At 44.2% G+C, this 144,179-nt stretch overlaps 5 protein-coding genes across 7 annotated transcripts in view; all 5 read right to left on the minus strand.

Annotated features, from left to right (window-relative positions):
• Positions 1–22,080: 22,080 nt before the first annotated feature.
• Positions 22,081–45,730, minus strand: LOC137562628 (uncharacterized). Its single transcript, XM_068274150.1, has 5 exons — positions 45,690–45,730; positions 41,184–41,264; positions 40,987–41,084; positions 39,628–40,873; positions 22,081–25,481 (listed from the first exon to the last, which is right to left on the minus strand). The coding sequence occupies exons 1-5, from the start codon at positions 45,709–45,711 to the stop codon at positions 23,752–23,754; spliced, it is 3,177 nt and encodes a 1,058-aa protein (XP_068130251.1). The 5' UTR covers positions 45,712–45,730; the 3' UTR covers positions 22,081–23,751.
• An 8,280-nt stretch (positions 45,731–54,010) lies between these two features.
• LOC137562630 (zinc finger protein 585A-like) lies at positions 54,011–97,509 on the minus strand. Of its 2 annotated transcripts, XM_068274153.1 has the most exons (7): positions 97,233–97,509; positions 96,647–96,757; positions 96,441–96,563; positions 94,731–94,828; positions 91,981–92,560; positions 81,342–82,685; positions 54,011–55,377 (listed from the first exon to the last, which is right to left on the minus strand). In XM_068274153.1, the coding sequence occupies exons 3-7, from the start codon at positions 96,523–96,525 to the stop codon at positions 54,089–54,091; spliced, it is 3,396 nt and encodes a 1,131-aa protein (XP_068130254.1). In that variant the 5' UTR covers positions 96,526–96,563; positions 96,647–96,757; positions 97,233–97,509; the 3' UTR covers positions 54,011–54,088. The 2 variants fall into 2 exon arrangements, with proteins under 2 accessions (XP_068130254.1, XP_068130253.1); XM_068274152.1 differs by lacking the exons at positions 81,342–82,685; positions 91,981–92,560; positions 94,731–94,828; ... (1 more) ...; positions 96,647–96,757; positions 97,233–97,509 and adding an exon at positions 62,671–62,849 and having other exon boundaries at positions 54,011–55,629.
• On the minus strand, positions 64,926–67,004 carry LOC137560736 (uncharacterized). The gene is made up of 2 exons (XM_068271887.1): positions 66,938–67,004; positions 64,926–65,407 (listed from the first exon to the last, which is right to left on the minus strand). The coding sequence occupies exons 1-2, from the start codon at positions 67,002–67,004 to the stop codon at positions 64,926–64,928; spliced, it is 549 nt and encodes a 182-aa protein (XP_068127988.1).
• A 9,481-nt stretch (positions 97,510–106,990) lies between the features above and the next one.
• On the minus strand, positions 106,991–127,681 carry LOC137562629 (zinc finger protein 84-like). The gene is made up of 5 exons (XM_068274151.1): positions 127,486–127,681; positions 123,124–123,202; positions 121,865–121,962; positions 119,102–119,309; positions 106,991–112,439 (listed from the first exon to the last, which is right to left on the minus strand). The coding sequence occupies exons 2-5, from the start codon at positions 123,155–123,157 to the stop codon at positions 110,824–110,826; spliced, it is 1,956 nt and encodes a 651-aa protein (XP_068130252.1). The 5' UTR covers positions 123,158–123,202; positions 127,486–127,681; the 3' UTR covers positions 106,991–110,823.
• A 15,393-nt stretch (positions 127,682–143,074) lies between these two features.
• LOC137562631 (uncharacterized) overlaps positions 143,075–144,179 on the minus strand; it is a 13,865-nt gene continuing 12,760 nt past the window's right edge. For both annotated transcript variants that reach the window (XM_068274155.1, XM_068274154.1), the window contains exon 8: positions 143,075–144,139. In XM_068274155.1, the coding sequence (XP_068130256.1) occupies positions 143,731–144,139 (409 nt within the window). In that variant the 3' untranslated portion in view covers positions 143,075–143,730. The remainder of the gene's footprint in view (positions 144,140–144,179) is intronic.

Here is a 144,179-nt window from a genome sequence, read left to right on the forward strand (position 1 = left end):
AGAGTCTCTGGAAGTGGGTGGTCCTCACAGGTGTGTATTTGCTGCAGTGTAGCAGGAAGTGGGCCTCATCCTCCAATCTTGTCTAATTTTTCTCTTGACAACTGTTGAACACAAAAGACAAGGCCATGTCTAGCTACATATCTGTATGCAGTGGCTGCATGGTGTAATGGTTAAGGGCTCTGCCTCTGACACAGGAGACCAGAGTTCAAATCTCAGCTCTGTCTGTTCAGTAAGCCAGCACCTATTCAGTAGGAGACCTTAGGCAAGTCTTCCTAACACTGCTACTGCCTATAGAGTGTGCCCTAGTGGCTGCAGCTCTGGTGCTTTGAGTCTGCCAGGAGAAAAGTGTGATATAAATGTTATTTGTCTTGTCTAATTTTTCTCTGGCATTGAGCATAAATGGTACATGCTAGGCTACTTTCAGCTACTTTCAGCTAGTAGTGTTGGTGGTATAATGGATATGTTAGTTACCTACCATACACTGAGACCTGGGTTCAAATTCTCGTCATGATATGTAAGCTGGTTTTTGAAATACTGGAATTCCCTGGCAGATGAGACCCTCCTCCCTCCGGTAGGAGGGAATAGGTAGAAGGATAGGTAGAATAGGTAAGGATTTGGGTGGAGGGACGCACAAGAGGCTAATTAAAATCTCTCTAGCAGAGTGTGTAGCAGCTGTCCCTTAACTAATTAGTGTAGGCAGACAAGTGAGTCAAATGGTATAAGGACCTTGCTTGGAGGAGGGAGGGGGGCGAACCTCCAGCATTGAGAGCAGTGTGTTTGGCAACAATGTGTCTGCTGACTGTGATGTAGAGGGTCAAAGTTTTGCTCAATAGAGCTTTATGGGGCGATTCGAGCTTCCAGGAAAGTTCGCCTTTGGTAGGCGAACGCGAACCACCGAAGTTCGCCTGGAACCGTTCGCCGGCGAACAGTTCGCGACATCTCTAGCTGTAATACTAACCTTTTTGGCAGCTCTTTTGGCGCTACAACCCAGTGTAGTTAACAATGAATCTCTGTCCAGTTCAGAGGAAATTGCAGAGTCTCTGTCTAGCTCAGTGCATACACTGGAAAATTTGTCTTGTCCTGGTAATACCCCTGAACATGACTCATCACTAGTCTTGGTTGAATCAGTAACTTCTAAGTCTAATTCTGCATTCTTTAGTGAGAGTCCAATAACTGTGATGTCTGATCATGATGGTTCTCTGCCCTGTTCTGGTTTTCGGTCCTGCCGTGACTGACTCTGAGGTCCGCAGTTCCTCGACAAGCCCAGAAGTTTCTCTTGTTCCAGTGTGTCCAGATGTGCTCAGTGTGTCAGTATGCCCAAGTGTGTCTTGTGTGTCAGTGTACTCAGATGCTTCCTTGGTGGTGACATGTCCTAATATTGCCAGTCTGTCTGCATGCCCAGATATGGGTCTGCTCCCTGAAAGCCCTGATCTCGATATTTTTCCTTGTAAGCCTGGCTTTGGAATTACCCTAAGTTCCATAGGGGTTCTTGATAGTTCTCCATGCGAGCTTAAAGGGCGTTCTAACCTCTTGGGATCACCATGGAGCTTTAAAGTATTCTGGGAGATCTCTGCGGAAACTTGCCCTGGTGCCTTGGACTGGTTCGACAGTGGGTACTGTGTTGGAAAGGACAGTTCCGGTGGGCATTGCTTTGAAGGGTTTGGCACTTTTGGACAGTACCTTGAAGGTGGTGGGTATTGCTCGGAGAGAGTTTCAGGGAGCATTACTCTGAAAATCACAGTTCTGATGGTGTAAGGCTTGGTGGTGTATTCTCCACAGTCAGCATGCAACGCATGAGCTGGCGTGGAGGAGGTACACACACTAGCACCAGGAAACAGGCTATCCCTAGTATAGTGGAGGGGAGGACTGACTCCAATAGGAGATTGTGGCGCACAGGGCCGGTGCAGATCTGACAGCCACAAACAATGCTTTCGTTATAACGTCTCAGCGCAAAGTAGCGCTGAGCGCACAAACCAGAACTGAGGAGATCAGGACAGGTAGACAGAATGAACGCTTGCTAGCTAGCGGCTACTTAGCGACAGCAAGCGTCCAAGACCAGACAGACTGGAATGAGGCAGCCAATGCGTTGCGGCGATGGCGTGCCTCACAAAGACAGGACAGGAGAGACAGGAATAGCAGGATCGAGATAGATGAACGCAACACAGATAAATATACAATAAGTATGCTTTCCTAGCGTATCACAATTACAGCTATCAATGAAACTATTTGTAACGTCTGACTAACATATGTATATATCGGCAATGAACCGATATATGACATAAGCAGGAACTCTGACTAAGACTGAAGTAATACAGGGAACAGGACTCAGAAGGATTCGCTATCTCTTCGCAGAGATGAACGCAATCCACAAACGGTAACGGAACAGGATTCAGAAGGATTCGTTATCTCTTCGCAGAGATGAACGCAATCCACAAACAGTAACAGAACAGGATTCAGAAGGATTCGTTATCTCTTCGCAGAGATGAACGCAATCCACAAACAGAACCAGGAGCAGGGTAACTACCTCAGCACGGGTGGTCACGGTACGCGCAACCTACCAAAACGTGCTGGAAAGCTGACTAACTGCACACAGGATATAAACAGTTCGTGTACGTATACATCAGCGACACTGATGTATCAACGTAACACAAATACAAGGAAAATAATAAACGTGCTGGTATGCATATATATTGGCAATGAACCAATATATGATGCAAAGACCAGCAAAGTATCTTTATAACCAGAAACACGATCGGGGGCTAAAGCGACAGCAAGACGGGCTTAAGCTGAAGCTATGAAAACCCAAGGAAACCCTGCAGGAAGCAGATCTTTATACTGAGGTCATCCAATGGGAGCAGACATGCAGATTCCCACACAGGTGAATGATAATCAGTCACAAGCTGACAGCAGGGAAAGACAGACAAAGCTATGCAGCTTGCATGGAAATAGATCAGAACTGCCTGAGCTGCAGCACTACTACTTCCAGCAATAGCTGCTGCAGCAGCGATCATTACAGTACCCCCGCCTTTAAAAGCGGATTCCAGACGCTTTTCAAAACTGAAATTTCCAACAAAACAGTCTGACTGATAATTCATGATGACCGGGACAGCCCGGCAAGACCGAATTCCAGAATCAGTCCCCACAAGACTGGACCCATCAGAACCAGAACCTACAGAACCATGCCCATCAGTACTACAAGCCCCAGTGTGACACCCATCAGAACCATGATTTCCAGAAGAAAGCCCTCCGAAACTCCCTGAGCGATACCCACCGCCTTCCAGGAACCGTTCAGAAACGCCAAAGCCTTTGCAATGCCCACCGGTACTGTCTTTACCAACACAAAACCCACTGTTGAACCAGTCCAAGGCACCAGGACAAGTTTTCTCAGAGACCTCCCAGAACACCTTGAAGCTCCAAAGAGATCCCCATAGGTCAGAATGCCCCTTAGGCTCACATGGAGAACTATCAAGAACCCCTATGGAACCTAGGGCTAATTCCCGAGTCAGGGCCACAAGGACAAACATCAATATCAGGGCTTTCAGGGACCAGAACCATCTCTGGGCATGCAGGCAGACTGGCAACATCAGAACATGTTCCCACTAAGGAAGCATCAGAGCACGCTAACACCTTAAACACACTTGGGCATTCTGGCACACAAAGAACATCTGGGCACACTGGCACAAGAGAAACCTCTGGGCATGTCAAGGAACTGTGAGCCTCAGGGTCAGCCAAGACAGGACCAAAACCAGGACTGGCCAAAAAAAATCATCATGACTAGACTTCGCAACTACTGGATTTTTACACGAGAATGCAGGATCAGACTTAGATGTCGCTGATTCCAGCAAAGTCAGTAACAAATCAGATTCAGGGGCACTAACAAGACAGGACAAATCTTCTGATGTATGCACTGAACCAGATAGGGACTCCACAACTACCTCTGGACTGGACAGAGACTCATCTAATACACTGGATTGGAGCTCATGAGGCGCTGCAGAACAAGTCAGTATTGCAGCAGCCCCCACTGGACTAGGCAAAACTGAGGAATTCCCTGGACAGGAAGGGGACTCTGGAACCTCTGCCACAGCGGCCAGAGAACCAGAATCTTTCAGGATACAGGGCTGGGTTTCAGGAACACTCATCAGACCGGACTGAAATTCTGAGATTTCTATTATTTTGACCAGAGAATCAGAATTATCCATGTTACAGGGCAAGACTTCTGAAACATTCAGAGGACAGGGCTGGAGTTCCTCGGCTGTTACAACACTGGAGAGAGACTCAACATTGGTTAAATCAGACTGTGTACAGGGCAAGGTATCTAACACAATTGCTGACGAGGACAATATTTCAATGGCTTCTGCTTTGCTGGGCAGAAATTCACAAACATTTTTTAGAGCAGACTGTAATTCCAAAACAGCTGCTAGACAAGTGAATATTACTGCAACACCAACTGAGGTAAGCAGTGCCTCAGACCCTTCTGCTAGAGGGTTTGAAATATCCAAAGTACTGGGTGAAGCATAAGACTCTGCGACCACAGCTTCACTGGACAGGATCACTGAACAGTCCATATTGCAGGGCAAAACCATGGAAGCACCTGCTGGACAGCATAATGATTCTGTGACCTGAGTTTCATTTGAGAGATCTACTGCACAATTCATGGTACAGGGCAAATTTACTGGAAGATTTTCTGAACAAGGTAATAATTCTGCGATTTCAGGTTCACATAGCAGATGCTCTGAGCTATTCATGAAACTAGAGCGAGGTGTAGAAACAGGAAGATCAAGACACAATGTTTGCGCATCTGAATCACCGTTCATTTGTAAAATTGGAAAATTCAGATGCTGGGGTTCTGATGTTTCTAGACAGGATTGCTGGGACTCGGAAACTGATGTAGTGCATCTATTGGCATCTGCTGGATCAGACAGGAGTTGAACTTTATTAACACGGGTAATTTCTGCAGAAGTGTTTGCAGAGACAGGCAAGATTTTTCTGGTGTCTGTTTCACTGAACAAAGACTCATGAGTACTGGCTAAGCTGGACTCAGAAGTCAGCAGGACCTCTGGATTCTCTGCTGAGAAATTTGTGCAGGGCAAAGTTAAGAAAGTATCAGTGGCTTCTGTTTTACTGGGAAGTAACACTGAGTTATCCATGGTACAGGGTGGAGTTACAGGAACATTCACAAGACATGGCAGGGACTCAGTAACTGGAGAAGTGGGACAGTCTCCAATTGACAGTGTGTCTTCCCTGGTATCAACTGATTGAATCGCATAAAAATCATCCAAAATCATTTTCCACACATCGATCAATGGAGCCACAAAGTCATACCCACACACACCAGTTTTTATTAGGTTATAGGCAGACTTAATGCATGCATTCAATACTAATTCACTTTTTGCACTGTAAAATTGACAAAATGAACTTGAATCATTCTTCCATTCATTGACCAGAGCTTCCATCTCTCCTTTCTCAAATGGAGGATTCCAAGCATACTTAACAGGCAGATCACAGTTTGCAGATATGATTGTGGCAGGGACATATATTGGGTTAATTAGCAGGTGATTGGCAGATTCCTTATTCTTAAGAATCTCTAATACCTGTAGCAAGTGTTGAACTGTAGTGTATGCAAACTTTCCTTGCTTCACAAATAAGTTGATTTGTTCAATACTCTGTAATATCTCCTCATAATCATACTCAGATAATTCTTTTAAACAAAAATCTTTATTTTCCCTAGCCAGTGATGAAAGTTCATTAATAGTTTCATAAGTCCATTTAACTCCCCTGAAAGACAATTGCATTTCATTATCTGTTAATGGCAGAATCTCATTATAGGTCTCAGTCGCTAAGGATAACGACTCTGCAGATCGGACACGTTTCTTAGAACGTTTGCGTTTTGCCTTAGACCCTGCTATTTTCCCTGCTGTTTTTGGTGATTTATTCAAGGCTGCAGGAAAATTATCAGGAACACTCTCTGCTTGCTGATCATTTTTGCAAACAATTGAAGGAGCAGCTGATTGGCCTGCTGCCAGGAGTTCATTTAGAGGAAAAGGCAATGGATCTATGCGCAACCAGTTATGGATCACAAACGCTAGAAATTCCAGCGGTCTCTCATTCAAATCGGAATGATTGAGAACATCACATGCCCACTGAAGCAATTGCCCTTTAAACAAAATATAAACTAGCTGGAGTGCCCAGGTTGAAACAGGAGTCGCTTGGAGATCAGGATTGGCCAGGAACCTGGCACATTGAGAGAAAAACTCATTTTCTGTTTCAGAGCTAAGTTCTTCAAATTTCTTAAAGGAACAGGAACCATAATTAACAGTGTCATACTTTCTGGGAATCCCCCCCACAATGGGGATTGGTAATGGGGTTTTCATAATGTAAGGCTTGGTGGTGTATTCTCCACAGTCAGCATGCAACGCATGAGCTGGCGTGGAGGAGGTACACACACTAGCACCAGGAAACAGGCTATCCCTAGTATAGTGGAGGGGAGGACTGACTCCAATAGGAGATTGTGGCGCACAGGGCCGGTGCAGATCTGACAGCCACAAACAATGCTTTCGTTATAACGTCTCAGCGCAAAGTAGCGCTGAGCGCACAAACCAGAACTGAGGAGATCAGGACAGGTAGACAGAATGAACGCTTGCTAGCTAGCGGCTACTTAGCGACAGCAAGCGTCCAAAACCAGACAGACTGGAATGAGGCAGCCAATGCGCTGCGGCGATGGCGTGCCTCACAAAGACAGGACAGGATAGTCAGAAAATAGCAGGATTAAGATAGATGAACGTTACACAGATAAATATACAATAAGTATGTTTTCCTAGCGTATTACAATTACAGCTATCAATGAAACTATTTGTAACGTCTGACTAACATATGTATATATCGGCAATGAACCGATACATGACATAAGCAGGAACGCTGACCAGGAATGGAGCAACACAGGGAACAGGACTCAGAAGGATTCGCTATCTCTTCGCAGAGATGAACGCAATCCACAAACGGTAACGGAACAGGATTCAGAAGGATTCGTTATCTCTTCGCAGAGATGAACGCAATCCACAAACGGTAACAGGACAGGATTCAGAAGGATTCGTTATCTCTTCGCAGAGATGAACGCAATCCACAAACAGAACCAGGAGCAGGGTAACTACCTCAGCACGGGTGGTCACGGTACGCGCAACCTACCAAAACGTGCTGGAAAGCTGACTAACTGCACACAGGATATAAACAGTTCGTGTACGTATACATCAGCGACACTGATGTATCAACGTAACACAAATACAAGGAAAATAATAAACGTGCTGGTATGCATATATATTGGCAATGAACCAATATATGATGCAAAGACCAGCAAAGTATCTTTATAACCAGAAACACGATCGGGGGCTAAAGCGACAGCAAGACGGGCTTAAGCTGAAGCTATGAAAACCCAAGGAAACCCTGCAGGAAGCAGATCTTTATACTGAGGTCATCCAATGGGAGCAGACATGCAGATTCCCACACAGGTGAATGATAATCAGTCACAAGCTGACAGCAGGGAAAGACAGACAAAGCTATGCAGCTTGCATGGAAATAGATCAGAACTGCCTGAGCTGCAGCACTACTACTTCCAGCAATAGCTGCTGCAGCAGCGATCATTACAGATGGGTTTCACTCTGGGGTTTGCAGTACTGATGGGCATGGTTCTGGAGTTTTCTGGGTCTGATTGGTCTGGTCTTGGTGTGAATGATTCTGGAATTTGGTCTTGTCGGGCTGACCCGACCTTCATGAATTATCAGTCGGGTCAGTTTGATGGATTTTCTGCATCTGATTTTCTGGTTTGGGCGGTCCAAGTGAATTATGCCACCCGAGCAGTTTTGATATTTTTGCCTGCATTTGGTTGCTTGGTTTGGTTTGCCATGAGAGTATTTGGTATTTGCAATCACATTGCAGTTCAGAGTAGCCCAGGATGTTGCCATGAATCCACCTATGGCTTACTGCAGTTGAACTGCAGTCAGACAGCTGCAGATTTCTTGCATGCATGTGGTTGCATAATCTGGCATGCATTTGTAATGAGAATCTCTTCCATTCACACACAGCTTACAGCCTTCAATCAGTATAGCACAGGATTGCATGATTACCATTCAGCTGTGTGGGAATTTGCATGTCAGTTTCCATTGGCTTATGTCCACATAAAAGCCGGTCTCTCATTACAGACCTGGCCCAACATAGCGTTCAGCTTACCTGAGATGTCGCTGCGTCCATGCTGTTTAAGTTATTTTGTATTGCTTTGCCTTGCATTTCTTGCCTGCTGGATGTTCACTGCACCCGCTGGGGTCAGTGAAATCCTTCCGATCCTGACAGCTTGGATATTGCCATCACCACATTGGTGACTGGTAGTATTCCTGTTGGTTCTGTTCCTGTGGACATAACTACAGGGAGAGCAGAATTATTAGGCAAATGAGTATTTTGACCACATCATCCTCTTTATGCATGTTGTCTTACTCCAAGCTGTATAGGCTCGAAAGCCTACTACCAATTAAGCATATTAGGTGATATGCATCTCTGTAATGAGAAGGGGTGTGGTCTAATGACATCAACACCCTATATCAGGTGTGCATAATTATTAGGCAACTTCCTTTCCTTTGGCAAAATGGGTCAAAAGAAGGACTTGACAGGCTCAGAAAAGTCAAAAATAGTGAGATATCTTGCAAAGGGATGCAGCACTCTTAAAATTGCAAAGCTTCTGAAGCGTGATCATCGAACAATCAAGCGTTTCATTCAAAATAGTCAACAGGAAGCGTGTGGAAAAACCAAGGCGCAAAATAACTGCCCATGAACTGAGAAAAGTCAAGCGTGCAGCTGCCAAGATGCCACTTGCCACCAGTTTGGCCATATTTCAGAGCTGCAACATCGCTGGAGTGTCCAAAAGCACAAGGTGTGCAATACTCAGAGACATGGCCAAGGTAAGAAAGGCTGAAAGACGACCACCACTGAACAAGACACACAAGCTGAAACGTCAAGACTGGGACAAGAAATATCTCAAGACTGTTTTTTCTAAGGTTTTATGGACTGATGAAATGAGAGTGAGTCTTGATGGGCCAGATGGATGGGCCGTGGCTGGATTGGTAAAGGGCAGAGAGCTCCAGTCTGACTCAGACGCCAGCAAGGTGGAGGTGGAGTACTGGTTTAGGCTGGCATCATCAAAGATGAGCTTGTGGGGCCTTTTCGGGTTGAGGATGGAGTCAAGCTCAACTCCCAGTCCTACTGCCAGTTTCTGGGAGACACCTTCTTCAAGCAGTGGTACAGGAAGAAGTCTGCATCCTTCAAGAAAAACATGATTTTCATGCAGGACAATGCTCCATCACACGCATCCAAGTATTCCACAGCGTGGCTGGCAAGAAAGGGTATAAAAGAAGAAAAACTAATGACATGGCCTCCTTGTTCACCTGATCTGAACCCCATTGAGAACCTGTGGTCCATCATAAAACGCGAGATTTACAAGGAAAGAAAACAGTACACCTCTCTGAACAGTGTCTGGGAGGCTGTGGTTGCTGCTGCACGCAATGTTGATGGTGGACAGATCAAAACACTGACAGAATCCATGGATGGCAGGCCTTTGAGTGTCCTTGCAAAGAAAGGTGGCTATATTGGTCACTGATTTGTTTTTGTTTTATTTTTGAATGTCAGAAATGTATATATGTGAATGTTGAGATGTTATATTTGTTTCACTGGTAAAAAGAAATAATTGAAATGGGTATATATTTGTTTTTTGTTAAGTTGCCTAATAATTATGCACAGTAATAGTCACCTGCACACACAGATATCCCACTAAAATAGCTAAAACTAAAAACAAACTAAAAACTACTTTCAAAAATATTCAGCTTTGATATTAATGAGTTTTTTGGGTTCATTGAGAACATGGTTGTTGTTCAATAATAAAATTATTCCTCAAAAATACCACTTGCCTAATAATTCTGCACTCCCTGTATAGCTGCGGTTGCTATTAGTTACACTCCTTGCTGTTTGTCTTGTCTGAACCTGTGTGGATGTTTGTTACTGCTAGGCAAACAATCCTTCTGTCTGTTCCTTGCTCAGTCAGAAGTTCAGGACTGTGGTCGTCCTGAGCAACCAGTGTACATTATATACAAAAGTGTCCATCTAGGCACTTAATGGTATAAATCAAAATCGCCACACCATAATACAATGAAAATCAGTATCAAAGTTTATTTAGGACATATCCCTTTAAAAACTAAAATCAATTAAAACAACATAGTACACAGGCTGACAAGTAGAAACCACAAATGAACGACAAATAAACGCTAATACAGGTTACACTGTCTGTGTGGGTATGAGACCATAACATGTCACAAAAGTCATGCAGTACACCTTCCATAATAACATCAATCTGCCACACATATAAATGGTAAATGAATCTCACCCAGACCTGCAAGCCGGTGGGCAAGTCTGGGTGAGATTCATTTACCATTTATATGTGCGGCAGATTGATGTTATTATGGAAGGTGTACTGCATGACTTTTATGACATGTTATGGTCTCATACCCACACAGACAGTGTAACCTGTATTAGCGTTTATTTGTCGTTCATTTGTGGTTTCTACTTGTCAGCCTGTGTACTATGTTGTTTTAATTGATTTTAGTTTTTAAAGGGATATGTCCTAAATAAACTTTGATACTGATTTTCATTGTATTATGGTGTGGCGATTTTGATTTATACTATTAAGTGCCTAGATGGACACTTTTGTATATAATGTGGTTTGCTACAGGTCCATGGCTTTAGCCCTAATTATTTTGGGCAGTGTTGTCTCTATTTTTTGTGCTCTGAGCAACCAGTGTGTCTTGTTCGCTAACAACCTTCTGTCTTTCTGTCCCTTGCTCAGCCAGAAGCTCAGGACTGCGTCGTCCTGAGCAATCAGTGTGTCTTGTTTGCTAAACAACCACTCTGTCTATTGTCTGTCTTGTTACTCAGCCAGAGGCTCAGGACGGCGCCCATCCTGAGCAACCATTGTGTCTTGTTAGTTGTGGCGGTTATCAGAAGCCCAGGGTTGCGGTTGCTCTGGGCAATCTTGCTCCCTTGTCCATAACTCTTGTGGTGATCTGTGTAGCCTTTTCCATCACCCAGCTACATAGTCTTGTTTGTTCTGGTGGTACTCTTGCTTTCTCTGCCTCAGCTGCTATACCTTGCACCTCCAAGGCCTGGGTGTAACCAAAGTCAGGAAGGTGTTATTTCCTCACCTCCCGTTCAAGTGGGGACGCACCACATATGGTAAAGAAGGTGGTGGTAGATTGGAGCATAGCAGCTGAAAGAAAGCAGGAGATCTGCCAGGTATTACAGGCTGCAGGCTGAATGTGGCTCCCCCATACGATTTTATGTGACCCTCAAGAGCTTCACATCTTTATGATTGTAAGCAGTAAAAGAAAAAAAAGAGTAAATATTAATCCAGACTGTATACTTGTGTTTGTACTGGTGGGCCCCACCCACTGGCCTGGGTATTCCACAATACACATGCAACATGCAGTCTTCTGTGAGCAGATTAGTGGAATACACCCCTCCACTCCAACCCCACCCACTGGCCTGGGTATCCCACAATACACATGCAACCTCCAGTCACTTGTGAGCAGATTTCTGTAATACAGTATACAGCATAGGTTACTGCTCTCCACCCCCCCTCTTCTTTTAATGCAGAAGACAGCACACTGTCTTCCCATTCAGAGAAGCACACTAGTGCAGGGGCCACATTAAAGTATTACACCTGATGTTTTAAGGGTGCCCACAGGAGACTCCGAAAACCCCCTCCCTTCTCTGTTAAAGATTAATAAACAATGTGGCCCAAGACCATGTTTCATATTCCATTAAATTCCAAGGCACTGTACAAAGTAAGAAACAAACATGGGGTACACAATAATATAAACACCGGTGTACACCAATATGCAATACAGAATTGATACAAAATAAAGAATTGGTAATGACAGTGACAAAAGTAATATGATGAATAAAATAAATAATAAATTCCAAGACACAATGCTACACGGAAGGATCTGGCAGTTTTGATCATGCGCCTACCCTGATATATAGACACTTAAGGTGGCCATACATCAGGCGACTTGGCGGCCTATTGTCCATTCAATTTGATTATTATAATAGAATTGGATGAAAATCGGTGCCGCCAAGTGCATGCCCGACTGACAGAGCAACTCATTTCCATCCCGAAATTGGTTGCTTTGTCGATAGCGCATGCTGCAAGATGTCAAGCCAAAGTTCGTTGGTCGGGTGCGCGGCGGGAACAGAGGGCAATTTCCCAATGATCGACGCAACCATCCGCCTCACTGCTGTGTCCCGCCGTGTCAAAGTGTACACATTACCTGTCCGTGGCCTCGGCCGCTTCGGGCGCATTCTCTTCTGCATACACGCATGCCCCACCTGGTTTCGTGGTAAGGGCGCACGTGTGACGTCACACATGCGCGCCCTTACAAGCAGAGGCCGTGGACAGGTAATGTATCACTTTGGCATGGCGGGCATTAGGGGGGCACAGCGGCGAGGCAGAGCACAGGGCCGATTCTGGATCGATTTCAGCATGAAATTGATCAGGAATCGGCCTGTGGTGTATGGACAGCTGACAGATCCCTCTCCTATCAGATTCAATAAGAGAGATTTGTCCCTTGGTTGAATCTGCCCATACATCGCTAGATGTATATGTATGGCTACCTTTACTTCTCCAGGAGATCCATTTATATACTTGCTTTTGGTATATGGCTTGGCCATGGGGCTCAGACATGACATTTGTTGCTGTAAATAAGATTAGTTAAGGCATATTTTCCCTTCCTTTGTTTGCCCTCCTTAGTAAGTGGTTAAGTGGAAGCCTCCCCGACTAATCACTCAAATCTAGTTTTATATCCCCACATTTAATGCTCTTCTTTGTTGGTTTCCCATTCCAGCACCTTATATTGTTTATATTATTTTTTTTTTTTTTTTTTGTGTTTATCCATCTGACAACATTATCTGTTGGAGTTAGGAGAGCTCGATTGTTTGTTCTGTTTTGTCTTTGTGTGTTCTTTTTGTGTTTACGTAAAGTTTGACGAAGACATGGTTACTGCTTCTCCTAGACTTTAACCTAACATACCCTTATACTTGGATTATGCTTATATTAGGTGTATCCCACTCAATTGCCCTCGTCATATTAGGTCCTTTATTTTTGCTGTTTTCTGTGTTACGTATCTTTATTGGCCCCCAAAATTTGTCTGTGAAGGAGGTTAAAGTTGTATTTTACTGGTATTACTGTAATTATACGCATTTGAGGCCGCAATGCTTGTCACTGAATAAACGACCTGTTGCATTTGTTCAGTTTATACCTTTGTAAATTGCATCGAAAAATGTTCCATGTGCTTTTCTGTGGTTGAATTCATGCATTTCTGTAAAATTGCTAATAAAAGAAATTGAACAAGAATTCCAAGACACAAAACGGAGAGATAATCCTGCCCTTGTAATCCTGTGCTTGCAAAATTACAATCTAAAAGATTGGGGGGGAACAAGGGGTAGGGTCGTATACAATAGATGAAATTTAACGTTGAAAAATGTAAAGTCATGCACCTTGGATGTACCAATGGTATAGCACAATCTATATGTATGTTACGGCCAGAACCCGAAGTCTGGCCACTTCGGGTTCTGGCCGGTCAGAATGCGAAATGGTCGCCTGATGCAGCCAATGTGCAAAACAATCCTTAATTGCAGACTTTGGCCAGCCAGAACGCGTTGTGACTAAATGTGGCCGGCCAAGTCCCGAAACTCACCTCTCTGCAAGTCCCCGAGGAGTTCTGTTGTCCCGCTCAGTTCTCCCCACGATGTCCCCGCTCAGTTGTGTCCATGCTGTCAGTGTCTGCATGCAAGTACCCTGGGCTGCCTAAATGCTCCTGGCTGCTTTCTCCTTAAACGGTGTCCCCGCTCAGCCCAGGGTCGCTGCTCATTTCTTCGTGCGCTGTCAGTTTCCGCGCTGTCTGCATGCAAGGACCCTGGGCTGCCTGATCATTGTCCTCCAGCCTTCATTTCCTGCCTGGAATAATTGGAGCAGCGCATGGACATAAGGGAAGCTTTATCCATTTGTGTGAATGCAAAGATGTTTATTTTGATGATTGCTTGGAATCGTTGCTGGCTTTTGGGGTGTAATTATATTTAAATCTCCCATTGTAGTTTTGTCATATAAATCCCCCTGTGGTCATGGCAATCCGTATATAAGGTCTTGCACTCTTATTATATTAATGAGTCTATGTTCAGCCCTTTCTTATTTTCATTTTCACCTCTCTGCAGCTGACATCATTGGTGCCGGTAAACCAACGTGGCAGCTGTATGCACAGGTTACACAGGGACTCTGCCTTGTACCATCTAGGTGTCACATATGTGCGTCTCATCATTGTCCTCCAGCCTTCATTTCCTGCCTGGGATCATTGGAGCAGTGCATGGAGATAAGGGAATGTTTACCCCATCCAAACTCATTGCAAAAGTCATAAAACGTTTTCATGACAATCGTCTGGTTAATTTGGAAAAATTCTAAATCTCAGATGTTATTAATGTTCTGAGATTTGTGCATTTTGGACTTTGGCCGACTGACTTTGGCCATTTTACAAACTTAAAAACAATTAAAACTGTGGGTGGCAATGGTGGACTTGCCCACCCTACAGGTAACAAAAGACCACTTTGTATGGTAAGATAAATTTAATCAATTTAGTACTCCAAATAAAAAACACAGTTTGCAACGCATTTCACAGAGGTGTCACGCCAGTACAGATCACTGCTTGGTTGCTCCTGCTTGTAAATGTTTTTGCCTGAGGAAGCGGGCTTGTGTCCCGTGAAACACGTTGCAAACTGTGTTTTTTATTTGGAGTACTAAATTGATTAAATTTATCTTACCATACAAAGTGGTCATTTGTTACCTGTAGGGTGGGCAAGTCCACCATTGCCACCCACAGTTTTAATTGTTTTTAAATTGGCATCATTTTTCTATTGGCGCCTCTGTTTTTTTCATTTACGCTATTATCCACCTGGTGGATGGGTGTGGACACCCTTTCTTCTTCACAGAGAGCGACTTCTTAACCTGAGCGGGGACAGGTCTAATCTCCCCATCTGTGATACAAGTGGTTGCCTAATCTCGGCAACCCACACTTGTGAGTATAATTTACTATTACTTATTCATTTATACCAACCGATCTACAATAATACACTATTGGGGGCTCTCGATTGTTCTTTTTTCTCTCATTTTACAAACTGGCTGGCCAATGTCAGAAATTTCCAGCATTTTGGACTTTGGCGACGTCAAATCCGCCAGTTCTAGTAATGGCCGGCCACTTCCTACTTTGGCCGATTTCTAGTTTTGGCCATAACACACACACACATATATATATATATATATATATATATATATATATATATATATATATTTTTACACATAACACATATATATATATATATAATTACACTACACTACACTACATAATATAGACATATGGCAATGGTAGGGATTAGATTGTGAGCTCCTTTGAGGGACAGTTAGTGACAAGATATATATATATATATATATATATATATATATACACTGTACAGCGCTGCGTAATATGTCGGCGCTATATAAATACTAAATAATAATAAATAATAATAATTGGATGTATGTGTGTATGTACGTATGTATGTATGCATGTGTGTATGTGCCATGATCACGCGAAAACGCCTTGACCAATTTGAAGGAAACTTGGTATACAGATCCCTTACTCCCTGGGATGATATGTTCTGGGGGTCTCGCGTCCCCCCTGCACACCTGGGCGAAGATACAAACAGCCAATCAGATTTCACCGATTCATGTCAATAGGAAAAATGTAAAAGGCTGCAATTATCACAGTAATCAAGCCCGAGTCCCCACACCTGACACAGTTGGTCACTTGGTGACCAAAATTACAAATCCAGGTAAAGTGGGCGGAGCATAAAACAGCCAATCCAATTTCAGCCATTCATTTTAAATGGGAAAATGTAAACTGCAGCCATTCTTACACTGTTAATTGCAGGGTTTTCAAACTTGGCACAGTTGGTCACTGGGTGAATGGGATTAACATTCAGGAAAGTGGGTGGAGCCTACAACAGCCAATAAAAATTCACCTATAAAATTTCAAGAGAAATATTTAAATTGCTGCCATTCTTACACTGTTAATAGCAGAGGCTTCAAACTTGCTACAGTCGGCCATTGGGTGACTGGGATTCAAATTCACTAAAGGGAGCGGAGCTGCAAACAGCCAATAAGATTTCTTTGGTGGAAAAACTGCTTCCATTCACACATTTTTTTATGCCAGCAACCCAAAAGCTCACAAACTTGGTAATTGAGTGACTATGTGTCAAAGCTGCAAAGAGTGGACAGAGTCAAAAACAAATTTAACTTGGAAAATATAAACTGAAGCAAATCTCACACTGTTAGGCTAGGGCCACACTAGCTCCGGGTGCGGGACGCATCCGCGGTCCGGGCTCCGATTTTCAAAACCCGGAACGCAAACGGATCCGTGCTGCCTTTTTTGCAGCACACGTTTTGGATCCGCTTGCGTGTTTTTTGTTTTTTTTTGCTGGAGGGGGTAGCAGCCAGGACGGGGGGCTGCGGGCAAAGCGGCGGCCAGGGGGGTCACATCCCCCCCCCCTTGCTCACCTTGGTGCACCCCGTCCCCGCTCCCCCTCCAGCTCGCATATAATGTAATAATTTGTACCTAATGAAGTTCGGCGAGCCGGGCACTTCCGCCCACACCGCTCGCCGTCACTTCCTGCAATGTCGCCCTCTGTATTTCAGTGGGCGGCATCGCAGGAAGTGACGGTGAGCGGTGTGGGCGGAAGTGCCCGGCTCGCCGAACTTCCTTAGGTACAAATTATTACATTATATGCGAGCTGGAGGGGGAGCGGGGACGGGGGGCACCCAGGTGAGCAAGGGGGGGGATGTGACCCCCCCTGGCCGCCGCTTTGCCCGCAGCCCCCTGTCCTGGCTGCTACCCCCTCCAGCATGGCGGCCCCCTCCTTCACCATGGGACACTGGAAACTGATCCGTTTCCAGTGTCCCAAAATGTCAGTGAAGAGGGAGGCCCGTTTCCCCATTGATTTTCACTACCCGTACGTGTATACGGGTCCGTGAAAAATGCTGCAAGTCCGGACTCAGCGTTCCGGGTTTAAAAACGTATTCCGCGGATCGCACGCGGATACGTTTTTAACTTGAGTGTGTACTGTTCCTATTTTTAACATTGGTATCCGTGGCTACGTTTTTCGTCCGGGACAAAAAACGTAGCTACGGATACGTTTTTAAATCAAGTGTGAACTAGCCCTTAATGGCAGGGTTCTCAAACTTTGCCCAGTTAGTCACTGGGTGACTGAGATTAATATTCAGGGAAGTGGGTGGAGCCTTCAACAGCCAATCAAAATTCACCTATTGATTTTCAAGGGGAATATTCAATTTGCTGCCATTTTTACATGGTTAATAGTAGATGCCTCAAACCTAATACAGTCGATCACTGGGTGGCTGGGGTTCAAATTCTGGAAAAGGGGTGGAGCCACAAACAGCCAATTAAATTTGTTTTATTTCTATGGGAATATACAAATGATTGATACCAAGGACCCCAGAGCTCATAAACTTGTTCATTGAGTGACTTTATGTTAAGGATAGAAAAAGTGGGTGGAGCCAAAAACTATAATTTTTTTTTTTACATGGAAAAACAGAATTCAAATTCTGAAATGGGGCGGGGCCACAAACAGCCAGATTTTTTTTTCAGTAGTAAAATGCAAATTATTGATGCCAAGGACTCCAAGGCTCATAAACTTGGTCATTGAGTAACTGTATATTAAGATTAGAAACAGTGGGCGGAGCCAAAAACCTAACTTTTTACATGAGAAAATATAAACTGCAGGCACTGTTACACTGTTAATGGCAGGGTTTTTAAACTTGACACAGTTGGCCACTGACTGACTGGTATTAATATTTAGAAAAGTGAGGGAGCCTACAACAGCCAATAAAAATGTGCCTATTAATTTTCAAGGGGAATATTTAAACTGCTTACACTGTTAATGGCAGAGGCCTCAAACCTGCTACAGTCGGTCATTAAGTGACTGGGGTTTAAATTCACTAAAGGCTGAGCCACAAACAGCCAATTGGATTTCTTTGTTTGATGAATTGCTTCCATTTACACAATTTTGATGCTAGGAACCTGAAAGTTTATAAACTTGGCCATTGAGTGACTGTATGTCAAGGTTACAAAAAGTGAGCGTAGACAAATGTAAACTGCAGCCATTCTTGCACTGTTAATGGCAAGGTTTTCAAACTTTGCACAGTTAGTCACTGGGTGAATAGGATTAATAATCAGAAACGAGGGTGGAGCCCGCAACAGCCAATCAAATGAACCTATTCATTTTCAAGGGAAATATTTAAACTGCTGCCATTCTTACACAGTTAATGGCAAAGGCTTCAAACTTGCTACAGTTGGTCATTGGGTGACTGGGGTTCAAATTCATAAAAGGGAGTGGAGCTCCAAACAGCCAATCACATTTGTTTCATTTCAATGGGAAAATACAAGTTATTGATGCCAAAGACCCAATAGCTAAAAAACTTAACTTAAGTAATTGTATACAATGCCAAGCAGCAGTAGCTAAAGCAAATAAAATTCATAAAAAAGGGAAAAATATTTTTTTCCATAATACAATTTTATTTTGAAAATAAAGTACAACAGAAGGTAATGTAGCGACACAACATAACATACTTGTACAGAGATATTTATGACATCATATAACAAGAAAAAAAAAAAAGTTCACATAAATCTAGGACTATGAAGGTAGATCCTGTGTTTTGGATCTGCATATTAGAAACATAAGTAAAGTAGGTTGTTATATTGGCCATGAGTAAGGGAAACAAATATCTAGAGATTCTAGTATACTACTCCCTCTGTATAAATCACTTGTGAGGCCACATCTGGAGTATGGGATAAAATTTTGGGCCCACCACACTATAGAAAGGATATTCATCTTCTAGAACGGGTACAAAGATGGGCAACTAAATTAAAGGGAACCTAAACTGAGAGGGATATGTATGTTTCCTTTTAAACAATACCAGTTGCATGGCAGTCCTACTGGTCTCTAGCTGCAGTAGTCAATGAATCACAGACCTGAAAAAAGCATGCAGCTAATCCAGCCTGACTTCAGCTCACTTACCAAGAAAAGTTGGACAAACTGGGCTTATTAAGCTTGGAAAAAAAGATAACTTAGCAGTGACCCGATTAACACGTATAAATACACCAGAGGGCAATATAAAAGCTTGGCAGAGAAGCTTTTTGTTCCTAGGGTTGTACAATGGACAAGTGAACATGATATGCATATGGAGGAAAACCGTTTGTGCCATCTATTTAGAAAAGGGTCCTCCACAGTGAGTGTGGTTAAAATCTGGAATATCTTATCTCACACTCGGGCCCACGTGTACGCCAGCAACCTTGTAGGGCCTGTGTATGTGGATGGAGCACAGAGCCTGCGGTGGACACCAACAGGTAAAGTATGCACGCTTCTGTGTGCCAGTTATAGGCCTATCTCATTGCCAAACAATGACATGGAGGGTTTTACCAAGATTCTGGCATCTCATTTGATGCCTGTACTGGAATCCCGCATATCTCCTAGTTAGGTAGGTGTCCTTCTGGGCCGGGATGGCACCATGAGAGTTAACGGAGTACAGCCTGGCTTTCACAGCATTTGGTTGAGGGCTTTTTTCCCTCTCTATTAATGCCAAGAAGGCCTTTGATAGGACAGCCTGGGACTTTTTGAAACACACACTTCAGGCCATGGGACTTGGTGACCAGATTTTAGACTGGTTCTTTTTCTCCTGTATACAAACCCCTTAGTTAGGGTTAATGGCTTTTAAACAGGAACATTTGATCTGGCTAACCGGACCCAGTATGGGTGACCCCTCTCTCTGTTTATGTAAATAACTATCCTGGAACCTTCTTTACATATGATAAAAAAAATAGACAACCGCTCAACTAAGGGTGTTTTGATGAACAGTTTGGAAGCAAAGTTTTGGCTTATGCCAAAGATCTTTTTATTCCTAAGCTCCCCCCGCACAACCCTGCCCAGTCTCATTGCTGAGATGGTTTGGCTTCCTGTCCAAATAAACTTCAATAAATTGCAAACTTGCAATGTTTCTCTCAAGACTGAGGTGGTATCCAAGCTCCAAGCCTTTCCCATTCCAATGAGCTCCTGTGCACATCAAGTACCTTGGCATATGCCTGCCTGCCAACCTGACACAAATTTTTGATCTAAATATACCCCCTCTTATTGTTAGATTAAAGACGGGGCATGAAGCTCTATCTATCCTGGTTTGGTCGTTTAGCATCCATTAAGATAAACATTCTCCTGAGATTTCTGTACACCAATGAGGCAATACCTCTGTTTATCCCTAAAAAGCTTTTCCAGGAACTTCAGACAGATAAAATTGCAATAATTTGGGGCCCAAACAGGCTAGGATAAGACGTTCTATTTTTGCCCTGCCTGAACCAGTGGGAGGTATGGGGTTCCCCTCTTCCATATATACCATCAAGCTTCTATTTTGAATAGGGTATTTGAATGGTGCTCACCTTCGTCCACTAAGAGATGGGTTGCAACTAAGTGGGCTTTTTCTCCCATAGAGCTGAGATTACTCCCTCAGATTGGAGTGAAGACACCATATACATCCACCATGGGTCATCCCCTTACTACGGACATTCCAGTCATTAGCTAGAGACCCACACTGCCATGATTCCTGGTCTCTTGATCCCAAACCTCCAAATATGGCGGCAACCACGTGGGGCAAGTGTGCATAAATGGAGGACGGAGCTGTCGGCAGACACTGACAGGGTAAAGTATGAATGCATGAGGCACATTTTACACTGGGGGACAGCACCAGAGGCAGCGAGGTGACGTCACCAGGCAGATTCCTGAAATATTTTATGCTGTTTGGAAATCGGCCTGTGGTTTATGGTGCCAAATAGATCTCTCTCCAATCAAATTCAGAGATCAATCCCTTGGTCGATCTGCCCATACATCGTCTGATGTATGTTGATTAAGTGGCCTCTAATAAAAGGCTTATGAGCCTTCCCGAGTTATGTCAGAGTCTGAGGGACCAGAATGGAGTGCAACATAAATTAGACAATTCATGTTGGATTAGCCTAGAATTGCATTTTTTCAGCCAGTAGAAATGGATTTCGCCTTCAGCAAAAAGATTTGGGGACATATTCTGTGGCTTTAATTGTAAAAGAAATTGGGGCATGATCTGCCTATACTCTGACACTTATCTCCACCCGTTTCAACAATTCAATATCTCTCTGTTGTATCAAGAAATAATCTATATGAAATTCCTTCCCACGGGATGTAGCAATCACCACAATCAAGGGAAATTTATCCAAGGACTGTCTCATTTGCATCAAAGCTCAAAAAGTAATGGATAAAGCTCCTGTGGAGGAATCTATAAGCATGTTTAATTGGACATTGAAGTATATTCTTATTTTCACTTTAAGGGAATTGAGTCCTGACTCTGAATCTTACAAAGCAGCCATGTCAGTGTACAACAAATCTTGTTCATTCAGCTCCCAAGAGAAATGAAGCAGGAACTTTTTAGCACACTCTTCTCATTAAGATAGATAAGTGTTTGGGCTTCTATTTACTCTTCAGGAAAGCCGTGGTTGCATGCAACTGCAGAACCGGTCTCATTTAAAGATAAAACACCTTGTTTATTAACTTTTGCAATGGGAAATAAGAAGTGAACACAGGCAAATGCTAACTTAGGCTTAGTACTATATATACCCATGTTTATCGCATCGTGTCACTTCAGTTCAGGGACTTAAATGCTTTACAAGCCAATGCACTGATTACCATGAAAGAGGGATTCTGTGTAAATGTGATTCCTTGTGAAAAAAATAAAATAAAATGGACAAAGTATATCAGAAAACTTACAGTGGGATGCAAAGGTTTGGGCAACCATGTTCATTTTCATGATTTTCCTGTATAAGTCGTTGGTTGTTGCGATAAAAAATGTCAGTTAAATATATCATATACGAGACACACACAGTGATATTTGAGAAGTGAAATGAAGTTTATTGGATTTACAGAAAGTGTGCAATAATTGTTTAAACAAAAGTAGGCAGGGGCATGTGCATAAATTTGGGCACCACAAAAAGAAATGAAATCAATATTTAGTAGAGCCTCCTTTTGCAGAAATTACAGCCTCTAAACGCTTCCTGTAAGTTCCAATGAGAGTCTGGATTCTAGTTGAAGGTATTTTGGACCATTCCTCTTTACAAAACATCTCTAGTTCATTCAGGTTTGATGGCTTCCGAGCATGGACTGCTGTCTTTAACTCACCCCACAGATTTTCAATTATATTCAGGTCTGGGGACTGAGATGGCCAATCCAGAATGTTGTACTTGTTCCACTGCATGAATGCCTTAGTGGATTTTAAGCAGTGTTTAGGGTCGTTGTCTTGTTGAAAGATCCAGCCCCGGCGCAGCTTCAGCTTTGTCACTGATTCCTGGACATTGGTCTCCAGAATCTGCTGATACTGAGTGGAATCCATGTGTCCCTCAACTTTTAAAAGATTGCCAGTCCCTGCACTGGCCACACAGCCCCACAGCATGATGGAACCACCACCATATTTTACTGTAGGTAGCTAGTGTTTTTCTGGGAATGCTGTGTTCTTTTTCCGAGATGCATAACATCCCTTGTTAAAGGTTTTGGAATCAAAAAATTACAACACTGCCAAAATGTATCAATTATTTATTAATTCATTTCACTTCTCAAATATCACTGTGTGTGTCTCCAATATGATGTATTTAACTGACATTTTTTTATCGTAACAACCAACAATTTATACAAAAAAATCATGAAAATTAACAAGGTTGCCCAAACTTTCGCATCCCACTGTGTAACCAAAACATTTCCCACGCAACACAAGTGTCTGATAAGCAGTGACTTACACCAAAAACATTTCTCTCACTCGGCACATGAATAGGCTTCTCTCCGGCGTACGATCTCTCATGACTGACAAGGTCTATTTTATTCCAATAACTTTTCCCACACTGATCCCATGAATAGGGCTTCTCACCCGTGTGAGATCTCTTATGAGTGGCATGGTGTGATCTCTGTACAAAACATTTCCCACACTCAGCACATGAATAGAGCTTCTCAGCCGTGTGATATCTCTCATGTGCGGCAAGGCTTGATTTCTGTGTAAAACATCTTCCACACTGGACACACGAATATGGCTTCTTGCCAGCGTGAGATCTCTCGTGTGAGATAAGGCTTAATTTCTAAACACAACATTTTCCACACTTAGCACACGAATATGGCTTCTCACTGCGGTAAGAACTCTGATGTTTGACAAGGCTTGGTTTACTCCCCCCAAAATTCTCACACTCAACACATGAATATAGCTTCTCCCCAGTGTGAGGTCTTTCATGACTGACAAGGGCCCACATGCAATTCACTTTTTCACCTGAGTTTTTTCCTTGCTGATATTTTTAAACTCGTCAGTAAAATGCCTTTTAAGCCCTCAGAAGGCAAGAAAATGCTCAAAATAATTTTGATGGTACTTTTTCTGCAACTTTTTGGTACTTTTTTAGTTTAAAAGTACTGCAAAGTTATTTGAAGTCAAAGCTGAAAAATTATCTCCTAGGAGTAAACTCAGGTGAAATAGAGAATTGCATATGGCCCAAGGTCTCTTCTCTTCCAATAATTTTTGCCTCATTGAACACATGAATAGGACTTTTCACCAGTGTGTGATTTCCCATGTGTGTGTAGGCTTGATTTCTGTGCAAAACATTTTCCACACTCAGCACATGAAAACAGCTTCTCACCAGTGTGAGTTCTCTCATGATCGATAAGATTTGATTTACACCCAAAGCATTTCCCACACTCAGCACATGAATAAGGCTTCTCACCAGTGTACAATTTCTCATGATTAATGAGATGTGATTTATGTGTAAAACATTTCCCACACTCAGCACATGAATAGAGCTTTTCACCAGCGTGAGATCTCTCATGAATGACAAGCTTTGATCTCTGCCGAAAACATTTCCCACACTCAGCACATGAATAGGGCTTCTCACCAGTGTGAGTTCTCTCATGAATGATATGCGCTGCTCTCTGCCGAAAACATTTCCCACACTCAGCACATGAATAGGGCTTCTCACCAGTGTGAGTTCTCTCATGAATGACAAGCGTCGTTCTCTGCCGAAAACATTTCCCACACTCAGCACATGAATAGGGCTTCTCACTACTGTGAAATAACTTATGAGAGGCAAGGCCTGCTCTATGTTTAAAACATTTCCCACAATCAGCACATGAATAGGGCATCTCACCAGTGTGAACTCTTTTATGCACAATAAGCTCTGTGTTCCGTATAAAACATTTCCCACACTCAGCACATGAATATGGTTTTACACCAGTGTGAAATCTCTCATGAGTGATAAGATTTGATTTACGCCCAAACCATTTCCCACACTCAGCACATGAATAGAGCTTCTCACCAGTGTGAACTCTTTTATGCACAATAAGCTCTGTGTTCCGTATAAACCATTTCCCACACTCAGCACATGAATATGGTTTTACACCAGAGTGAAATCTCTCATGAGTGATAAGATTTGATTTACGCCCAAACCATTTCCCACACTCAGCACATGAATAGAGCTTCTCACCAGTGTGAGATCTCTCATGACTGGCAAGGTGTGATTTACTCCCAAAACATTTTCCACACTCAGCACATGAATATGGCTTCTCACCAGTGTGAGTTCTCTCATGAATGACAAGCTGTGATTTAAACTCAAAACATTTCCCACATTCAGCACATGCATTGGACTTCTCACCAGTGTGAAATCTCTCATGACTGGCAAGGTTTGATTTTATCCCAAAACATTTTCCACACTCAGCACACGAATAGGGCTTCTTACCAGTGTGAGATCTCTCATGAGTGACAAGATTTGATTTACGCACAAAAACTTTACCACACTCAGCACAACAATGTGGTTTTTCACCAGTGTGCGATCTCTCATGAGTGACAAGAGTTGATTTACGCCCAAAACATTTCCCACACTCAGCACATGAATATGGCTTCTCACCACTGTGAGATCTCTCATGACTGGCAAGGTGTGATTTACACCGAAAACATTTCCCACACTCAGCACATGAATACGGCTTCTCACCACTGTGAGATCTCTCATGTATGACAAGCTTTAATTCCTGAGTAAAATATTTCCCACACATGGAACAAGAATAAGATCCTCCAGCATTGGGAGAGCTGTACTGGGTATGAGGCCCCTCGAGGTTAGACAGGTGAGGAGAGTCTGGGGGAATATTTGGGGTAACCAGGATATCTGCAGGAGACTCTTGTCCAATGTCATCATCATCCATTGTACAGTCTGTGGTGGATACAGGGAGATGAGTTTCTGAGAGGTTCCTGGTGCTGGGACTCCGTGCTGCAAATAGAGAAACATCATCACTTCACGTTACAGAATTCTGAGGGGAGAAACAATGATCATTAGAGATGAAAGGAAAGAGGATAGTTGGCACTGCTGTACAACTACCTTTATTTGGCAATGTGCAGACAAGCAGGTTGTGTGTTACATCATCACTTCACAGGCCATAGGGAGAGACTAAACAAGTACCGGTGTGGGGGTGGATAATGGTGGGTGCTGGGAGCTTAACAGCAGTTTAACATCCTGCAATCCAAGATTACAGTGTAGGGAGGTCAGGGAGAGTGAGGCCAAACAACATGGCCACTATTCCAAAAGGAATTACAAGTCCTGCTGCAAAAGCTAATTATACAAGTGACAGAATATTCCTTGATGAATATAGGTCAGACAATGTAGAGGAGAAAAGCTGGCTGAAATAGCTGACATATGTAATAATATATATTGCCTAATTAGGGAAAGCTTACAAAGGTATAAGATTTATTTAAAATGTAACCTTTGTTATTTTAATTCAAATGAAACAGAAAGATTGGCTATTAGAGGATTGTTAACGGCTACTTTTAAGGAGAACTGGGGAGGAGATTGTCTCAAAAATATAAAGCAGGATAGGTGCCGTATTTATTTACTTACGTTTATTTAAATAGCTACTATTGACATATTATAAAACACAAGGTTCCCTTCATGTTTTGCTTCCTGCAGAGGCTTCATTGGGGTGAAAGTATCTAGTGCTCCATACAAAGTGCTGGTGCCCTCAAGGTGCATTTACAGAAAAAAAATACTATTAATTCATTGTAGCAGCATGAAGGCTCCTTATTTTAACCCCAGAGGGGATTCTTCCCGCATTTGTTCTATGACATCTTGCGGAACCTCATAAATTAAGCTTTGTTGGAGTTTTAAATGTCAGTCCCCTCTAGGGGTGGTAATAGGGAGCAAAAACTCCTAAGAGAAATAGCAGTACTGATTTTTTTGTAATGACGGCATGTGGACACAAGGCCATAAAGGATACTTGAGGTGATCTGAATAATACAAAAGTTTCACTCACCTGGGGCTTCTTCCAGCCTCCAGAAGTCTGTTAGGTTCCAAGGCGCAGTACCACTCTGCACCAGACCTATGCTCTTCCCTCCATAAGATTGCGACCTGTGGCTGGGTCAGGATCTTCTGCGCATGTGTGCCGCACGCCTCCTGGGACTGCGCTCCTGTTGGCGGGAGGGCCATGTGTTTGTGTGATTTAACTCCCTCTGAACTGTGAAAGTGCAGATTGCACCCGGCGATGGGAGCACGAGAATGAGTGGCGTACTCATACATGTGCAGGAGATCACAGCCACAGGTCGCAATCTAATGGAGGGGAGACCAGAGGTATGGTGCAGAGCGGATGTGTGCCCTGGGACCTAACAGACTTCTAGGGGCAGGAAGAAGTGCCAGGTGAGAGAAACATATCTCACATCACCTCCTGTATACTTGACTACAAAGATTTTTTTTTGTCTTTTCTACATCCTTAACCTCCTTGGCCTTATGATTATTTCCAGATTCAGGGTCTAAAAGTCATGCAATTATTTCACAAGCTTTTAGCCCCTAAAAACAAGAAAAACAAGCCAAAAAAATAAATAAAACATACCACAGAGAGATCTGCAGCAGCTCCTGAATATAACTCACTCTGTCTTGGGATTACCACTCTGAGCTGTGCATTTCTGTCCCGAGCCTGACTCCTGGTTTACCGCTTAGGAGGTCCACATAAAACGTACTGTTGACTGTAACGATTTGTGTCAGCAAGAAATAGAATTCCGATTATTAGGTGATCTGCAGTATCACCTATAATGCAGATATTTACCTGATTATATGGTGATCTGCAGAATCACCTATAATGCAGGTATATCAGACAGCTGATGTGACAGCAATAGCAAGTATAGTGATTGGTGCAACAGTAGTACTGAGAGGTTTAGCTATACCTCACCAGAGGAGCTAACAGTACAGCGCCCCTCACCAGAGTCAAGGGCCCTCTGGTGAGAGTAGAGTGGTCAGACTAATCGGGTTGGCAACAGACAGACAGATGCAGTACAAAATCGGAAGGCAGAGACAAGAAGGTTTAAACAGGCAAAGTCGGCAGCAAGATCAGATGGGCAGAGGTACAGAATCACTGAGCAGAAGAGTAGTCAGAACGAGCCAGAGTCATGCACAGATAATAACACAGTAATGAATAATCTTTATAGCTATCAAACAATTCCTATCTTATGTGAAATCCCCGGTTTCCTCCCGGATCAAAGCACACCGAAACTATGTAAGGTCTGAGTGCTAACACCAAGTATTCGCAACAGCAGACAAGTTGCGAGTGATTCAGCTTGGCTTATGAAGCAGAGGAGACCCCTCCGTCACGCTTACTCCTCTCAGCCAATGAGGAGCGGCGAGTGTCTCCTCTGACGTCAGCCGACCGGCCGGTCAGCTGACGTGCCTCCTCCCCGCATAAAGGTTCTGTCTGTGCGTGGGCGCACGCGATAAGGCGACCTTATGTGCAACTGACAAACCCGTCCTCGGCGTGCTAGACGCCCGAGGCACGGATAGATTGCTAGGCAGAGAGCTGGAGGCAGCTGCGGTGGTAGCGCTGTTCACCGCAACTGCTTCTCCAACGTTTGTTACATTGACTAGTTAAGTCAACTAACTTGCCTAGTTAACTTGAACCAACTTGGCAACAGCTGGTAGCCTAGCAACCTAAGTGAAAAGTAATAGCAATAACCACTGTAGGAGGTGCCCATAAATTGTACTCATATATCAGACATATATGTTTTATAAGGTAAGAAATATCGGTCTTACCTTATATGAAGACTCGTAGACAGAATATAAAATGTAACAATTTACTTTGCACTTGGACAACGCGTTTCGCGTCACAACAGTCGCTTCTTCAGGTCAAATATTGTGCTTAAAAAGAGAAAAAAAAAAAACTTTGTATAGGGATGGCTCCCAGGCTCAGAATATCTTTTTTTCATAAAACTAGAAAGCACTGGAACTAAAAATAACATCACAAAAGAAGAAGTGGCAATAAAAAAAACCTCAAAGATAATCCAATATTGGTGATAAGGTGTGTATATGCCAATGTAAGGATGTGAGTATGCCGATGAAACAAAAAATCTTTCTCCTGAAATCTACACAGTTTTCTCTAACACACAACTTTTTCAAGTTTTTGGATACTATCCATCAACAAACAAGAGGCACGGCAATGGGAGCAAGCTTTGCTCCTAATTACGCCAATCTAACCATGGGTTTGCTGGAAAGTATTCTATTGGGTCCTAACAACCCCTTCTCTCATAATATCATATATTATCGCCGATATATAGACAATCTAATCTTGATTTGGGAAGGCGGTCACGGATCAACTGACAACTTTGTGCAATATATGTACAACAATAGCTGGGGTATTTCGTTCACATCAAATACCAGCGAGAACGAAGTAGAACATTTTGACGTAGTCCTCTATATAGAGGAGGGCGAAATAAAGATATGTAATCATTTCAAAACAGTAGATGCCAATGCATATATCGGTTACAGAAGTAGCCACTATTAGCCATGGAGAAACAACATACCTTATGGACAATTTTTACAGATAAGAAAAAACTGCACAGAACTACAAACCTTTGACAATCAAGCTGGAATACTAACCCACAAGTTTAGACAAAAACACTTCCCAGAAACACTAATAAAAGAGGCAAGACTCAAGAACGGATAGGCTAACCCTACTCAAAAAGAACAAAGTATCATCTGGATCTAAAGATTCACCTCCGGAAACCTCATTCATTACCAGGTTCTCGATGCAGGGATCAAGAAAATCCTAGAAAAACATTGGCCCCTACTCCTTAATGATCCATACCTCAAAAATGATCTTGGTAAGAAACCTAGATGTGTCTTTAGAAGGGCAAAGACATTAAAGAACCACCTAGCCCCAAACAAAATACAAATCTCCAAAGTACCCAAATCAACAAGAGTATCTGAAACAGACAGAGTAGTAAGATGATGCAAGTGAAAAAGATGCCTCTGCTGTTCTAGAATCGAAAATGGCCAGAAGGAATTTGCCTCAACAGTAACAGGGGAAACTTTCCTGATTAAAGAAAATATAAACTGTACCTCCAAATTCTTAATATATTTAATTACATGTCCATGAAATTTGCAGTATGTAGGCAGGAGCACCTGTCCCCTGGAGACAGATGGGGGCAGCATAGGCGCAATATCCTTAAAGGCTTTACAAAACATGGTCTCTCTAGGCACTGTAGGAAAGATAACAACCTGGATCAAACAACACTAAAAATCTGCCCCATAGAACTGATATCTGAGGAAGCAACTGAACGCTTTGTGACACTGAGAACTAGGGAGATGTTCTGGGTTTTCAAGCTAAGGACATTACAACCTGACTGACTAAATATTTGTCTAGAACATAATTTTTGAAAGAGATGTGCAGTTAACAATCGATAGTCCTTACAAAATTAGTTGAAAATGAACATCAAAAAATTGTGACTTTCTGATATACGATACAGACCAGCATATCACATCAGAAGTATCACAATAATATTGTAGAGTTAGGCTTATCCATGTTCATAGACCTACATATGTATGTGTGTGTGTGTATATATATATATATCCATGTTCATAGACCTACATATGTATGTGTGTGTGTGTGTATATATATATATATATATATATATATATATATATATATATATATATATATATATATATATATATCAGCATTGTTAGGACCCTAAACACCCACATCACCACACCCCTTTCTACATCTAGCAATTACCATTGAAGCCCCACCCATTCTCTGTTGCCCCCCCCCCCCCCCTCCATGTGGATCTAATCGGATACACTACTTGTCCTCACTTGACGTGGTCCTCCCATCCTAATACACCCTCTAGAGGGAATAATCCTCCTGTCTGTCCGTTCCCCTTCCCTCCCCCCCCCCCCACACACACTCGCTTACATCCCTTACACATATTGACACATCCCTTCCCTCCTTGGGACTCCCGCCTGTGCACTCACGTTCGTCCCGTGCGTGTGCGTATATTATATAACATATACATTACCTTCCTTGTGGGTTGCATGTGCCCTCTAAGCTCATTTTTAGAGGGGATGCACACCGCATACATACACCCCCTCTCTCTTCGATCTTACATAAATTAATTTTCATTCACTATATATCTACCTTACTCCATCTAGGATCTTGTTCTCCCCATCATTTATCAAAATTCCCATATTACCTATATTCTCCTTTATATATTCCCTCCAGTCTCTCCCTGCTGCTCTGAGGCAATTTTAATTCATTAAGTATCTTTTTCCAACGCCAAAGGGCTATTAATTATAATTTTCAAACTTGTTTATTCTCTGCCACACCTAATATGGTCGCCGCATACCTTATACCTATTCTACAGCCACAAGTAATATGGCCGTCGGACGCTACTTCTATTTGCCTCAATCTATATGGCCATCTCTTCCATGCCAAGTCCGTGATCTACTTGACCACACACAAAATGGCCACCACCGCCCTTCCGCCGGACATTACATTTCCCCGTTTGGCTTCCACACCTCATACGGCCACACATAATATGGCCGCTGCCCCGATTCTGCCGGATATGACGTATGAACAACTTACGTCATGAGGAAACCCTCCCGCTTTCATCCCCGCACTTCCTGATTTAAACTCACGTGCGGCGTCCTGCGCATATGGCGCCCACACTCTGTTCCTCCACTGTAGAGGTAAGCTACCCTAAATTAATCTATGTCCTTGCAATCCTGTGCACCCGCACAAATAGATAGGGCATCTGTCCCTTAGATATATATATATATATATATATATATATATATATATATATATAAATATATATATATATAAAAAATTAATTACATTAATTGCCGCATACTGTGTTTTTTACACATTTATTAGTCCCCTACCAGATTGTACAATATAAATGTTTGTTTTTAATGAGGTTAGTATTGTATGTAGAATATAATAGATGTACCGGTAATAGCTCTCTATGAAAAACTTTTTTTAAATGATAATGTAAATCAATGTATTTTTTTTAATGAAAAAAAAGATATTCTAAGTCTGGGTGCAATCCCTATACAAAGTTTTTTTCCCTCTCTTTTTAAGCACAAAATTTGACCTGAAGAAGCGACTGTTGTGTCGCGGAACGTGTTGTCCAAGTGCAAAGTAAATCCATTTTTTATATTCTGTCTACGAGTCTTCATATAAGGTAGGACCAATATTTATTACCTTATAAAACATCTATGTCTGATATATGAGTACAATTTATGGGCGCCTCCTACAGTGGTTATTGCAAGAATTTTGTCCACCCCGCTTGGTGGGATCTTCCCTACTATAGTCAAATAGGGCATTTTTTTCCCCTGGAGCAGCGACCAACAAGGCTGAGTGGAGATGGTACTTTTACACATGCGTTGAATAGTGGTTGCCCTTAAAAGCAACCCACACTTGTGAGTATATCTCTATCTAAACTAGACCAGCTATTGTTTTGTTAATACACGATATAGGGCTCCCGGAGTCCCTGTGTTTTTTTGTGTTTCTACTAGCTCGATCTAAGTGAAAAGTAAGGTGGTGCCGTTCCTACCCAATTCAACCACAAATAATGCTGGAAAAGGATCTCTTCCACAACAACACATCGATGGCTCCAATAAACCTACTCTCTTTATTAAATGGTCAAATCAGGACAGACAGAAATAGCTGCCGTGCTTCACACAGCAATGAGTATTTAGTCATAGCCTGACACTGACATGTACAGTCACCACATAAAGTACAGGTTACAAAGCCAGTTGCTGGTCAGTTTGTGAAACGGCACTTCCTGAACCATAAGCTGTGGCTGCCATACAGCTTCTTTTCAATGCTGCTGGAGGACCCTATAGGTGTGGGGGCCCTACATGCTGCTACTGTGCTGTACGTGATGTTGGCAGATCGGTTTTGCTTATAGTTATAATAGGACATCTTTGATTCACCAGCACGTTAATTGCACCTCTCATCATGTGGTTTATGTTGTCGCTAATTACTATTCCCCCTCTAGGTCCATGTGGATAGTGGGGAATGATGTAATTTGGCTTCCAGCTATTTCTCGAAGGCGAATTAGTGTTTTAAAAGTAATTTCAACTCTGACGGCGCTGAAGTTACTGACTGTGCGCTGCTATAGCCATAATACCTTTTAGGGTCTATGGTGGCGCCAGCTGCACATAAATCTCCTGGGCTGTTATTACAGCACTCGGGCATGACTAGGCCTCTCAGGATAAGGATTGCTGAACATTTCAGGGGAGCTTTTAAGACTTCTGGGAATATAATGTATGTAAATACATTGCTGAAGTCCATAAAGCTGACTTCAGGTCCCAGCAAATGCATCTGTATAATATACAATATACTTTTCCTGCTCCCTTGGAGTTTACTATACAGGGGTTCCACCGTATAATATATTGCCCAGCTTAGCACCTTCTCTCCATTACCCCAGAGCATGCCGCCATGGTGAAACCTAGGTCGGGTAGGAGAGAGGGCAGAAGTAATACAGCCAGTGGTACACACGTGTGAAGTGTTATTTAATGTGACTTGATGTTTTGGGGTCCTGGTTACAGAGGACCACAATGTAAGGGCTTATACCAGAATTATTGAAGCCATCAATATGTTGTGGATGTGATTCTACAACATAAGTGTAGTGTGAAGGGGCGGAGACAAGCAAAGCCACAAGACATAAGTATGCCCCTAGAGTGCTTGTAGTCATAAGCACCAGCCCCACCCCCTTGTTATAGCCTCCGAAGAAGCACTTGTGCATGAAACTGCCGTCAGGCTCTCAGCAACCAGCACTCACCATTATCCACCCCTGCACCGTTACGTGTTTAGTCTCTTCTTATGGACTGTGATGAGATAATGTAACACACAGCCTACTTGTCTGCACATTGCCAAATAAAGGAAGTTGTACAGCAGTGCTGACCACCCTCTTTCCTTTCTGAATAATATATTGCTGAAACTCCAGCCAGAGCACACCATCTCTCTGCAAAAGCGGGGGTGATCCAGATATTGTCCCTCCTCCCTCTAGAAACGTAGTCTCAACGGCATCCTGAATCTAGACACATATATATCATTAGGGAGGGTTAGTGAGCTGCTGATAATTCCAACTTGATGGAAAGTTTATGCAGTTTGGAAATGGACCAGATGCAGCAGCTGCACAACTTTGCATATACTTAGCATACAATTTTCCCCATCTCAGAGATATCACCACCTATGTGTCCCCCTTCATTTCTTCATCTGCTCCTCCTGTGTGCCCCCTTCATTTCTTCCTCTCTTCCTCGTGTGTGCCCCCCTTCATTTCTTCCTCTGCCTCTCCTGTGTGCCTCTTAATTTCTTCCTCTGCCTCACCTGTGTGCCCCCTTCATTTCTTCTTCTGCCCCTCCTGTGTGCCCCCTTCATTTCTTCCTCTGCCCCTCCTGTGTGCCCCCTTCATTTCTTCCTCTGCTCCTCCTGTGTGCCCATTCATTTCTTCCTCTGCACCTCCTGCCCCCCCGCCCTTCATTTCTTCCTCCTGTGTGCCCCTATTCATTTCTTCCTCTGCACTTCCTGTGTCCCCCCTTCATTTCTTCCTCTCTTCCTCCTGTGTGCCCCCCTTCATCTTTTTCTCTGAACCTCCTGTCCCCCCCTTCATTTCTTCCTCTCTTCCTCCTGTGTGCCCCCTTCATTTCTTCCTCTCTTCCTCCTGTGTGCCCCCCTTCATTTCTTTCTCTGAACCTCCTGTCCCCCCCTTCATTTCTTCCTCTCTTCCTCCTGTGTGCCCCCTTCATTTCTTCCTCTCTTCCTCCTGTGTGCCCCCCTTCATATCTTCCTCTCTTTCTCCTGTGTGTTCCCCTTCATTTCTTCCTCCTGTGTGCCCCCCTTCATTTCTTTCTCTGCACCTCCTGTGTAACCCCCCCCCCCCCCTCATTTATTCCTCTGCACCTCCCTTCATTTCTTCCTCCCTTCTTCCTGTGTGCCCTCCTTCATTTCTTCCTCTGCCCCTCCTGTGTGCCCCCTTCATTTCTTCCTCCCCTCCTCCTGTGTGCCCCCCTTCATTTCTTCCTCTGCACCTCCTGTGTGCCCCCTTCATATCTTCCTCTGCCCCTCCTGTGTGCCCCGTTCATTTCTTCCTCTGCCCCTCCTGTGTGCCCCCTTCACTTCTTCCTCTGGTGTGCCACCCTTCATAACTTCCTCTGCTCCTCCTGTGTGTCCCCTTCATTACTTTCTGTGCTCCTCCTGTGTGCCTACTTCATTCTTTCCTTTGCGTCTCCTGTGTACCCCCTTCAGTGCATCCTCTGCTCCTCTTGTGTGCTGCCTTCAGTGCTGCTTCCCCTGCTCCTGTTTGCCCCCTTCAGTGCCTCTTCTACACCTCCTGTATGCCTCCTTCAGTGCGTGCAGAGTATGTATTGCAGCAGCAATGGCTTCATTTGGGCACCAGGTGGTGCTGCTACTAGTAAAATATTGGTAATTCGGTTTACTGATATTTTACTATGCACTACCAGCCACCCATTCTCACTGGGACCCTTCTTTCCAAATGCATAAACTGAACTATTCTACCTATTATCTTTTTTTAACCAAGTAAAAGTTTATATTAGAAAAGCATAACATTTAGTACAGGTACATAGGAAGCATAACCACACATAGATATACAATCAGCAGTGAATTGCAGGTTTACATATGAATATAACAAACCACTTCTTACCATGCAGATAATTCAGACAAACAGGCTTACCAAAATGGAAGAGGAAGATATGTAACAACTTGGACAATACAGTATGATAAGTCAGAGCTCAGGGGCAAAATACATAACCGACCAGTGTGTGCCAGTATACTTGTCAAGGAACGGTACATCCACAATTAAGGACAAAAATAGTGCACACACTTGGCGGCTCAAAACGAATTGCTTTGTTTACATAAAAATTTAAGAGAGTCATTTCCTATCCTTCCAGCTATCCCATACTAAATTAAATAGTTGAACATGGCCTCTGTAGGAATAAACTAGCTTTTTAAAGAGGCATCGTCACCATACAATTCAAATTTCAACAGCACTGGTCTGATTGTATTATGTGATATAGATGCTAATCCTCCATTCAAAACTTTCACAACTTTTTCTGCTGTTATAATTTGAAGCTATCACATACTTAAGGAGCACTGGCCCTTTAGTAGTCAGTGCCAAACAGTTGCATGTTGGGGGTTCTTTTTATCTATAATATATTCCTCCTCTTCCATTTATTTCCATGCCTAGCTGCTTATCTGAAACACGATCCCCTGCGATGGGAGGAGAAAAGAAAAAAAAACACGATCCCCAGCGATGGGAGGAGAAAAGAAAAAAAAGTAAAGGGCAGAAATTACATCAGGATTTAACCTAAACTGTGGGCAAAATACATGGTTCCCTCCAGGAACAGAATTCTCTTCATTTACTATAGAACATTCACTGAAATCAAAATGTGGACAGTACAATACATGTGTTATGTAAGTAGATCAAGTATTTATTTACTTATATATATGTTCTTCCCCTGGCATAGTATGGCTAATCCTACTGCCTTAAGTGCAAGACCACAAGTGGGGGAGGGGGGGGGGGGCATGAGGGGAGGGGGGAAGGGCTTTGGTTCGAGGAATGGGATCAGTAGAAAGCCACTTCAAGGCAATTTCTTGTCTGGCTGCAAATAAATTCTCTCTGACTAGCGTCTTAGCACAGGCCTGAAGACATTCATCTTGTATTTAACCCAGTATGCATAACGCGGGGTCCATTGTAACTGGGCAAACCATTTTATCATGTACGAAGGCCACTACCTGCCGCCAAAAGACTGCAAGTTGGGGACATTCCCATATTAGATGGAAGAATGTGGGGGAACCCACACCGCATTTGCTGCAGACATCACTAGACCCTGGCTTGTATTTGACTATTTGTCTTGGGTTGAAGTATGCCTGATGGAGAATATAGCATTGCGTAGCCCAATCCTTTACACATAGTGACACTCTCTTAACAGCCTCCAGGGCATCATCCCAATCATCATCATCTAGGTTAAGTCCAGCAGCTATCCTTTTATTCTTAGAGCACTGGGTGCGTTCATACGCTTTACTACCAACCAATACCCCGCACAGTTCTCCTATGCGGTGCTTCATGGGGCCCAACTCCAGCCGTGATAATGCTTGGTGCTGTCCCTTTAAAGAGACACTGAAGAAAAAAAAAAGTGATGATATAATGAATTGGTTGTGTAGTACGGAAAATTACTAGAATATTAGAAGCAAAGAAAATATTCTCATATTTTTATTTTCAGTTACATAGTTTGTTTTTATAATATTGCATAATTTTCTAATATTTGCAGTTTACACACTATCAGCATTCTAAATGATTTTAAAGAGCAGGCCAGTGAACTATTGACCTGTCCTCTGCAGAATAATGACTGACAGTTGCGATAACAAGCTTCAGAAGAGGAGCTCTCTACGACTTTGAAAGTAGTGGAGCTCAATGGCTCTTTTGCATAGATAACAACTGGAGTCTCTTAACTCTTCCTGTACTGGAAACAATATTAGACTTCTGTCTCTGCTCCTAATGTTTTATTTCTTATATATACTACACATACAAATCATTATATCATAATTTTTTTCACTTCAGTGCCTCTTTAACACCACTTGCCGACCAGTGGATTTCTGAATGATCTGTGCTGCGTAGGCTCTACAGCCTGCAGCACAGATCAGGTTTTAGCCAGGGCGATCAGATTTACCCCCTTTTTTCCCCACTAGGGGGATGTCCTGCTGGGGGGGTCTGATCGCCGCCGGCTCTCTGCGCTTTGCGGGGGGGCTCTTCAAAGCCCCCCTCCGCAGCGGTTTCGGCGCTCCGTCCCCCTCCCTCCCTCTCTGAGCTGCGCAGGACGCATTGTAGGATAGGCTTCAGCCTATCAAATGACGGCGATCCCCGGCCAATCAGAGGCCGGGGATCGCCGATCTGCCTCACGGCGCTGCTGCGCAGCAGCGCCGTATGATGTAAACAGCGGGGATTTCTTCCCCGCGTGTTTACATTTCGCCGGCGAGCCGCGATCGGCGGCTCTCCGGCTGTTCACGGAGACGGCCTCCGTGAACGGACATGGAAACCCGCAGACGACCAGTTTACGCCAATCGGCGTTAGCTGGTCGTCAAGAGGTTAAACTGAGCATGGAAGGCATGGGCTAACTGTATAAAGTGGAAATAATGTGGAGATAATGCAGAGTATTGACCAGTAACAACGGCAAAAGAAATCAGCTTGTGTTGTTCAATAATCTGACCAAGGAAAATAATACGGCTGTGCTGCCAGAAGCTAAGGAAAATAATACGGCTGTGCTGCCAGAAACTAAGGAAAATAATACGGCTGTGCTGCTAGAAGCTAAGGAAAATAATACGGCTGTGCTGCCAGAAGCTAAGGAAAATAATACGGCTGTGCTGCCAGAAGCTAACATCTGGGATTGTGGCCAGTTCCAGGAGATGAGGGTTTATTAGAGAGGTGTATGGAAGTCGAAGCTATCTGAGGAGTATAAACCACCAACACGCTTCCAGATCATTAGTACCTGAGTGAGAATGGTATTAGACTGCTTGTGGGTAGGGAAGTTTTCCCTGAGAAGATCAAGGACAACACTATCTTTGGCTGGGTCCGGGTCATATCCCAGGGCTTCTGGATTATATCAATTAGCAGTGGTAAACCAATATGTTGCAATTGGGAGGCGAAATAATAATGCTGCACAGATGGCAATGCAAGCCCTCCGACTCCACTAGGGTTAATCAGTAACGTGCGTCTTACCTTAGGCCTCTTATGATAAAGCGATAATTTACATATTCAGTAGCGGTGCATTATGGGTAACCACAAATGTTCACTTAAAGCTGAATTATTGCAAACGTCCTTCTTTTTTAAGAAGGCAAATCACACCAAGCATATGAAGGAGAGAATCACAGTCCTAATTCGCTTGAAGAAGGAGAGAGAGCCATAAAGAGGGGAGTGACGTAGGACAGAGTAATTTAGGGAGCAGAATCATCTTAAACAGATTAATCCTACCCACCACCGTTATCATTTGGACCATACCCTGCAATTCTCATGAACATGGGCGATAAGCGGAAGTACCTCTACCTGAAGAAAGACTTCGGTGTTGGGTTGTATTTGGGCTCCAAGATACTTAAACGACTGAACAATTTTGAGGGGAGTATCTAACGGAGGTATCTGTTGCGAAGGGGGATCATTAAGCATTAGGACAGATAAAGACTTATTTAGGCGAAGGCCCGAGTAATAACCAGATTCTTCTATAGTATCAACAATGACAAGTGATAAACCTGGATCAGCCACCTATTATCTAACCCTAACTCCCCTGCAAATGCCTAAACAGAACCTCTACACCTAATGCCTAACCTCCCCCTTCACTATATTTGCTTAAGCTGAAACCCCCCACCCAATGCCTAAACTGAAACCTCCCCACCCAATGCCTAAACTGAAACCTCCCACCTAATGCCCAACCCTAATCCACCCTCTAAGTGCCAAAACCACACCTCATAACCCGGCACCCAAATGACGGCCAGCTGATCGTCTACAATGACTAATTCCTATGTGGTAGCCAATTGGCTCCTACCTGCATCAGGTGGTCTGTCTTTGTGTCCCTTTTTGCTAACTTCAAAAATTGGGCGGTCTGCACTGGCTGATGGGCAGCGACAAGTAGTGGGTTTACCAGCAGATGGAGGGTGATGCTGGCTGGAGACAGTAAGTAGTAAGTTTGTATTTTTAAAGTTTACATTTCCCAGGTGGTAGTGGGTGGAATTATAGGCAAAACTTCCTCATCCTCTCCCGAAGTCAGGCTGAAAGCTGCCTGCAAGGGGCGTGTTACTCTCTCCATTCCCTCACTCGCAGCCTATGAGCTCTACTCCGGCTACATGTGTAAGAGGGTGGGACCTTTTCCAAGTGCAGAATTATCATTAACTCCCCTCTAAATAGCCGGTCGAGTTTACCAATTACGTGGCGGGAGGGGAGGAGTAAGCAGCCAGCAAGTGACTGAACAGAGCTTCCATAGCTTAAAGGCTCCACCTCATGGCAGCATGAAAGGGCAAAGAGTGGAACTTGGTGGTGCTCCAGGTGCAAGCCTGAAATGGCTGTGCCTAGAAACAGCATGGACTCACCTGTTCTCATATAAGTCTCTTCTTCTTCCTCTTTAATTTTCCTCATCATGTCACCCTCCTCCATTGACTGCTTATCATTCCTCACATAAGTTTCTTCTTCTTCCTCTTTAATTTTCCTCATCATGTCACCCTCCTCCATTGACTGCTGATCATTCCTCATATAAGTCTCTTCTTCTTCCGCTTTAATTTTTCTCATCGTGCCTCCCTCCTCCAATGACTGTTGATCATTCCTCATATAAGTCTCCTCTTCTTCCTCTTTAATTTTCCTCATCATGCCTCCCTCCTCCAATGACTGCTGATCATTCCTCATATAAGTCTCTTCTTCTTCCTCTTTAATTTTCCTCATCATGCCTCCCTCCTCCAATGACTGCTGATCATTCCTCATATAAGTCTCCTCTTCTTCCTCTTTAATTTTCCTCATCATGCCTCCCTCCTCCAATGACTGCTGATCATTCCTCATATAAGTCTCTTCTTCATCTTTTATTTTCCTCATCATGTCACCCTCCTCCATTGACTGCTGATCATTCCTCATATAAGTCTCTTCTTCTTCCTCTTTAATTTTCCTCATCATGTCACCCTCCTCCAATGACTGCTGATCATTCCTCATATAAGTCTCTTCTTCTTCCTCTTTAATTTTCCTCATCATGCCTCCCTCCTCCAATGACTGCTGATCATTCCTCATATAAGTCTCCTCTTCTTCCTCTTTAATTTTCCTCATCATGCCTCCCTCCTCCAATGACTGCTGATCATTCCTCATATAAGTCTCTTCTTCATCTTTTATTTTCCTCATCATGTCACCCTCCTCCATTGACTGCTGATCATTCCTCATATAAGTCTCTTCTTCTTCCTCTTTAATTTTCCTCATCATGTCACCCTCCTCCAATGACTGCTGATCATTCCTCATATAAGTCTCTTCTTCTTCCTCTTTCATTTTCCTCATCATGTCACCCTCCTCCATTGACTGCTGATCACGTCTCACATAAGTCTCTTTTTCTTCCTCTTTCTTTCCCATGATGACACCCTCCTCCATATGCAGGTCACTCATCACATATGTCTCTTCTTCTTCCACTTTGATTTTCCTCATCATGTTACCCTCCTCCATTGACAGCTGATCACTCCTCACATAAGTCTCTTCTTTAATTGTCCCCTCCATGTCACCCTCCTCCATAGACAGCTGATTACTCCTCAAATATGTCTCTTGTTCTTCCTCCTTCACCCCAGCACTTAGAGGTATCAGATTTCCACCCTGAGTGCAAGAAAACGAGAGATAATTTTAAATGTGAACACAGACAACAGCATATGCAAAAATAAACATTGTCACACAGTTTGGGGTCTCTGGGGACTTTTAGCCTCATCTACCTGATAATGGTGGGGGACGGTGCTGTCTTCTTTTGAACTATCCTGGGAATAAAGAGGACCTGTACATCTCTCTGGTGGGTTTCTGTTACTGGAAACATCTATAGGAAGCACACATAGTGACTGAATACATTGTCTCCATGTGATTATCAGATAATGGGGGATCTAGGTGACCCAGTGAAATGAAAGTCTCCTTTTACCTAGTGATGTGAGGGGCGGCTGATTCTCCATCATGGAGTCCTTGCCGAGGTTCTTGTATTCTTCTAAATGCTGCCCCTCATCTGCTGAGAAAAAAATGGTGACATCCTGACACCTTACAGGAACCCGACACACACAATGATACAGTCACCACACAGATGCACCCCTTGCTGTTACTGGATAATGTCCCATAATTCCCAGCACATCTCCTGTCAGCAGCTCGCTAGGCAGGTGCATACCAACAGCCGGGCTGGGTTTCAAAACACCCGGGCGGCCCGCCCATCTAATTAAGCCTGGGGAGAACACTGTATACCTATACTGAGGGCAACTATACTGGCTACCTATACTGGAGGCAACTATATTAGCTACCTATACTGAAGGCACCTAGCCTATACTGGGGGTAATTGTACTGGCTACCTATACTGGAGGCACCTATACTAGCTACCTATACTGGAGACACCTTCCTGGCTAACCTATTATTATTTAGTATTTATATAGCGTTCATCTTCTACATTGCTGTATAGAGTATATTGTCTTGTCACTTAACTGTCCCTCAGAGAGGCTCACAATCACAATAGAGGTAGCCATTTGTCTCCTCCCCCAGTATAGGTAGCCATTTGTCCCCTCCCTCATTAAAGGTAGCCTTTTGTCCCCTACCCAGTATAGGTAGCCTTTTGTCCCCTCCCCAGTATAGGTAGCCTTTTGTCCCCTCCCCAAGTATAGCTGGCCATTTGTCCCCACCCCCAGTATAGGTAACCATTTGTCCCCTCCCCCAGTATAGATAGCCCTTTGTCCCCTTCCCAATAGAGGTAGCCATTTCTCTCCTCCCCCAGTATAGGTAGACATTTGTCCCCTCCCTCATTATAGGTAGCCTATCGTCCCCTCCCCAAGTATAGCTGGCCATTTGTCCAGTCCCCCAGTATAGGTAACCATTTGTTCCCTCCCCCAGTATAGGTAACCATTTGTTCCCTCCCCCAGTATAGATAGCCATTTGTCCCCTCCCCCAGTATAAGTAGTCAGTGGGAGTGGAGCGGGCAGCGTCTGACGTCACAGGAAGTAGGACTCAAATCGCTCGTAGGAAGCCTGAAACTGATGCACCAGTGCGGGGAGCGGGACGCCGTGACCGTAGGAGGAGGCACATCACAGGGCCAAGAGCCCGATATGCGGAGACTCATCTGTGGATAACGTGAGTGCGCATGAGCGCAGGGAAACAGTTACTTATTTTAAAAGATTTTATGCTATGTTTGTTATGTTTTATTGAAGAATCCGGATTAAACGTTTTGATACATGAGAGCAGCAGATCGTTGTGGATTGATTTGTGCGATAGACCCACCTGGTGTATGAGGTGGCCTGCATCTGGTGAGCCTGGAATCATCCTAAAGTTGGTGATAAGTTTGCACTAGAAGTGGAGCACTAAAGAGCACATGGTTTATCACTGGCATGGTGTACTAAGAGATTATGCAAATTTAGCAGTAATGCACTATGTGGAGCTGTGTTCTATCTTTTTTAGGTGTTGAGGATAATAAGAGGAGCGCTGTCATACTGACTTTTATACATTTGTGACTGTGGACAATTTTTGATAGCGAAAACTCTGGTTGCATGATAGATTGCTATATTATAGACGGTGGGCGCAGTTTGCATAAAATACATAGTCATTTGACTTGCTGAAGTTGAGGGTCTGATGAATTCAACCCAATACAGTGTTCTCCCCAGGCTCTTTTACCTGGTGCTCAACTCGGCTAGTTTTGGTGAGCACCCGGCTGTCAATGGCTCACCTCCTCCTCTGCTGTAAGCAGACTTGTGCAGAGAAGCGTCGGCCCTGCATTCTCTCGTCTCACCCCACCCGGCTACATTTTCATGCCACCCGGCTAAAAAAAATAACTAACAGTGCCAATATCAGCACATTCTGCAGGATAATGTTCAAGCATCAGTCACAAAGCTAAAGTTACACAGGGGTGGATATTCCAGCAAGGCAAAGAGCAAAAACACAGGTGAGAATCTACATAGCATTCATGAAGAGGGAGAAGTACAAAATTCTGGAATGGGCGTCAGTGTCTCCTGATGTCATGGAAAATCTATGGGATGATATGAAGCAAGCTGTCCATGTTCGGAAGCCATCAAATGTTACTGAACTGGAGAGATTTTGTATTGTATGCCCATACCCAAGTCTGTACTAATCCCCCCACTGCACACCCATATCCATGTCCGTACTAATCCCCCCACAACACACCCATATCTATGTCTGTACTAATCCCCCCACAACACACCCATACCCAAGTCTGTACTAATCCCCCCACCGCTCGCCAATACCCAAGTCTGTACTAATCCCCCAAGTGCACACCCATACCCATGTCTGTACTTATCCCCCCAATACTCACCCATACCCATGTCTGTACTAATTCCCCCACTGCTCGTACATACCCATGTATGTACTAATCTCCCCAATGCACACCCATACCCATGTCTGTAGTAAACCCCCCTCTGCTAGCCCATAGCCTTGTATGTACTAATCTCTCCACTACTCCCCATACCCATATCTGTACTAATCCCCCCACTACACACCCATACCCAAGTCTGTACTAATCCCCCCACCGCTCGCCAATACCCAAGTCTGTACTAATCCCCCCACTGCACACCCATACCCATGTCTGTACTTTTCCCCCCAATACTCACCCATACCCATGTCTGTACTCATTCCCCCACTGCTCGTACATACCCATGTATGTACTAATCTCCCCAATGCACACCCATACCCATGTCTGTAGTAAACCCCCCTCTGCTAGCCCATAGCCTTGTATGTACTAATCTCTCCACTACTCCCCATACCCATATCTGTACTAATCCCCCCACTGCTCGCCCATACACGTTTGTAGTAATACCCCCCACTACTCACCCATACCCATATCTGTACTAATCTCCCTACTACTCCCCATACTCATGTCTGAACTATTCCCCCCACTGCTCACCAATACCTATGTCTGCTCATTCACACCCATGTCTGTACTAATTTCCCCACAACTCGCCTATACCAATGTCTGTACTAATCCCCCACTGCTCCCCCATACCCATGTCTGTACTAATCACCCCACTGCTCACCTATACCCATGTCTGTACTAATCCCCCACTGCTCACCCATACCCGTGTCTGTACTAATCACCCCACTGCTCACCTATACCCATGTCTGTACTAATCTCCCCATTGCACGCCCATAGCCGTGTCTGTACTCAGGGCTGTGGAGTCGGTACAAAAATCTTCCGACTCCTCAGTTTCTGAAACCACTACTCCGACTCCAACTCCGATTCCGGGTGCCCAAAATTGCTCAGACTTCCGACTCCTCGACTCCTTAGTCTAATACTTATCAGGGCTGTGGATTTTGTACAAAAATCATGCGACTTCGACTCCCGACTCCTCAGTTTCTGAAACCACGACTCCGTGTGCCCAAAATTGCCCAGACTCCGACTCCACAGCCCTGTCTGTACTAATCCCCCCCCTACTCACCCATACCCATGTCTGTACTAATCCCCCCACTGGTCGATCATACCCATGTCTATACTAATCCCCCCACTGCTTGCCCATACTCATGTCTGTACTAATCCCACACAGCTTGCCCATACCTGTGTCTGTACTAATCTCCCCATTGCACGCCAATACTTGTGTCTGTACTAATCCTCCCCCAACTCACCCATACCCATGTCTGTACTAATCCCCCCACTACTCACCCATACCCATGTCTGTACTAATCCCCCCACTACTCACCCATATCCATGTCTGTACTAATCCCCCCACTGCTCGCCCATACCCATGTCTATACTAATCTCCCCACAGCTTGTCCATACCCATGTCTGTACTAATCTCCCCAATGCTTGCCCATACCTATGTGTATACTAATCCCCCCACTGCTCACCCATACCCATGTCTGTACTAATCCCCCCACTGCTCACCCATACCCATGTCTGTACTAATCCCTCCACTGCTCCCCCATATGCATGTCTGTACTAATCTCTCCACTGCTCGCCCATACCCATGTCTGTACTAATCCCCCCACTGCTTGACTATACCCATGTCTGTACTAATCCCCCCACTGCTCACCCATACCCATGTCTGTACTAATCCCCCCACTGCTCCCCCATACCCATGTCTGTACTAATCCCTCCACTGCTCCCCCATATGCATGTCTGTACTAATCTCCCCAATGCTTGCCCATACCCATGTCTGTACTAATCCCCCCACTGCTCACCCATACCCATGTCTGTACTAATCCCCCCACTGCTCACCCATACCCATGTCTGTACTAATCCCTCCACTGCTCCCCCATATGCATGTCTGTACTAATCTCTCCACTGCTCGCCCATACCCATGTCTGTACTAATCCCCCCACTGCTTGATTATACCCATGTCTGTATTAATCCCCCCACTGCCTGCCCATATTAACCTGTGCAACGCCCAACCGACATACATTTGGTAGTATTTAACAAGATAACTACTTCTTCCAAGTTTCACATAACTACCTCTTCCAACAACGTCCCCCATTCACTTCCTGCAACCGTCCTGCTGTGGTACATCACTTCCTTTCTTTAGCATATTTACTTCCTGTTTGTGTTCTCGCCATCTTGTGGCGAATGTGCTAACTGCAGCCTCTGTACACAATATAGAAAAGAAGCAGGCACTGTGTATCTTGTTATATTGCTGAACCAGTGCAGAGAGGATAAATATTCGGGGAAGGGAAGGACTTCTTATGTTTAGCGTGCTCTGGGTTTAGCAGAATCAAACATCACGTCTACAGTCCAAAATAGATGAACATCCGCCACTGCTGTACCAGAGATGAAGTACAATGTAGTGGGGCCCTAGGCAAGGTAGCAGATTTGGGGCCCCCTTGTGGTCCTTTTGGTAAGATGAAGTGGAAAGAGGTCAGAGAAGGCGGCAGGTGGGCCCCTTGACAACCACTAGGCCCCAAGCACCTGCCTATGTTGCCTGGTGGATGATCCTGCTCTGTGCTGTACCAATTCAAATAGGGCCATCATCCATATGAAGCGTACTAAAAAGGGGTACATACCCTTCCCTATGGTGAGGCTGGAGGGGAGGGGGGGGGGAAGCGACTGCCTAACGTCCATTTCGCCTACTCGGCATCCTCAGAGGCTATGCGGCTGGAAAAGGTGGTCAAATTGGCAATTCAATTAATGTGGGGAACAGGACCGGATTTGTACTTTTTACTGCCCAAGGACCACTATCACCAGCTGCCCTGGACCACCAGCATCCTATCCCCCCCCCCCCCCCCCTTAACATGGCAGGAGCATTTGCGCATTGCAGGCTCCTCTGAGAACAGTTGGTGAAGTGATAGCAGGGATAAGCTCCTCTGAGGACAGTTAGGGTTGTTCACATTGTGAGTGTTTTTGATCATTTTTAAGCGCTGGCAATTTTAAAAATCACTTTAAAAGCGTTTCTGCAATACTGCTCTATGTGAGTGTTCTCACATGAGCGATGAGCTTTCTTTCCAATAGTAAATGCGGCTCCTGCACCATTTCCTGAATGTTTGTGCTTTAATGCAAAGTATAGGGAAAGCGCAAAGTGTGAGTTCACTTCCTGAGTATCATCAGGAAGAAAAAGTAAATTGCCGGACAAAAGCTCTTTGAAAAGTGCTTAACAAAGCACAAATCGCTCTAACAGCGCAGGGAAAAATGCTTTAAAAAGTGTTCAGTGCTTGCAATTGCGCTGGCGATTAATAATGCAAACAAGGCCTTAATGACATGATAGGATCAAATTCTAAGATCCTTGGTGAGCGGCACATTCGTTGAGAGACAGGCAGCTCAGAGATCACTGTGTCTGTTCGCTGCCCTTTCATTCCCGCCGAGTGCCAGATCCGGCTGTTGGTAGCCACTCACCGCTATGTGCATACTCTGTGAAGCAGGATTAATGTTTGGTAGAATAACTGCTACTGCCACTCTGCTGCCCACAGCCCGCCCCTTGCTTTCCTGGTGCCCTAGGCCATGGCCTTTGTGGCTTTGTCTGAAATCCGGCCATGGTGGGGAACTCCCTCTGATCCAGCATCACATTTTATTATTCTTCATATGGATGATGAACCAATTTGAATAAAGCTACTTTTAATGGTACAGCAGTGTCGGGTGTTCATTTTGGACTGTAACTGCAGCCTCTGTTTGTGAAATCAACTGCATTAGGCCATCTAATATAATTATTATTGTTACTATTATTTTCTGTTGCTGCAAAACAGCCTCATCTGCAGACACATCATATATATTAATAATCATATTAATTATTATCACTATTAGTTCCCAGACTTGAGATGTAGAGCTGCTATACAGTGGTGCTCATCACACCTTCTCAATGACAAATGGCCATTTTTTTTTACCGAAAAATGTATTTTCGAGGTCCAAATCGTCATCAGTTGCAATGATGAATGATGAATGGCGATTTCGAATACTCGAAAGAACTCATGAACTCATGATTTAGAAATCACGAGTCGTCATTTCAGGTCCAGCTAGTAACTAAGGAAATTACATTTTGGACCAATCACAGAGCCCCGAGGAGAGGCCCTCGCAACCAATCAGAAGAGGGGAGCTTGTGCCCACCCCTTCCATATATAAGGGGGTGGTCATGTTTTGTCCTTGCTGAGTGACTCTAGTACTGAGAGGCAGCTCCAGTGCTGAGCTGTTATTTGCTAGTGCCTTCTTATGTGAAATTGAGCCTTTCTACTTTGATAGTCATATATATTGATTGTTTATCAGACAGCTATCTTGAATTTTAGACAGATTAGATTAGCTTTGTGATTGATTTACAGTTAGCGCAGACAAAGTCAGGTCTTGTTTTAGCGTTGGCAATTTTGCAAATCGCTCTAAAAGCACTTGTGTAATGATTTCCTATGACAGTGTTCACATTTGAGCATTGCAATTTTTTTAAAATCGCAAAAACGCGCTACCTGTACCATTTTCTGAGTGTTTTGGCTCAATGGCAGGTATAGGGAAATCGCAAAGTACTTGAAAAAGTGCTTTGCATTTCAATTTCCCGAGCGCTTTGATGAATAAATACATTGTATTTATTCATTTCTGGTTTAAAGAGTTCACTTCCTGACCGACATAAGGAAGTGAAAAATCATCCTCTCCTCAAAATTGCTTATAAAAGCACTTTTCTAAGCCTAAATTGCTCTGAAAACGCTTGTAAAAGCGCTTTCAAAATCACCCCATAAATCGGCAAGGCTTGCGATATCGCTGGCGATTTATAATGTGAACAATGCCTCAATGTTAGACTAGACAGTGTGCATAGGAGTGCAGTTAGGTTAGAAGTAGTGCTAGCTAGGCCTGAAGTAGGTAAGGATTAGTTAGGTGAGCTTAATACAGCTTAATAGATTCAGTGTATTAGAATTAGTGTGTCACAGTCAGTGTCATTTTGTGCTGCCTGCAGCTTAGTGAAGTCAAGTGACAGTCTATATATTATTATTAGCAAAGAGTTATTGTAGTGTTCTGTTCACTGTGTCGATTAGTAAAGTGAAGTGAACTAAGTATATTTTCATTTGGTGAATTTTTAGTAGTATTAGTGTCACTGTCACATACATTCATAGAGTCAGGCAGTGCTGTCTGTGCATTTCATCCTGAGCGACAGTGTCATTGTGTCCAGCCAGCCAGCGTAAGAAAGTGACGTTTCACACATCCAGTGTCAGCGTGTAAGTCACTGTATTCCGACAGGTAGTTTACTTTTAACTAGATTATTCATGATTTTTTTTAAGGTAAATTTAATAAAAAAAAAAAAACCTGCACTTCTTTCTATATCTATATTGTATACATAGATATCTATATTTTTTTTCTGTGTAAGTGAGCTAGCTTATACAGAGAAGAGCATGTTTAGTAGTGTTAATCCTTACTGTCCATCAGAGACTAAGTGTAGTCCATTTCCAGCAGCTTCTGTGTGCTTCTACCGTAAAAAACACCACACAAATACACAGTTAAAAAAACACTGCACATTTTACAATTATTTTTTTTTACGGATTACTGTTAATAAAGTTTATATTTTACTTTGTACAATGTCTGCCAGGGAAGAGGCAGGAGGGGCAGTGCTATCACCACCACCGGCTCTCTGGCATGACCGCTGCCAGCCAGTGGGTGCTCAGCTGTGGTAGAGGGAGCTGAGAGCCAAGGTGCAGAGGTGCAAGGCACTGTGTCATTTTTTGCACCCCCCAGGGTCGTTGTGACAGAAGAGCCAGTTGGAGGTAGTTTTGGAGCTGATGTCACAGCAGCCGGGCAGCTGTTTCACATAGACCTCTGCTATGACTACTCCTCCTAGTAGCAGATGACCCCAGCTAGTCACATCTACCCCAGAAGCTCAGCCCTCCCGGGATAAAAGCCCGCTGCCGTTCAGCCCAGCGTCTGGGAGCCTGTTGCGGGCCGCTACGGATAAGGTGGATGTGATCCTGGGGCCTGGTGTCCAGGATGTGCAGGGTGGGGAAGTGGAAAAGGAGGATGCTGCGCTTGTCCAAGCACAATCAGATTTTGAGGCTGAGGCGGGGCCTGTGGCAGGAGATGTTGGGGAGGAAGAAGTGGTGGTGGGGTCAGAGGAGGAGTTGTTTGGGGAAGACGAGTGGCAGGACCCTGCTTTTGTGCCAGATGTCTCCAAAGAGAGCTCAGAGGAGGAGACAGAGGAGCAAAGGTGTGAGAGGGTGGGGCAGCACAGCATGGAGGCCAGGGGCAACAGTGGGTGTGGAAGCCAGCAGGCACAGTCCGCTGCTTCAGCCACCACCACCCAACCCCCAACCAGATGGAGACCACTCAGACCAGCACCCCCTTCAAGCCATAAATGTGTGTTTACTTTACCCATCTGGAAATTTTTCCACCTGTCCACCCTTGATGAGTGTTTTGCAGTTTGCGACTCATGCACAGCCCCCATCCGTAGAGGTCTAAATCCTGCCAAGTTGGGAACTGGAGGCCTCCAGTCCCACTTGCAGAACCACCACTTGCAGGAGTACAATGAATTCAAGAGGCTGCAGCAGGTTGGTAAAAGCAGCAGCAGCAGCACCACTCTGCGGCCTTCTGAATAAGTATCCTGTCCTCCTGCTCGCCCAGCAGCAGCACGGAAACGCAGACCCTGCTCAGCAACACTTTTCCTGGTGCGACCATAGCTCTGCCTCCCACCAATAGGCGCATCCAGAAGCTGAACGGGATGCTTGCACGGGCCATGTGCTCTGAGCTCCTGCCATACTTTCCTGTGCAGGAGGGGAGTGACATGTGTGCACTACTGCAGTATGGGATCCCAGAATGGTGTACTCTCAGTCACCACTATCTATCCAGGACAGTGATCTCTGCTGGGAGTGGGCGACCATCTGCGAGTGAGTACCAATGGTTTGCCTGCTGGAAAGGGCATTGTTTGCTCTGCTGGATCAGGGAGTGGCAGCCATGGGACAGCAGAATCAGCAGGCAGCTGCACAGGCCACCTCTAAGGAGGAGGACTTGCAGGTGGTGGAGGGGTGGTGGAAGGTCCCTGATCTTGCTGCAGAGGGGAAACAACTGAGTGCAGCTGCAGTAGTGCGTGGTTGGAGAGCAGACCATACACAGCAGACAGAAGAGGACAGGTTATCGCAGAAATGGCTGCTGTGGTGCTGTGGGAACAATTAGGGATGATCAATGAGATGCAAATTGTACCAAAATTATGCTAATTTTATGCAAATGTATGCAGTTTGAAAATGGACCAATCGATTTAAACCCAGGTTTAAATTGATTGGTCCATTTTCAAGAGGCATAAATTTGCATAAAAATGTGCATACATTTCAATCAACTCAAATCAACAATTTGCATATCTGTGATCATCCCTAGGAACAATATACCACTGATATTCAGCATATTATCCAGAGGAATAACTTTATTAGCAGCTTTAAAGGACACATGAAAATAAACTAATGAAACAAAATTGTATCCATCTTCCTTCTCTTAAAAAACGTCTTTTTAAGATATTCTAGTTTTATTTTATAATGAAATCTACTTTTTAAGTTGTTACTGTTTTTCGCAATGACACATTCATTGGAGTATGCCAGAGCTAAAATCTATGAACCATTGACCCTGTTAATCTCTTTCCTGCTCTCAGAAGCCATGTTCTTCTAGGAAAGTGTTTTATAGTTGTAATTTCTTATCAGTGAGGGTCACACTGTAGTCCAAATCAATCCTAACCCTGACAAGAACTGCCACTTATATACTTGATGTTTAACTCTTTCAGGCAGAGAAAGAAAAAAAAGGAACACAGCATAGTTATTTGTGTGCTTTACACTGTACATACCCATGTCTATCTCATCATGTCGCATGTCACTTCGGGTAGCCTTTAATCACAAAAGAGACACTTGGAGATGCATCAGATTTCCATTCTAATAGGATTTATTTTGTTACATAATGCAGAATCGTTTCCAGCAACAGCTTTTGTCTACAGCATGTGACTATAACACATATAACAATAACCTGTACACCTCACCACCCCAGAATTCCTGGATCTCACCTCAAGCCCAAAACACCTGTATCCAATCATCTGCTTCTAATTTACATTTGTGTGCAGCACTGAGGCATCGGGGTATATCTGCACTATTTGTGCTGGAGTGTAATATGACCTGGGAATGCATCTGACTTCTAATACCTTATCTTTTGCTGCTATCATATTTATAGTGTTATCATGTAAGATAATTGCCATTCTTCCTCTGTGTGGACTTAACAAAATAGATGTATAATGCTCCCCCCTTAAAATTATGTAGATAAATTAGGAGATCCCTGAAAAATCCCGTCACAGTGATCCAACCTCTCTGAATATCAGTACTGTGTATAATGAATAGTATGTGTAGTAATAATGTTAAACAGAACTTTCCTGGAGTCTCACATTCTCATTTTCACTTCATGGGGTTAAGTTATGACTGTGAATTGTGCAAAGCAGCCATATCAGTGTGATGTAAATTCTAAGTCATTCAGCTCCCAGAAAATAATTGTCTTTTCAGCACTCACTCTCTTTATATCAGGAGTGTTTGTTCAGCCAGATAAAAGTGTTTTGGCTTTCATTTACTCTTCAGGGGAGCCGTGACTGCGGACTCTGCCTCATTTGCATAAAGCTTCTGTTTTATTAACCCTTTCAATGAAAAATATAAAAAATGAACACAGACAAGTTCTAACTAAGCTTAGTACTAGATGTACCCATGCTTATCTCATCAGGTCACCTCAGATCAAGGACTTTAACGCTTTACAAACCAATGCACTGAGTAGCATGAAAGAGTCCTATGGATTGTGTGTAAATATGCTGCCATGTGCATCTAGCAAGAAAAAAAAAAAAAAAAAAAAGGAAAATAACACTTTTGGCCAAAACATTTCCCACACTCAGTGCGGTACTAGAGCTTCTCACCAGTGATGAGAGAGGGATAAGCAGAACTGAACAAGCCTGTTATTGGCAGCTGTACTCCACACTTCATCCTCCCTACTTCTGGCTATGTTGGTGAGATGGAGAGCAGTATGCAGTGTTCATATGTATTGGGAGATCAACAAACCCTCAATGGTATGCCACGTCACCAACTAAACTCATGCATGAATACAAGGATATATATGGACCAAGCAAATCATTGGAGAAAGCCAACAAGTTTTTTGAAGAGGAGCATAATATTTTACTGTATCAAAAGTATAAACGAGATTCACAATTCTTAAAAATAAAAAAAAGTTTAATCCTTGTAAAGTGTAGATTTCAATCCAGCACAGTTCTTTTACTGCAAATCGTCTTTATTGTATAAAAAGCAGATACAAGGTTGCATTAAAAATGCTGTTTAAGTGGCCACTTGAACAGCATTTTACACGCAACCTTTTATCAGCTTTTTATACAATAAAGAAGATTGTCAGTAAAAGAGCTGTGCTGGATTGAAATCTAAACTTTATAAGTCCCGTCAATACACGGGTGAACCTTTGCACGCTCGACACCTCGGTCATTTGTGTGCAGCCCTTTTTCTCTTTGGGACTGTTGCATCCTTGAAAAAACATCCCATAACGTGCAGAAAACACACAAAATTGATAGTTTGTTTTAAAGCGACAACTTCGTCTTGTTTCGGGAAGACCCTTCCTCAGGACTTCACAAACAGTAATGTATATCTGCACTGCATTAAACATTACCTCAATTATAAATCACAGTTTGCTTTAAACCTAATAAGTTGCCAAGATATATAAACTCACACATGACAAAGTGTGATTTTCTCACCCCCAGGGTCCGTATTCCATATAAGGTCTTGAAATCCCCGCCCCCAGTGTGAATTTTGACCCTGAGCCTTTTTTTTCTTTCCGGATGCTGGGGGATTGATGTCATAACTCCACCCCTCAAGTCTATGTGAGTAATCTAGGCAGACAGAAGACATCTGAAATTATAGCAGACAGACATGAAAAGACGTCTGCAGCAGTTTTCCTGTGTCTTCTCTGTACTACACACTGTGAAAAAATAAGTAATTTCATCCAGGAAGACAGACAGCAGGGGAGGGAGGGGCAGGGGAGTTAACCAGACTGAAGTCTCTTTGATATGTGGTGGAGTCATGCTCCCTGGCTTTATTGTTGACTAGAGCCTGATACATCATCTTTGTCTGTATTAATGCAATGCAGATGTACATTACTGTTTGTGAAGGCCTGAAGAAGGGTCTCCCCGAAACAACTCAACATTGTCACCTTAAAACAAACTACTGACCAATTTTGTGTTTTCTGCTGGGATGCTTTTTCAAAGGATGAAACTTTTTTTTTAAGAACTGTGAATCTCATTTATACTTTTGATACATTAAAATATTATGCTCATCTTCAAAAAAACTTGTTGGCTTCCTCCAATGATTTGCTTGGTCCACATATATCCTTGTATTCATGCATGAGCAGTATGCTGTGGCCAGTTCAAGTTCACTGAAGAAGCTATTTTTCACGGACCCTTACTGATCACCACTGTGAGATCTCTCATGACGGATAAGCTGTATTTTCTGTGTAAAACATTTCCCACACTCAGCACATGAATATGGCTTCTCGCCCGTGTGACATCTCTCATGTGTGACAAGGTTTGATTTACTCCCAAAACATTTCCCACACTCAGAACATGAATAGGGCTTCTCACCAATGTGCGATCTTTCATGTGTGACAAGATCCGATTTCTGTATAAAACATTTCCCACAGCGAGTACATAAATAGGGCTTTTTGCCAGTGTGAGATCTCTCATGACTGACAAGATAGGATTTCTGTGCAAAACATTTCCCACACTCAGCACACGAATAGTTCTTCTCACCAGTGTGTAATCTCTTATGTTTAAGAAGATTTGCTTTATGTCCAAAACATTTCCCACACTCGGCACATGAATAGGGCTTCTCACCAGTATGGGATCTATCATGTCTGAGAAGGCTTGATATACACCCAAACCACTTCCCACACTCAGCACATGAATAGGGCTTCTTGCCAGTGTGAGTTTTCTCATGTGTGACAAGCTGTGATTTATGCCCAAACCATTTCCCACACTCAGCACAGGAATAGTTCTTCTCACCAGTGTGTAATCTCTCATGTTTGACAAGATTTCCTCTATGTCCAAAACATTTCCCACACACAGCACATGAATAAGGCTTCTCACCAGTATGGGATCTCTGATGTACGTTAAGGCTTGATTTCTGTCCAAAACATTTCCCACACTCACCACATGAATATGGCTTCTTGCCAGTGTGAGTTCTCTCATGTATAACAAGGTCTGATTTAGTCCCAAAACATTTTCCACACTCGGCACAGGAATATGGCTTTTCACCAGTGTGTGTTCTCTCATGTGTGGCAAATTCTGATTTAGTCCCAAAAGATTTTCCACACTCTGTACACGAATAAGGCTTCTCACCAGTGTGAGATCTCTCATGGGTGACAAGACTTGATTTCTGTCTAAAACATTTTCCACACTCAGCACATGTATAAGGATTCTCACCAGTGTGAGATCTCTCATGTGTGATAAGACTTGATTTCTGTCTAAAACATTTTCCACACTCAGCACATGTATAAGGATTCTCACCAGTGTGAGATCTCTCATGTGTGATAAGACTTGATTTCTGTCCAAAACATTTCCCACACTCAGCACACGAATAGAGCTTCTCACCAGTGTGAGATCTCTTATGTCTGACAAGGTTTCCTTTTTGTCCAAAACATTTCCCACACTCAGCACATGAATAAGGCTTCTCACCAGTGTGTAATCTCTCATGTTTGACAAGATTTGATTTCCAGTCAAAACATTTCCCACATGTGGAACAGGAATGAGACCCTCCAGCAGGGGAAGAGCTGTGCTGGTTATGATGTCCCTCTGGGTTAGACAGGCGAGGAGAGTGTGGAGGTATATTTGGGGTAACCAGGATATCTGCAGGAGACTCTTGTCCAATGACATCATCATCCGTTGTACAGTCTGTGGATACAGAGAGACAAGTCTCTGAGATGTTCCTGATGCCGGGACTCCATGCTGCAAATAAAGAAACATCATCACTCCCTGTTAGAGAATTCTGAGGGAAAGAACAATTATCATTAGAGATAGTCAATGAGCTGTTGATAATTCCAAGGTGTTGCAAAGATTATGCAGATTGGAAATGGACCAAATGCAGCAGCTGCATAATTTTGCAAATAATTAGCATACTATTTGCACATATCAGAATTATTTGCAATGGAAGCAGATGGAGGCAGAACAAGGATGTCTTCAAGCTTTAAAGTGTAGCAGAGATGACATGCGACATGATGAAATAGACAAGTGTATATACAGTGGCAAGCATACAGACACTTATGCTGGGCTCCTTTTATTGTCTCCCTGCCTGAAAAAGTTTATAATTAGCTATGGAACTGACAGTTTTTCTCCAGTCAGGACCCAGTTGGCTCACGGATAATAAATTACAGCTATAAAACCCTTTCCTAAGCAGATACCTGGGCTTTTTACTGTGAGAGGAAAAGATAAAAAGGTCAGTAGTTCATGTATTTTCACTCTGGGACTCTTGAGACACTGCAATTGAGCAGAGACTATGAGGGCCCGTTTCCACTATAGCAGATTCGCCTAACCAATACAAGTGGATGGGCCTGTTTCCACTTGTCAGGAAATCTGTGCTGTTTGCTGTGCAGGGAAAATATGCACAGCAGAGCCAATAGAATTTGCACCCCGCAAGGCGGTGTGGGATCCGCATGCAATGTAATTAATAGGAAATTTGCATGCATTTTCGCTATGCAAATTTTCAATGTGAATTTGTGTATGTTTTTGCCTAAAAGCAATGTAAAAGCACACAGGCACTGACGTGGTTAAATTCGCATCCTTACAAAAATAAGCGAATTTGCGTTAAAATTCGCATACAAATGCGTACGAATCCGCATCTGCAAGCAAATTCGTTTTTGCGCTTTCCGCAACGAATTCACACTGCACAAGTGAAAATGGGCCCTGGAAGATTAAATCTGCTTTGTAAATGTTTATAGATAAAATAAAGCCTTGAAATATCTAAAAAAATTCATTTTTAGGAGTAGAAAGACAGATCCAATTGTTTATCTCATTTGTTTATTTTCATCTCTGGTTCACTTTAAAAAATGTATTTGGCGATACAGATATACAGCAGAAATGCAGTCATACACCTTTAAGGGTGCCTCAGCAAAGGGAGAATCTGGAGTTCATCTTGCATTTCATAGCCACTTAAAAAAGTCTAGTACCTGCTTTAGGTTCATCTTTATGTTACCTCACCATAAGATCAATGCAGTCTATGTACAAGTGTAGTAAAGCTAAGATGTAGTGAAAGGTAGAGAGAAAAGTAAAGAAGTAGTTACAAGTGGCTAGTAGTGAACTCTGGAGCCCCCGGGTGTTTTGTTGTGTACCAGAGTTCATTTTGACATCACCCAGTCATACATCACATCATAACCTAAATTGGCTGATAAGAGCATGTGATGTGTGACGTACAGATAGCTGTTCGCACACGTGCAAATGGCCAGAGCCAAATATGGCTCTTCCTTCCTAATACAGGGAAAGGAATTGTTTTCTGTCCTGACTGCAATTGTTTTCTCGTTCTGCTAGGAATGTTTATACCTCCACTGACTGGCTGTCTGGGTCCAGGGCTGATAAACTGTTCTAAGGTCTTTGTGAAATAGGAGATTTGTGTATTAGAGATACATTGTGCTCTTTATCGAAGCTGCCCATATATTTCAGGCCTATTCCCGTCCAATTTCTACATGAAAACTTCAGGGAACTGGCTAAGCCCGCCGCGTCCGCCCAGTAGTCGCTGCCCCCAATGTATAAATGTAACCCCCACCCGTGTGTGCATTTATACATTACCTGTCCTGTGTCAGCCTCCATGCGGTATCCGTAACCTCTGGGCGGCTCTCCGTACACACCACTGGCACATAGGGTCTGACGTCAGGACGCTACGCATCCACTGCAGGATAGTATTGTGAAGAAAGATACGCATGGCATGGGACGCGCAGTTGCCATCGACCTACAAGTTGACGGTAATGAAACTAACCGGCGGAGGGAGAACGGAGGATCGTGCAGGACCGGCACGGGACAGGACGGCTGCTGGGGACTTGGAAAAGCCCCAGGTAAGTGAAACTGTGCGTTGTATTGTAATGTTTAGATCCACTTTAAGAAATATGGATGCTCCACTAGAGGTTGGACGGTCTGTGAAGTGAAACATGTATTTTTATCCCGGGGGGGGGGGGGGGGGGATTGGGTATCGGTGATATAACACAGTAACTACTAAGACATGAGACTTGCTGAATTTACAATCTCGATACACATTTTCAGGAAGGCCTTAAGGAAGATTTTTCTTTTGTGGGATTTTTGCACTGAACTTTCATATTTGGTAGGATGTGTGGGTCCCGCGGCGAGTGGGATCAACACACCCTTTTGTTGCTGTGTCAGTGTTCCCCCCAGAAATTGTTTCCAGCCGGGTGGTATGAAAAAGTAGCCGGGTGGCATGAAAAAATAGCTGGGTGGGGCGAGATGAGAATGCAGGTCCAGTGCTTCTGTACGCAACTCTTCTTACAGCATAGGAGGAGGGGAGGTGATGACAGCCGGGTGCTCACCAAAACTAGCCGGGTGGAGCACCCAGCTAAAAGAGCCTGGGGAGAACACTGTGTGTGCTCATTTGCAGTGTAATCACTTTTCTCTTGGCTATTTTTGCTTCATCAAAAAAAAATATATATATATATTATTCCTCATTTTCCTCTCTTCTATACCCATTTATATTTACTGATTGGGCTTGATTCACTAAACCGTGATAACATGAATTTTCACACGAAAACGCGGTCTATTTTGCATCAAAATGCATGATTGCGGCTGCTAATTCAGGATCGTGCGCAAATGTAAAAATGCGCATGAAAATGTCTGTGACATGAATTATCACGGTTTAGTGAATCAAGCCCATTATGTGATGCATGTTTTGTATGTTGGGTCTGGTGAGTAGACCCTGGCATACACACACTCTATCTATCTATCTATCTATCTATCTATCTATCTATCTATCTATCTATCTATCTATCTATTTTCCAGGGCTGTGAAGTTGGTACAAAAATCATCTGACTCCAATCCGACTCCTTCGTTTATGAAACCAGAGACTCCTTGTCTGATATTTACCAGGGTTGTGGATTTGGTACAAAGCCACCGACTAACTCCAGGTACCCAAAATAGCTCCAACTCCTCGACTCCTCAACTCCAACTCCACAGCCTTGTATTTTTCGATTTTTTTCTTGTCTATCCTTGTTACATGGGGGAGCTCTTGTGAGTGGGTTATCCCCTCGTTTTCTTTCGTCTGTGTTTTGCTCACTGTATATTCTATTGTACTCAAACTTGTTTGGCTGCTTTGTTTGCAGTGTTCTTCGAATACACTTTTTCTGTTTATTTATTACATGTTGTCAATGTATATATAATATACAAAAATAATAGTTTTTTTTATACTTTTCAACTTTATTTGTTAAATATATTAATCATATTGATTTAGTGCTCATACTTTCATTCATTGCTACTTATGTACTCATATTTGTTTGTGTTCATTTTTCAGTTTCAGTTATTACTTATCTTGGAATTTGCTTGGTGGCCTCTTCTTGAAATGTAGTCCCTTAGGCCCTATTTACACTTCAAAGCGCAAAACGCCAGCGCAAAGTGCAAAAATACATTGTATTTATTCATTTCCAGATACAAGAGTTCACTTCCTGATGTCAAATCCCTCTGCGAAAGCACTTAAAGAGAACCTGAGGTAGGATTTAATTATGTTACTGGGGCACAGAGGCTGGTTGTGCACACTAAGACCAGCCTCCGTTGCCCCATGGTGTGCCTCCATGTCCCCCCTGTGCGCCGCTATACCCCCGCAGTGCTGGCGACATGCAGCGTGTCGCCAGCATAATGTTTACCTAAGCGCTGTCTGTCAGCGCCGCTCCCCCGCCTCCTCCGCATCGGCACTACCCGCCCGTGTCCCCTCCCTCCCGCTGATAGGAGGGAAGTGACGCGGGCGGGTTGCGCCGATGCGGAGGAGGCGGGGGAGCGGCGCTGACTGACAGCGCTTAGGTAAACATTGTGCTGGCGACACGCTGCCGCCAGCACTGCTGGGGTATAGCGGCGCACAGGGGGGACATGGAGGCACACCATGGGGCAACGGAGGCTGGTCTTAGTGTCCACAACCAGCCTCTGTGCCCCAGTAACATAATTAAATCCCACCTCGGGTTCTCTTTAAAAAAGTGCTTTATACAGCGCAGGGAAAGGAGTTACATAATCTTTTCTGACAAAAATCTGAGTGTCAAACACTGCACAATTGACTGCAACACTAAAATTATTGACACGCTAATACACTCACTTTCAGCTCAAATGTTTCAGGTGAAACTGTGTAGAATGCTAAAAGCCATTACTTTGTCACGCTGAGTGAAAATGTCACAATGGGAATTTTTTTTATTGTGGTGGTCAATGGCAAAACACTATAATTAACCTCTTCATCCTCATCCAGGGTCGCTCAAGTCAAACTGGGTGGCGGTTGTTTAAGTGGCAGTTATGCACGCATGCGCGTGCATCTGCTGCTCAGCAAAATTTCCGTATTGGCGATTAGAGAAGGGAGGCAAGGCTTCCCCAAACCAATTGCAGCGCCTGTAATGAGTGGACATGACCCCAGGGAGTGTTTCTATCACTATGTAGTGGCAAAAAGTTAAAAACACAACACACGTTTTTAATTTAAAAAATAATATAATCAATCCCTTCCAAAGTCCATTGCCACTCCCGCCACCCCGGTTACCAAGCAAACAGATGATAAAAAAAGTTTTAAAAAATCCATAAATAGTTGCCTTAGGGACTTTTCTTTTTTTGTATGTCATGGGGTATATTACTGGTTTTTAGTACATAAGGGCTTACAATTGATGGGACACAACAGAAAAAATACAACCCTTATTTCCAAATAATATTGGCGCCAAACATTGTACTAGGAACATAATTTAAATGTTGTGACAGTCAGGACTGATGGACAAATAAAATGGGTGGGTTTTATTTATGGTAGAATTGCTTATTTTACAACTATAGGGGAAGGAATTGGAGAAATAGTGCATTTTATCTCTTTTTTTTGTGTACTTGTCTATAAAAAGCATAGAAAACTATTACCGAAAACAAGTATCGCCCACTAAAAGCTTAATTTGGGGTGAAAACAAACAATATACAGATCATTTTATGTGTGATAAGTGGTGATAAAGTTATTGGCGAACGAATGGGGGGAGTGCTGACAGGGAAAAATTGCTTCCATCCTTGAGGTGAAAACACCTTGTCAGCTCAGCTCAGGTAGTGAAATTTACTACCTGAGCTGAGCTGACAAGACTGGCTTCCCTCTATCGCAGTATGATGTCTGTCCACCTTACTCACACTACCCAAATTCCTTTAGCAATCAGTTCTACACACACTCTATGCCCTATAACCTCCATAGCAGTAGCCAGGCAGTCCCCTCCCACCCAGTTTAAGTGATTAAAAAGTGCTCCCTCTATTATAAATACCCAGAGATCCTCCCATAGTGCAGGTAGTCAAACAGTGCTTCCCCCCGTACGGGTAGTTAGGGTATTCCCATTCAGTAAAGTATGCCAGAAGCCCCCTGTCCCCTATGTAGAGTGTGCAGGGAGCCCCTCAGATCCCTCACCTTCCAGGATCCAGCCCCATCCTTTATGTCTTCCTCCTGTCCAGTAGTGGCGTCGCATCTGTATGCTGAGATCGCCTTCTTGTCATGTGACAGACGGTGATCTCAGCATAGTGATACAGCCCCAGAAGGACAGGAGATGATGAACTGCTGGATCCCGGGGGAGGTGAGTGACACTACACCTCCACTGCAATCCCTGCCCTCCTAGCGGTATCCAGGACTGAAGATCTGGGTTACCACTTATAGCTGTAAAAAGTAACCCTGAGCTGCACTCAGGAATACTGTCAAGGAGGATAAAACACAGTAAGCTGCTTAACATGCCCTAACTACACCCCCAATCTCTCCCTGTCACAGCACAATGCTCTCCCCTGGGTTATGTCCCTACCTCCTTCACACAGACCCTAACATGGAGTAACTAACCCCTTCCTCCACCCCTGCATATATCTGCCTGTGATTGGCACCTGGGCCTTGCAGCGCATCTTGGAAGCAAATGATTCACTCCGCCCAATGCCCATTCTGCACTTCCCGATGAAATTTGGCACCATTACCACCCTCCCACTTCCCTGAACTTGTACAGCTAGAATATGGACACATGGTGAATCATCAGGCCTTTCTCATGAAAATGCATAGTAAGTGAGAAATGCTTATTATGCATCAACATCAAACTTAAGATTCTAACTCATTCACCCCTGCACACTGTGTACACAGGGAAGTAATAGGGGGGTGATGTGTGTAATGTGACTGCACAGTGTGCCTGCAATGAGGTATAAACACACTATGTACACAGGGAATGTGAGAAGTAATAGGGGTGTGATGTGTGTAATGTGACTGCACAGTGTGCCTGTAATGAGGTATAAACACACCATGTACATAGGGAATGTGAGAAGTAATAGGGGTGTGATGTGTGTAATGTGACTGCACAGTGTGCCTGTAATGAGGTATAAACACACTATGTACACAGGAAATGTGAGAAGTAATAGGGGTGTGATGTGTGTAATGTGACTGCACAGTGTGCCTGTAATGAGGTATAAACACACTATGTACACAGGAAATGTGCGAAGTAATAGGGGTGTGATTAGTGTAATGTGACTGCACAGTGTGCCTGTATTGAGGTATAAACACACTATGTACACACGAAATGTGAGTAGCTCTATGTGTTGGAAAGTTCTCACCTGATCAGCATTGTATTTCTACAGCAATACTGACGCTTCCAAGTCATCTATCACCTCCCCCTCTCCACAGAACAGAACATACTCCAAAGCAATCAAGGTGTCTGTACTATAATTGTTAGTAAGCTGTCCCCAAATACAATTAAGGGAGATGGTTTTAGATGAAAAAACACAGTCATAATAACTAAAGGTATTCAATATTTAAAGTTGATTACTCACCTGTTCTGCTCTCTTTAAGAGGGTCATCTAAAGCTGTCCTCATTATGTCATCCTCCTCCATAGACTGCTGATCACTCCTCACATATCTCTCTTCTTCTTCTTCCTCTTTAATCACTCTTATTATTAAACCCTCCATAGACTGCTGATCACTCCTCACATACGTCTCTTCCTCCTCTTTAATTGTCCTTATCACATCCCCCTCCTCCATAGACTGCTGATCACTCCTCACATGCTCTTCCCTGGGTTATGTCCCTACCTCCTTCACACAGACCCTAACATGGAGTAACTAACTCCTCCCTCCACCCCTGCATATATCTGCCTGTGATTGGCACCTGGGCCTTGCAGCGCATCTTGGAAGCAAATGATTCACTCCACCCAATGCCCATTCTGCACTTCCCGATGAAATTTGGCACTATTACAACCCTCCCACTTCCCTGAACTTGTACAGCTAGAATATGGACACATGGTGAATCATCAGGCCTTTCTCATGAAAATGCATAGTAAGTGAGAAATGCTTATTATGCATCAACATCAAACTTAAGATTCTAACTCATTCACCCCTGCACACTGTGTACACAGGGAAGTAATAGGGGTATGATGTGTAATGTGACTGCACAGTGTGCCTGTAATGAGGTATAAACACACTATGTACACAGGGAATGTGAGAAGTAATAGGGGTGTGATGTGTGTAATGTGACTGCACAATGTGTCTGTAAGGAGGTATAAACACATTATGTACACAGGGAATGTGAGAAGTAATAGGGGTGTGATGTGTAATGTGACTGCACAATGTGTCTGTAATGAGGTATAAACACATTATGTACACAGGAAATGTGAGAAGTAATAGGGGTATAATGTGTAATGTGACTGCACAGTGTGCCTGTAATGAGGTATAAACACACTATGTACATAGGAAATGTGAGAAGTAATAGGGGTGTGATGTGTGTAATGTGACTGCACAGTGTTCCTGTAATGAGGTATAAACACACCATGTACATAGGGAATGTGAGAAGTAATAGGGGTGTGATGTGTGTAACGTGACTGCCACAGTGTGCCTGTAATGAGGTATAAACACATTATGTTCACAGATTCTAACTCATTCACCCCTGCACACTGTGTACACAGGGAAGTAATAGGGGTATGATGTGTAATGTGACTGCACAGTGTGCCTGTAATGAGGTATAAACACATTATGTACACAGGGAATGTGAGAAGTAATAGGGGTGTGATGTGTAATGTGACTGCACAATGTGTCTGTAATGAGGTATAAACACATTATGTACACAGGAAATGTGAGAAGTAATAGGGGTATAATGTGTAATGTGACTGCACAGTATGCCTGTAATGAGGTATAAACACACTATGTACATAGGAAATGTGAGAAGTAATAGGGGTGTGATGTGTGTAATGTGACTGCACAGTGTTCCTGTAATGAGGTATAAACACACCATGTACATAGGGAATGTGAGAAGTAATAGGGGTGTGATGTGTGTAACGTGACTGCCACAGTGTGCCTGTAATGAGGTATAAACACATTATGTTCACAGATTCTAACTCATTCACCCCTGCACACTGTGTACACAGGGAAGTAATAGGGGTATGATGTGTAATGTGACTGCACAGTGTGCCTGTAATGAGGTATAAACACACCTTGTACATAGGGAATGTGAGAAGTAATAGGGGTGTGATGTGTGTAATGTGACTGCACAGTGTGCCTGTAATGAGGTATAAACACATTATGTACATAGGGAATTCCGAGAAGTAATAGGGGTGTGATGTGTGTAATGTGACTGCACAGTGTGCCTGTAATGCGGTATAAACACATTATGTACATAGGGAATGTGAGAAGTAATAGGGGTGTGATGTGTGTAATGTGACTGCACTGTGTGCCTGTAATGAGGTATAAACACACTATGTACATAGGGAATGTGAGAAGTAATAGGGGTGTGATGTGTGTAATGTGACTGCACAGTGTGCCTGTAATGAGATATAAACACACTATGTACACATGAAATGTGAGTGGCTCTATGTGTTGGAAAGTTCTCACCTGATCAGCATTGTATTTCTACAGCAATACTGACTCTTCCAAGTCATCTATCACCTCCCCCTCTCCACAGAACAGAACATACTCCAAAGCAATCAAGGTGTCTGTACTATAATTGTTAGTAAGCTGTCCCCAAATACAATTAAGGGAGATGGTTTTAGATGAAAAAACACAGTCATAATAACTAAAGGTATTTCATATTTAAAGTTGATTACTCACCTGTTCTGCTCTCTTTAAGAGGGTCATCTAAAGCTGTCCTCATTATGTCATCCTCCTCCATAGACTGCTGATCACTCCTCACATATCTCTCTTCTTCTTCCTCTTTAATCACTCTTATTATTAAACCCTCCATAGACTGCCGATCACTCCTCACATACGTCTCTTCCTCCTCTTTAATTGTCCTCATCACGTCCCCCTCCTCCATAGACTGCTGATCACTCCTCACATGTGTCTCTTCCTCCTCTTTAATCGTCCTCATCATGTCACCCTCCTCCATAGACTGCTGATCACCCCTCACATACGTCTCTTCTATTTCCTCTTTAATTGTTCTCATCATGTCACCCTCCTCCATAGACTGCTGGTCACTCCTCACATATGTCTCTTCTACTTCCTCTTTAACTGTCCCCATGATGTCACTCTTCTCCATAGACTGTTGATCACTTCTCTCTTGCTTTTTGAGCTCAGGTCTCAGTTCTGAAAAGGATAACAAATTATAGCTGTGAGATATTATCAGTAATAAACAGAGCACAGAAAAACATGATTTTCTAGGGGTTGATAATATCCCATAACATGTGATAATCTTTACATTCAGTAACACAGTCCTCTCTCCCAGTGTGCCTTGCTCATCATCTGGTGTCTGTACTAATCTCCACACTGCTCGCCCATACCCATGTCTGTACTAATCTCCCCACTGCTCGCCCATACCCATGTCTGTACTAATCTCCCCCACTGCTCGCCCATACCCATGTCTGTACTAATCTCCCCACATCTCGCCCATACCCATGTCTGTACTAATCTCCACACTGCTCGCCCATACCCATGTCTGTACTAATCCCCCCACTGCTCCCCATACCCATGTCTGTACTAATCCCCCCACTGCTCCCCATACCCATGTCTGTACTAATCTCCCCACTGCTCGCCCATACCCATGTCTGTACTAATCCCCCCACTGCTCCCCATACCCATGCCTGTACTAATCTCCCTACTGCTCCCCCATACTCATGTCTGTACTAATCTCCCCACTGCTCGCCCATACCCATGTCTGTATTAATCCCCCCACTGCTCCCCATACCCATGTCTGTACTAATCTCCCCACTGCTCACCGTACCCATGTCTGTACTAATCCCCCCACTGCTCCCCATACCCATGCCTGTACTAATCTCCCTACTGCTCCCCCATTCCCATGTCTGAACTAATCTCCCCACTGCTCCCCCATTCCCATGCCTGTACTAATCCCCTCACTACTCCCCATACCCATGTCTGTACTAATCCCCCCACTGCTCCCCCATACCCATGTCTGTACTAATCTCCCCACTGCTCCCCCATACCCATGTCTGTACTAATCCCCTCACTACTCCCCATACCCATGCCTGTACTAATTTCCCCACTGCTCACCCATACCTGTGTCTGTACTAATCCCCCCACTGCTCTCCCATACCAATGTCTGACCTAATCTCCCCACTGCTCCCCCATTCCCATGTCTGAACTAATCTCCCCACTGCTCCCCCATTCCCATGCCTGTACTAATCCCCTCACTACTCCCCATACACATGTCTGTACTAATCCCCCCACTGCTCTCCCATACCAATGTCTGAACTAATCTCCCCACTGCTCCCCCATTCCCATGTCTGAACTAATCTCCCCACTGCTCCCCCATTCCCATGCCTGTACTAATCCCCTCACTGCTCCCCATACCCATACTAATCCCTCCACTGTTTGCCCATACCCATGTCTGTAGTAATACCCCCGTCTGTACTGATCTCCCCACTGCTCACCCATACCCATGTCTATACTAACCCTCCCACTGCTCGCCCATACCAATGTATGTACCAATTTCCCCCACCCCACTGCAGAAAAGTGGCAAACAAGTCACAGCAGTTATATAAGTCTCCTGTATGGTAATTACATCAAGAGGATTATCAGCATAGTGTCAGGTGTACTGTGGCCTCCTCTGTATCAAAGTATGTCCACCCTGACCTCTGCTCAATATATAACAACAATTACCTCTTCCAGCCGTGTGTTCTCGCCACTTCCTTCCTGTAACTACTCTTCTCTTCTTGCTGTGTTGCATCACTTCCTGTCTGTGTGATCGCCATCTTGTGGTGAATAGACTAACTGCAGCCTCTGTTTGTGGCATCACCTGCACTTAATCTATTATTATAATTATTATTATTATTATTATTATTATTAACAATACTAATAAAATAATAGTAGTAGTAATAATATTAGTAATTATTATTTAGCCCCCAGACAGTTGTTGGAGATTTAGAGCTGCCATACGGATGTGGCTCCATAGCTTCAGGAAGTGTCAGCTTTTTGCACAAGACTAACTAAGAGGCAGAATTACTGGAGAAATTGTCTGGACTGGAATATCAATGTATTTTCTGATTAGTCTTTGTAGCCCTTCTTTTAGGGCTACAAGCTCATGGTGAACCAGAACTCATTTAGAAATGGTTAAATAGCCATCCAATTTTTCAATACTGTGAATATCGGGATCACTGCGTGAGCCTATAGCAGGCCCCTAAGGCTCATCCTCCTCACTACTCCTGAAAAAAAAACAATCATCCACATCCTCCTACTATTCCTCTAATGACAAATACTCTGCTTCTTCCCTTGCCCATACAATGCCTGGGGTGCTACAGCAGAGACCAGAGAGTGACACTTTCTCTCAGAGTACATTTGAAATCGGCGCCGGTAGACTTGGGCGCAGGATTCAGCGGTATATGGCTGAACCTGCTTCTGCACAAGTCCGGGCCGATTTAATTACTATTCCCCCTCCAGGCCGCCATGGATAGTGGGGGAATGAAATAATTCGGCTTCCAGCGATTGCTAGAGGCCGAATTATTGTGTTTTTAAGCAACTTCGGCTCCGTCGTCTGACGGCTCCAACGTTACTCACTGAGCGCCGCTATAGACTGATTCCCATTACAGTCTTTGCGCCCAAATATAGCAGCGCTGAAAAGCACTGCCCCATTCTCTCACCCTAGCTAATAAATTCCCAACAAAAAACCCTGCTGTAAGCTGATAAATGCCTATACCACAAGCTCTGCACTCACTATAGCTGATAAACTCCCACACCACAAGCCCTGAACTCCCTTATAGCTTATAAACTGCTATACCACAAGCCCTGCACGCACTATAGCTGATAAATTCCCATACCACAAGCCCTGCACTCCCTATAGCTGAGAAACTCCCACACCACAAGCCCTGCACTCACTATAGCTGATAAACTCCCATACCACAAGCCCTGCACTCACTATAGCTGATAAACTCCCATACCACAAGTCCTGCACTCACTATAGCTGATAACCTGCCATACCACAAGCCCTGCACTCACTATAGCTGAGTAACTCCCATACCACAAGCCCTGCACTCACTATAGCTGAGTAACTCCCATACCACAAGCCCTACACTCATTATAGCTGATAACCACCCATACCACAAGCCCTGCACTCACCATAGCTGAGTAACTCCCATACCACAAGCCCTGCACTCACTATAGCTGATAAACTCCCATACCACAAGTCCTGCACTCACTATAGCTGATAACCTGCCACACCACAAGCCCTACACTCACTATAGCTGATAACCTGCCATACCACAAGCCCTGCACTCACTATAGCTTATACACACTCATACCTAAAGCCCTGTACTCACCATAGCTGATACACACTCATGCCTCAAGCCATGCATTTGCCATAGCTGATACACCCTCATGCCTCAAGCTCTGCACTCACCATAGCGGAAAAGCTCACATACCAAAAGACCTGCATTCACTACGCAGTAGCTGAAGCTGATGTGGAGGTTTATCAGTTTTCAGTAGGTATAAGGTAGAGGAGGGTTGAATCCACAATTTCTTTGAATCTGAATCTAAAAAGGTTCTCAAATATCTCAAACCTTTAAAATCTCATGAATCCTGTACAAAAGAATTTGTTTTGTTCGTCGTATAGTTGCCCCCAGTACAGGTAGCCAGGCATAGGTGCCGCCAGTATAGACAGTCAGGTATAGTTGCCCCAGTATTAATAGCCAGGCATAGGTAGCCAGACATCATTGCCCCCCCCCCCCCCATATAGATAGCTAGGTAAAGGTGCCCCCAGTATAGGTAGCTAGGTAAAGATGCGCCCAGTATAGCTAGCCAAGTATAGTTGTCCCCCTTATAGATAGCTAAGTAAAGGTACGCCCAGTATAGATAGCTAAGTAAAGGTGCCCACAGTATAGGTAGATAGGTACAGGTTCCTCTAGTATAGGTAGACCCTTGTCCCCCCCCCCCCCCCCCGCATGCTCTGCTCCCCCTGCATACAAGCAGCGTATCACCTGATCAATGGATTCCAACGTGGAGCGCAGACCTCTCTCTTCTTCCTCTTCACTGTTGCCCTAGTGGTTGGCTTCTTTTGATGAAATAATCAGTGTCATCAGCAGAAGCCGGTCATTAGGGGAACAGTGAGGAAGGACAGAGGTCTGCGCTCCATCCTGGAATCCATTGATCAGTTGAGCCACTGCTTGTATCTATGCAGGGGGGTAAGTGGAAGAGGACGGGGGAGCGGGGGATGCAGCATTGGCATTCATCAGATTTGAATCGTGGTAAATGCTGTCGGGATTTGAATCCACTAATCTCATTTACATAGATTTGAGGGATTTGTGGATTCGTCATTCCACACCTAATAAAAATGTAGTGAAAATCCTGTTAATAAGGTTGGAAAATTGAAATCATTCAAATAGGGAGCAGAATTTATCTGTAAATAAAGGAGGAAGCAAAAATCATCTGATAAAGCAGTGGCATTGGCCTAGGTATCACTAATGCAGCCACAGCGGTTGCTATGAAGCCCGTGGTCAATGGGGGCCAGGTTTCAGTGACTGCCGATCAGGGAGTCCACAGCGGGATTCATGGAGACCTGCAGTAGGCCCCCCGAGGTGCAGTGTAGCGAGTGCAGTGGAGGCTCCAATTACGATCCACCTTTTCCTCTATATCTCCCTGACTCAAGCGCCAGCTCTTGTCATGTGACCCGCTACACATTTCATTGGGTTACATGAAAAGAGATGGCACTGGAGCCCTACAGACGGTGACTGCAGAGGAAGGTAATCATCAGTTGAGCCAGGAGATATAAATTTCCTACAGACGGTGACTGCAGAGGAAGGTAATCATCAGTTGAGCCAGGAGATATAAATTTCTTCAATCCTCTGCTCTCAATCCCTCTGCACGTGGGGGTCACATCAGGCTGCCTATACTTGGCAATGCTACCTAATACTGAGAGGCTACCTATACTGGGCTTCTACTTATTACCTATTTTAAGGACTATCTAATACTGAGGGGGGCTCTGGCTATCGGCTAATGGGGCACCTTATATTGGGGTACCTCTGTCTACCTATGCTGGGGCTCCTTTCTGGTAAGTGGGAAATTCTGCCTAATAGCCCAGGTAGCCAGATTAGCCCCCAGTAAAAGGTAGTTCCCCAGTATAAGTAGCCATTTTAGCCACCCAGTATAGTCAGCTAGATTAGCCCCCCAAGTACAGGTTGCCAAAATAGACTCCAAGTACAGGTAGCCCCTCCATGTTTGGACTCGGACTGGTTGGACTCGATGGACGGATGTCTTTTTTTCAACCTAACTATGTACCTACTTAGGCAGTCCCCCAAGTATAGGTAGCCTGATTAGCTCTCTAGAGTATAGGTAATCAGATTAGCCCCATCCCCAAAGTATACATAGCCAGATTAGTCTCCCCATACCGTAAGCAGAGTAAAGGCTCATACACACGTCAGATTTTTCCAAACGTCCGGTCATTTGGACGTCAAATCGGACGTGTGTACAGTCGGTCATTCAGCTGATAACGCTAGTTTTGACTGATCCGCCAAGCGGATCCATCAAAGCCAGCGATATCAGCTGAACAACCGACTGTACACAAGCCCGATTTGATGTCCAAACGACCGGTCGTTTGGAAAAATCCGACGTGTGTGTATAAGCCTTAAGTGAGCAGAGCACTGGAGGAAAATGACATACCGCCTGGGCTCTGCAATTCAAGGGGCCCACCACAGGTCTCTATAAGGCTCACAGCAGAATTTCTTATCGCAGTCCGAGACCACCATGCCACCCTTGGCTGTGGGATCCATAGAAGCCACTTTGGTTGCTATGGTGATTCCTATGCCACTGCTGTAATATGTTTTTAATAGATAGACATATATATATATATACACACATACATACACACACACACACACTGCACTCCCTATAGCTGATAAACTGCCATACCACAAACCCTGCACTCACTATATATATATATATATATATATATATATATATATATATATATATATATATATATATATACCACAAGCCCTGCACACACACACACACGCACACACACACTCTATGTATATACATACACACACACACACACACACACACACACACACACACACACACACACACACACACACACACACACACACACACACACACACACACACCACAAGCCCTGCACTCACTATAGCTGATAACCTGCCATACCACAAGCCATGCACTCACTATAGCTGATAACCTGCCATACCACAAGCCATGCACTCACTATATCTGATAACCTTCCATACCACAAGCCCTGCACTCACTATAGCTGATAAACTGCCATACCACAAGCCCTACACTCACTATAGCTGATAACCTGCCATACCACAAGCCCGGCACTTACTATAGCTGATAACCTGCCATACCACAAGCCCTGCACTCACTATAGCTGATAAACTCCCATACCACAAGCCCTGCACTCACTATAGCTGATAACCTGCCATACCACAAGCCCTACACTCACTATAGCTGATAACCTGCCATACCACAAGCCCTACACTCACTATAGCTGATAACCTGCCATACTACAAGCCCTGCACTCACTATAGCTGATAACCTGCCATACCACTAGCCCTGCACTCACTATAGCTGATAAACTGCCATACCACAAGCCCTGCACTCACTATAGCTGATAAACTAATATACCACAAGCCCTGCACTCACTATAGCTGATAAACTAATATACCACAAGCCCTGCACTCACTATAGCTGATAACCTGCCATACCACAAGCCCCGCACTCACTATAGCTGATAAACTAATATACCGCAAGCCCTGCACTCACTATAGCTGATAACCTTCCATACCACAAGCCCTGCACTCACTATAGCTGATAACCTTACATACCACAAGCCCTGCACTCACTATAGCTGAGTAACTCCCATACCACAAGCCCTGCACTCACTATAGCTGATAAACTAATATACCACAAGCCCTGCACTCACTATAGCTGATAAACTAATATACCACAAGCCCTGCACTCACTATAGCTGATACACTAATATACCACAAGCCCTGCACTCACTATAGCTGATAACCTGCCATACCACAAGCCCTACACTCACTATAGCTGATAACCTGCCATACCACAAGCCCTACACTCACTATAGCTGATAACCTGCCATACTACAAGCCCTGCACTCACTATAGCTGATAACCTGCCATACCACAAGCCCTGCACTCACTATAGCTGATAAACTGCCATACCACAAGCCCTGCACTCACTATAGCTGATAAACTAATATACCACAAGCCCTGCACTCACTATAGCTGATAAACTAATATACCACAAGCCCTGCACTCACTATAGCTGATAACCTGCCATACCACAAGCCCCGCACTCACTATAGCTGATAAACTAATATACCGCAAGCCCTGCACTCACTATAGCTGATAACCTTCCATACCACAAGCCCTGCACTCACTATAGCTGATAACCTTACATACCACAAGCCCTGCACTCACTATAGCTGAGTAACTCCCATACCACAAGCCCTGCACTCACTATAGCTGATAAACTAATATACCACAAGCCCTGCACTCACTATAGCTGATAAACTAATATACCACAAGCCCTGCACTCACTATAGCTGATAAACTAATATACCACAAGCCCTGCACTCACTATAGCTGATAAACTAATATACCACAAGCCCTGCACTCACTATAGCTGATAAACTAATATACCACAAGCCCTGCACTCACTATAGCTTATAACCTTCCATACCACAAGCCCTGCACTCACTATAGCTGATAAACTACTATACCACAAGCCCCGCACTCACTATAGCTGATAAACTAATATACCGCAAGCCCTGCACTCACTATAGCTGATAACCTTCCATACCACAAGCCCTGCACTCACTATAGCTGATAAACTGCCATACCACAAGCCCTGCACTCACTATAGCTGATAAACTGCTATACCACAAGCCCTGCACTCACTATAGCTGATAAACTGCCATACCACAAGCCCTGCACTCACTATAGCTGATAAACTGCTATACCACAAACCCGCACTCACTATAGCTGATAAACTAATATACCACAAGCCCTGCACTCACTATAGCTGATAAACTGCTATACCACAAGCCCTGCACTCACTATAGCTGATAAACTGCCATACCACAAGCCCTGCACTCACTATGGCTGATAAACTGCTATACCACAAACCCGCACTCACTATAGCTGATAAACTAATATACCGCAAGCCCTGCACTCACTATAGCTGATAAACTGCTATACCACAAGCCTGCACTCACTATAGCTGATAAACTGCTATACCACAAGCCCGCACTCACTATAGCTGATACACTCCCATACCACAAGCCCTGCACTCACTATAGCTGATAAACTAATATACCACAAGCCCTGCACTCACTATAGCTGATACACCCCACACCACAAGCCCTGCACTCACTATAGCTGATACACTCCCATACCACAAGCCCGCACTCACTATAGCTGATAAACTAATATACCGCAAGCCCTGCACTCACTATAGCTGATAAACTGCCATACCACAAGCCCTGCACTCACTATGGCTGATAAACTGCTATACCACAAGCCCTGCACTCACTATAGCTGATAAACTAATATACCGCAAGCCCTGCACTCACTATAGCTGATACACCCCATACCACAAGCCCTGCACTCACTATAGCTGAGTAACTCCCATACCGCAAGCCCTGCACTCCCTATAGCTGATAAACTGCTATACCACAAGCCCTGCACGCACTATAGCTGATAAACTGCTATACCACAATCCCTGCACTCACTATAGCTGATAAACTGCTATACCACAATCCCTGCACTCACTATAGCTGATAAACTGCCATACCACAATCCCTGCACTCACTATAGCTGATAAACTGCTATACCACAATCCCTGCACTCACTATAGCTGATAAACTGCTATACCAAAATCCCTGCACTCCCTATAGCTGATAAACTGCCATACCACAGGCCCTGCGCTCCCTCTAACTGAGTAATCCCCATACCACAGGCCCTGCACTCCCTATAGCTGATAAACTGCCATACCACAGGTCCTGCGCTCCCTCTAACTGAGTAATTCCCATACCACAGGCCCTGCACTCCCTATAACTGAGTAACTTTCATACCACAGGCCCTGCACTCACTATAGCTGATAAACTCCATACCACAAGCCCTGCACTCACTATAGCTGGTGTGAAGGTTTATCAGTTTGCAGTAGGTATAAGGTATAGGTGTGTACACGTGAATGAAGATTTTTGCCTGCAAAGACCAGCACTCAATCTCTGATGTGACAGGCCAAGGCTGAATGCTATATACACACATTGCAATGAGGAAAGAGAGTGGCTCACAGCCAGGTAGAGGTGGAGTTGTGGTGGGGTTGGTAAGGAAGAAGCACTGGGCTCGGGTGTCAGTCAGGTGGTATCTGTATGCGGTGTCAGGACACCTGGTCACACACTACATTCTTGGCTGAGATGGTCCTGAATGGCCTCCTCGGCTGAGTGTCATCTAACACGTGTACCTACCAGAAGCTGCTGCTAATCCTGATAAACTCTCTGCCATTGGAGATGGTCAGCATAGTGTGGTGGGTAAGCAGCGTGCGGACGTGTATTGAGGGCTCTTCAGTTGGGATTAACAGGATATTGACATAAGGTCATTCATTACATGGAAGTATGAGTTATTAACAATAATAAAACAAACATAAAACCGGTGTCTGATTTTTCTTTTTACTGGTAACCCTTTGTGAGATGGGTAAGGGATACATTACCTACGCCGATTTCACCTGCTGGGGAAGGGGGTAGGGGACATCTTGTTGCCCCTTTATGCTACAAAGGGGTTCCAGATTCCACCGTGTGTTACTCCACTGGGGTCGGTTGTAGTTACCACCTCCTCCTAGGCACTGGGGGTGGGGGATCTTCAGTCTGAGGGCAGCCAGGGAACAGTCAGTCAGATGATGGGGAAGGCTGCTAAAATTAGTGTGAATGAGTGGCTGTGTGACTGAGCTGGAGGGCATCCTGGGTCATATCAGATTATACAGAGGATGTTGAGCAGTGTGTGTGTGCTGTATACCTACACAAGGACAGCACCCCACCCCCCTGCGGTGTTGCCCATCACAGAGAGGCCATACTGAAGGGTATCCCTGCTCCCCCTGCTGCTTCCCCCTTCCGTGATTCAGGTTTGCGGTGTGGTGTGAAGGTCAGCATGGCATCTGGTATTTTGTGGCAATCTTGTGGAGCGGATGGAGGTGAAGGAAATCACCCTGTTGGGATGAGGAACAAGCCTGTGTCTGTCCAAATGTCAAATCATCACAGAAAGAAGAAAAATATGAATCCGGCACTGCAGTGCAATTGTGTATTTTTTAAATACGTGAATCGCTTATCAGGATTCCAAACTTCAATAACTTCAGCTGCATAATCACACATTAAATGCAGGACACAGTGACACCGAATTTAGCTTGCATAGCAAGGCTGTAAACAGCAAATACAAGTCCAAGTGAGGTGGATGGCAGTGGGTGCAAACGGGCAGCCTACTGTCTGTTTTGCACAGCGGTGCCTCTTCCGAGGCTAATCACCCAGTGGTTGCAGGCTGCCCATTTTTTCCTGTGATGATTTGACACTTAGTTAGATACCCTGAGCATGTAGAGCCTAAATTGTGAGATGTATTCCCCAAATGTAAGCGGTTTACCAATTAGCATCGTATTGCCGGCCACTTTATCTGATTGTATCTGTCCAAGTTGCTGCAGGACTATGCAAATGTATGCAGTTTGAAAATGGACCAATGGTATCCCACCACAGCTTCATTCGATTGGTCCACTTTCAAGTCAAGCTGCATACATTTACATACAATTTACTGTATTTTACATAAACTCAGAATTAATTGCATATCATTGACCCTCATCATAGTACAGACTTGCAATGTTACAGAGTGCTCTGGCTACAAATACTGAGCTTAGAATGGCCTCATTAATAATAAGAATGCAATTACAGTAAATCTGATTGATGCAGCTAATAGTACAGCTTATATTACATGCAGAAGAACATTACACTTCACACTATGGGAACAGTATATAGCTGATATTCAGCACATTATTATTATATTAGTATTTTTATTTATAGAGCATCAGCATATTCCGTAGTGCTGTACAACATGCAAACATGTAATAATGGGGAGCATAGATACATGAGCAGCTCAACATACTGTACAATCAGGACAACCAGTGACACAAGGAAAGACACATACAACTGTTTGAATGACATCACCAATACTGACAGAGGTTTATTTGATTAATTGCACAGAAACAAGAAACAAAGGGGGAGGTCCCTGCCCTTGCAGGCTTACAATCTAGAGCAGCAACTCTCCACATTATTACCCTGGAGGAACCCTGTAAATTCTTTTTGGATCTCAAGGAACCCCTAAATTTATTTTGCAGGAGGCATGGTCTTTAAACTTTGGCGTGGCTGTTTATGTCACTACCTCCTATTACAGTGCCCTTCATTATAATGTCTCCTTATTCTAGTGCATTTTATTAATGTGCCCATTATTATCCTGGATGCAATGCTTCTTTTTACAGTACCCCCTATTATAGTGTGCTCTCCACAATGCCAAGGAAGCCCCGCAGAGAACTCAAGGAACCCTGGTTGAGAAAGCCTGATCTAGAGGGTAGTGGGGTGGAGATACTGGCGGAGTAGACAAAGGGGTTAGCAAATGAGGCAGTGAGCTTTAAATTCTAGCTATAGCAAATGATAAGCTTGTCTGAAAAGGTGTGTCTTGGGGGTATGTATGAAAATTATCAGGCTTGGAGCATGAGGGATAGGATGTGGTAGAGAGTTCCAAAAGAAAGGTGACACTCACGAGAACCACTGCAGATGCATGAATTGGTGAGAGGAGGTGACTAAGCTGGAGAACAAGAGTCTCCAGGGAGGAGGCAAGGTTCCCGGGATGGATGATATCTGGAGACTGATGAGGAAGTGTATGGAGGGCATAGTTCAGGTAGAGCTTTGTATGATAGTGTTAAGAGTTTGAACTGGATCCTTTGGGTGATTGGCAGCCAATGGAAGGATTAGCAGAGAGGGGGCAGCATCAGAGGAGCAGAAGGAGAGGTGGATGAGAGGAGCATCAGAGTTCAGCAGGGACTGGAGAGCTGCCAGTCTGATTTTTGGTAGGTCACAGAGTAGGTTATTACAGTAATCATGATAAAACATGATTAGACCATATACAAGCATTTTAGTAGCCTCTTGTGTAAGGAAGGGACAAATTCTAGGGATATATTTGAGATGGAAGTAGCAGGAGTTTTTTTAACGTGTTAATATTTGTTTGAAATGAGAGCTCAGAGTCCAGAGTTACCCCCAGACAGCAAGCTTTAGGAGTTGAGATTAATGGGGTATTTTCTACATTACAAATTGTAACTATAGGTGGGGGAGCACAGAGAGTTGGAGGGAATAATTAAAGTAATGTTAAGTTTGAGTAAACGGGATGACATGAATGCACAAACAGCAGACAAACAGTCAGGGACTTAAAATAATAGTGCAGAGAGGTCAAGAGCTGAAAGATATATTTTAGTGTCATCAGCACAGAGGAGAAACCAAGAGCATATTAATTGTCCCAGGCCATGAGTATAGATGGAGAAGAGAAATCCCAGTCTGAGAGGTTCTAGAACACAGCCTTGTGGTACACCAACAGAAACAGGATGTGGAGATGAGATAGTGTTGTGATAGGAAACAATGAAAGAGCATCCTGACAGGTAGGAGATAATCCAAGAATGTGCTAGGCCCTTAAAACCCAGAGAAGAGAGTGTCTGGAGAAGCAGAGAACTGCTATAGAATTGGTAGGGACTACTATCGCCAGATCATGGGCATCTTGATTGGAGCGGGCATATGCCTTAGCATATGCATGCCTTTACCTAGGTTATTAGGAGAGGTGTATGAGCATGCTGGGTTTGGGGCACATGCTGCCCTATGACTTACTACTTTTACATTAATGATATGCTCCTGGTCTGGCGAGTTACGGCAAGGGACAAATTAATGGACGATATCAATAGAAATGACAGACATATGAGAGTGAGGTTTGTAGTTGACAGTAATACTAGCACCTTTTTAGATCTAGAGATTGAAAAGGTTGATGGCAGACTAAATACAAAAACATAAAGAAAACCCACGGCCGGGAACACACCTCTCTGCATGCGAGTAGCTATCACCCGCAATCCTTGATCAAAGGAATACCAGTGGATCAAATGCTGTGGGCAAGGCTGAACTGAATGTGGTAGAGAGGAGGGCCAGTTAGTTGAACTAGATGAAATGGAAAAAAGATTTGTACAAAAGGTGAACTTAAAGAGGAACTTCAGCCTAAACAAACATACTGTCATTAAGTTACATTAGTTATGCTAATTAAAATACATAGGTAATATAATCTCTTACCCACCCTGTTTAAAAAGAACAGGCAAATGTTTGATTTCATGATGGCAGCCATATTTTTGGTTGAAAGGAGGTGACAGGGAGCATGATACACAGTTCCAACTGTCCTGTGTCCTGAGCACCTCTCCCAGTTGCTAGGCAACATGAATAACAACATAGGAAATCCCATCATGCTCTGCACAGCATCAGGGAAAAAAAGCCCAGGCTTTTTTTCTTTGATGGGTGGAGCTTAGCTAAAAATGCAGCTAAAAATGATGCTTTGGTAAGAAAAACAAAGTTCTGATGCTGTGAAACTGTTAAAGAAACACCAAGCCTTTTCAGTTCTGCTGAGTAGATTTAGTCCAGAGGTTCACTTTAAAGGACAACTGAAGTGAGAGGTATATGTAGGCTGCCATATTTGTTTTCCTTATAAGCAATACGAGTTGCCTGGCTGTCCTGCTGATCCTCTGCCTCTAATACATTTGGCCATAAACCCTGAACAAGCGTGCAAAATAAATCAGATGTTTGACTTTTTTTTTGACAAATCTGACAAGATTAGCTGCATGCTTGTTTCAGGTGTGTGATCCAGATACTACTGCAGTCAAATAGATCAGAAGGGCTGCCAGGCAACTGGTATTGCTTAAAAGGAAAGGAATACGGCAGCCTCCATATACCTCTCACTTCAGTTGTCCTATAATTCACTACTGGGAGGCGGAAAAAAGGTAAAGGCCACAAAAAGGAACCAGTGATGTGATAACTCGTTTTGGCTCCCACTGGTCCCAATTAAGACGGGTATTCGCAAAAAATCTGTTACAGCTGGATTCTAAATTGAGTGATAAAGTAGGCGACTATCCAAGACTCACAGGGAGAAAAGCACCTAATTTAAAAGATACTTTAGTGCATTCCAAATACAAGCCAACAAAAGTGGCAAGCAAACAAATGTGGCTTGGCAAACAGGTAACACCAAATGGAATGTTTACCTGTGGGAGCTGCAGTGTATGCCACATAGTGGAAAAAAGCTAAAACATTTAGAGACTCAAGGGGGTCAATTCATAAAGCATTCCCACATGCAGTAATGCTCAAAACAGCTGACTTTACCAAGCACTTAGCAAAATGTCAATTTATAAAAGCTGTTACCGCATGAAAAGCTACAATTCCTGAGCAGTGCGGGAAATTACCGCCTTATGCGGTGAATACCTCAACGCGTCAGTAAATGTCAATTTATAAAGATTAGAGCAGGCGGTATTCTCCGTGCCATTACCCTTTTGAAAGGGTGATAAGAGAGGGATAACAGCAAAGTTAATGGGGACAGATCTTCCAGGCAGCAGCAGTGAAAACAGAACAAACAAGGCTTCCCAGAATACCCCAAGCTGTGTTTTTTAACCTCTTGGATACCTGTTTTCAGATATATTTCACATCAGAAAACCTGCATGTGTAATATTTCTTGATATTTCTACACTGTGGCAATTAAATAGATTGTTTAGAAAGACTAATAGACAGATTCAACGCAGATTCAGGGCAAATAGAGACAGTATATAAAAAAAAAATGCACATCTAAAGGGAAGTTGGGGATGCCTCTTTTATTGTAATGCTGTCTCTGCACAGAGAAAATTTAACTATTTGGGCAGCTTGTCGTGTTACCGCCAGCTTAGTTCGGGAAAATACCGCATTTCTATTGCAACTGTAAACATTTTTATGAATGAGCAAACAAAAAGTCTAAAATACCGAATGCGGTATTTTCCCAACAAGATTTTTAGGGAAATTAGGGACTTTATAAATTGCAAATACTACTTTAGTAATCTATATGCCATGTCCCTGTAATTTACTATATAAGAAAAACAACAACTCCTCTTAAAAAAAAATGTATCAAACACGATACAAGTGTGATGAACAGTAAAGGGGCCCATACACTGGTCAATTTCAGCCATCAATTGACGGCTGATTTGACCGCTCTGATCGAATCAGCTAGAAATCGATGCAACAGGAAGCATGGTCTGTTGCCGATTGGATCAATTTCGATCGATTTGCTTGATCGGCCCAGACAGAAAATCTAGGTCGATCGGCTGCTGCAGCAGCTCAATGACCTATAGGGTTGCATTGGATCGAATAGTGCAACATTGCATTTCGATTAATTTTGGAAATCTGTTCCTTGTGTGTGGCACACATCAGATAGATTCCTGTCAGATTCAACCTGACAGGAATCTGATGGGCGAAACTGCTGCTAATCTATAAGTCTATGGGACTACATTTCCACCTTTATCACCTGGCAAACCCAGAACTATTGAGTTTCAAGGGGATTATTAAGATGAAACTACCAGATATGGGAGAAGATCAGGATAAAATATTAAAACAAACTGAAATAAGATGGATATTTCAATTGAGAACAATGTCAACTGCGGGTTTAAATAGTTAAAGTTTTGCCCAATTGCTATGATAGCTCTATATATAATTTCAGATGCCCCGTAGTGGGGGAGAGGGAGAGCAGTATGCTGTGGCCAGTTCAAGTTCGCTGTGGGCTCTTTTCCACAGGAGGCTGAACTGCACGCTCAGTGAACAGTTACCAAGCAGCCACGAGCAATCCGATGTGAGAGTTTGAGAGGCTTTTCATCACTGCCTATCAACTGCTCATGGAAAAGAGCCCTAAAGCGGAGCTACGTTTCACTAACCCTTACTTATCACCAGTGTGAGATCTCTCATGAGTGACAAGCCGAGCTTTATATGGAAAACATTTCCCACACTCAGCACATGAATATGACTTCTCTCCAGTGTGAGATCTCTCATGAGTGACAAGCCGAGCTTTATATGGAAAACATTTCCCACAGTCAGCACATGAATATGACTTCTCTCCAGTGTGAGATCTCTCATGACTGACAAGCTGATATTTTTGTGCAAAACATTTCGCACACTCGGCACAAAAATATGGCTTCTCACCAGTGTGAGATCTCTCATGATTGACAAGCTGAAATTTCTGTGCAAAACATTTCCCACACTCAGCACATGAATATGGCTTTTTACCAGTGTGAGATCTCTCATGATTGACAAGATGAGATTTCTGTACAAAACCTTTCCCACACTCAGCACATGAATATGGCTTCTCTCCAGTGTGAGATCTCTCATGATTGAGAAGATGAGATTTCTGTACAAAACCTTTCCCACACTCAGCACATGAATATGGCTTCTCTCCAGTATGAGATCTCTCATGTCTGACAAGCTGAGATTTACGTGCAAAACATTTCCCACACTCAGTACATGAATATGGCTTCTCTCCAGTGTGAGCTCTCTCATGATTGACAAGCTGAGATTTATGGGCAAAAAAAATCCCACACTCAGTACAGGAATATGGCTTTTCACCAGTGTGAGATCTCTCATGATTGACTAGGTGATGTTTTTGTGCAAAAAATTTCCCACACTCAGTACAGGAATATGGCTTCTCTCCAGTGTGAGCTCTCGCATGAATGACAAGGCGATATTTCTGTGCAAAACATTTCCCACACTCGGCACATGCATATGGTTTCTCAACACTATGACATCTCTCATGACTGACAAGCTGAGATTTCCGTGCAAAAATTTTTCCACACTCAGCACATGAATATGCCTTCTCTCCAGTGTGGGATCTCTTATGATTTACAAGGTGAGATTTCTCTGCAAAACATTTCCCACACTCAGCACATGAAAATGGTTTTTCACCAGTATGAGATCTCTCATGACTGACAAGCTGATATTTACATTCAAAACATTTCCCACACTCAGTACATGAATATGGTTTCTTACCAGCATGAGATCTCTCATGATTGACAAGCTGAGATTTCCATGCAAAACATTTCCCACACAATGAACAAGAATAAGATCCTACATCAGTGGGAGAGCTGTGCTGGGTATGAGGCCCCTCAGGGTTTGACAGGTTATGGGGGTCTAGACGAATATTTGGGGTAACCAGGATATTTGCAGGAGACTCTTGTCCAATGTCATCATCATCCATTATACAGTCTGTGGATACAGAAAGTCGAGTCTCCGAGAGGCTCCTGATACCAGGATTCAGTGCTGCAAATAGAGAAACAGCACTGATTAACACCACTTCCTGTTATAGAAATCTGAGGGGAGCAACAATTATTATTAGGGATGGTCAGTGAGCTGCTGATAATTCCAAGTTGATGCCAAATTTATGCAGATAGGAAATGGGCCAGATGCAGCAGCTGCGTGACTATGCCTATAAATAACATGCAATTTGCAACATCTTAGATTTATTAGCATGTCACTGACCATCACTAGTTATAAGCCTGACAGAGAACTGTGCTCATTACAGGCGGCCAATCACATGACAATAACTTTGCCTTGCGTTCAAATTTTATCAGCTAAGAATTCCACTAAATTCATTTCCTGACAAACCTGATTATCTACAAACAATTTGCATTACATTTGCATACAAGTAGGTTATTTGAATCTCATTGACCCTCCCTGCAGGTAAGTTATAAACGTGAATATAGGCGCAACCACACAGGGCTCAAGGTTAAAGTGTGTGCCCAGATCCTCACCCCTGTACCAAGGGGTCACAATCCCCAAATCCCACGAAGGATCAGCACCACACAAGTAAGTATTATAAGCTCTTATACTTTATTGAATCATAAAAATGATAGGCAACGACAGCCCGCTGTTTTGGCCTATATGGCCTCTCTCAAGTTGCCAAAAAGTAAAATGCATTGCACATTAAACACAATCCCCTTTAAATACCCATAACTCCACCCCTCAGGGTGAATAGCCAACAGGTATGCACCTACGAGAGTAGAGAAGCCGAACCAGATGGGAAACTTTAAAGAGATACTGAAGCAAACAAAATTTGCTATTTTTACCTCATAGTTCGTTTCAGGAGTCTGAGTAGAGGTAAACCGCCGCTTCCCCGGGGCAAAACGAGGGCTTTGGACCCCCCAAATACCCGGGGAAAAAATCTGAGCAGCGCTTCCTGAAAGAGGCAGAGCTTTCTGCTGTAGCTCTGCCGAAGTCAATCGTCGCGGATCTCCGCCTCTCCTGGCCCCTCTCCGTCTTCCTTCACAAAGAGGAGCGGGGAGAGGCGGATATCCGCACAGAGATTGACGTCAATAAAGGCAGAGCTACAGCTCAAAGCTCTGCCTCCCCGGGCAGCAAAATCCTTGACTAAGAAAGTCGTGGATGTTTCCCCCGGGATTTGGGGGGTATAAACACCTCGTTTTGCCGTGGGGATGCGGCGGTTTACCTCTACTGAGACTCCTGAAACGAACTACGAGGTAAAAATAGCAATTTTTGTCTCTTTAAAACAAAACCCACACCAATGTGTGCTCACTAATTCAAAAATAAACTTACAATCAGGTCCTTGATGCAGCACGGAAACTGCCAGCTAATCAGCCCCATTGCGGCAGGTGTATGGCCGCATCACGCTCACCCACACTCCAGTACACTCAGTAGTGGCAAAAAACAGTACCGGTCACATGACAAAAGCCACATGACCAGCCCGCAAAGCCAATCATCTGCATCCTCTTGCCAACAAATGAGAAGCAGCCAGCCTCGGTTCATAGAGGAAGAAGGCGTGCACCTCAATACAATACAGGCACAGGGGACAGCGGTTTAACAGCACACTGCCCCCGCACCCTGAAAAACATAAACAAAGCACGTACTGTATACTCACGTCTCCACCGAGTTAAAGGTTACCCGCACACCATGCAGGAACCGGCTTCAGGCTCCCTCCCTACAGCTAAGCCATTGGCCACATATGGAAAAGCAGTGCATAGAAGCAATGTTTTACTCTTGTGACAGTAGACCTATATGTACTTATAGCAAGAAATCTGTGTTATGTTTGTAGAGCAATGGGCTTTCACTTACACATTCTTATTACCATTGTATTCCTCTGTCACTCATATGCACCTTGTAATGTACCTTTTTCTTTCTCTTGTTCCTAATTGTACAAATAAAGATACTGTGACGTTACATAACACTAAATTATAGGAGCTGTGAGGTAGAGGAATTATCCATTTGTGTCATGGAGATCCAAAGCAACTAGTACTTCTGTAGCTGGATATAAATACTTACATATATACTCCTATACATAAGTCACCGCTATATGTGTACAGTAATGTGCAGTGACCATTTTTAGCTTGTTAGAGACTGATAACACTAAGCCAGATGTCATGAGAGAACTGTGAAAATCATGATCACAGTCGTTTTTGTACAACAATTGTAGATTACGAGATTCCATTGTGTAGGGACAGGACACTTGAGGGCTTTTCTCCAGGCCAGAGACAAAAACCTTGTTTATAAAAATTACAGTGTGTTCCTATTGCCTAGAAGAAAACATCCCTCATTAGATTTATAGAAAGGACCATAATATAGAAAATGTACAAATCTTGCAAGGTCTTATGGTACAAAAATATCAAAAACTTTATTGGCATAGATGCAAAAAATATTCATTAAAACAGTCTCTTTCGGAAGCTCCTTATTTATATGAACAATCATCCAAGACAGAGATATCAAAATTGGTAGTAGAGTAGGCTTAATATATTAGCAAAAAGCATTAGGCAACAACACGCTCGTTTCGGGCGCATAAAGCCCTTCTTCAAGCCACTGTATAAAGCACTTTCTCCAAGCACTTTTGGCAATACATGGCAGGAGCAATGGGAAAAGAGAGAAACATCTGACCAACCAGACGTCTTCGCACAATCCTGATGGTGGGCAAAAACAAAGGCCAGGCGGCTAAAACAGGAGCGCTCCGGTTTTAGCCGCCTGGCTTTTGTGCCTGGAGAAAGTGCTTTATACAGTGGCCTGAAGATGGGCTTTATGAGCCCAAAATGAGCGTGTAGTTGCCTAATGTTTTTTGCAAATATATTAAGCCTACTCTACCACCATTTTTGATATCCCGGTCTTGGATGATTGTTCATATAAATAAGGAGCTTCCTACAGAGACTGTTTTAATGAATATTTTTTGCATCTATGCCAATGAAGTTTTTGATATTTTTGTACCATAAGACCTTGCAAGATTTTTTACTTTTCTATATTATGGTCTTTTCTATAAATATAAAGAGTTTGTTGAGGTGAAGTGGATCACATCAAAAAGGACTAAGGTTTTTTGTCTTTCCCCTTGTAAAAAAAACAAGTCTACTCCCAATTACATTATTTCAGAAAGCATCCCCCAATCAGGGAGCTGACAACTAGGTAAAAACAAGCCATTTGGTGTAGATACATGGCAGAGCAGCCCTGAAACTCAGCAGGAGGGCAGCAGAGCGGTGAAACAAACCACCCTATGAAAAATAACTGTACTTTCTTATTTCTCTTTTCTAAGAGATAGTGTACTTTTGATCTGTATGATAAAAATGTATCTGATCTGCTAGTGTCCTGCTGAATATTGACAAATCTCTTTTATTGGGCTGACAAAAGCAGCAACCCAGTTATTAAACTTCTCTGTAATGGAATGACCTACAATATCCATGCTTAGTACCAAAAATGCTTCAAATTTGTCATGGATCATGAATATGCCATTATTGTATGCCGGCGATGAGTAATGCCTGGAATATGGACGGTCGTACATTTTAAAAGCATTTTTTCCCTCAAAAAAAAAGTCAGGTGTCTCCTACCCTCCAATACGGGGGCAGGCTCTGAGTACCACCCTCAAAGCAGTGTTGTATAAATTCAGTCACAGTTCTCCATTTTGTAGCATCATTGAAGGATCCTGGAGGCAGCCAGAGAACTCCCGAGGCCGGCTTCCATTTTAAATGCACTTTTCAAAACAAGGAACTTTCCACATGGACTTCGTCAAAACAAGGGACTCAGACACCTCCAACCTATTAAGTGTTAGTTTCTTCATTCTCTCCTTTTTAGTTTCATACTGTTTGCTACCGTTTTTATAATTATTATTCATAATATTTATTTTAATAGAATGGCAAAAAGCAGGGTTGTGGAGTTGGTACAAAAATTCACTGACTCCGACTTCTCTAATTTGCATATTACAATATTGTTGTAATATGTATGTAACATGAAATGCATCTCTTAACTGCCAACGCTTAGGAATTTTAAAATATAACTGAAGTGAGAGGGATATGGAGGCTGCCATATTTATTCCCTTTTAAACAATACCAGTTACCTGGCTATCCAGCTGAGCTTCTGCCTCTAATACTTTTAGTCATAGACTAAAACTAGTCCTTGGTAAGAATACTTGTAGAAGACAGGAACAAAGAACATCCATCAGGCCCTAGGCGATGTAACTGTGGGTACATTAGAGTGATGGGTACATTAGAGTGATGTGCAGGTACTCTGCAGGAGAATGAGGTGATTCTTCCTCTATTACACATTCTTCATGCACAATCTGAACCAGGTTTATGGGTGATAGACAACACCTCTATGTTCAATGTGCACAACATTCTCAGTGGATTCCCTGCAGCTCTGTGGAGAGTGCATATGTAGAGTATAGTACTACTGTGTAACAAAGTAAACCTGAGACAGATGAAATTAAAGTTTTATACATACATGGGGCTTCCTCCAGCCCCCTTCAGGCTAATCAGTCCCTCGCTGTCCTCCTCAGCCACCTGGATCTTCTGCTATGGGTCCAGGCACTTGAGCCAGTCAGGCGTAGTGCGCATGCCACACTCCGCCGCCGGGAGCGTACTACACCTGCGCATCACTATTGCGCAGATGGAGAACGCTCCTGGCTGTGGGAGCGGCACGCGGCCGGACTGTGCTGACTGGCTAAATTACCGGGAATTCGCAGAAGATCCAGGTGGCGGAGGAGGACAGCGAGGGACTGATTAGCTTGAAGGGGGCTGGAGGAAGCCCCAAGTATGTATAAAACTTTTCTTTTCATCCGTCTCAGGTACCCTTTAGTTTGTAGTCACCGAACCAAATTTTAATATATCAAATTATTTGATTTCATGAGCAAAGGGAGTACATACATCTGCATTAACCAGCATCAATGTAGAATTATTTCCATCTCATTGACCATCTCTATTAGTGACACAGCTACACATCAGGCTTTAGTCTTACAGCATAGATGTTATTTAGTAAATATAAGAGATTCCTGTGTACACATCATATATACTGTACAGTCACAATCAGATATGTATATCTGACTTCAAAAATACAGGGACTGCTTTATTGAAGCAGCACAAGTAACTATTTTTGATTGGTTTATATCATTTTTGAGGACTAAGCAAGCTCTGCTGTATATATAAATTATTTATGATGACTTATCTGAGAAATAGAACATTTTATCATATTTTCTATTTTATTTACAGTTTAAATTCATTAGGAGTCGGTGCACTCCTAACTCCACAGCCCTGTGTTATTTTTACAGCTATTTACCGAATTTGAGTTCCGCAGAATGAACCTTGCTTTTCTGAAGAGAAGTTACCCAGAGTGTTGTATTGTTTCAGTTAGAATAGATTGTGTTAACCCTTTCTTCTTAGCTCAGATTAGACAGCGGGCTCCTCTTTTCCCAAATAAAAGAGGTGGTGGCAAGCTTTTTACCGTAAAACTGTATTCAGTAGATTGTTGGGTTTATAATGTGCTTCCGCCTGACCTGTCTGCCCAACGCCATGTTGCTCCCACACATTGATTGCGGTCTGTGAACTAAAGCAGATTGGGAGGCCCTACACAGTCTGGCCAGTAGGGGACATGTGACATCACTGCCTATTGTAACCAATGTACAGTAATGTACAATAACCATTATCAGCTTATTAACGGCCAGAAACACTAAGTCACTTCTTATACTGTGACCAATCTATGTACAGTACTGTACATTATAAGCTTATTACAGGCCAGTAACACTAAGTTACCTCCTACTGTGACCAATCGGTGTACAGTAATGTGCAGTGGCTATTATCAGCTTATTACAGGCCAGTCCCAAACATGTCACCCTCCTCCATAGACTGCTGATCCCAGCTCACATATGCCTCTTTTTTCTGTTTATTTGTCCACATCACTGTATCTATACTGTGACCAATCTATGTACAGTAACCAATATCAGCTTATTAAGTTACCCCCTACTAAGACCAATCAATGTACAGTAATGCACAGTAACTATTATCAGCTTATTACAGTCTGGTAACACTAAGTCACCCCCTACTAAGACCAAACTGTGTAAAGAAATGTATATTGACCATTATCAGATTATCACAGGCCGGTAACTGTAAGTTACCCCTAGTGTTACTATTTTGTGTACAGTAATATGCAATAACATTTATCAGCTTATTACAGGCTGGTAGACCTAATTAAACCCCACACAGTAGATTTCTATCACTTGAAATGATCTGTGATTATAGCTACATGTCTATTTTAGCACAGAGCAGAAGAAGTTTGATAATAGGGCCTCACAAGATTCCAAAAATACAAAAATTCTTTATTATGGATCTATTCACAGTATTCAACAAACAATTTTAAAATCACTTAAAATTGAGGATCCCAGGGTGCCTCAGTCCCCCCTCCACACATACATCCGCATGCCACACTCAGACCACACTTATTATACTAATTGGATGCTGCAGCAGATCTAGAGATGGGAGTATTGCAACCAATAATTATAGATATCCTTTAGATCACAGCTAATAGCTTGAACGTGGGTTTTAACCTCATAGAAGAGGTAGGGGAATGTACATGAACCCGCAAGGTTACTGGATAGTTCAACCCTTGAGTGCACTCAAATTTATATTGTATGGCCAATGCAGGAGGAAAAAACAAAAAGGTTCCTCATAAGAAAAAACATAGGTTGAGACCTCTTCCAGTCCTTAATCATAACATTCTCCTCCACACGAAGGAATATCTTGAGGTATCTTTTTATGTTGGAAGCAAGACTTAAATCACGGCTTACTTGTATTTCAGGTGGATCAGAGTGATGAATGTCACTACACCTTCGGATATCCGCAGGTCCCCGACACTCTGCGGTCCATGGTGGCTAGACGCTGATTCCCCCGGTTTGCCGTTCCCATAAATCCCGCTGTTACACCTCCTAAGACTGGCGTGGTCTAATCTGGCGGCGGCGGTGAGCGCGATCTACCCGCTTCCTGCTTAAAGTTGTGGCGTCACAGCGGGGATCGAGCGCTCCTGTGTTCCTGGTGGTGAACGAGGTCGACCTCCTGGGACTCCTCCCACTTACATGTTTCACCAATCAACTTGGCTTCCTCAGAGTGATGTCAGGGGGAGTGGTTAGACATCCAGATGGCTTTTTTATATTTTCCAGCTTCATCACATGACGATCCCACAGCGGCCATCTTTGTTTATGGAATCCTTTCCCACACCAGCGTTCATTCATATAATTGTCCCCTCCAGCTCAGAGATTCCCTAGATACATGATTTTCAAGGGGCTACTTAGACACATTGCTCAGATTTTCTAGAAGAGTAATTCTTAGTCTCCATTTTTTCAACGTCTTACTTTCTGGAATCATAGTGGTAATAACCTTATTATTTCATCTCTTTCGTTTTTCAAACAGTCATGCCAGTCAGTTTTAGAGTTCAAGTGGGGCATAGAGCATATATAACTGACCCTACTTATAATCGTGGTCGTGGTTTCAGACATACGAACATACAGATAATTTTCTCCAGTAGGTATCATGCTCATATATCATGCATTACCCGTCAGTCATACTTGTATATGCACTCCTCCCAATTTTTTCCTCTTTAAAGGAGAACTCCACTATCACTAATTAGCTAATTAGTTCAAAAATACGGAGAAATCCATCTCAGAATTTAGACCTAGCGGGGACAGAGTTCCCAGCTTATATATCCACATTGTCTCTATACGGCACAGTTCTTTTTCTAAATTGGTCTTTCTTGCCCCTTTCTTTTTAGAAACCAGAACCTTTACAAGACTTCCCCTAAAGGAGCCTCCATGAAATTGCTGGTAATGATCTCTCAGTGGACCTTTGCAGTTTTCATTTTTATTCCCAACATTGGAGATATGCTCCAAGATCCGAGCCTTAAAGGCTCGCGTGGTCATTCCGATATATTGCAGACCACAGGGGCAGGTAACCATGTACACTACCCCTGTGGTCTCACAATTCATGAATGCATTAATATTATATTCCTTTTCATGCTTAGAGTCCCAAAATGTCCCGGTTTTGTGTACAAAGGGGCAGACCTTGCATCTCCCACAGCGATGCATACCTTTTGGAGGGGGAGTGGCAGAAAGCCAGTTCTTCCTTTCTTCCTCTGCTCGTTTACTGCAAAATTCAGAACTCACCAAATGGTCTTTCAAATTACGTGCCCGTTTGGCTGTCATCGTGGGATACGGTCCCACAATTTCTGCTATATCGGGTGACGCCAATAAAATTGGCCATAATTTAGTCAAGCAGTCCCTCAAAGAGCTCCAGTGGGAGCCATATTGGGTCACTATTCCCACCTTTCTCTCAGTGCTCGATCCATCCCTTTCACTATCTGCAAGGAGAGATTCACGGTCCCGTTTTCTTGCTCTTTGAAGACATCTCCTCAGGGTTCTATGGGAATACCCCCGTTCCCTGAGGCGTCCATATAATTCACGGGCTTCAGAATTAAAATCCTCCTCAGTGGTACAGTTCCTCCTTAAACGGAGAAACTGACCATAAGGGATGTTTTTCACCAGGTGGCCGGGATGATGGCTGGCGGCGTGGAGGATGGTGTTACCGGCTGTTGGCTTTCTATACGTGGTACTTACTAAGCGTCCCTCCCTGACCGCAATTCTTAGGTCCAGAAAGGGTAGCTCTCCAGCATCACACGTATAGGTGAGTTTTATATTCTTGTCATTGGCATTTAAATTATCAATAAAGACCTCCAGCTCGGCTCTTCCACCCCTCCACACCACCAGCACATCGTCAATAAATCTTATCCAGAGGGCAACGTGGCGCCGGAACTGCTCCATAGTATAAACATCCCTCCTCTCCCAATACCCGAGATGGAGGCATGCATAGGCCGGCGCACACGCCGCCCCCATTGACGTCCCGGCCACCTGGTGATACGGCCTACCTTCAAAAAGAAAAAAGTTCTCAGTGAGTACCAGCTCTAACATATCAATCAAAAATTGGTTATGTTCAGGTATAGCTACATGTGACAGTTTAGTGACTCTAACAGTTGGAAAGTCCTCGCCTGATCAGAATTGTATTGATGCTGCGAGATGTAGCGGATGCTTCTCACTCCTTCACCACCTCCCCTCTCCACAGAACAGAACAGGGAACTCCAAAGCCATCAGGATGTTTGTACTGTTATTGCTAGTGAGCTGTCACCAAACGCAATCAAGAATGATGGCTTAAGATAACAAAAATCTAACGAGTACATAACCCTGAATCAGGCCAGTCTGTGAGCAGCGACACAGCAATAAAGATACACATTTATTCTATATTTACTGCTGATTACTCACCTGTTCTGCCCTCTGTAACATTGTCTTCCTCTTTACTTGTTCTCATCATGTCACCCTCCTCCGCAGACTGCTGGTCACTCCTCACATATGTGTCTTCCGCTTTAATTGTCCTCATCATGTCACCCCCCTCCATAGACTGCTGGTCACTCCTCACACAGGTCTCCTCTTCTTCCTCTTTAATTGTCCTCATCATGTCACCCCCCTCCATAGACTGTTGATCACTCCTCACATACGTTTCTTCTTCCTCTTTAATTGTCCTCATCATGTCACCCCCCTCCATAGACTGTTGATCACTCCTCACACAGGTCTCCTCTTCTTCCTCTTTAATTGTCCTCATCATGTCACCCCCCTCCATAGACTGTTGATCACTCCTCACACAGGTCTCCTCTTCTTCCTCTTTAATTGTCCTCATCATGTCACCCCCCTCCATAGACTGTTGATCACTCCTCACATAAGTTTCTTCTTCCTCTTTAATTGTCCTCATCATGCCACCCTCCTCCACAGACTGCTGGTCACTCCTCACATAGGTCTGTTCTTCTTCCGCTTTGACCACAACACTTACATGTTTCCCCTTTTCACCCTAAGTTCACAAAATGAGAGCCAATTTAAATTGTGAACACAGATAACAGCACATGCAGAAGGATAATGTACCATATTTTATTTGGACTGTAAAATGCTTCTAGCTTTAGAGGACAAAAACAAGGGGAAAATAAATACTAAATCTGGTATATCTATAGTGCAGGGTCATCTTATAGACCTTTTCCTCCCCCAATTATAACCCTGTGTCCTCTGTTCTATTTTGTCCCATGCACTCAGTCCCCCTGTATACACACACATGCACTCTGATTAACAGGAAGTTGTGGAATGTAACAAACAAACCAAAGCTACTACCAGTATATGCTGTTCAACCACCTGGTGTTTATTACAAATTGTTAATCGGTTCACATGGATAAATCACAGTGAGACCTATTCAAGCTTATACATATTGCACATGCTTATATTACATAATAATCATTATCCGGGGACTCCCCCCAAAATGTCTCCTCAGGAGGTCCCAGACGACTGAACCCCGAACAGAGCACCAAAGTGACAAACTTAACCATGTCAAATCTACACAAGGGACGTGATGACACAAGCTTAAGGCCCTGAGTTGAATACTCCCGCAGACATACATCACGGACGCTACGGTTAGCTGGGCCGGCCTAGCAGTCTACGCGGACATTGCATCTCGTATGAAGACAGGAGGTGGTAACTATGAGAAAAAGTTTATATGACACTATATCCACAGAGCTCCATGGTGGAACATTGTACGCATTGACACCTGGATGGTGAGATGCACGGCTTTGCTGAAGTAAACGATCTCTCTCAGCAACACAGGCCTATAATCTACATGTAGTAACCTGGCTAGGTGCACCAGCCTTTTTTGTGTTGAAAAGACTCTTGAAAAAAGCCAGTGATCTTTCTTGTCCTGCTATAATGATGATATTGATGCTGAACTTTGCTCTACACAATTGAAGTCCGAATTGGGAACTCCTGTGGAATATCTTTTTATACATGCCATCAATAACTTTTGTCTCAATACTGTTTTTTCATTTTTGTTGTTTAGGGGTGACGACCCCTCATGACAGAATCCTTGGGTTATCGCTTGTGTTTGGGGGCATGGTGTTGTGATTTGCGGTGGGGCATAGGGGGGCATGGGGTGGTGCATTCATATTGCTGTTGACCACCATTATTGTCGGCACATGGGATGACGCAGACAATTGGATAAGCAATTGGCATATTAGATGCTCAATCTCTTGGCATAGTAAGTGTCCGTGTCTGCCTCTTCCCTTGTGTAGATTTGACATGGTTAAGTTTGTCACTTTGGTGCTCTGTTCGGGGTTCAGTCGTCTGGGACCTCCTGAGGAGACATTTTGGGGGGAGTCCCCGGATAATGATTATTATGTAATATAAGCATGTGCAATATGTATAAGCTTGAATAGGTCTCACTGTGATTTATCCATGTGAACCTATTAACAATTTGTAATAAACACCAGGTGGTTGAACAGCATATACTGGTAGTAGCTTTGGTTTGTTTGTTATGTTCATTTGAACAGTGCGTGTACCCACCTGTATTGCACATTGATTATGTACACTTATGTGTAGTTGGTTTTTTTAGTTGTGGAATGTAGCCTTCAACAGGCTTTGGGAACCCATCTACTAATCGGGCTGGGGGGGTTCTGTCCCAGACCCGCCAATCACGGGTGCCCAATGCTCCCATTCTTTATTTGAGCTGATTGTCTACAAGGTGAGACCGCAGCTCCGTCATTGAGGCCAATCACTGCATTCCCTCAGCAGCAGTGACATGTGAAAGGACAGTGCTACTGATAGAGTGCAGTGATTAGCCACAATGATGAAGCTGTGGTCCCGCCCACAAGACCATTGGCTCCAATTAAGAAGGGAAGCAATTGGCTACTATGATTGGCAAATCTGGGGCAGTGCCCCCTGTCTGATTGGTAAATGGGCTCCCGAAGCCCGCTGAAGGCAACTTTTCCTGTTAATCAGAGTGGACATTTTTACACAGGGGGAAAGCTGACACAGGTTAGGAAGACACAGGGAAACAGCAGGCCCACTATTATGTATTATTGGGACTATAAGATGCACTGACTCCTGCCCCCCTTCAAAGCTTTGGGGGAGAAAAAGTGTGTCTCATAGGCCAAAAAATATGGTAATACAGTATGGAGTCTTTGGGGATACTCAGTACCACCTACCTGATAATGGTGGTGGGTGGTGTGACCTTCCTGTGGACAATTCCAAGAATAAAGAGGACCTGTACATCTCTCTGGTGGGTCACTGCTACTTGATCCATCTGTAGGAAAAATGCACCGACTGAATACATTATCTCTATGTGTTTATCAGATGAAACACACACACACACACACACACACACACACACACACACACACACACACACACACACACACACACACACACACACACACACACACACACTGAATACCTTGACTCCCTGTGTTTATCAGATTATGAGGATATAGGTGGATAATCCTGGAAATGAAGACGACCTGTACACCTCTCTAGTGGCTTTCAGTTACTGGATATCTTTAGGCAACACACATTGACTGACAATGTAAATCTGCTATACCATCAAAAGAACTCTATTTTAGCAACTTCATACAATACTCTATCATGCAAGATAGCTTCTATATTCTAGTTAGCTTCCTCATCACTGTGGTTAAACGGTTGCAGTATGGGCAAGCGTGCACTGAAAGAGCCCAAAGGAGGACATAAAGCAACTAGGTAAGGGGGGTAAGTTATTCTTAAAGAGGCAGTATGCTCTAGTGGGAGCATTAGTTACATTTATACCTTTTTCTTTTCTCGCATCAGTGCCAGAAAGGCTGTGGAGATTGGAAAAGTGGGGCAGAGAAGAAAGCATCACTCACTCGAGGCAAGATGCACCTTCATACAATACTCTATCACCCAGGATAGCTTCTTTATTCTAACAAACTCAACACACAGCCATTAATGTCTAAACTGCTGGAAACAAAAGTGAGTACACCTCTAAGTAAAGAAAGCCAATGTCCAAGGTGTCAATATTTTACATGCCCACTAATATTTTCAAGCACTGCCTTAACTCTGTTGGACATGGATTAAGTTATTTTGAGGAGACAGCAAATCACACTATTATACAAGCTGTACCCTGAATACTGAGTACATTTCAAATCGGCGCTGGTAGACTTGGGCGCAGGATACAGCCGGTATAAGGCTGATCCTGCTTTTGCACAAGACCGGGCTGTGTTAATTACTATTCCCCCTCCAGGCCGCCATGGATGGTAGGGAATGAAATAATTTGGCTTCCAGCTATTGCTGGAGGCCGAATTATTGTGATTTTTAACAGGGCTGTGGAGTCGGTACAAAAATCTTCAGACTTCAACTCCGACTCCTCAGTTTATGAAACCAAGACTCCGAGTAACCAAAATGGCCCCGACTCCTCGACTCCAACTCCTTAGTCTAATTTTTAACAGGGCTGTGGATTTTGTACAAAAATCACCCGACTCCTCAGTTTATGAAACCACGACTCCAACTCCGAGTGCCCAAAATTGCCCCGACTCCTCGACTCCGACGCCCTGATTTTTAAGCAACCTCGGCTCCGTCTTCTGACGGCGTCGACGTTACTCACTGAGCGCTGCTATAGACTGATTCCTATTATAGTCTATGGCGCCGCCGGCTGTGCCCAAATCTAGTGCCGAAAAGCACTGCTCCGCTGAATACTTTACATTATATCAAACTGTCATATCTTCAGTATTGCCCCATGAAAAGATATAATAAAATATTTAGAAAAGTGGGAGAGATCCGTTTTGTGAGATACTGTATGTGTTTACCAGATGATGGATATAAGGGAGGCTCTCATTAAACCCCAAATATTGCTCACTTATTTACAGGAAATGAAAGTCTCCTCTTACCTGGTGATGTGAGAGATGGCTGATTCTCCATCATGGTGCCCTTGTAGAGGTCCTGGTGTCCTTCTATATACTGCCCCTCCTCCATACAGAAATAGATTAGACAATGTGCTTCCTTATAGGAACCTGACACATAGAATGATACAGTCACCACCCATAGAAATCGCTAGCTGTCACCGAATACTGTCCCAAGTAATTTTTCAACTCACCCGACAGCAGATCAATGAATATGTTGTGGGCTTCTGTTTCTTATGTCTCTCAGATATCAGGGGTGAGGTGGGAGCACCATGATGGTCACCAGACTTCACAGAAGGGAAACTCTGTATGGGAAGATTAAAACTAAGATCATGTGACACTCCAAGAGCCCTCCTCATCTCTCCAATCACGTCTAAGTCTACACTAAGAAGGGAGTGTCTATCCACTTGGTATGACATACATGAAGTGCACACAATCTCCTCTATGCTATACACTTCCCTACCCCAATACTTGTCCTTCCTTCCCCCACCCCTCATGTGCTCCTCCCCAATATGCGCTCCTGGTCCACCCCAATACCTGCCCCCCATTTGCTCCTCCCCCACCCCAACATCTGGCCTCCCCTCTCTCCCACTATGTGTTCCTCTCTCACCTCATTACCTGTCCTCCCTTCCCTCACACCAATACCTATCTTTCCCTTCCCCACTATGCGCTCATCCCCCACCCCTAAACCTTTCCTCCCCTGCCCCACTTTGTCCTCCCCAACTATGTGAAAATGTGCTATAGGTTGTGTTTTAGTGCTTTATGTGGTGTGTTACTTACATTAGTTTCAGATGGCAAAAATGGAAAAAAAAATAGACTTTCACCTCCTTCTCTTCTGCCAGCACGCGCTCTGGTCTCAGTACTTCCGCTTTATAACCACTTCCGGTTTCTATGTGCCTAGACGAGTTCGGACCGGAGTGAAAATGGATTACAGGAAAAGCAGATGGAATTGGGCTGGCATTCCACATTACATCACCTGCCCACGTGACCTCCCGTTTCATTGTAGCGCTCCCAGAGGCTGCTGGGGCTGGACTACAGGACGATATGCCCCTACCAACTTCCGGGCTCCACCATCACTTCCTCTCTGTGGCTCTGAAATTCCGGTTTATGCGTTCAAGCTGGTGGTGATTGTCCATGCGCCATCTTGTGGTCAGTCAGCTAACTGCAGACTCTATTATCAATACTGTAATAGGAAGAAAGAGCAGCCTAGTAGTATCTGGGAGACGGGCAAGCTATAAGTCCGGGGACAATATAATCTGGGCGGGGCCAGGATCATGGAGGCTTTCCCAAACTTATTTATGTTAAATTCTCCCAACTTCTGTGGTGCTGTACAATGTCAGGCAGGGGCGTTGCTAGTCCCAAAGATCAGTGGCACGTGCCCCAGATCTATTCTGGGGTGCCCCGGATGTCCCCCAGGCAGAGTCAGTTATGGTGCCTCAATGGCAGGCATGCTGGGAGCTGTGGTGCATCAATCGGGAGTATGGTGGATGCTGTGGTGCCTCTCTGTAGGCATGCTGGATGCTGTGGTGCCATGCTGGGTGCTGTGATGCCTTTATGGGGGCAAGCAGGAAACTAGTATGTAAAGTTGGCTCCACCGATGACCACACCCACATTCTGGTGCATGGCCACACCCATTTTCTGTCTGGAGTGCCCGAAAGTGCCCCGGATCTCTTAGGATCCTAGCAACTCCCCTGATGTCAAGGATTGTTTAGTGAGCTCCTCTGAGGCCAGTCAGTGATTAGAGGTGTAGCGAACGGTTCGCCGGCGAACGGTTCCAGGCGAACATTGGTGGTTCGCGTTCACCTGCGCCAGGCGAACTTTTCCGGAAGTTTGATTCGCCCCATAATGCACTATGAGGGTCAACTTTGACCCTCTGCATCACCGTCAGCAGGCACATTGTAGCCATTCAGGCTACAGTAAACCCTGGAGTCCCACCCCCCATTATATAAGGCAGGCTCCGGCGGCCATGACACTCACTCGTGTGCCTGCTAGTGAGAGGAAAGGGACAGCTGCTGCAGACTTGTTCTTCTAGGGACAGATTAGTTAGGTTCTTGGCTGCTTAGTTTGCTCCTGGCTGATTGTTATTGCTTTTATAGCACCCTAGCTCTTGTCAGAGCTTATCCTGTACTTTTTTTTTTTTACTGTGTGTGTCAAACTGACACTTTTGTTGCATGCACAGCCTTGCTAATTGATAGGGTGTGTGTGCCACTGCCAGCAGCCCAGCACATTCAGTGACTGACTGCCTGTGTGTGTGACAGGGAGCTGCACATTGTACTACCCAGTACTGCATATACCCCCAGTACCTGTTGTGTTTACTTAACCCATCTCATCACTGCATATACCTAGCTTTGTGTTGAGTGAACCCAGCTCACTGCATACACCTACTACCTGTTGTGTTTACTTAACCCACCTCATCACTGCACACAACTACCTGTAGTGTTGAGTGAACCCAGCTCACTGCATATACCTACTACCTGTTGTGTTGAGTGAACCCAGCTCACTGCATACACCTACTACCTGTTGTGTTTACTTAACCCACCTCATCACTGCACATAACTACCTGTAGTGTTGAGTAAACCAAGCTCACTGCATATACCTACTACCTGTTGTGTTGAGTGAACCCAGCTCACTGCATACACCTACTACCTGTTGTGTTTACTTAACCCACCTCATCACTGCACACAACTACCTGTAGTGTTGAGTGAACCCAGCTCACTGCATATACCTACTACCTGTTGTGTTGAGTGAACCCAGCTCACTGCATACACCTACTACCTGTTGTGTTTACTTAAACCACCTCATCACTGCACATAACTACCTGTAGTGTTGAGTGAACCCAGCTCACTGCATATACCTACTACCTGTTGTGTTGAGTGAACCCAGCTCACTGCATATACCTACTACCTGTTGTGTTGAGTGAACCCAGCTCACTGCATACACCTACTACCTGTTGTGTTTACTTAACCCACCTCATCACTGCACATAACTACCTGTTGTGTTGAGTGAACCCAGCTCACTGCATATACCTACTACCTGTTGTGTTGAGTGAACCCACCTCATTGCATCCTAGTACCTTTACTGTTCAGTGAACCCAGATCACTGCATATACCTAGCATCCCCCCGAGATGGACAAAATGGACAAACCAGGTAGAAGGAGAGGTAGAGGCAGACCCAGAGGAAGGCCACCAGGCACCGGCAGGTCTGTGCGAGGTGGTGTTGCTGTGATTTCATGCGGACCTGGCCCAAAATACAGTGCTCAGAAGAAGGCACGTGCCATCACTTCCCAAAATCGTGAGGAGGTGTCTGAGGAAAGTGCAGCTGGCCAGGAGGATTATGATGACGATTATACGGATACCACATATGTTCCCGGTAGAGGAGATGACCAGGGGGACAGTTCAGAGGAGGAGTCAGAGAGGACTAGGAGGAGACGACTCCATGATAGAAGCAGAGGGAGCTCGTCCTCAGAAACAGCTGGGGGCAGTGTCCGGCGCCATGTATCGCCAGCTACGACCAGACAGCCAACATGCCCTTTAACGTCAGCTGCTGATGCCACGGTAACGCCATCACTTCAGGGGGGCTCTGCGGTTTGGAAATTTTTTAACGTGTGTGTCTCAGATCGGAGCAAAGCCATCTGCTGTCTCTGCCAGCAAAAATTGAGCCGTGGAAAGGCCAACTGTCACGTAGGGACAAGTGCCTTACGAAGGCACCTGGAGAGAAGGCACAAACAGCTCTGGCAAGAACACCTGAGGAAAAGCATCACCCCTCAAAAGACAAGCCACCCTCCTTCTCCTCTTCCTCCTTCAGGTGCATCGTCTTCATCCACTTTCTCCCTTGCACCTTCACAGCCACCCTCCTCCACACCGCCTCTGCCCTTGAGCGGTTCCTTCTCCTCTGCCCACAGCAGTACCCAGCTGTCCGTGAAGGAAGTATTTGAGCGGAAGAAGCAACTGTCTGCCAGTCACCCTCTTGCCCGGCGTCTGACAGCTGGCGTGGCGGAACTATTAGCTCGCCAGCTATTACCACGTCACAACAGTGTTCAGTACCTGACCTTTATCAAAATGAATGAGGAATGGATCACGGAGGGCTACTGCACGACCGAAGACTAAGTCAGTCCCCACACACAGCATCTCCGCCTTCAGGCCGCTTGACTGCCTTCGCCGCTACCACCAACAGGGTCCAGGACTCTAGGCGGATTCCTGAATCTTTAAGGCCGCTGCTAGCAGCGGCCGCTATACTAATTTTTCTGGTGCGTGTACATGTGCCCATCCCCCTTCGTGATCATTACCTTGCCGCGGTGAAGGGGCTTGCGCTTCACAATGAAGCAATGACCGCCGGTTATTTGAGTGTCTCGGGTGGGGGTGGCACACAAAAGATAATAAGGTCGTTGCTTCATTGTGGTCAGACCAAATTTGATCAGCTGGACAGTCACTGTTCTGTCATTCAGCTACATCAGCCAGGCGAGCATATGGGCTGAAAAGCCACCATCACCTGCACTCTCGTCATGGTGCGCACCAGTCCAGCACGGCCGTCACTACACAAACGGCTGTTTGCAGTCACTGCATACCTTTCACTGCATCTGTGACTGCACATTATACCTGGCAGTCACTGCATAACTTGCACTCGAATGGATACACTTTTAAACAATTTAAAAATACAACCATCTAAACTTTCAAACAATTTAAAAATACAACCATCTAAACTTTCAAACAATTTAAAAATACAACCATCTATCATTTTCAAAAAATTTAAAAAAAAGGGCAAAAAAACTTGCCCTCCGTAAAACATTCTTGGCAAATGCTTTCGACTTGGTTTGTCTTCCACTGGCTCATGGGTCCATCTGACCACAGATGCCTGGTCTGCAAAGCACGGTCAGGGCAGCTACAGCATGGGTCTCAGCAGGCTCCCACTTCGGGCCGTAATCCAACCTTCATTCCCCGCGGTGACAATGGCAGACTTGCCCTCCATAACGGATTCCCGTTAAAGAGAGTCTGAAGCGAGAATAGATCTCGCTTCAGACCTCATATATAGCAGGGGCACGTGTGCCCCTGCTAAAACGCCGCTATCCCGCGGCTTAACGGGGGTCCCTGTCCCCCCAAATCCCCTCCGTAATGCGGGGGAGCGCTTCCGCATTGGGGCAGGGCTAACCGCCGCAGCCCTGCCCCACGCGCGTCTGTCAACGCGTATCTCCGCCTCTCCCCCGCCCCTCTCAGTCTTCCTTCACTGAGAGGGGCGGGGGAGAGGCGGCGACGCGCGTCTGATAGACGCGCTGGGAGGCAGGGCTGCAGCCGTTAGCCCTTGCCTCCAGGAAGGGAAATCAGCGACCAAGTCTGCGACCAAGGTTTGCGGGGGGTGGGTTGGGGGGTCAGGGACCCTCGTTCAGCCGCGGGATAGCGGCGTTTTAGCAGGGGCACACATGCCCCTGCTATATATGAGAGCTGAAGCGACATTTAGTCTCGCTTCAGTGTCTCTTTAAAGGATTTAAAGTTAATTCATTTCAATTAGGGCCGCAAAAGGTCCTCCTGAGTCCTGTATTGTTATTTTTGGTCACTACCTCGGGGCGGGCGTGCATGCCTCCCTGCCTGCTGCCCTCCTTGCCTGGATGTGTGGTGGTAGCCGTTGATCAGGCTCCAACTCCGGAACGCAATACAAGAGGGAGCTCGTCCTCAGAAACAGCTGGGGGCAGTGTCCGGCGCCATGTATCGCCCGCTATGGCCAGACAGCCAACATGCCCTTCAACGTCAGCTGCTGATGCCACCGTAGCCCCATCAGCCCAGGGGGGCTCAGCGGTTTGGAATTTTTTTCACGTGTGTGTCTCAGATCAGAGCAAAGCCATCTAGTGTCTCTGCCAGCAAAAATTGAGCTGTGGAAAGGCCAACTGTCACGTAGGGACAAGTGCCTTACGAAGGCACCTGGAGAGAAGGCACAAACAGCTATGGCAAGAACACCTGAGGAAAAGCAGCACCCCTCAAAAGACAAGCCGCGGAGAACAACCGCGGCAGCCGTCACAGGGGGCTTCTGCTGCTCCACGTTCCCATGGTATTGTTCGTGGCTGGGGGGAGGAAGAATGGCTACACTTTTAAACAATTTAAAAATACAACCATCTAAACTTTCAACCAATTTAAAAATACAACCATCTAAACTTTCAAACAATTTAAAAATACAACCATCTAAACTTTTAAACAATTTAAAAATACAACCATCTATCATTTTCAAAAAATTTAAAAAAAAGGGCAAAAAAACTTGCCCTCCGTAAAACATTCTTGGCAAATGCTTTCGACTTGGTTTGTCTTCCGCTGGCTCAAGGGTCCATCTGACCACAGATGCCTGGTCTGCAAAGCACGGTCAGGGCAGCTACAGCATGGGTCTCAGCAGGCTCCCACTTTGGGCCGCAATCCAACCTTCATTCCCCGCAGTGACAATGGCAGACTTGCTCTCCATAACGGATTCCCGTTAAAGGATTTAAAGTTAATTCATTTCAAATACACAGCAGGGCCTCGAAAGTCCGCCTCCTGTATTGTTATTTTTGGTCACTACCTCGGGGCGGGCGTGCCCCTGCTGCCCTCCTTGGATGTGTAGTGGTAGCCGTTTCTCAGGCTCCACAACAGATTCCATCCCTCATTCCTCGGCCATTACCCGGGGTCACAAATGGCAGACTTGCCCGCCTCCATATGATTCTCGTGAAAGGAATGTGGTGCCATCTTTGCCCGCCATAACTGGTTCTCGTTCAAGGATTTAAAGTACATTCATTTCAAATACACAGCAGGGCCTCGAAAGTCCTCCTCCTGTATTGTTATTTTTGGTCACTAGCTCGGGGCGGGCGGCCGGGCGTGCATGCCTGCCCGCTGCCCTCCTTGGATGTGTAGTGGTAGCCGTTGCTCAGGCTCCACACCGGATTCAAACCCCTTATTCCCCGGCCATTACCCGGGGTCACAATGGCAGACTTGCCCGCCTCCACAGGATTCTCATTGTAGCGGTACTGAACAAGTACACAGCAAGTAGAAAATGTAATTTAAAAACAAAACGTAAGCTTTTTAACAATGCCATGGAAAGTTGAGAAGGAAGTCACACATTACCTGACATCACTGAGTGAGGAAGAGCAATCTCGCCATGTTGCGCAGTAGTCCAGCATGGCCGTCACTACACAAACAGCTGTTTGCGGTGCGTTACACAGTGAGTTTGGTGTGTCAGTGTGAAGCAGTACTCTAATTACACTCCCTGATTGATGTATACACATGCAAGATGTTTGAAAGCATGTTAGGCCTGAAATTTAGCATTCAATGTGATTTCTGCCCTTAAAACGCTGTTTTGCGTCACATCCAGATTTTTCCCTGGGACTTTTGGCATGTATCCCACTCCGCCATGCCCCCGTCCAGGTGTTAGACCCCTTGAAACATCTTTTCCATCACTTTTGTGGCCAGCATAATTTTTTCTATTTTTCAAAGTTCGCCTCCCCATTGAAGTCTATTGCGGTTCGCGAACTTTTCCGCGAACTGAACCTTCCGCGGAAGTTCGCGAACCTGGTTCGCGAACCGAAAATTGGAGGTTCGCGGCATCTCTATCAGTGATATGACCATGGCCAAATTACCCACAAGGCAACCTGGAGAGGGGCATAAAGACCAGTGGCCGGCCCCCTGAATAGCAGCGTGGCGAACGCGTAAATACTACTTGTAGGCTCCACTGCAGCACCGCATCTTCATCTCTCCCTCCTTGGTTAGCCTCTTTGGTCTGCGTCACTCTCCTGTAGCCGGAGACTCTCAGGTGACATGACAAAATATGGTGGCTATGGAGAGTTATGCAGACCAAAGCGGCTGACTGAGGAGGTAGGGATAAAGATGTGGCTCTGCAGTGGAACCTTTAAAGAGAAACTCTGACCAAGAATTGAACTTTATCCCAATCAATAGCTGATACCGCCTTTTACATGAGAAATCTATTCCTTTTCACAAACAGACCATCAGGGGGCGCTGTATGATGACTGATATTGTGGTGAAACCCCTCCCACAAGAAGCTCTCAGTACCGAGGTACTTCTGGCAGTTTCCTGTCTGTCAACCCTGTTACATTGTGGGAGATAGCTGTTAACAGCTGTTTCCAACTGCCAAAACAGCAAGCAGCAGCTACATCAATTGCCAGCAGTAACAATGTCACCATGTAATAAATGTCAGAATATAAATCAGGGATTTAAAATATTTTACAATGAGCAAACACTGACTAAATCATTTATACATAATTATTGAAAAAATGAAGCACTTTTTTAATTACATTATTTTCACTGGAGATCCTCTTTAAGTGGTAAGTAGTACTTCTGTGCTCAGCTTCAGGGTAACAACCTATATTGAACAGGGGGGGGGGGGGGGGCGCTATCTGGCTACCTATACTGAAGGGAGGGGGTCATCTGGCGACCTATACTAAATCTGGCTCTCATTACGTCTCTCTCATGTTATGAGAATGGCGCTAGCGGGGTCATGACCTGCTCTGCATCATGAGCGCTATAGCTAACACTGGAGTGTCATCACAGACTGCCGCTCCTTGCTGGCATGCCTGGCTGGGTAGAGTGGTTTAATAAAAAAACAGTCACCTGCAGTATAATTGCTCCCTGGAACCGGCAACATGAGCTGCGATTCGGCTGGAAGCGGGATTGGTGAGTAACCAGTAGCGTTCTGCTTCCCCCTTTTTTATCTTGGAGCCTGATCCTGCTCTGTGACTGTTCTAGTGTCCATTAGCCGGATATACATCTGCATCCCCGAGATCTCTGTCCCCCACTCTGAAGGTTATCTGTGTGTGGTGGTAGCAGCACTAGGATGGATGTGACATGAGTATGAATGTTGGGGTATGCTTGAGGAGTGCTCCGCAGTACTTTTAATGTGTTTTTAGTCAAGGTTGACAAATTTTATACTTAGATACTGAATAATGCATATTATTATAATATATTATAATTATAACACCCCCCCCCCCCAAACCTTGAGCTATTGCACCTACTTTTGGAATAAATAGCACCAGCTGGAACCATGGAGACCGGATGCTAAGTGACAGACCTATGAGATGCAGCACTGGCTTGTGGAAATGTGATTGAGCCATCTGTTTGCTCAAACAAACAGGAGGGGCCAGAGCATCTATAAAGGATGGAAGCTGTCGGCCCGGAGAGCACAACACCTGGATAGGTGGAGGGAATCTAGGTAGCCACATATATATATTTGGCTAGGGAAGGTAGACTCTGGCCAGAAATACTGGGGGGAGGGGGTTATCTGACTGCACATGCTCGCCTGGGTGGGGAAAATTCAATAGCCCAATTGCCCCCCCCCCCCACAAGCATGTGCAGCCAGATAACAATCCTACTTCCCCAGTATATATAGCCAGATGTCCCCTTTCCCTGCCCTTTAATCTGGCTGCACATACAAGGCTCGGGAGAGGGGGACACCTAGCTACATATACTAGGCTTGGGGGTGGGGCATCTTGCTGAGGGGGGTGGGGGGGGCAACTGGCTAAATGTGCCCCCTCATATACATGGGAGGACTCTGCTCTTTAAAATGAAGGGGCGCCCCACTAGTAGGTTCATGTACATATGGCTCAGCCAACATTATTTTATGATCACAGATAACAGTGAGCCGACATCTATAGTTTAAGGTGGGGGGACTACAGGGGGGAGATGGACTTGTACAGAGTTAAAGATTCTAACGGCTGCGGGTAAGAAAGTGTTCCTACACCTCACAATCCTGCCAGGGATGGCCTGGAATCTCCGGCCCGATTTGAGCCGACTAGGGAAGTTATGGCCTGAGTGGGAGTGGTCACCAGCAATTTTTGTTGCTCTAGAGTGCAACCTGGTGTTGTGGATGAGGTCTTCAAGCATATCCGAGATTAAAAACTAACAATCACAAGTAACTTGTGTATATATCTTATCTAAAGTTTAGATAGTTTACACAGCAAATCTAGCTGCAAACAGCTTTAATAGAATATGATTATTTCTTCCTGTGATACAATGACAGCAGCCATGTTGTTTGTAAATATTGCACAGAGGCAGGCTTATCTGCATCTTGAGCAAAAAACCTAATCCCCCCCCTCCTCCCTCCTCCCCTCTGCCTCTGAAATCTCTGGCTAGTAATATCTCCCCCTCCTTCTGCCCAGACTGAGCTCTCATGAGCCCTTGCTACTGTCTGAAAGTGCCTTGGCTCTCTGAAAACCTGTGGGCGTGGCTTGTTTAGTTTATAGGGAATTAGAGTATTAAAACAAAAACAAAAAAGTATTTGGCTTGAGGAATGCCCTATAAACAATAGGAAAGGAACACAATTATGCAATGAGTAAAAGTTCATCTCGGATCCACTTAAAACGGGCGGCAGAAATGGTTAAAAAAAGGCTTTTTATTTGAGCACATAAAATGGACAAAGCGTTTTGTGGCTTGTCTGCTTCCTCAGGTCAGAGAAAAAACAGGTGTATAATAAATTCTATACATATTCTAAGAGTTATTATATAAAAAACAGCCATTACAGTTCACAAAAAGCTTTATCATATACCTATAATGATAATAAATATGCACAACATTCCGCAGTCAAAACTATTTATTGGTAGAGTCAAATTTAGTATTTTGAGGATTAATCATACCAGCTTTAAGTAAATACGATGAATGTGACACATTAAAAGGTTTACATTTGATAAATTGCACAGAAACAAGCATTCCAATCTACACAGTAGTGGAGTTGAGACACTGGGGAGTAGACAAACAGGTTCGCAGATGAGGCAGTGAGCTTTAACTTCTATATAGCTGTAGCAAATTATACCTTTGTCTGAAAAGGTGTGTTTTGAGGGTACGTTTGAAAATTACAAGGCATGGAGCATGATGGAGAGGCAGTGGTAGAGAGTTCCAATGGAGAGGTGACACTCGTGAGAAGCCCTGAATGCAAGAGTGAGGGGAGGTGACAAAGCTGGACAACAAGAGGGTCTCTTGGAAGGAGTGCAGGTTCCGGGATGGATGATATCTGGAGATTAATGAGGAAATGTATGGAGGGGATGGCCTATGTAGAGCTTTGTATGATAGTGTTTGGAGCTTGAACTGGGTCCTTTTGGTGGCTGGTAGCTAATGGAGGGATTGGCAGAGAGGGGCAGCATCAGAGGAGCGGGAGGAGAGGTGGATGAGATGAGCAGCAGAGTTCAGTAGGGACTGGAGAGCTGCCAGGCTGATTTTTGGAAGGCCATAGAGTGGGGTATTACAGTAATATAGACGAGACATGATTAGCGCATGTACAAGCATTTTAATAGCCTCTTGAGTAAGGCATGGTTGAATTCTGAAGATAAATTTGAGATAGAAGTAGCAGAAGGTTGTTAATGTGTTAATATGTGGTTTAAATAGGAGCTCAGAGTCCACAGTTACCCCCAGACAGCGAACTTTAGGTGTTGAGGTTAATGGGGTATTTTCTAAATCAATTGTAACTATTGGTGGGGGAGGAGAGAGAGAGAGAGAGAGAAAGAGAAAGAGAGAGAGAGGGAGAGAGAGAGAGATCCCAATTTCTGTATGGTTCATGTTAAGTTTGAGGAAACAGGATGACATAAATGCAGAAACAGCCTATAGACAGGAACTTGATACACTAGTGCAGAGAGGTCAGGAGTTCAGAAATAGATTTGAGTGTCATAAGCGTAGAGGTGATACTGGAAACCAAGATATTGTATTAATAGTCCCAGGCCATTTGTATAGATGGAGGTCCTAGAACAGAGTATTGTGGTACACCAACAGATAATGTACATAGCGAGAAATTAGTGTTCAAATAGGAGACAGTGAAAAAGCATCCAGAAAGGTAGGAGCTAATCCAAAAATGTAGTGGGTCCTTGAAACCCAGTTCGGAGACTGTCTGGAGAAGCAGAGAGTGATTGACAGTGTCAAAGGCAGAGGAAATGTCAAGGAGTATTAGAACTGTAAATTAGACTTTGGATTTTCAATAAGGACGTTGTTTGCAACTTTGGTGAGGACTGGAATGGTGAGATCGGACGCCAGACTGGAGGGGGTCTAACAAGGAGATAGACAGGAAGTCAGACAGTTCTGAATAGATGTGTCGTTCCAGCAGTTTGGAAGCAAAGGTAAGAAGTGAGACTGTACGATAGAGAGTTCTGTAGCATCTGAAGAAGGGTTTTCTTATCCAGAGAAATAAAACTTTATTAGCTGCTTTAATCACAGGAGAGATACTTGGAGATGCTTCAGATTTCCATTCTAATAGGATTCATTTAGTTACATAACGCAGAATCATTTCCAATAACAGCTTATATTAACTCATATAACAATAAACTGTCCCCCTCTCCACCCCAGAATTTCAAGACTAAAACACCTGTATCCAATCATCCGCTTTTAATTTACATTTGGGGTACAGCACTGAGGCTTTGGTGTATAATATGACCTGGGAATACATCTGACTGCTAATACATTACCTTTTGCTACTATCATATTTATAGTATAATCATGTAAAAAAGTTGCCAATTTTCCTCTGTCGAGATCTAACAACAACAACAACAAAAAAAAAACCCTATAATGCTACCCCTAAAATTATTTTTTCAGAGAAATCACTTAAACTAGACTTGAACTCTTGCCCAGTACAAACGAAAAACATAGAGAAATGCACCCTGTATGTATTTAGAGAGTTTAGCCTGTCTAATGCTAGGTACACAACATACAATTTTGTGTTAGACAGATGGTTTGATAATTTCCGACATGTCCGATCTTACTTTTGTTTTTCTGATTGATTTCTCATAGAAGTGAATGGAAATAGATAAGAAAAGATAAACAGATTAAAAACGGAAATCGATCGGATGGAAAATCAACTGAAAAAACGCATTGTGTGTACCCAGCATAATCATTGCTGGAAGATAAATCCCTCTCTTCTCATCTTACTGGACTGTGTGCATTCAGCTCATATCTCTTCATGTTTTCTGAATCCTCTATAATAAAACCCCTGTGTCCCTGTGTGTGCTGTCTCTGTGTAGCTGGTCCATGCTTTTTGCTACTGCGCATGTGCGCAGCACGGACCCAGCCTCATAGAGACAGGAGGACAGGGACGGGGCCAGGGAGCCAGGCGGGCGGCCGGGTGTGCGGCGGGTGGCGGTGAGAAACACAGACCCGCAAGCCCATTTATAAACGGGCTTGGGTCTGCTAGTATACAGTGTTCTCCCCAGGCTCTTTTAGCCGGGTGCTCCACCCGGCTAGTTTTTATGAGCACCCGGCTCTCATCGGCTCACCTCCTCCTATACTGTAAGCAGAGTTGTGCACAGAAGCACCGGCCCTGCATTCCTTCATAGAGCCCCACCTTGCTACTTTTTTATTCCACCCAGATACTATTTCATGCCACCTGGCTGGAAAAAAATTCTGGGGAGAACACTGATACAATCTCATGAAAAAGTACAGGAACTCCTCTCAGCCTGCCTACTAATGAAATCTACTGTTTAAAATACAAGATATGTGTCTCATTTGCTAGGAATATCTGTGTATTGGGGTGTTTTCTGAATAAATATTTTTATTGAAGCAGTGTTTAGCTGTATCAGATTTGCTTTATTTTAAATTACAGGTTTACTTTAATCCTTACAACGGAATAAACAGAAAGTGAACACAGGACAAGTTGTAACTGAGCTTAGTACTATATGTACCCAGATTTATCTCATCACGGGACCTCAGTTCAGGGACTTTAATGCTTTACAAACCAATCCACTGAGCAGCATGAAAGAGTCCTAAGGATTCTGTGGAAATATGCTGCTATGTGCGTCTAGCAAGAAATAAAAGAACGTTTATGGCCAAAACATTTTCTACACTCAGGCCTAGTGCACTCCAGAGCGGTTCGGCTGCGGTTTGCGATCCGCTTGCGGGTGCGGATACGCCTGGGTAATGTATTTCAATGGGCTGGTGCACACCAGAGCGGGAGGCGTTTTGCAGAAACTCATACTCCCGGGCTGCTGCAGATTTTGGATTGCGGAGGCATTTCTGCCTCAATGTTAAGTATAGGAAAAACGCAAACCGCTCTGAAAAACGGCGGTTTGCCAGGCGGTTTTTGTTACAGTAGCTGTTCAGTAACAGCTTTACTGTAACAATACATGACATCTACTACACCAAAAACGCTTCACAAAACCGCAAAATGCTAGCTGAAACGCTACAGAAAAAGAAGAAAAAGCGTCTCAAAATCTGCTAGCATTTTGCAGATCTGCTAGCGGTTTTTGGTGTGCACCAGGCCTGAGTGCAGTAATAGAGCTTCTCACCAGTGATGAGAGAGGGATAAGTGGAACTGAACAAGCCTGTTATTGGCCGCTGCACTCCACACTTCATCCTCCCTTCTGGCTATGTTGGGGAGATGGAGGGCAGTATGCTGTGGCCAGTACAGGTTCACTAAAAGTGAAGTTATGTTTCACTAACCCTTAGTTATCACCTGTGTGAGATCTCTCATGAATGATAAGATTTGTTTTCCGTACAAAACTTTGCCCACACTCAGCACATGAATATGGCATCTCACCAGCATGATATTTCTCATGACTGACAAGCTGATATTTCCGTACAAAACATTTCCCACACTCAGCGCATGAATATGGCTTCTCACCAGTGTGAGCTCTGTCATGTATGTAAAGATATGATTTATGTGAAAAACATTTTCCACACTCAGCACATGAATATGGCCTCTTACCAGTGTGAGATTTCTCATGACTGACAAGGTTCACTTTCTGTGTAAAACATTTCCCACACTCACCACATGAAAATGGCTTCTCTCCAGTGTGAGATCGCTCATGTTTGACAAATTTAGATTTATGTACAAAACATTTCCCACATTCATTACATGAATATGACGTCTCACTAGTGTGAAATATCTTATGATTGATAAGCTGTGATTTCTGTACAAAACATTTCCCACACTCAGCACATGAATATGGCTTCTCTCCTGTGTGAGTTCTCTCATGATTGACAAGAGTTGATTTATGTGCAAAGCATTTCCTACACTCAGCACATGAATATGGCTTCTGTCCAGTGTGAGATCTCTCATGAATGAGAAGACTTATTTTCTGTGTAAAACATTTCCCACACTCATTACATGAAAATGGCTTTTCACCAGTGTGAAATCTCTCATGTTTGACAAGCTGTGATTTAAATGCAAAACATTTCTCACACTCAGTACATGAAAATGGCTTCTCTCCAGTGTGAGATCTCTTATGATAGATAAGCTGTGATTGCTGTGCAAAACATTTTCCACATTCAGCACATAAAAATGGCTTCTCTCCAGTATGAGATCTCTGATGATTGATAAGTGTTGATTCCTCTATAAAACATTTCCCACACTCAGAACATGAATATGGCTTCTGTTCAGTGTGAGATCTCTCATGAATGAGAAGACTTTTTTTCTGTGTAAAACATTTCCCACATTCATTACATGAAAATGGCTTTTCACCAGTGTGAACTATCTTATGTTTGATAAGATATGATTTTAATGCAAAACATTTCCCACACTCAGTACATGAAAATGGCTTCTCTCCAGTGTGAGATCTCTCATGTACGACAAGCTGTGATTTCAGTGCAAACCATTTCCCACACTCAGAACATGAATGAGATCTCTTATGCCTGACAAGCTGCGATTCCCGTACATACCATTTTTCACACTCCGCAAAAGGCTTCTCTATAGTGTGAGATCTCTCATGACTGACGAGCTCTGATTTCTGTATAAAACATTTCCCACACTTAGCACATGGATAGGGCTTCTCACCAGTGTGAAGTTTCTCGTGTATGTATTTCTCATGTAAGACAAGCTGTGATTTCCTTGAAAAACATTTCAAACACATGGAACAGGAATAAGATCCTCCAGCACTGGGAGAGCTGTACTGGGTATGAGGCCCCTCAGAGTTAGGCAGGTGAGGGGAGTCTAGGGGAGTATTTGGGGTAACCATGATATCTGCAGGAGACTCTTGTCCAATGACATCATCATCTGTTGTACAGTCTGTGGATACAGAGAGACGAGTCTCTGAGAGGTTCTGGATGCCAGGATTCCACGCTGCAAATAGAAAACGATCATTACTTCCTGTTAGAGAATTCTGAGTGGGGGACCAATTATCATTAGGGATGGTCAGTGAGCTGCTGATAATTCTAAGTTGATGCAAACTTTATGCATATAAGAAATGGACCAGATGCAGCAGCTTTGCATATACCATATTTTTTGGACTATAAGAGGCACTTTTTTCCCCCAAAAATTGGAGGGGAAAAGTCAGTGCATCTTATAGTGTGAATATATGGCGTTCCCTGCAAAGCAAGCAAGTGCAGCAGCGGAAGCTTACATATACAGCCGCAGGGTGCACGCTCCTCCTCAGTTTCCTCTAAAACTCCCCCACCATCTCCACCAACTCCTATGATCTAATGCCCTGCCAGAAACCGTGCTGAAAATGTCTCTCTCACTCTCCGACCAGATGTCGCCCTGTATCTGTGCTGTACTCAAGCATCCTCCTCCTACTTCCTCCACGTGAGTTTTGTAATCAATAAAATCTTCTACAGAGAGCCCACCACTCTTTGCCTCCATTTGTTTACTACAGGCCACCATACAGAGACCTGTGGGAACACATGACTCTAGTGTGGAGGAAGTAGTAGGAGGACTGTGCGCAGCACGGAGACAGCATGAAGACAGTTCTGGATCAGATCAAAGGAGACACACACACACACACACACACACACACACACACACACACACACACACACACACACACACACACACACACACACACACACACATTTGCAGCACGATCCCTGGCACAGAGAGCAGGAGACAGGGCTGCATCAGAGATACATTTGCAGCACGGTCCCCAGAACCCAGGACAGACTTGAACACACAGGGACATCAGATTACACTGAAGCTGCCCACCAGAGGAGACCACACAGAGTGGTAAGAGCAGGGCTTGGGCAGTTCAGTGCTTCCAGCTCACAATGTCTGCTATGTGATTACTGGCCAGGGGGTTGGGGATGTTAGCCGGACATTACACTGCACTCCTGTAATCATAGTCTGTTTCCTATATGACTACTGGCCAGAGGAGTAGGGATAGTAGCTTGATTATTATACTACACTGCTCTCCTGTAATCAGTCTAATCCGTATGTGACTACTGGACAGGGGAGCTGGGGACATTAATGGCAGGCTAATATCCCCACTCCCCTGGCCAGTAGTCACACAGGAAACAGACTATGAGTACAGGAGTGCAGTGCTGTGTAACGTTAGCCTAATATATAGCCTGACATTACACTGCACTATTCTCCTGTAATCATAGTCCTCAATGCCACGTAGTCTGTTTCCTGTTACTACTGGCCAGGGGAGTGGGGATATTTGCCTGGCATAACACTACACTGCTATCCTCTAATCACAGTCTGTTTCCTATGTGACTACTGACCAGGGGAAGCTGGGGACATTAAACTGTGATAAGCGGGAGAGCACAGTGCAGTCCACAAGATGCACCTGAAACACAGACGCACTAAGGCTTAGTATATTTTTTCCCTGGTTTTTGCCTCCTAAACCTAGGTGCGTTTTATAATCTGGAGCGCCTTATAGTCTGAAAAATATCCTAATTCACATACAATTTGCACCATTTCAGTGTTATTGGCATGTCACTAACCATCACTAGTTATCAGCCTGACAGAGAACTGTCACATGACAATAACTTTGCCTTGCATTCAAATTGTATCCACTAGGAATCCCATCAATCAAATGCATTTCCTGACAAATCTGATTATCTGCCTCAAATTTGCATTACATTTACATACAAGTCAGTTATTTGCATCTCATTGACACTCCCTGCAGCTAAAGCACTGGCCATACATGGAAAAGCAGTAAATTGCAGAGCTTGATGAGACAGTGGAAGAAATGTTTTAGGGCCTGTTTCCACTACACGCAGATTCTGCATGCAGAAAACTGACTCCAATGAATGTCTATGGGCCTGTTTCCACTGAACGCGATTTTTCTGATGCAGATTTCCCATAGGCATTCATTGGAGTTAGTTTTCTGCATGCAGAATCTGCGTGTAGTGGAAACAGGCCCTCACTCTTGTGACCACAGACCTATATGTACAAGAAATCTGTGTTATGTTTGTAGAGCAATTGACTTTCACTTACACATTCTTATTACCATTGTATCCTCGTTTCACTCATATGCCCCTTGTAATGTACCTTATTCTCTCTCTTGTTCTTAATTGTGCAAATAAAGATATTGTGATGTTACATAACACTAAATTATAAGAGCTGCGAGGTAAAAGAATTATCCATTTATGTCATGGAGATCCAAAACAGCTAATACTTCTGTAGCTAGATATAAATATATACATATATACTCTTATACATAAGTCACCCCTACTGTGAACAATCTGTGTACAGCAGGGGTGCCCACACTTTTTCGGCTCGCGAGCTACTTTAAAATTCGCCGAGGCCAGGAGATCTACCAATGTTTCAAATGCACCCCCCCCCCCCCGGAAATGTAGTTAGGTATAGGTCCCTTCAGTATAGGTTAGCCGGGTATAGGTCCCTTCAGTATAGATTAGCCGGGTATATGTGCCCTCAGTATAGATTAGCCGGGTATATGTGCCTTCAGTATAGGTTAGCCGGGTATATGTGCCTTCAGTATAGGTTAGCCGGGTATATGTGCCTTCAGTATAGGTTAGCCGGGTATATGTGCCTTCAGTATAGGTTAGCCGGGTATATGTGCCTTCAGTATAGGTTACCTGGGTATAGGTCCCTTCAGTATAGGTTAGCCGGGTATAGGTCCCTTCAGTATAGGTTACCTGGGTATAGGTCCCTTCAGTATAGGTTACCTGGGTATAGGTCCCTTCAGTATAGGTTAGCCGGGTATAGGTCCCTTCAGTATAGGTTAGCCGGGAATAGGTCCCTTCAGTATAGGTTAGCTGGGTATAGGTCCCTTCAGTATAGGTTAGCCGGGTATAGGTCCCTTCAGTATAGGTTACCTGGGTATAGGGCCGATGTCTTCCCGCGGTGGCGTCCAGATCTTCAGGCCTGGCTCCGGTGGGCAGCGTGAGTGGAGTCGGAACTCGGAAGTTTTCCGCCTCTCCGAGTCCCGATTGGCTGCGCGCCTCTCCTCCCCTGATTGGCTGCGCGCCGCGCCTCTCCTTTCCTGATTGGCTGCGCGCCTCTCCTCCCCTGATTGGCCAGGCTCTCTCCTCCTCTCCGCTGATTGGCCAGGCTCTCTCCTCCAGCGGCCAGCAGCAGAAACTGTGTTATACAGCTGCTGGCTGCTAACTTCAATGGGACGCGGCCAAGAGGCCGCGATCTACCGATCAGGCGGTCGCGATCTACCGGTAGATCGCGATCGACCTATTAAGCACCCCTGGTGTACAGTAATGTACAGTGACCATTATCAGCTTGTTGAAGGCCAATAACACTAAGTAATCTGTCATAGCAGAACAGTGAAATGGACACCCATTGTCGACTGCAATCCAATTCAAGATTGCATTGTGTAGGGACAGGACACTTGAGGTCATTTCTCCAGGCCAGAGACAAAAACATTGTTATTGTTATTCAATTCAATACAATTGTTACTGTATTCCTCGTTAGGAACAGTGTGCTCCTATTGCCTGGAAGAAAGCTTCTCCAGTCAGGGAGCTTACAAATAGTTGTGAACAAGCCATTTGAGGTAGTGGCATGGCAGAGGAGCCCTGAAACCCAGCAGGAGGGCAGCATAGCAGAGCCACACGCCACTCTATTAAAAAAAACCTGTACTTTATTATGTCTTTTCTTTATGCTGGGAATACACCATACAATTTTCTGTTATGCCGGGCATACACGGCACGTTTATCAATGCAATTATGCGCTGGATCGAGCCAGCGGCTCCATGCCGGCGCACGCGCGCGGATTGATCGCCGTTCGTCCCTCGGGAGCGGCTAATTAGTCGCTCGTTGTTCTCCCCATCAGTATCGAGCGCAGTATCGATCCGGTGGGGTATCGGACACGTCGGATATTATCAATCGATTGATAAGCCTCCCAGCAGTCAGTGTATGCCCAGCATTAGATTCTTCTGTTAGATTGTTCTGTTAGATTGTTCTGTTGGAATGCATAATTAGATTATTTTCTGTAGAGAATGGTCTTTATCTCGGGTGCATTGTCTTCTGGTTACCTCCTGCTGAGTAGAACAATGCCTAATTGCTCGGCAGATAGATTGTAAAATAGATACATTTCCAACATGTTGAACTTTATCTATCTGGCAGGGAAATCTAACAGAAAATTGCATGGTGTAAACCTAGCAAAGAGATGGTGTACTTCTGATCTGTATGATAAAAATATAGCCAAACTGCTAGCATTCTGCCGAATACTGATATATCTCTTTCATTGGGCTGACAAAAGGAGTAAACCCAGTTAATAAACTGCCCTACAATATCCACACTTCGTACCAAAGCGCTGCAAATTTGTCATGGATCATGAATATGCCATTATTGGATGCCGGCATGAGTGATGCCTGGAATATGGACGATCATACATTTTAAAAACAATAACATATTAAAATTTTTACATTACGTTTTATTTTTTTCCTCTCCAAAAAGTCAATGGACTTCTACCCTCCAATACAGGGGACGTCTCGGAGTACTGCCCTCAAAGCAGGGTTTTATAAAGAGGCTCTGGAATTCAGTTACAGTTCTTTATTTTGTAACATCAGTGAAGGATCCTGGAGGTAGCCATAGAACTCCCGAGGCCGGCTTCCATGTTAAATGGACTTTTAAAACAAGGAACTTTCCACATGGACTTCCACAAACAAGGAACGTCATACGGCTCCAGCGCACCAGGCTTCGCCCACCGCGTGTCACTCCCGCTGATACCACCGCTCCTGCTGTCCCGGCCAGGCACAGGAGCAGAGAAAGGACCGCCCGCAGGCCTGACAAGCGCACTTTTCATCAACACACTGTAAGTGTATTTATGTTGCGTGTTTTTCAAGATTAAAAAGTTAATGTACCAAGGAGCGCTCGTTGCTTCTTCTTCTGTCACAAACAAGGGACTCAGACACCTCCAACCTATTAAGTGTTAATTTCTTCATGTTCTGCTTTTTAGTTTCATACTGGTTGCTAATATTTTTTATAATTATTCATAATTTTCTGCAGATATCAATAACTTATATTGCATATTTTAATAGAAAGACTAAAAGTAATTTATACAGCTATTTACACGATTTGAGTTCTGCAGAATTCAAATCTGAAGAGCCGTTACCCAGAGTGTTGTATTGTTTCAGTGATAATAGATTGTGTTAACCCTTTCTTCTTAGCTCAGATTAGATAGCAGGTTCCTCTTTTCCCAAATAAAAGAGGTGGTGGCAGGCTTTTTACCTTAAAACTGTACACAGTAGAATGTTGAATTAGAAGAATTTAGTAACTCTATTGGTGAATACACACGGTTCGTTCCCGCATCGAATGCCCTGCTCGATTCCCGATGAATCGATTATTCCCGAACATTTCCGAGCGCATTTCGATGATTTTTAGGTCAATTGTCATGTAAAGTATGGCAAATCGACCTAACGATCCATCGAAACGCGAATCGGACATGTCGGGAATAAACGAATCGACGTGAATCGAGCGGCGCATCAACGGGAATCGAGTGCGGGAACGAACCGTGTGTATCCAGCTTATGCTGGGCATACACGGTCAGATACTTCTTATCAATCGAGCCGCTGATGGCTCGATTGATAAGATTCAACCTGTGAGCCAAAGGAGGGGGAGGAAAAAGGGAGAAAATCGTTGGCACTGCAGCTAAGGACAGCGGACGCTGGATAGGTCTAGGGCAGGATTTACACACACTCTCTTCTCTTGTTTCTCTGGTGCAAACTGCGTGCTCTGATCAAAAATAGAGAGTAGATGTTCAAAAACAAGGAGAAGGAAGGCTGATCGGCAGGTGCTTTATTCCATATGCAGGCACACATTCAGTACACAAAATGCAGAGATAAAATATTCACATACCATGAGATCGTGAGTGGTGTGGTGGTGCGGTGGGTGCCAGGGGAAGATGCCTGACGGCCGTTTCGCGCTGTCAATGCCCTTCAACGGAGGTTAGGCATCTTCCCCTGGCACCCACCGCACCACCACACCACTCTCCATCTCATGGTATGTGAATATTTTTTCTCTGCATTTTGTGTACTGAATTTGTGCCTGCATATGGAATAAAGCACCTGCAGTGCCGATCAGCCTTCCTTCTCCTTGTTTTTGAAGAAGATTCAACCTGTCCAATACCACGCTGGATCAATACTGCGCTCGATACCGGCGGGGAGAACAATGGGAAGAAATGAAGCACTGATTAGCAGCGCCGGCGGGGCCGAGCGGGAATTGATCAGCGTGCATGCGTGGAACGAGCGGTGACGCGCTGGCTCGATACCGGCGCATAAACGTGCCGTATATGCCCGGCATAACAGATGGAAAGTACTCGCCTGATCAGCATTGTATTAATGCTGCAAGATGTAACAGTTGCTTATCACTCCTTCACCACCTCCCCTTTCCACAGAACAGGGCACTCCAAAGCCACCAGAATGTCTGTACTGTTATTGTTAGCAAGCTGTCACCAAAACAATCAAGAATGATAGCTTAAGATGACAAAAATCTAAAGAGTACATAGCATAACCCCAAATCAGGCCAGTGTGTGAGCAGTGACACAATCAATAAAGATATACATTTATTCTATATTTTCTGCTGATTACTCACCAGTTCTGCCCTCTGTAACATTGTCCTCTTTACTTGTCCTAATCATGTCAAACTCCTCCATAGACAGCTGATCACTGCTCACATAGGTCTGGTCTTCTTCCTCTTTAATTGTCCTCATGTCACCCTTCTCCACAGACTGATCAACACCCCTCAATGTCTCTTCTTCTTCCGCTTTGACCACAACACTTACATGTATCCCTTTTTCACCCTAAGTTCACAAAGTGAGAGCTAATTTAAATGGTGAACACAGAAAACAGCATATGCAGAAGGATAATGTACCGTATTTTTTCAGACTGCAAGACAATCCTAGATTTAGAGGACAAAAAACAGGGAAAAATAAATACTAAATCTGGTGTGTCTATAGTGCAGGGTCATCTTACGGACATTTTTCACCCCAATTATGTCCCGGCGTTCTCTTCTGTCCTTTTTTGGCCCATGTGTAACTGTCCTCGGATCCTCGAGGCAGGGAACACACATGTCTTTCAGTTTTCTGTGCGTGTTTTTCTGCATACTTTTTCTGCACACCAAGTGTGTTTCTATGCAGGAAAATGCACCCGTTTAACAGCAGCTGATGTAATTGATAGAGAAAACTGACAAAATGTGCAGAGTCATCATGCAGAATGTTTTTTTCTGCGCGCGAACAACATATTTAGACCTCGATTCACTAACCGGCGCTAACAGTTAGTGCCGCAGTGCTAAGCGGCCGTGCGCGCGAAATAATGCGCACAATGCTTCAGTTCGCGTGGTAACATCGCTGATCGCGTGAATGGAGTATACATCTCGCGGTAAATCTGTGCGTGCAAGACTTACCGCGTATGCCCAGCATAAGATGGCTGCTGGCATGTCTGGCTAGATTCTAGAAGATCTCAAAGTGAGGCTGGGTTCTGATTGGACTAGACTGTAAGGTGACTGGACTACTCAGATTAACCATGTAATGTCCTGTGCTTAGCTGGCTATTATAGCTGATGCTGCTGACTGCTTATCTACACACAAATGAACTTTAACAGCAGGCTAACTTTTCTGCTTACCATACAACAGGCCTTTATAGGTATATATTGTTCTGTACAGAAAACTAGCACTTAATTGCTATAAACGTCTCTTATTAACAGTAACTAATATTCTTTATTATTATTATTATTATTATTTATAAAGCACCAACATATTAAGCAGCGCTGGGCATTAGTTTAGAATATAGACAATATTTAGGGGTAACATACAGCAATATGACAATACAGGAATACAAGAAAAACCAGATCATGCAGCACAGTGTGAGTACAAGGTAATGCTTAGTCAGTCACTGGATGGAGCATGGAGATAAGGCAAGTTAGGTTCACTCAGATGCATAGCATGGGTGCACAGTAATGGAGGTGCATGATCAGGTAGGACACAAAAGGAGGAGGACCCTGCCCAAAGGCTTACAATCTAGAGGGAGAGGTAGGGACACAAAAGGTAGGGGACCAGAGTTCAGCTGTGGGTTTAGAGCAATTGTGAGGGGTAGTAGGCCAGAGTGAAAAGGTGAGTTTTGAGGGCTTTCTTGAAGATGTTGAAGGAGGGGGCTGCCCTAATGGGTGGAGGTAGGGAGATCCATAGTGTTGGAGCAGCTCTTGAGAAGTCCTGGAGGCGTGCATGGGACTGGATGATGCGGGGTGGCGGTCAGGCGAAGTTCATTGGAAGAGTGAGGTGTGTACCTCTGAGCAAGATCAGAAATGTAGGTTGGACAGGTTTTGTGGACAGATTTGTAGGTCAGACACAGTATCTTGAATGTGATTCTGGACTGGATAGGAAGCCAGTGGAGGGATTCAAGGAGGGGATCCGCTGTGGTGGAGCGATGGGAGCAGTGGATAATTCTGGCTGCCGCATTCATGATGGACTGCAGTGGGGCTATTCGGGTCATAGGGAGACCAGACAGAAGGGCATTGCAGTAGTCAAGGCGGGAAATTATGAGGGCATGGATGAGGAGTTTGGTGGTGGCAAAGGTCAGGAAAGGGCAAATCTTACAGATGTTACGAAGGTGGAAGTTGCAGGACTTTGTGAGGTTTTGGATGTGGGGAGTGAAGGAGAGTGCGGAGTCCAGGGTGACACCCAGACAGCAGGCTTGAGAGGTAGGGCGATTGGTAGTGTGGTTAACAGTGACATGCACATCTGGGAGGTTCATGGATGGCCGGGGTGGGAAGATCATAAATTCCGTTTTGTCTAGATTTAGTTTCCGGAACCTAGCGGACATCCAGGAGGAGATGGAATGATAGGCAGGAAGAGACCTTGTCCATGGTAGTGGTGGATATGTCAGGGGTGTGGCGGTAGATCTGGGTGTCATCTGCATACAGATGATAGTTAAAACCCATGGAGGAGATAACCTTGCCAATGGAGGATGTGTATAGGGAGAACAGTAGGGGGCCAAGGATGGAGCCTTGGGGGACTCCCACCGAGCGGTGGTTGGGGGAGGACGAGGACTCATTGAAGGTCGTGAAGGAGCGGTTGGAGAAGTAGGATGAAAGCCAGGTCAGGGCGAGATCGTGAATGCCCATGGACTGGAGGGAATGGAGGAGTAGGGGATGATCTACTGTGTCAAAAGCTGCTGATACCACGAATTATGCTGTTCAAATGTTAGACTGGCTTGGGTGGGCAGCTACACCATGTACTCTGTCCCTGTGTCCTCAGTCCCCCTGTATACACACATGCGCTCTGATTAACAGGAAGTTGTCATATGAAGCCCTCAAACGGTAATACAGTTTGGAGTCTCTGGGGACCCTCAGTTCCACCTACCTGATATAGGTGGGGGTTGATTTGACCTTCCTGTGGACAATTCCAAGAATAAAGAGCACCTGTACATCTCTCTGGTGGGTCATTGCTACTTGCTCCATCTGTAGGAAAAACACACACTGACTGAATACATTGGGCTTGATTCACAAACGAGCGCTGCTTTAGGAAAAAAGACAATTAGCGGCCACTATGCAAGCTTTGCCTGCTCCTTGCAGCATAGCGTGCTGCTGCTGTGAAGTATCACGACCATAATACTTCACTAGCGTGGCCGCTACTGTGTTAATTAACATAGTTACTAGTAACTATGGTGAGCTTCTGTTACTGGATTCATCTGTAGGAAACACACAAACACTGACTGAATAAATTGGCTCTGTGTGTTTATCAGATGATTGGGGATATAGGTGGATAATCCTGGGGGGAAAAAAAATAGAGGACCTCTACACCTTTTTGGTGGCGTTCAGTTACTGGATATCAGTAGGTAACACAAACATTGACTGAATTCAGTCTTAACAGTAGCTCACAAAAGTGAGCACACATCAAACACACAACGAAGATATTAAACTGTGATCCAATGTAAAGTAGTCAGTGCAGAGCACACCCCTAAGTAAAGAAAGTCAATGCCCAAGGTGTCAACATTTGACATGCCCACTATTATTTTCCAGCACTGTCTTAACTCTGTCGGGCATGGATTGAGTTATTTTGATGAGACAGCAAATTTACAGCTATACAAGCTTTACATTTACTACTTTACATTGTATCAATATGTCATATCTTCAGTATTCGGAGCAGTGCTTTTCGGCGCTGCTAGATTTGGGCTCAGCCGGCGTCTCCAAAGACAAAGGGAATCACAACTGAGGAGCGCTCAGCGAGTAACGTTGGCGCCGTCAGAAGACGGAGCCGAGGTTGCTTAAAAACATAATAATTCGGCCTCCAGCAATCGCTGGAAGCCGAAATATATCATTCCCCTACTTTCCATGGCGGCCTGGAGGGGGAATATTAATTAACTCGGCCCGGACTTGTGCAGAAGCAGGATCAGCCATATACTGGCTGTATCCTGCGCCCAAGTCTACCGGTGCCAATTTCACATGTATGCTCAGTATTGTCCCATGAAAAGATATAAAATATTTAGAAAAGTGGGAGTGAACTCTTTTGTGAGACACTATGTGTTTACCAGATGATGGATATAAGGGAGGATATCTAGGTGGACCCCAAGTATTGCTTTCTCCTTCTCTCCTTCACAAGAAATGCAAGTCTCCTCTTACCCGGTGATGTGAAGTGCAACTGATTCTCCATCATGGTGTCCTTGTAGAGGTCCTGCTGTCCTTCTATACACTGCCCCTCCTGCACGGGTAAAAAAATTACACAATGTGCCTCCTTATAAGAATCTGACAGATAGAACGATGATACAGTCACCACCCATACAAATCGCTAGCTGTCACATAATTCCTGTTAATGCACAACTTGCCCAACAACAGATCAAAGAGGATGTTGTGGATTTCTGTTTCTTATGTCTCTCAGATATCAGGGGTGAGGTGGGGGCACCGTGATGGTCACCAGACTTCCCAGAAGGGAAACTCTGTATGGGAAGACTGAAAGTAAGATCATGTGACACTCCCAGAACCCTCCTCATCTCTCCAATCACGTCTAAGTCTGCTCTCATTACAGCAGTGAATGTCTATTTGCTTAATATGACACACATGAAGTGCACACAATGTTCTCTATACCAGGGCTTTTCAACCTTTTCACTCATTGGCGTCAATTCACCAGAGAGGATTTACTAAGAGAAAAAAGGTAGGTAGTTTATCTCATGAGGTATTTTAACACTCTGGAGTCAATTCACCAGTGTGAGAGGACAGAGAGAAAAATGTTCGATAGCAGGGGATAATGGAGAGATATGCATGAGGAAAGTGTGAGAAAGCAGAGAGTTAGGTAATCGGTATTAATGATTTACATGGGATACTTTTCCTCTCTGTAAGCTTGAAAGTGAAGCATTGTGGGTAGGAGGCGGAGTTTTACCACTACATGACCAGAGTATTCCCGCCTTTTACTGCCGGATCATATCATAAATCATATCACGAGTGAGTCTGAACTTCTTCACCACCTCTGTCTCAGTAAAATTATCAAGAACTGTTCTCTCACAAAAAATACGAGGGGCGATTAAACAGACCCTCCTCCTGCGCCTTCGTCTCCTCATAATAGAAGCAAGCTCTAAGGCCTAGTGCACACCAGAGCGGTTCGGCTGCGTTTTGCGATCCGCTTGCGGCTGCGGATACGCTTGGGTAATGTATTTCAATGGGCTGGTGCACACCAGAGCGGGAGGCGTTTTGTAGAAACGCATACTCCCGGGCTGCTGCAGATTTTGGATTGCGGAGGTGTTTCTGCCTCAATGTTAAGTATAGGAAAAACGCAAACCGCTCTGAAAAACGGCACTTCAGAGCGGTTTGCCAGGCGGTTTTTGTTACAGTAGCTGTTCAGTAACAGCTTTACTGTAATACATGAAATCTACTACACCAAAAACGCTTCACAAAACCGCAAAATGCTAGCTGAAATGCTACAGAAAAATAAGAAAAAGCGTTTCAAAATCTGCTAGCATTTTGCGGATCTGCTAGCGGTTTTTGGTGTGCACAAGGCCTAACAGAGTAAGCTCAAAAGGCTCCATCTTCCACCGCAGCAGCTGCTGTGTGAAAACCACGATATCTCCAGGTTCATTCAGGGGATAAAGAGATGAAAAAATAACGAATGGCCACACCCCCTTTCTTCCCTGGTGAATTGTGATTTGGAGAAAAACTAACTACTAACTATCACTTATTTATCTCATACTTATCTCACATTTATCTCTGTCGATATTTTCCCCTATACTTCTGGAGAATTGCTATTTGGAGATATCACAGGAGGTAAATTACCTCCCAAGAGATAAATAGGTTGGTAACCTCTGGTGAATTGACGCCATTGTACCACTTTTTTCACCTGAAAATTTTCAAGTACCACCAGTCCGCCTGCGCAATAAATTTAACCCGATCAAGCTCTGCTGTTTCCACCAGACCCCAAGCAGAGAGCCGCAACTGCACATGCACTCACATCAACAAGGAGATCGTCGAGGGATTCCATTGCTGGATCCCCTCTACTGAGGAGGAATGGGGAAGCCTCTTTAGGATCCAGAGGCTTTCTCCCACGGAGAACTTTTTTCTTTCAGGTACAGTTTAAGAAAAGGGGGTGGGGGGCATATGGGAAAAAGGGATTAAAATTATTAGCAGTCTGTAGGTAGATTGCCAATATAGGTACCACCTCACTATAAGTAGCCTCACCCACCAATAGAGAGATGGGCAGTGACTGACTTGCCACAAAGTTTGGTTCCCCCTTACTTGCGCTCTCTGTGCTGTCCTGCATAATAGTTCAATTAGAAAGTAAAAGGACATGCACACCTTGTATATTCAATGCAAAAAAGTCTGTATTGAAAGTGCTGACAAGTCACACAAAAAAGACATGTAAAGTGGTCTGTGCAAGCTATAATAACATCAGTGCACAGCCAAATGCATGATATATATATGCAGGTACAATAATGCATAACATATGCTATAACAACATGCTGCTAACTGGTACATCAGGAAAATAGAGAGAGCATCATGCACTGGCTGTACAAAACGGAAGAAATATACAGCAACATGTGACAAAACAAAAGTCCATGAGAATCACAGTGACAAGAGAGAACACCGCTATTTTACACAGACGGCGCGGCGTTTCAGAAATGGATTCCTTTATCAATGGGATTAGGCTGAAGACAGCTGGAGGCAACAGCAGAGTTGTGCAGAGCGGCGGTGTCCTGCGTAATAGTTCAAACCTTCGATCAGTGGTAACCCAGCCGCAGTGAAGAGACAGCAAGGAGAGCGGTGCACAGTGACGACAGGGTAGCACAGCGAGAAGTAGCCGTAGTTTGTGGGGTGGCAGACGGGCAATTAAGTAGCAGGCAAACTTGGAATGTACCACCTGGCCAACACCAAAGTACATAGCATACAAGCCATGCTTTTGGTGTATATGCAGAGCTTCTGTTTTGGTTCAAGGTGCGTTTGTAGTTTCTGGGGGGGCTCAGCGCACCTCTGATTGGAGGCCATTTGGAGGCGGCCTGGTGTTGCGCTGATCCACCTTTTGCGCAACACCAAAGTACCACTGGTGGTACACGTACCACAGGTTGAAAAGCCCTGCTCTATACTATATACTTACCCACCCCAATACTTTTCCCCTCCCCCACACAATATCTGTCCTAACCCAATTATTATTATTTTAGTATTTATATAGCGCCGACATATTACGCATCGCTGTACAGTGTATATATATATATTGTCTTGTCACTAACTGTCCCTCAAAGGAGCTCACAATCTAATCCCTACCATTGCCATATGTCTATATTATGTAGTGTAAGTACTGTAGTCTAGGACCAATTTTTAGGGGGAGCCAATTAACTTGTCTGTATGTTTTTGGAATGTGGGAGGAAACCGGAGTGCCCGGAGGAAACCCACGCAGACATGGTGAGGAGTACATTTGAAATCGGCGCCGGTAGACTTGGGCGCAGGATACAGCGGTATATAGCTGATCCTGCTTCTGCACAAGTCCGGGCCGATTTAATTACTATTCCCCCTCCAGGCCGTCATGGATAGTGGGGGAATGAAATAATTCGGCTTCCAGCGATTGCTGGAGGCCGAATTATTATGTTTTTAAGCAACCTCGGCTCCGTCTTCTGACGGAGCCGACATTACTCACTGAGCGCTTCAATAGGAATGATTCCTATTGAAGTCTATGGAGGCGCCGGCTGCGCCCAAATCTAGCACCGCTGAAAAGCACTGCTCCGACGGTGAGAACATACAAACTCTTTGCAGATAGTGCCCTGGCTGGGATTCGAACCAGGGACCCAGTGCTGCAAGGCGAGAGAGCTAACCACTACGCCACCGTGCTGCCCAATATATGTTCCTTTCCTCTCCCACTATGTGCTCCACCCTCAACCTTTCTTCCCTTCCCTCGCACCAATACCTGTCCTGAGTACATTTGAAATCGGCGCCGGTAGACTTGGGCGCAGGATACAGCGGTATATAGCTGATCCTGCTTCTGCACAAGTCCGGCCGATTTAATTACTATTACCCCTCCAGGCCGACATGGCTAGTGGGGGAATGAAATAATTCGGCTTCCAGCGATTGCTGGAGGCCGAATTATTATGTTTTTAAGCAACTTCGGCTCCGTCTTCTGACGGAGCCGACGTTACTGACTGAGCACTTCAATAGGAATGATTCCTATTGAAGTCTATGGAGGCGCCGGCTGCGCCCAAATCTACCAGCGCTAAAAAGCACTGCTCCGCCTGTCCTTCCCTTGCCCACTGTGAGCTCCTCCCCCACGTTAAAACCTGTCCGCCCTTGCCAAAACTATGTGCTCCCCCCCCCCCACCCCAATACCTCCCCCACACATACAATGTCCTCCCTGCCAAAACTAAGTGCTCCTCTCCTCTCCCATCCCAATACCTGTCCTCTCTCACTATGTATGTAACAATGTTCTATAGCTTGTGTTTTAATGCTATATGCGGTGTATTAGTTATATTAGTTTATGATGGCAAAAATGGAAATAAAAAACTGGACTTTCACCTCCCTCTCTGCTGCCAGCACGAGCTCTGGTCTCAGTACTTCCGCCTTATAACCACTTCCGTTCTCTTTGTTCCTAGATGAGTTCGGATCAGACGTGACTTTTGATTAGAACGGAGTGCATTACGCTGGTATTCCACATGACGTCTCCTGCCCACGTGACCTCCTCTGTGTCATTGTAGCGATATCAGAGGCTGCTGCTGCTGGGGCTGGACTACAGGACTCTTCCAACTTCCTCTCTGTGGTTCTGTAATTCCAGTTTCTGCGTTCCAGCTGGTAGGGAGAGCTCGCTCGCCATCTTGTGGTCAGTCAGCTAACTGCAGGCTCTATTGTCAATAATAGGAAGTGAGAGCATCCGAGAAAAACAAACGTTTGCGAATTTGCACTATTTCAGGTTGGAGTGAGTTTGAGATATCTTCCAGTGCATCACTGCTGAATATATGCAAAATAACCATTGTTACCCTTAGAAGCTAAACACACCTCCAGAACCTCTGGAATGCAATGATGTGTCAACTTGTTAATTTGTACAGAGCCACAATAATCCAAAATGCATACAGACTGTTTCAGATTGTTTGATCCTCATCAGTCCAAGACATGGATTAATTTGGCTCTATGGAGTAGGGCTTGTAACACCGAGAGGTACAGACTAACTAGCGAGCTCATGGTGAACCAGAACTCATTGGAGTGTGTGAGGGGCGACAATGGTCCCAAAAGTCCCCTTACTAAAATGCTAAGAAAAACAAAAGTTTGCTTTCTTAAAACAGAAAGAATTTGCGATAATTCAGGTTCGAGTGAGCTTGAGATGTCTCCCAGTGCATCACTGCTGAATATATGCAAATTAACCATAGTTACCCTTAGAAGCTAAACACACCTCCAGAACCGCTGGAATGCAATGATGTGTCAGCTTGTTTATTTGTACAGAGCCATAATAATCCAACATGCATACAGACTGTTTAGCTTCTAAGGGTAACAATGGTTAATTTGAATATATTCAGCAGTGATGCACTGGGAGACATCTCAAGATCACTCCAATCTGAATTATTGCAAATTCTTTCTGTTTAAAGAAAGCAAACTTTTGTTTTTCTTAGCATTTTAGTAAGGGGGCTTTTAGGACCATTGTAGTCCCTTACACACTCCAATGAGTTCTGGTTCACCATGAGCTTGCTGGTTAGTCTGTACCTCTCGGTGTTACAAGCCCTACTCCATAGAGCCAAATTAATCCATGCCCTGCACTGATAAGAATCAAACAATCTGAAACAGTCTGTATGCATGTTGGATTATTAAGGCTCTATACAAATTAACAAGCTGACACATCATTGCATTCCAGAGGTTCTGGAGGTGTGTTTAGCTTCTAAGGGTACAATGGTTAATTTGCATATATTCAGCAGTGATGCACTGGGAGACATCTCAAGCTCACTCCAACCTGAATTATTGTAAATTCTTTCTGTTTAAAGCCAATGGGTACCGTTTAAAAAAAGAAAAAGTCAGATACTCACCTAAGGAGAGGGATGGCTCGGTCCTAATGAGCCTTCCCTCTCCTCTCCCGATGCCCTCGGTGCTGCGCTGGCTCCCCCGTTCGCGTCCGCCGCCGCAGGGACTTTGGAGAAGACGGGCCGCTCCATACTACGCACGCGCGTCATAGAGGGCGCTCGCGCATGCGTAGTATAGAGCGGCCGCGTCATCGGGAGCCCGAGTGCTCCCGAAGGCTTCCGAAAGCTCCCTTCGGCATGCGGAAGTGGCAGTATTTGACCGAACTGGTCGAATACTGCCACGGGGGATCCTGCGCGGGACCGGGCACCGGGAGAGGAGAGGGAAGGCTCATTAGGACCGAGCCTTCCCTCTCCTTAGGTGAGTATCTGACTTTTTTTTTTTTTTAAATGTAAACATTCACTTTAAAGAAAGCAAACTTTTGTTTTCCATAGCATTTTAGTAAGGGGGCTTTTAGGACCATTGTAGCCCCTCACACACTCCAATCAGTTCTGGTTTACCATGAGCTCGCTGGTTAGTCTGTAGCATCTGAGAAGTATCTGGGGAGTCAAGTGGGTGTGGCAAAGTATAAGGACAGGGCCAAAATAATCTGGGTGTGGCCAGGATCATGAAGGTGTTTCCCAAACTTATTTATGTGAAATGTTCCCACCTTCTGTGGTGCTGTACAATGTGAGGGATAATTCTGTGAGCTCCTCTGAGGCCAGTCAGTGACATGACCATGTCCGAATTACCTACAAGGCAACCTAGCGAAGAGCATAAAGACCAGTGGTGGGGCCCCTGAATAGCAGCATGGCGAGCACAGGAATAGCGCTTGTAGGCTACACTGCAGCGTTGCATCTTCATCTCTCATTCCTTGTCCAGCCGCTTCGGTCTGCGTCACTCTCCGGTAGTCAGAGACCCTCAGGACACATGATGAAATATGGTGGCTATGGAGAGTGATGCAGACCAAAGCGTCTGATCAAGGAGGTGAGGATAAAGATGTGGCACTGCAGTGAAACCTTCAAGCAGTTAGTATTTCTGTGCTCAGTTTCGGGGGAACTGCATATATTGAAAAAAGGGAAGGAAGGAAATGGGGTCATCTGGCTACCTATACTGAAAGGCAAAGCCATCTGACTCTTATGGTGTCTCTTTGATGTTATGAAAACTGCACCAGCTGGAACCATGGAGAACGGATGCTAAGGGGCAGACCTATGAGATGCAGCACTGGCTTGTGGAAATGTGATTGGGCCATCTGTTTGCTCCACTCACAACTCTGCAGAGCAGGAGGGGGCCGGAGCATCTTTATCGGATGGGGAGCTGGCTGGAGCACCCAACACCTATACTGAATAGGCGATAGGGAGGGGGGAGGGGGGACTTGTGGCCACATATCACATATACAGGGTGGGCCATTTATATGGATACACCTTAATAAAATGGGAATGGGTGGTGATATTAACTTCCTGTTTGCGGCACATTAGTATATGTGAGGGGGGAAACTTTTCAAGATGGGTGGTGACCATGGTGGCCATTTTGAAATCGGCTATTTTGAATCCATCTTTTGTTTTTTCAATAGGAAGAGGGTCATGTGACACATCAAACTTATTGGGAATTTCACAAAAAAAACAATGGTGTGCTTGGTTTTAACGTAACTTTATTCTTTCATGAGTTATTTACAAGTTTCTGACCACTTACAAAATGTGTTCAATGTGCTGCCCATTGTGTTGGATTGTCAATGCAACCCTCTTCTCCCACTCTTCAAACACTGATAGCAACACAGCAGGAAAAATGCTAGCACATGTTTCCAGTATCCGTAGTTTCAGGTGCTGCACATCTCGTATCTTCACAGCATAGACAATTGCCTTCAGATGACCCCAAAGATAAATGTCTAAGGGGGTCAGATTGATAGTATGGTGTGGTATATGGGGTACAATGATAGTGGGGCCATTCTTCATCAATGGAAACCTCAAGGCCATTGGATATGCAAAATTGCTACATGATGATGTGTTTCTCTGTTTATGCACTGAAGCTGGGACGTTCCCTGAGTTTTTCTAGCAAGATGGAGCACCACCACATTATGGGTGTCAGGTCCGAGCATTCCTAGATGAACAGTTTCCTGGAAAGTGGATTGGTCATTGTGGGCCTGTTGAATGGCCCTCAAGGTCTCCTGATCTGACCCCCTTAGACTTTTATCTTTGGGGTCATCTGAAGGCATTTCTTCTGTGGTGTTGCTATCAGTGTATGAAGAGTGGGAGAAGAGGGTTGCATTGACAATCCAACACAATGGGCAGCACATTGAACACATTTTATGAGTGGTCAGAAACTTGTAAATAACTCATGAAAGATTAAAGTTACATTAAAACCAAGCATACTATTGTTTTTCTTGTGAAATTCCCAATAAGTTTGATGTGTCACATGACCCTCTTTCTATTGAAAAAACAAAAGTTGGATTCAAAATGGCCGACTTCAAAATGGCCGCCATGGTCACCACCCATCTTGAAAAGTTTCCCCCCTCACATATACTAATGTGCCACAAACAGGAAGTTAATATCACCAACCATTCCCATTTTATTAAGGTGTATCCATATAAATGGCCCACCCTGTAGATAGGAGGTTGGTTGGTGGCATGCTTCCTGAAGTCAACTTTTTCAGATGTGTTTAAGTCTAGCGTGTTCTCGCTACATCCTGGCAGGAAGTCTGTTCATCATTCTTACTAACAAGGCCTAAAATTGTGGTATGGTCCACAAGTTTGATGATTTGACAGAGTTTGCTGTGGATGTACAGTTGTGTATAAAGAAAACAGGAACGTTGACAGGACACAGCCCTGAGGGGCTCCAATGTTGGTCACTCTAGGTCTGGAGAAGATGTCACCCAGCTTAACAACTTGTTCAAGAATTGAAGCATTGAAGACTAAAACACTCTTGCACGTTACATTGGATGTTGCTTTGCAACCTGGTTATGCACCCAACCTACAAAATGGCAAGGTGTGCCACTTCCAAAACTCTTACTTCACTGGCTACCTATATGGATGGGACATTTGGGTACTTATACTGTAGGGACAATGCTGGCTAACTAAACTGTCTACCTAATACTTCTAAATAGGGAACTTACAGGACTACCTAGTGCAGCTAATTGTGGGCACATAGATTTACCCAGTTATTTCTTGAATGGATTCACAGGACTAATACTGCTACCTGGGACACACACCTGGTGCATACATGAAAAAAAGCACCTGGAAAAAAAGGAGAAGGGAATTGTCATGAGTAGAATATCACTACAATATCATTAGCAATATCAGTTTCCCCCTATTCCTTTAGATTGTAAGCTCGCAAGGGCAAGGCTTACTCACCCTTTTGTGCCTGGGACTTTGTTATTCATTTCAGAGCTTGCACTCTGTTATACATTTTATTCATCATGTTACGTCATTGTTCTGCATTTTGTACCAGTATCCATATTTGATGTATATCATTGTCATACCCCTTGTTGTTTTCCTACTTTGTAAAGCGCCACGGAATATGTTGGCGCTTTATAAATCAATAATAAGAATAATATTCTATTGCTGGATTCTGATATCTTTACTATGGCTAAACCTAACCCTAGTATCACACAGAACCCTCCACTACTGATGCCTAACCCTAAGACCACCCGTAGTGGTGCCTAACCTGAAGACTCTACCTGGTGGTGCCTTATCCAACCCTCCTGATGGCACCTAACCCTAAACTCCCTGGTGCCTAAACCTTAACCCCCACTCTGCCGCAGAGCCACAATTTGTGGCAAAAACAAAATAAAATTGGACACCCAAAGGCACCATTGCAAAGTCTGCGTCTGCTATTAATGCCTCAATTTGCATATCCGCATGCCTTGGCGCCTGTGTTTTTATCAGGCACTTAAATTTACCATCATTGCCATTATCTGGGTGCCGAAATGTACCTTCTTTGTGCCAATTCACAGGCATTATAAAAGCCACAATTTGCGGCAAAGAAGTTGGTGACCAGAGGTGCCCGATAGCAAGTGCTGCTGTGCGCCTAAATTTCCATTCCTTGCTGCAGAATAGTCAGCATCCTTTTTTCCATAAAGGCTCCTGCGCCTTTTCTCCTGATTTCCACCTGGCTACCTAATACTACTATATGGGAAGGGGTCATACTTGGCTTCCTAATACTGCTATCTAGGGAACTCGCAGGGTCATCTATTATTGCTAACTTGTTAGGGGCACATCTGGCTACCTAATACTGATATTTAGGGGCATGTGGCTATTTAAAGGGAATATGAAGTGAAAATAAACTTTTGAGATAATGAACTGTATGTGTAATACAGCAAAGAAATAGAACAAAAAGTAGCAAAGATATGAGCCTCATATTGTTTCCAGTACAGAAAGAGTTAAGGTACTCCAATTGTTATCTATGCAAAAGAGCTTCTCGGAGCTCTACAACCCAACTTGGGTCAAAGACAATGCTGTTTTCTGAGGCTAGGTGCACACATAGCAGAAATGCTAGCATTGCGGAAAACGCTACATTATTGCGGCAAGGAAAAAACGCATATAAAAACACATTTTTAAAAACGCATGTTTTTTTGCATAATGTTCAAAAACGCACATAATGAAAGTCAATGGAAGCGCAATTTTTTGTGATGTATTTCTGCTTCCTGTTGTCTTCCTAGTTATTTGCATAAAATTGTATATGTGAAACGCAAACGCATTAAAATGCATGCGTATGCGGTAAAAAAAAACCTGGCTAAAAGCAGACGCACCAAAAATGCAGTAAGAAAGCACCCAAACCCCCCCAAAAAATGCACGACATAAAATGTGATCTTTCACGTTATGAGTGCACCCAGCCTGAATCATTTATACATCAAAGAAACTGTGAAAGACAACTTCAGATAAGGTTATACTGCAGAGAAGGGTCATTAGCTCTGCTCTGTTTCATAGTTTAAACACAGAGTGTAATTTGTAAACTGCAAATATTTGTTAATGATGCAATGTTATAAAAAAAAAAAAGCTATATAACTGAAAATAACAATATGAGACTTTTCTTTGCTACTAATGTTCTATTAATTATCCATACTACACACAATTCACAAAGGCATGCTTAGTTAGCACGCCTAACAGCTTTGGATGTGCAAATTAGGGTGCTAAGTAGTTTGCACGTCTAAAGCTATTACAGATTGCGCGCAAAGTTTAAGCGATTCACGGTGCAGGCAAAAAGTCGCACCGGTGCGCGTGAAATGTCGCACCGTTCACATGCTAAGTACGCTTAGCATGCAAACGGTGCGACGTTTCACGCGAAGCTTAAACTTTATACACGTGTATTAGTGCGTGAAGCGGCTGTTTTCGTTTCCTAAGTGCCTTTTCACTGGCGTGCTAACACTTAGCACCCTTTAGTGAATTAAGGCCATTATAAGTTTTTTTGTCGCTTTAACTGGTTTGTGTTTTTTACCCCTTAAGGACTTACGAGGCAATACCTATAATCTATTTTTTACTCACCCGGGGCTTCTTCCAGCCCCTAGCAGATATTTCAGTCCCTTGTCGCAGCTCCGGTCCTCCTCGGTGTCCCGCTGGCCACCCGTAAAGAGCGGATGGAGGTGAATGGAAGTCACTGTATTGGGATGGGGAACAAGCTAGTGTCTGTCCAAGTTGAAGCAAGGCTATGCCAATATATGCAGATTGAAAATGGACTAATCGTATTCCACCCCAGCTTTATTGGATTGGTCCACGTTAAAACTATATACATTAACATACAATTTACTGTACTTTACATCAACTCAGAATGAACTGCATATCATTGACCAATATCAGACTACAGACTTGCAATGTTACAGAGTGCACTGGCTATAAACACTGAGCTTAGAATGGCCTCATTAATTATAAGAATGCAATTTATTACAGAAAATCTGATTGATGCAGCTAATAGTACATTTTACATTATTTATTTAAAGAGCACGGTGGCAGCATGGTGGTGTACTGGTTAGCGCTCTCGCCTTGCATCTCTAGGTCCCGGTTCGAATCCCAGCCAGGTCAACATCTGCAAGGAGTTTGTATGTTCTCCCCGTGTCTGCGTGGATTTCCTCCGGGCACTCTAGTTTCTTCCAACATCCCAAAAACCATACAGGTAAGTTAATTGGTTCCCCCCCCCCCCCAAAAAAAAAAAAAATTGGCCCTAGACTACAGTACATATACTACACAATATAGACATATGACTATGGTAGGGGCTAGATTGTGAGCTCCTTCGAGGGACAGTTAGTGACAAGACTATATATACCCTGTACAGCACTGTGGAACATGTCGGTGCTATATAAATGCTTAATAATAATAATAGAGCACCAGCATATTCCATAGCACTGAACAACGTGCAAAACATACAATAATGGGGAGCAGTGCATCCAGAAAGTATTCACAATGCATCACTTTTTCCACATTTTGTTAGGTTACAGCCTTATTCGAAAATGGATCAAATTCATTTTTTTCCCCTCAGAATTCTACACACAACACTCCATAATTAAAATGTGAAAAAACTGAAATTTTTTCCAAATTTAAGAAACATAAAAAAATTGATCGCGCACATGTACAAAAGTATTCACAGCCTTTAACATGAAGCTATAAACTGAGCTTAGGTGCATCTTGTTTCCCCTGATCATCCTTCAGATGTTTCTGCAGCTTAATGGGAGTCCACCTGTGGTAAATTCAGTTAATTGGATATCATTTGTAAAGACACATACCTGTCTATATAAGGTCCTACAGTTGGCAGTTCATGCCAGAGCACAAACCAAGCATGAAGTCAAAGGAATTGTCTGCAGACATCTGAGACAGGATTGTCTTGAGGTACAAATCTGGGGAAGGTTACAGAAAAATGTCTGCTGCTTTGAAGGTCCAATGAGCACAGTGGCCTCCATCATCCGTAAGTGGAAGAAGTTTTAAACCACCAGGACTCTTCTTAGAGCTAGCCGGCCATCTAAAGTCAGCATTCAGGGAGAAGAGCTTTAGTCAGGGAGGTGACCAAGAACCTGATGGTCACTCTATCAGAGCTCAAGATCTCATATGTGGAGAGGAGAACCTTCCAGGACAACCATTGCTGTAGCAATCCACCAATCAGGCCTGTATGGTAAGAGTTGCCAGAGTGTAGCCACTCCATAGTACAAGCTACATGGCAATCCGCCTGGAGTTTCCCAAAAGGCACCTAAAGGACTCTCAGAACATGAGAAACAAAGTTGTCTGGTTTGATGAGACAAAGTTTGAACTCTTTGGTGTGAATTCCAGGAGTCACATTTGGAGGACACCAGGCACTGCTCATGACCAGGCCAATACCATCCCTACAGTAAAGCATGGTGGAGGCAGCATCATGCTCTGGGGATGATTTTCAGTGGCAGGAACTGGCAGACTAGTCAGGATAAAGGGAAAGATGATTGCAGCAATATAAAGAGACATCCTGGATGAAAACCTGATCCAAAGCGCTCCTGAACTCAGACGGGGCGAAAGGTTCATTTTTCAGCAGGACAACAACCTCAAAATGTACCAGAGAGATACTTACCTGAACAGAGGGAAGCCTCAGAATCCTATTGAGGCTTAAATTGGTATTCTGATGTCCCCATCGCAAAGCATGGCCACTAATCATATTGGGGCAGTGCAGCTCCTCTTCCTGCAGCTTGCCCGCACATGTGCTGCCCGTGTACGAGCATCTCCATGCTACTGGGCATACACGGCTGCGCTTGTAACAGAGGAGGAGGGTGGCCCCATTCTGGAGGATAGCACGCTCAGCAATGGGGGACATCAGAATACCAAGGGAGGCCTCAATAGGATCCTGAGGCTTCCCTCTGTTCAGGTAAGTATCTTATTTTAAATTTGAGCTTTACCTCGGGATCTCTTCAAGCACACATTCAAGATATCAAAGCAGTGGCTGCAGGACAACTCTGTGAATGTCTGAGTGGCCCAGCCACAGCGCACACTTGAATCCAAAAGAACATCTCTGGAGAGACCTTAAAGAGACTCCGTAACAAAAATTGCATCCTGTTTTTTATCATCCTAAAAGTTCCAAAAGCTATTCTAATGTGTTCTGGCTTACTACAGCACTTTCTACAATAACAGTCTCTGTAATAAATCAATGTATCTCTCTCTTGTCAGACTTGTCAGGCCTGTGTCTGGAAGGCTGCCAAGTTCTTCAGTGTTGTGGTTCTGCTATGAACTCACCCTTTCAGGCCCCTGTATGCACACTGCCTGTGTATTATTTAGGATTAGAGCAGCTTCTCTCTTATCTTTTACAAGCTGGATAAATCGTCCTCTGAGCTGGCTGGGCTTTCACATACTGAGGAAATTCAGACAAGGGCAAAGCTGTTTGCAGGAAGAAAAGAGCAGCCTGAAACTTCAGTGCATGAGAGATGCAGGGGGAAAGAAACACACAAATGATCTCTGCTCACAGTGCCAAAACCACTGGTAAATGGTTTACTGACCATGGTATTACTGTGCTCAATTGGCCTGCCAACTCTCCTGACCTGAACCCCATAGAGAATCTGTGGGATATTGTGAAGAGAAAGTTGAGAGACGCAAGACCCAACACTCTGGATGAGCTTAAAGAGACTCCGTAACAAAAATTGCATCCTGTTTTTTATCATCCTACAAGTTCCAAAAGCTATTCTAATGTGTTCTGGCTTACTGCAGCACATTATACTATCACTGTCTCTGTAATAAATCAATGTATCTTTCCCCTGTCAGACTTGTCGGCCTGTGTCTGGAAGGCTGCCAAGTTCTTCAGTGTTGTGGTTCTGCTATGAACTCACCCTTCCAGGCCCCTCTCTGCACACTGCCTGTGTGTTATTTAGATTAGTGCAGCTTCTCTCATCTCTCTTATCTTTTACAAGCTGGATAAATCGTCCTCTGAGCTGGCTGGGCTTTCACATACTGAGGAATTACAAACAAGGGCAAAGCTGTTTGCAGGAAGAAAAGAGCAGCCTGAAACTTCAGTGCATGAGAGATGCAGGGGGAAAGAAACACACAAATGATCTCTTGAGATTTAAAAGGAAGGCTGTATACAGCCTGCTTGTGTATGGATGTATTTTCTATGTGTGGACATACTGTACATCAACCTACTTCCTGTTTTGGTGGCCATTTTGTTTGTTTATAAACAAACTTTTTAAAACTGTTTTTAACCACTTTTAATGCGGCGGGGAGCGGCGAAATTGTGACAGAGGGTAATAGGAGATGTCCCCTAACGCACTGGTATGTTTACTTTTGTGTGATTTTAACAATACAGATTCTCTTTAAAATGGCTGTGCACCGCGGCTTCCCATCCAACCTGGTGGAGGTTTCGAGGTGCTGCAAAGAGGAATGGGCAAAACTTATAGGATAGGTGTACCACAGCTTGTGGTATCATGTTCAAAAAGACTTGAGGCTGTAATTACTGCCAAAGGCTGTAAATACTTGTGATTTCTCCGTTTTTATTTTTTTATTTTTAAAGGACACGTCCGAGGAAAACAAAAATTCAAGATCTACTTACCCGGGGCTTCCTCCAGACCCTGGCAGCTGATATGTCCCTCGCCACAGCTCTGGTGTCCCGAAGTTCCCTTCGTTGCAGATGCTGATCTCACCAGGTCAGAATCTTCTGCACCTGCGCAAGTGCGTGATCCAATGACTGGAAGCGGTCTGTGCAGGCGCAGTAGTTCTGTGCCTGCACGGAACACTCCAGGCCACGTGAGAATGAGAATGAGCGTGCTCGCACGGGTGCAGAAAATGCTGAGCTGCAAGTGAGGGGGCCCCAGGACATCAGAGCTGTGGCAAGGGACATATCAGCTGCCAGGGGCTGGAGGAAGCCCTGGGTAAGTAGATCTTGATTTTTTTTTCCTTGGATCTTCCCTTTAATAACACTGCAAAAACCTCACGTAAACTGTTTTCACGTTGTCATTATGGGGCGTTGTGTGTAGAATCCTGAGGAAAATATGAATTTAATCAATTTTGGGATAACGCTGTAACATTACAAAATGTGGAAAAAGTACTGTGCTGTGAATACTTTCCGGATGCACTGTATATACATGAGCAGTTCAACATAGTGTACAATCAGGACAACCAGTGACACAAGTACAGATACATACAATTGATGTGTAGTTTGAATAACATCCCCAATACTAATATATGTTCATTTGATAAATTGCACAGAAACAGGAAACAAAAGAGAGAGAGGTCCCTGCCCTTGCGAGCTTACAATCTACAGGGTAGTGGAACTGAGAAACTGGGGGAGTAGACAAAGGGGTTAGCAGATGAGGCAGTGAGCTTTAAATTCTAGCTATAGCAAATTATAAGCTTGTGTGAAAAGGTGTGTTTTGAGGGTATGTTTGAAAATTTCCATGCTTGGAGCATGACGGATAGGCTGTGGTAGAGTTTCAATGGAAAGGTGACGCTCGGGAGAAGTCCTGGATGCAAGAGAGAGAGAGAGGAGGTGACCAAGCTAAACAACAAGAGGGTCTCTTGGGAGGAACAAAGGTTCTGGGATGGATGATATCTGGAAATTAATGAGTAAATTATGTAGGGGGTGGCCTATGTAGAGCTTTGTATGATAGTGTTAGGAGTTTGAACTGGGTCCTTTGGGTGATTAGAAGCCAATGGAGGGATTGGCAGAGAGGGGCAGCATTAGAGGAGCAGAAGGAGAGGTGGACGAGACAAGCAGCAGTTCAGAAGGGTAGGGAGGGACTACTTTTGGTAGGCCACAGAGTAGAATAATTAAGAGGAGATATGATTAGAGTAAGTACAAGCATTTTAGTAGCCTCCAGTGTAAAGAAAGGATGAATTCTGGAGATATATTTGAGATAGAAGTAGCAGGAGGTTTTTAATGTGTTAAAAAGTGGTTGACAGAGCCCAGAGTTACCCCCAGACAGCGATCTTTAGGAGTTGAAGGGGGTATTTTCTACATTAATTGGAACTATAGGTGGGGGAGTAGAGAGATGGAGGGAATATCACAATCCAGGTTTTTGTTCATGTTAACTTTGAGGAAATTGGATAACATGAATGCAGAAAAAGCAGACAGTCAGGGACTTGTATAGATTTCAGGAGCTGAGTGATAGATTTTAATGTCATCAGCATAGAGGGGATACTGGAAACCAAAAGAGCATATTAATTGTCCCAAGCCATGAGTATAGATGGAAAAGAGGTCCTGGAACAGAGCCTTGTGGTACAACAACACATACCGGGTGTGGATAGGAGTTCGTTTTGGAATAGAAGACCATGAAAGAGCATCCAGAGAGGTAGGCGCTAATCTAAAAATGTGCTAGGCCCTTGAAACCCAGTGAGACAGAGTATCTGGAGAAGCAGAGAGTGATCAACACCCGGTGGAAGCGCTCAAAAAGCGCTGGTCAGACCTCAAGAGGTGGGATCCTGAATTCCTCAGCTTAATTAGGCGTGACTTGGCTGAATGTAATTTTGACCCACTTGTCATGCAGACCTTGTTAACCGCCTTGCCGGTTATCCCGAGCTCAGCTCGGGGTAACCCGCCGCAGAGGATTCCTCAGGCCCTGGTGGGCTGATTTGCATAATTTTTTTTTATACACGCAGCTAGCACTTTGCTATCTGTGTTTTACTTACGATAGCAGCCGTTCCGCGCCAATTCGCCGCTACCCGCCGCATCAGAGGGTGCCCCCCGAGACCCGTGCGCTGCCTGGCCAATCAGCGCTGAGGGGTGAATCGGGACTCCCTTTGACGTCACGACGGCGATGACGTCATCACGCCCGGCGCCATGGCGACGGGGGAAGCCCTCATGGAAATCCCGTTCAGAACGGGATTTCCAGATAGGCTTACGCGCCGCCGGCGATCGGCGAGTACGGGGGGACGCCGCAGGGAGGGGGGGGGGAAGCATGTAGCTAGCGCTAGGCTAGCTACATGCTAAAAAGTAAAAAAAAAAAAATGCAAAAAAACACCCTCCCTGCTGTGCGCAGCACATTTTTAGAACGGCAGGGAGGTTAATGCCTTATGTCCTATACCAATTGGTAAAGTTTTGAATGTTGTATAGTACACATTTTTAAAATAAATAGTAATGGGCCTCTTTGTCGACAAAACCAAAACCAACGTCCCAGTGTCATCAACACAAACCATTTGATTATTACAAACACCTCACCCACAATCACAATTAATATTTCAACCCCCCCAACAGGCTGCCCCCTCCCTGCTCTAATTGTTGGAATAAAACATCAGCCATCAGCCTCTCTCACCTTACCTTGTTCATGCAAGCGTCCTGAGAGAACAGTGTGGTACGGACTCTTGCCCTACAGGATGTTAGCCTCAACAAGGTAAGGTTAGAGAGGCTGTCTGCTCATGTAAATATGAAGGATGTTAGCTGTTGGCTATTGGTATGATAAATCATGCACTGGGGTGTGTCCTCCTCATAAATGAACATTGTTTTGTAATGATAATTTGGAACATTAAATTTACATAGTATTCCACATGTGTATGTACAAAAATTGATTCCAACATGTGTGTTTGTTTTATGTACACAGCTTCAAGACAGGAGGGCACAGATGGCTGCTCAGGCCCAACAGACGGCCCCACCACAACAAGCCCCAGCAGGCCAACATGTGTGCCAAACGAAATGGGCGATTTTGCCCTCATCCTCTGAAGAGGACAATGAGGACTGAGTTTTTAAATTGTTTTATTTTTGCACTTGTTTTGTATGGTTATTTTGTGTTTTTGGTTAAAGAAAAAACATTTTTTAAAAGTTTTTACTAACTTCTAACATGGCTTCATTATTTAAAATTAAGTTCTAATGGACCTGTACACAAAGGGAAAATGTGGATACACACCACATACAAACAACACATATGTCCATAGTATTGTGTTGGAAGTGTTTTGTTGGACCCTGCACCCCCACATCTGCACCCTCCATCTCCTGCCACCCACAGTAAGGTGTAATTTATGTTTTTTGTGTGCGTTAAACAACTGCAATGGTGGTGGATGTTTGCACAATAACTATCTTTGTTTGTAATGTAATTTTTGCCCATTATAAAAAGTACATTACAAACATTGGTAAGTATATGTGTGTTACGAGAAAACACACACACACACACACACACACACACACACAAACACACACACACAAGATTTTTGGTCATGCAGTGGGTTACACATGTAAATTGTCCTATGCGTTGAGTGGAGCTCTACTACGTTTTTAACAACGGACATCCATTACATGTGGTCACACATTTTTGACTCCTCTTGCAGTTCCACTTACATGGTCAATGTATGTTACACACATCCAATGACAATACTAAATCATTATCACAGTTTATTTCACTGTTAACACAAAAAAAATTGCACTCCAAAAAGAATATATATACAGGTCCTTCTCAAAAAATTAGCATATTGTGATAAAGTTCATTATTTCCTGTAATGTACTGATAAACATTAGACTTTCATATATTTTAGGTTCATAACACACAACTGAAGTAGTTCAAGCCTTTTATTGTTTTAATATTGATGATTTTGGCATACAGCTCATGAAAACCCAAAATTCCTATCTCAAAAAAATTAGCATATCATGAAAAAGGTTCTCTAAACGAGCTATTAACCTAATCATCTGAATCAACTAATTAACTCTAAACACCTGCAAAAGATTCCTGAGGCTTTTAAAAACTTCCAGCCTGGATCATTACTCAAAACCGCAATCATGGGTAAGACTGCTGACCTGACTGCTGTCCAGAAGGCCATATTTGACACAGAAAGAAATTTCTGAATGAATAGGCTGTTCCCAGAGTGCTGTATCAAGGCACCTCAGTGGGAAGTCTGTGGGAAGGAAAAAGTGTGGCAGAAAACGCTGCACAACGAGAAGAGGTGAACGGACCCTGAGGAAGATTGTGGAGAAGGACCGATTCCAGACCTTGGGAGACCTGTGGAAGCAGTGGACTGAGTCTGAAGTAGAAACATCCAGAGCCACAGTGTACAGGCGTGTGCAGGAAATGGGCTACAGGTGCCACATTCCCGAGGGCTAGCCACTTTTGAACCAGAAACAGCAGTGAGCTGTATGCCAAAATCATCAATATTAAAACAATAAAAGGCTTGAACTACTTCAGTTGTGTGTAATGAAACTAAAATATATGAAACTCTAATGTTTATCAGTACATTGCAGAAAATAATGAACTTTATCACAATATGCTAATTTTTTGAGAAGGACCAGTATACCTTCATTGGTATACTTGTATACTTGCTAGAGTATCACTAATGATGAACAAATCAAATGTGTAGGCTTGTGAACCATATAAACCAAACAAAATCACTACTATGGTCTCAACACCCAAAAAATATACCAAAATACATTCACATATATTGATTATCACCTTCCACATTCGGAAAATATGTGGATGCAACATTGCTTGAGTTGCTTTCTGTGTGTTGGTGGGGATTTTGCGAACATGGATATTGTTCCTGTTGAGGCTCCTCATATTGTTGTTCGTATGTATAGGTATTATACAAAGGAGGATGCTGACTGTCACCATATTGATCAGTGTACGTATGTGGAGGAATGTTTCCAGGTTCACTACACATAGGATGAATATGTGATTGGGATATTGGGGGCCGGAAACTGGATATGGGTTGTCGATAGCTCAACATGGGTGGGTCGTATCTCGGCATCTGTGGTGGATGGCACGGCATTGATGGTCTGAAAGTCGGGATTCGTGGACGATTTATCAGATTTGGTTTGTTTCCACACACATTTGTGGCTGAGAAGACAACATGCCTGCATTTATGTTGACCAGTGTGTCCTGGGAGCTGCTCAAGCTGGCCTGTGAGCTCGTTATAGTTGGGTGTGCCTTGGCCATTGTGTCCTAGGAGCTACTCATAGTTGTTTGTGTGTTGGGGTCAACGGTGTTGGTAGGCGGAGTTGCCTGGTATTTAATAATTACATCCATGATATCTTTCAGCATATGTGGACGGAGGTGCTCTGAAACTAAATTCATGAGTGGAACTAATCCATTAGCTATTTTTTGTGTGTCCGTGAGCTGGGACTGACTGTGCTGCCATCTGTCCATTAGTTGGTGAAATGCTGACAGCATGCTCATATCAATTTGGCGATTGCTAGGTGTTGCTTTGCGATGAGATCTTCGCCTTACATTTTGGTCAACAGTCGCTTGAGAGGTGGGTGGTTGTGCAACAGAATGCTCCTGACTCATGTCCATCTCCTGCATGTTTCCCAAAGCTGCGGTTTGAAAACTTGGACCTGAACTATCCTCTGTCCTGTTGATAAAGTATGCATATAGATATTTATTTAATATTG

Source organism: Hyperolius riggenbachi, chromosome 3 (assembly GCF_040937935.1).
Source record: "Hyperolius riggenbachi isolate aHypRig1 chromosome 3, aHypRig1.pri, whole genome shotgun sequence".
Classification (NCBI taxonomy): domain Eukaryota; kingdom Metazoa; phylum Chordata; class Amphibia; order Anura; family Hyperoliidae; genus Hyperolius; species Hyperolius riggenbachi.

Coding starts and splice junctions, on each gene's coding strand:
- LOC137560736 (XM_068271887.1), bottom strand. CDS start 67,004: ATGCAACACAGCAAGAAGAGAAGAGTAGTTACAGGAAGGAAGTGGCGA. Junction 65,408..66,937: donor AGAACACACGGCTGGAAGAG/GTAATTGTTGTT, acceptor TATCCTTTTCAG/AACTGAGACCTGAGCTCAAA.
- LOC137562629 (XM_068274151.1), bottom strand. CDS start 123,157: ATGATGGAGAATCAGTTGCACTTCACATCACCGG. Junction 119,310..121,864: donor TCAACCCCCACCTATATCAG/GTAGGTGGAACT, acceptor TTGTGAACTTAG/GGTGAAAAAGGGATACATGT. Junction 112,440..119,101: donor TGTTACAGAGGGCAGAACTG/GTGAGTAATCAG, acceptor TTCTATTTGCAG/CGTGGAATCCTGGCATCCAG.
- LOC137562628 (XM_068274150.1), bottom strand. CDS start 45,711: ATGGGGGACGTTGTTGGAAGAG. Junction 40,874..40,986: donor CCGTCCCCCACCATTATCAG/GTAGATGAGGCT, acceptor TCTTGCACTCAG/GGTGGAAATCTGATACCTCT. Junction 25,482..39,627: donor AGAGACTTATATGAGAACAG/GTGAGTCCATGC, acceptor CTCTATTTGCAG/CACGGAGTCCCAGCACCAGG.
- LOC137562630 (XM_068274153.1), bottom strand. CDS start 96,525: ATGGAGGAGGGGCAGTATATAGAAGGACACCAGGACCTCTACAAGGGC. Junction 92,561..94,730: donor CCACCCACCACCATTATCAG/GTAGGTGGTACT, acceptor TTGTGAACTTAG/GGTGAAAAGGGGAAACATGT. Junction 82,686..91,980: donor TGTTACAGAGGGCAGAACAG/GTGAGTAATCAG, acceptor CTCTATTTGCAG/CACTGAATCCTGGTATCAGG.